This window comes from Liolophura sinensis, chromosome 4 (assembly GCF_032854445.1).
Source record: "Liolophura sinensis isolate JHLJ2023 chromosome 4, CUHK_Ljap_v2, whole genome shotgun sequence".
NCBI classification, from domain to species: domain Eukaryota; kingdom Metazoa; phylum Mollusca; class Polyplacophora; order Chitonida; family Chitonidae; genus Liolophura; species Liolophura sinensis.
Genome location: NC_088298.1, coordinates 21,870,210 through 22,014,388, shown reverse-complemented (window position 1 = coordinate 22,014,388; position 144,179 = coordinate 21,870,210). Strand labels below are relative to the sequence as shown.

At 40.6% G+C, this 144,179-nt stretch overlaps 2 protein-coding genes and 1 non-coding gene across 5 annotated transcripts; 1 reads left to right on the top strand and 2 right to left on the bottom strand.

The window, feature by feature from the left end:
• Positions 1-74,694: 74,694 nt before the first annotated feature.
• On the bottom strand, positions 74,695-85,325 carry LOC135464702 (lariat debranching enzyme-like). The gene is made up of 8 exons (XM_064742204.1): positions 85,026-85,325; positions 83,613-83,737; positions 82,760-82,840; positions 82,185-82,270; positions 79,554-79,778; positions 78,598-78,672; positions 77,292-77,434; positions 74,695-76,692 (listed from the first exon to the last, which is right to left on the bottom strand). The coding sequence occupies exons 1-8, from the start codon at positions 85,220-85,222 to the stop codon at positions 75,678-75,680; spliced, it is 1,947 nt and encodes a 648-aa protein (XP_064598274.1). The 5' UTR covers positions 85,223-85,325; the 3' UTR covers positions 74,695-75,677.
• Positions 85,326-92,351: 7,026 nt separating this feature from the next.
• On the top strand, positions 92,352-134,987 carry LOC135464743 (spermatogenesis-associated serine-rich protein 2-like). 3 transcript variants are annotated; one of them, XM_064742270.1, is made up of 16 exons: positions 92,352-92,402; positions 119,113-119,195; positions 119,682-119,790; positions 120,799-120,845; positions 121,519-121,666; positions 122,063-122,224; positions 123,221-123,331; positions 123,743-123,872; positions 124,667-124,725; positions 125,394-125,503; positions 126,080-126,160; positions 127,291-127,312; positions 128,382-128,567; positions 130,705-130,787; positions 131,639-131,867; positions 132,857-134,987. In XM_064742270.1, exons 2-16 carry the CDS (start codon positions 119,157-119,159, stop codon positions 133,345-133,347), a joined length of 2,007 nt encoding a protein of 668 aa, XP_064598340.1. In that variant the 5' UTR covers positions 92,352-92,402; positions 119,113-119,156; the 3' UTR covers positions 133,348-134,987. The 3 variants fall into 3 exon arrangements, with proteins under 3 accessions (XP_064598340.1, XP_064598339.1, XP_064598341.1); XM_064742269.1 differs by lacking the exon at positions 92,352-92,402 and adding an exon at positions 101,426-101,477; XM_064742271.1 differs by lacking the exon at positions 92,352-92,402 and adding an exon at positions 115,550-115,597.
• A 4,316-nt stretch (positions 134,988-139,303) lies between these two features.
• Trnar-acg (transfer RNA arginine (anticodon ACG)) lies at positions 139,304-139,376 on the bottom strand. Its single transcript has one exon. It is a non-coding gene; the product is annotated as a tRNA-Arg (tRNA).
• Between the last annotated feature and the right edge of the window lie 4,803 nt (positions 139,377-144,179).

Below are 144,179 nucleotides of genomic sequence, written 5' to 3'. Positions count from 1 at the left end.
GATTTGGACGTTGGAGTAATCCAGGTAGATTCTGTTCTTATTTGTTTCAAATACACGTTCAATTCGGTACATTTTAGGATCGGGGCTTTGTAAGCAGTCAAAAGTAAAGTCACCTACAACCACGCATTTTATTGACATATTCGAGCAAGATATTGCCAGAGTGTCATCAATTCTGGTACGTTGTAACTCACCTTATTTTACATAATATGCCATAAAACTAATGTATTTCTTTCAGGGCATTTTTAGAAAGGTAATTTTGAAATGCATGTGAGTAACTTCGTTTGAAAAAAAACAGGCGCTGAGGAAAACTCGATCCATTCATCGCCCGACGGCCCTTACATGACTTACTTTATATGGATCAGATATATGCTTTCAACGCTCTATAATCTATCATCTGTAAATAGAAAAAACCTCACTGCCACTTCAGGTGTTTGTTCAATATTTCCAAGAACAAAACACCAAGAAGCCTTATGTTAGTCTAGTAGCAGGGATCAGATCAAAACGTTCGCTAACGCAAATGTGCACGTTGATGGCACTGCACTTGGTTAATTTAATCTATATGAAACAATTTAACATTATTGGGTATATTTTAACGAGATAAAGTGTGCACATTTGATCACTTCTTTGTGGCCGTCTAGTGTTGGATACATGGCATCTGAGCTGATAACATGAAACCGATCGTTTATTATTCTGGCTTTAAAGACAAACAGAATTTAATAGGACTCAGTTCCCCTTTCTGCATGTGTTGTGTTTTTTATTGTTTGTTTTAAAAATACAATAAATTATACCAGTGTGTAATTCGACGAGTTCTAATGTTGTGTAGGCCTACCGTGCCATAACGCATTCTTGTCACACGATAAAAGTGAAAAGTTGTCCATCCTTATTGTATATTGTAAGAGTAATGTAGAACTTAACAATTGAAGTGGTTTTATTTATAAAATTTGAATAAAAAATAAGGACATGGGAGAATAAGGCGGTGCTTGTGTGTGGTAGAAATTGGGTAGAACTTGTTCATTTCACTTCTCAATGCACTGATTTTCCAGTTCGCCTTTTGAAATCACTATACCTATGTGTCTGGTGCGCTCCTACACTCTGGCGTTATTGTCGTCAATCGAAAATAAACGTATGTTAGTTACATCTTCAGACTACAAAAAGAGGTTATAAAATATGCGTCGTCTTTCTAAAGATGGAATTTTTCTAATATTCACACTTATTATATCCTATGTAGAGCAAATTTATTTAGCTGCAGCCAGTGGATTTGGCGCATAGCACAGGTCTTGAAATACAAGGCTCAAATCAACTGTCACATGAGCAAACTACATAGCCATCTACCGTCATGTGGCCGGCCTTATTTTAGTATATCACGTACCTTTTCTGTGCACTGACAGTAGCACACGAACAACAACCACACTGTTTTCCTGAGCAAAGGGGACCACGCGTTCTGTTCAAAATAAATATAATGTAATACTTGAAGTGTTACTTCAGTAATATGCTATTAATGACGCATTCACTAATAATGAACGTAAATGCACGTATCCTTAAGGGGAATGTAAAAATAATTCGATTGTGTGCTATTTTTTGTGTTGTATCAGGTAGTTCAACTGCGTTTAATTTGCAGTTGCAGGCTGAACACAGCCGAACTCTCCTACAGAGCGTGGTATAGCTCACATAACGTCACAGGTAGAGAGCTGATTAGACTGTTCATATCGCAAAGTTGAGCTTATGCTAATGACCCCTTTGAAGTCTGGCATGGCCTAACTCGCCTTATTGACATAAAAGGCCACAAAACCAATATATTCCCTTAAACTATACCGAGTAAAAGTATTCCTTAGTTTTTAAGTATTGCGGCCTCATATCTATACATCACCTATACCTGATTCTGTACATTAACATCAGCACCCTTTAACAGCACACGAACAACATCCACACTGTTTCAGGGCTCCATAGTACAAAGGTGTCGACCAGTCCTGTGCAAAGTAAAAATAACGTAATACTTGACATGCTACTTCAGTAAATATGCTGTTAAAGACAAATTTTCTAATACTAAACGTAATTACACCTATTGATATGGGAAATATAAAAATAATAGCTAAACTGACTGTAGGCCTATACATCTAGCCGGGTGCGAATTGCCCGGAATTCATACCACCTGGAGATTGCTAGGAAGACAACTGTGATCAAATTAAACAGTGTAACGAGATTAAACACTGAGACGAGATTACACACTGAGACGAGATTACACACTGAGACGAGATTAAACTCTGAGACTATTGTAAAGACAAAGAGGGAAATCACCTGGAAAATGCCGGATTGCGGAGAAACTTTGAAAAGTGTAGCACTTGTGGTCGTCGTCCTCTTAGTTAATGGTCAGTGCAAAGGTATAAGTTTAATAATATTTTTCCTTTTGATTTTAAATTCTAAAAGAATTTTTTGTTTCTTCTTCAGCATTCGTTCACCCACAGTCCAATAATAACACATAAGACCTTCCTAACTTATTGGTAATTTTTCTCGTGCATATACTTAAAATCACCTTACTGCATTTTCACTTAACATTATGTAAGAATACGTTCAGACGAAATGCATTTATATGGTTTTATAATAGCTGAAACTTTTTCTGTGAATATTTCCTCTCCACACACGCTTGGGTGGTTTCACTGCGCATCAAAACCGGTGCTCGTCTAATCGAGGCCTTTCAACGCATTTTTAAGACGGGAAGTCGATTGTTGTATACCTGCAAACGGACGAGGGCGAAGAGTTTCTGAACAGAGCGTTCCAGGCATTTTTAAAGGACAACGGGGTGTTTCTCTTTCACGCGTTTAACGAGACCAAAGCGTCCATGGTAGAACGGTTTAACCGTACTTTGAAATGATGCATGTGCAAATATTTCACTGCTCACAACACTCGGCGGTACCGGAACGCCTTGCCGGCGCTGGTCCGCGGCTACAATCGAGCGTATCACCGCAGTATATAAGGCGGGCTCCCATCGAAGTCACCACTCAGAACGAGAAAGAAGTGCGTCAAGCTTGGTACGGTCCATCCATGTCCAAACGATCAGTGTAATGCTATCACACCGGCGATCTCGTGCGTATAAGTAAAGTGAAAGGGAAATTCGAAAAATAGTACTCCAGAATTGGAGCACGAAAATGTTCCGCATCGTTCGCACCCACCCTCGTCAGCCTGTCGTGTACACACTCGAGGACTTGAACGGGGAACGGTTGCTCGGGACTTTTTACGAGATCGAACTGCAGCCGGTCACGCGCGCGGCAGATAAATTGTATCAAGTGGAGAAGATCTTAGAAAGGGAACGTCGTGGAGGAAAACTATACTGCTGTGTGAAGTGAAGATGGGTCGGCAATCCATCCAGTTTTAATTCTTGGGTGCCGACCACGGGCGTCCAACGTATTTAACCCCGAGGATGACAGGGGTGACTGCCACTCCATATTGACCTACCTAAAGGGATAAATCAGTGGGTACAAGGCTTGCGTGAGAATAAAGTCACCGTGGCAGCCGTGTTCGGAGTTCTCCTGTACATTGATCCTCCAAGACTAGTCGACCCTTCAATATCTGCATGGGCAATTGAACAAGACGTTCCTCCGTTGGACTGGAAAGCATTTGTCCCCGCCGCCGCCGCCGCCGCCGTCACAACCACCTTCACCACCGTTGTCGCCGAGTGACATCGCTCGTCGGCTTGACAGAATTGTCCCAGGCGAGGACGTGACCTCCACCCCGCTACCCACCACGGTGTTTACCGCCAAGCAGGACGCGTCCATGGGCCAAGCCATCACTCTCCGCTATTCGACACGCCGTGCTGCGCGGCTACGATCCAGGTTTACTTCGGTGTTTGTGTGAATGTGCCAAGAATGTGTTAATGGAAGTGGGCTCAGAAGAAGAAGTTACAGCGGCACAAGACGGGTCTTCGCACCTTGGTGAAGAACAGTGTTCCCCTGCATAAGAAAGGACGGATTGTTCAGCGCGGTGGTTTCGTTGGAGCGCCAAGAAAATGGCCTTGGTCGAGCCGCGGCTCTTAGACCCGTCTCTCCGTACCCCGTGCCCAATACTGTTAAAGCCCTCAACGCGCTCGACCAAGAGATGGCATCGATCCTCCACGACGTGACTCTCTCGGACGATGAGAAAATTCAACGGTACCGTGCGTTTCAAGATCGATACCAAGCCGCACAGCAGCCAAGTCCGACGACGAACCCGCCCACCGCCAAGCCTGTCGGTCGTTTGAGCGAGGGGGAGATTTTAGAGAGCGTCCCGGTTACGGAGAAACGCTGCTCTCCTCTGGGGCGACACCGAGCGACCACACCACTATCGCTGGCGCGATTGGGTGCGCGAAAAAATAGACACACCAACCGTGAGGAAAAAAACCCCTACCACATCACCGTCTCTGCCCTCCCGGTCTCGCCCCCCTTCTCCTCCTCCCACCAAAACCCCTACCACCAAAACCACTACCACCGCCACACCATGCCGACCCAAGGGATGACAACAGCATGGACCCGGACTGCGTCAGTCTCCAGCCATGACAACAGCATGGGCCCGGACTGCGTCTCCAGCCATCGTACCCCCGCTAAAGTGGAGTCCGTATACCGGCGTCAGATGGAAAGAGGGTCATTCAACCCGGAGGAGATCACCTCACCAACGTGTTTTACGTCACGCTGCCCAATAACAGCTCGTTCGACTACTTCCCCAGCAATACCTTGACGCATTTCACTACCCAACTGTCACAGCCCATGCATTTGCCTGGTGACTGGAAATGTGGGTTGGTAGAAATACAGCACCCTCGTACCTGATTCAACATGCTGCAAGACGAAGTGTGGTGTGTTTTAGACTCTAAAGAGAACACGCACCGCGCTAAGCATAAGTTAACATTGCCAGCCGGCTATTACCCTTCACCCACAGACCTCGCCAAGGTGCTGACTGACTGTGTTGACCCACACACACATCCCTTTACTCAAGGCTCACGCCGGTGATTTGACGTTTGGTTTCGATGACGTGCAGCGGAAATACAGCCTGCGGTTTCAGAAACAACTGGGGCTCGGTTTCAGCCCGTGTCTGAAGCAGCTCATGAATTTACCGCATGATTGGCTCATGGGGCCGGCATATCGGTGCCCAGGATTTACATGCCACCACACCCACGCTGTACGTGTACACGGACATTGTGGAAGGGCGAGTGGGGTGGGAGACACGTTGGTGCCGCTGTTGCGGCTGGTCGCCACGAAAGGGAAGTACAAGCAACTCATCTCCAAGACCTTCCAACACGTGGAATACATCCTCGTGCGGCGCAAGCATTTCTCCACGGTGGAAATTGATATTAGGGACGACTCGGGGCAACCTGTCTCATTTGAACGAGGTTAAGTGGTGCTGACACTTCACTTTTGACAGCGGCGCGCATTACCTTTGCAATGAACGTCGTAGACGAACCCGCCGTGTGTCGATCCTACATCGACTATTAAACCAAGCAAGCCAGAGGAGGTGGGTTACCTGTGTTTCCGGGTGACGTTGTACAGTCCGGTTACGGCTTGCTCGGCAGTTTCATAAAAATTGCACAGCCTTTGTTAAAGCCGGCTGTGAAAGCGTTGGGTAAAACTGCGTTACATGCCGGACTGAAAGTCATGGGCGACGAGTGGAACAAGGGAGTACCGGTAAGCCAGGCCTTGAAACGACAAGCTCTGGAGGGAAGAAAACAGCTGGTTGTCAAAGCCGGTCGCTATGACCAGCGCAGGATGCTGGACAAGCTGTACGAGGAGTGAGGGACGTCTATAAAACGGAAGATCCGACGCACCGCTCCCACTCGTCAGGACCAAGCAGGACCAAGAAGAAGAGTCCCTCCCACTCGTCCTCGCCTGCCCGTTTGGCCCAGATGACGACTTTGTGACCGAGAATTTCGTCAGAACGTACATGAACCTCTTTACCAACACGGGAAAAGTGTATGTCATGTGTAACATCATAGATGGCCCCTCTTGTAGCATGAGATCTTTACATATTAACGGGAAAGACGTAATCGTCCTTTAGGGGCCTCCGTGGCTGAGTCGGTTAGCGCGCTAGCGCAGCGTAATGACCCAGGAGCCTCTCACCAATGCGGTCGCTGTGAGTTCAAGTCCAGCTCATGCTGGCTTCCTCTCTGGCCGTAAGTGGGAAGGTCTGCCAGCAACCTGCGGATGGTCGTGGGTTTCCCCCGGGCTCTGCCGGGTTTCCACCCACCATAATGCTGGCCGCCGTCGTATAAGTGAAATATTCTTGAGTACGGCGTAAAACACCAATAAAAAAAAAAAAAAAAAAAAAAATAATCGTCCTTTACTTTTGAATCATAATCTGATCAGTTAGGGTCTGTAACGCTCGTCATTTTCAAACTGTATCTAATACCGCTTAACCTGGGGCTAGGGACCGTAAAGGCAGCCATGCTCATTACATCTGCATGATGCCTTTATGAACAGTTGCAGTCAAGGTGCGACTGAGACGCCTTGTTTAATTGTTATTTGACCTGCAAGTCATTAACGGACTACGAATTTGAACTTTGATATGGAATTCATGCCTGGAATATTCACTGTATGCCCGGCATCATTGAAAACTGATGTCTGCTTCTCTCTTGTGTGTTATCGTCTATTTCTTATTTGTATAATTTCTTACATACCTTAGTCTTTGGGAGCTAGTGTTAAACGTTGGTTTGGAAATGGATCTTGCGATTATCGACTTGGAACGCCCTTTGCAGACTACGAATGGTGTACGAATGTCAGACGCTTATATCAACACAGACACGTGTCTCCGCCACGGACAACATTGGGTAGCTGTCTTCACAGACGTGTGCCCAGACCCACCCCGTCTCCGGGGAGAATAGTCGTACGAACTCCCACACCACCACACCGATATCACCGCTTGGCTCAACCGGAGGACACACCACTGGACGTGAAATAATGGCGGCTGCAGAGTCTGGATACGGCCGTGTGTGGACAATATTGCGTGTATTACCTAACCAAGAGATCTCGAGGTTGTCCCATGGTCGCTATTGTGCATACGTTGGACACGTCGTGTACGACATACGATTACAACTTAATGGTGTACGATTGGGCGGACCCCCAGTTCGGGGTCCAGCCCCCGTTTTTTATCACTCCACCAGCCAGTGGGTTGTAATAACGTTCTTTCCATGTTTTTTTCCTGTTCGATATGTTATGAAATATAAATGAATAAAGAGAAAATGACACTCGCACACAGTGGTGTTTTGACCTATTTATTTTAGCCTTCAAGGGAACACATTATATGGGCATGGTATATAACCGTTGGGGCTAGTCCGGTCAAATATCCAGGCAGATGGTGCTCACACCGTCCGGCAGTCCTTTGCACTTCCCATAAAAATACGTAATTTGGTCTGGGTATAGGAATACAAGGTGTTTCCCCGCATACGCATACCTCGGTTCACACCACTCGCGCTTTGGTGGTTGCGCAACACGGAGAGGTAAACGTCCTGCTCCACTCTCCACTTTGCAGGAGAGCTTGTCTTTATTGTTCGACGCCCCGCCGTAGCAACAGTATGTCTTCGAACACAAACTGACGACAGCGTCACCAGTCCATTCGATTTGGAAGAGCCCCAGCGTACGTTTGTCAAAGTCGTAGTGGTCGATGCAACCATTTGTCCCGCTCTGCCTCGTATACCGCCCGCAGCTCAGGTTAAACCAAGGATTCCCAACCCGGTTCAGACCAAGTTCATGTACGCGGAGTCTGTCCATCTCGCAGTAATGCCAGTCCACCTTGTTAAAAAAAACGAGCCATGAAATCAGTGAAACACCAACATACGCAGTTTGGCATACTGGTACACCTTACATCCTATATGCAAGGGCAGGTTGTAACGAACGGCCCTCTTGCTTCTCGCCACTTCGAAGGTGTCGTTATTGATTTGGTCGACGGTACGGCACGGTACACTCTCCAGTAACTTGCGCGCCTTCGTCAGGTCACAGATTTTCACATCCATATGCCGGTCTTGGTTTTTCACGGTTTTGCCAGTGCCGCAATTTCCCAACAACTTCATCGTTTCCCTGATAAGAACCTTGGAAGGGTCGGCGTCCCCCTCTCGCTGGGCTTGGGTGACGGCGTCCGCAAATGTTTGGAAGGCTTCCTCGGGTGTGTACTCCATCACTTGGTACACGCGGGTCACTACCAACACGTGAGCGAGATACCATTGTAGTAACGGGGTGGCCAGCAGAATTTCCGTGCCGAACATACTCCATATCAGCATTCGCCTGGAACGGGGCATGATCTCATTTACCTGCACAAACTCCGCCATGGTGGAGCCTATGTCCTCCTGGCTCACATCAATGTTTTTAAATATGGGTGGACGTGCCGCAAAGTCCACTTTCAGATCGTCTGGCACGTGGATGTCGTATTCGATGAAGCCAAACAACCGGACTTGGACGACAGACTCGACTAGCTGACCCTGCGTCTTGGGTTGTCGCTGTGACGGGGGTAAGCCGTACTGCTGCAGGAAGGCACAGGAGGCCGCGTTCGTTTTCCGCAAGCGAAGAAACTCGCACTCGCATATGGATATCACATCGTTAACCGGGGACCGGACGTACGCTTCGTTCTCGCTCACTTCACGGCGCAAGTCTTGAGGTGTCAACCCCCGCCGGTCGTTATAGCGCAGCTCACCCTGGCGAGGGTGGTTCAGGTGACAGCCGTGTTAGTGGTAATAGCAACCGTGGCTCTACGGTGGGACGTCCGTCGATGTGGGCGAACCCGTCTACGGGGAGTTCCTGTCACCAACCCGGTTCTCGGTATGGTTCAGCCTGTGGTGGATGGGTATCCCCAGCTGGTGCGACTGCCAGTCCAGCCATTTTTCAGCTAGACGCGTCGCAGTGCTGGGGGGAACGTACTCCCCGTCACGTCGCCATCGGATGTAGTTACTGTCCGGCATGGGTGAGGCAAGGCAGGCCAAGTACAATGCGTTAGCATCGAACCCATCGATCCGCTGACAGAGCTTACCTCCCCGTATACGAGTCACGTCTCGTTGGTGGTACCGATGAAAGATGATGTTCGGCCTGCCCACGATGTTTTTCTTTAGGCAGTCGTGCATGTTTTGTCTTTCTCACCGATGACCGTGGACACGGAGCGCAAATCGTGAAACAGGTAGCGGAGGTTGAGCCCTAGTGTGCTAATACAGCCTTTGAAGACGTTGATCTTCTCCGCCGCCTCCAAGAAGAGGATCACGTCCTGGTTGTTATACCACTGCAGCAAGTCTTTTACGGTACGCATGCCGTGGCTCCTCCACGTCTCCTGCAGGGTCTTGTACTCTTCGTCCGTGCACGGCTGGTTGGTCAGATCGTTATCGAAAGCGTGGCGGGGTGGGAGCGGCGTTTTCACCAGCCGGGCGAGGGAGTCTATATACCTGTAACAAAATTTGCTCTTGGTGACGCGGCAGTCGTAAGCTTTCACCCATTTGTCGTAACTGTAATTAGGGGGCAGGTAATTTCGAATGCCCAGAAATTTCATCTTCGGCGTGCTTAGGGCCATGTGATTATTGTTACGCTTGATAATACACTCCAAATCACAGGCCTTGACCAGGTAGGGGTAAAGCTGTTGCTTGATCAAGTTCAGGTCCTAGTTGCCCGAGTTGAAGCTGAGGACGTGTGTTTGATATGGGCCACGAATTTGTCCCGCACCCGCCGAGTGTAAGACGTTTTGGTGCCGTTGGGATCAATGCGCTCGTCTAACTCATCCGTGAGATAGGTGCTACTGGTCTCGCTGATGGTATTGCGGTAAGCCATCATCCGCTTGACGAGCGCACGGAGATCACCGTACACAACACACTTGACAGGTGAAAGACTGGGCGTAACGCCCCATGTCCTTGGTGTAGCTGAAACGCAGGTTATGCAGGTTTAACCGCATGGTGGGAGAAGCATAGCGCTGTGCACTGCGATGGATGAGTTGAGCCGGGTAAAAGTTGTCCATAAGGAGGAGCTGGTACACTTGAATGTTAACGTCGAAAAGGCTCTCCACCGTGTCCAGCGCACTGAGAGGTATACCGCTCCCTAGGTGGGCTCCATCTCTACCGCCTCCAGATATATCCCATGGTGACGTCGAGCCTGGTTCTCGCAGTTTTGGGGTCGGCCTTGTCCAGATGGACGGCCAAACAACGGAACAAACACAAATGGTTCCTGTAAGGGCGATTATCTCCTGCCACTAGCGTGTGTAGCCCCATGTTCGCCGCCAAGTAAGGCAGCGACGTTTACCGCACCCTCATCGATCGGCTGAATGGGTAGTTTGTGCGCGAAAAACAACACGTTGGTTAATAGGTCTACGATCCATTTTGTGCTGGGACATTATTCTTGCGCCTAGGTGAGTGGATCTTGACTGGGGAGATGATCGGTGAGGTGGTCACGCAGGTCAGCCCGACTCGCCACGTGGTACGGAGAGTCGAGTACCCGCAAATTATTGGTGCTGGGGTAAAAGTAACGCACCTTCCCCGTCTCCTTGTGGCGAAGGATATACCCAAAGCTGTAGTTGATGTTGAATGCGGTGGGCTGGTCATCATAAATTGCGTTCAGATAGGAGGGGATGGCTGCGAGATGGCTGAGCCGGTAGTTGTAGAGGCCCTGCGCCGGTTTGCCGCGATGGAAATGCTGTAGTAAAATATAACTATAATATTGTATATTATAGAATATAACTATAATATTGTATAGCTATACTAAAGTAAAACTACAGTAGGGGAATAGTACGGTTGCATAGCACTGCGACTGGGTGTAAAAGGTCTGGGGCGTGTGATGCCGCGACACCCCCACGCACAGTGAGTCAGCCAGCGTCCGTGAGGCTTGCCGATGATGTTTTTTTTGTCTAACAGACCAGACGGCCGTTTTGCCGGATTCTCTATCGGGGTTAGACCCCGAGGAGGGTATCAACAGACGGATATCCAGAGCGTATATGACGGCTTATAATATATACTGTTGGACAATGCAGAAGGGACAGATAGCAATATAGCAATATAGCTATATAGCTATTCACCCCCATTATTAGGAGCATATATATATATATATATATATATAATATATATATATATATATATATATATAGATAGATAGATAGAGCTTTATTTCAGACTGAATTGTCCATATAAAAAAGATAAACACACACACACAAAGAAAAAGAAAAAAAAATTAATTATATACACATAACATTGGCGACATATACCGACTTCACATCAGTATAGTAAAACTGACCACCCCTCCTGAAGCCGAGATGTTATACTGGCGTCACTATTCAGGAGTTTTATTACGATGGAATTGTCAGTAAACATAAGTCTCCGTCTGAAACAATACACTGACCTGCGCAGTAATTCACCAAAGGACGGTACACCATTAATGCAGAACATAAAACTGGCACTACAATCGCGCCTGAAACACATTAACCATCTAAATGCATTATTGTAAGTGACCCGTAATGAGCTTATAACCTTTTTCAGAAAAGTACACCAAAGCTGACAACAGTATATATTGCAACAAAAACTACGAAAAAGTTGTACTTTAACAAGCTGAGTACAAGAACTAAACTTACGTATCAACATGTTGGCTCTAATACAGAGCTTTCTTTTCTGAGACAGAATGTCCGCATCATCAGACAAATTGTCAGTAATAATGTGCCCAAGGTAAGTATACGATTGGACATAAGATAACAATCTTTCATTAAGGTGCAAAGGTTTTAGGTTTAATAACCAAACACACAGTCTTACGGGTATTAAAAATTATGTCATGGGAAAGAACATACTCTTCACATACTTTAAAGAGAGCTTGCATTGCTTTTGCAGACGGGCAGATTATACACATATCATCGGCGTAGATGAGGTGATTGATAAATATACCTCCAACATTACATCCAACACAACTATCGGACAGAGCAACGTCCAGTTCATGGAGGTATAGGTTAAACAGAGTAGGTGATAAAATCCCCCTTGCCTAACTCCGTTTATGATACGGAAAGGGCTCGATATGGACGATCCCCATTTAATACTGAACTCTTGGGTATTAAACCATACTTCGAGAAACTTTATAATACATGGAGGTACATTACGATCAATCAGTTTTTGCAGTAAGCACCAGTGATTTACACGATCGAAAGCCTTACTGGCATCAAGGAAACAAACAAAAACAGGGCTGCCATTAGAGCAATAGTAGTTGATAGCTTCTTTTAACACAAAAATGCATTGATCGGTGGATCTATTAGCTTTAAAACCAAACTGAAAATCTGAGGTGTCGAAGAAGTTAAGACATTTTTCTAAAATAAGGCCTTCGATAAGTTTCGAGATAGTAGTAGCGACAGCAATAGGTCGATAATTGTCAGAGGAAGTTATATTTCCAGACTTACTCTTAATTACTGGCGAAATGTAAACATCAGTAAGTTCCTTGGGGAGACAAGAATGCGCCATAAGTGCATTAATACAGAGTGTGAGATGATGTGCAACCTCAGGACCACCATACTTTAGGTGCTCAGAGCTCAAACTGTCAGGCCCACTACATTTACCCAGTTTTAAAGTCTTAATTTTATCAGACACCTCTTCCACAGTAGTAAATCTATGGAATAGAGCATCATTACATTCAGTCAAATACTCAAGTACTTTATCCTTAGCTCTGGTATTTCTGACTGAATTAAGAATAGATTCATATTTATCTTTCCACAGAGATGCTATGTTGGCTTCACCATGAGTGTCATCAATACTGATAGGGAGAGACATATTCTTAGCATTGGTGTTATTCACCTCTTTCCAGAATTCCTCCGAGTTGCATTGGAAGAGAGTTTGGGCCATTTTGTCGGCTCGAATTGATGACTCATTTTTCCTACAGGGCCCTAACAGCATACTTAAATTTACGCCCAGTCATTTGCATGTAATTACAGATTTCACCACTTCGAGGGCTGCCATGCTCTTTCCAAAGAAGGAAAGCTACACGTGCATGAGCATGAAGGTCACTAACTAGATCATTCCAACCAGGATATTGTATCGAGTAGAAGACTTATTTTTTGCAACGGTTTCATAACCAGCTTGACGCAGAGCGGTGACAATACTGTGATAATACTGAGATAACTCTTTAGAATGTGTTTTTACATTTAGGTTGCATGCAATTCAGAGCCTCAGATGGAATTGTTATAGATCTCATTTTGAGTTTAGTCACAGAAGTATACCTAGCAATATCATTTCCATTAAGATTACTCCAATCAATGAACAGGCAAGTTGGATTGGAGCTGGAAGTAGAGAGGCGGGGTAAATTTTGCCAAGAAATGTTAATAGACAGTGGTTTATGGTCAGAAGTAACAAAATCATACAACACATTAATATTGTTTACAGAATCACTAACATGCTGGGAACAGAGGCAGTGATCTAACCACGAGGTGGTCAGGTGGGCATCACTGACATAAGTAAACGTAGAGTGCGGGAGAAGATTTAAGTCATAATTATATAGTCCTAAGTCAGTACAGAAATCTTTCAGCTCTTTTCCAAATGAAGCATTTGGGTCTGCATTCCAGTCTCCCATGACCACAACGTTGGGAATGTCAGATTCTTCAATAATAGACTTTATCTTAGCTAGATAATCATTAAATATGTCAATATTATCTGTACAATCCGTAGGCATGTATATATTAATTATCAATAGTTTACTTGAGTCAGACTCTAAACGAAGGCCAAGCAGCCTATTGTCATGGAAGTCAACAATACTAGCCAAGCTTCCCAGCGACTTTTTCCAGAGGACAGCAATACCACCAAAGGGACGCCCAGGAGTTAGAAGGGTTTCGTCAATGGACGAGACACCATAGCCACAAAAGTCATTGTGTATGGCATTCAGTAAATCATGTTCCGAGTTTCTGAGCCAAGTTTCTTGAAGAACACATACATCACTAAGGTCACATAGTTGTTTAACTTCCCGTATAGAGGTCTTAAGTGACCTACAGTTGAAAGAGGTTACAGTTAATGACATGTTGAAAGTTAAATTGAGATAAGGCACAAGCAGAAATAAATAAATACCATAACTGGGACGCAAAAAAGTACATTCACTAATAGTCATTCTGTAACATCACATGGTCACGTGCATATCGCTGTGTAGAACCGTTGGTGGTGTAATGGTCACCTTCCCTAAATCTTCGCTTGGACCATGTTGCATCCGAGTCGCGGCGGTTATAGAATTTTCGAACCAGTACTTCATCGGGCCAAAAGCTAGAACGTAATAACATATTCGAAACTTTACCCGTTACTCGTATCCAAAACGATGCATATGTGTCATATTTAGTATCCAGCCTCTTACATTCAACGTTAACACCTGAGTTATCCTTAACAAATTGGATTACGTCATTAGAAGTGGTTGTTGGCTCCAATCTGGTAATAAAGATTTCCACAGGGGGATAGGTTCGCAAACCTCGCAATTCATGTTTTTTGTTTGGTCGGGGTTTGTTTCTAATCACTGTTGTGAAATCGTTTCCAGCATACTCCAGAGTTGTACGGCTAGGATGTGATTCTTCAGTTGATAGCACAGCAGCGTAAGATTTATCCATTGATTGGTCTACACAGGAAGCCTCATTTGGAGCAGTGTTGTTAGTTATATCTGACAAAGGGACTGTTTTGCTTTTATTAGCAAACGGACTGTCACCAACAACATTGCACTCGTTGATGCGAGTAGACTGAGATAATTCAGTATCATCCTTAGAGGAGGCGCACTCACCGACACTGGTAATAGATTTCTCTAGGAATCGAGTTTTTCTATTTGTAGGCGGACTAGCACATTTGCTGTCCAAGCGGTCCAACTTTTTTTGAACATTGATCTGTGTTGAGTTTAGATCATCAATTTTGCTAACAATGTCATTCATCTGGAGCTTAACTCCTGCCAATTCACGTAAGAGAGAGGAAACATCAATATGATTTGTTGACACGGGAGGTAACTTGCTCAGTTGCCGAGCCACAAAGCATGGAATATCACTGGGTTCCAATTCGTGAAGCATTTTGCATATATCCTGAAGAGAGTTCACCTTTCTGTTCGGACCTGATCTCTTGCGAATTTTATTTGTCACAAGGTTTCCGCAGCACTTATACAAGATATCCTTTGCATTTTGAATTTCAGTATCACTATACACATCGTCACATAACTTCACCAGCGTGTCAATTGGTAAGACATCCAGCTTATCCGACAAGTAGCATAGTAGCTCGTTAATTATAGGCTGGGAACGATAATCGGCCTGAACATCCACAGAATTGGAGTCAGTATTGGAGTCATTGTCAATTTCAGCCGAACACGTAGCAGTATCAGCCACATGTAGTATATCCCGGTTATTGCAAGCTACGCGAGAAAGCCCGTAGAGAGCCTCACTGAAGATTGTATGCCATCTAAAGACTGTCACCAAGTATGGCGGCCACAAGTTTGTCCACTGAACTGAGATTGCTCGCCAAGATCCACAGAAATTGATCAAACTAGAGTCGTGTGATGGAATGGATGAGAGAGAGCTGATTTGCCATACCTTCATGTATGCCCACAACAAGTCTTGGCACAAAACACAACACTGATCCACAGAAAACCTTGGAATTTGTCGCCACGAAATGAAGGTAAAACCAAACAGCTGTGAGGCTCTCGAGGGATCATCAACATAGACATTGTATTTTCAATAATAAGAAGGATATATATATATATATATATATATATATATATATATATATATATATATATATATATATATATATATATATATATATATATATATATATATCCTTCTTATTATTGAAAATACAATGTCTATGGGACCGATATTACGGCATGTGAGCAGCTTAATATAATACTTACTATATATAAAATACGAGGTCTACAGGACAGATATTACCGCGTGTGAGCGGCCTGTGATAATACTTACTATTGGACATAAATATTACATTTATAAATACTACATAAATACGAGGTCCAAGGGACCAATTTTACTCGCTTTGCTTAGTATAGTATAGTATGGTGTAGTATATTATAACTATAATAGAATATAACTATAGTACAGTATAACTATAGTAGAGCAGAATATAACTATAGTAGAGTAGAATATAATTATAGTATAGTCACATTCCGTTTAAACATGTGGGCTTAGATTAACCATACAGCGCCAAAGGCTGTTCCCGTGTCTATAGCCGTGTCAACAAGCGGCCCAGACGAATGTCTTCACCCACCCTGTTTGCAACCAGGAAAATCACGTGCTCTCAAGCCTCTGGATTATCTGATAGAATAGCTTGTCATGCCACAATTATCTGTTAGTATTGGCAGTCATACCTTTTCATGTATGTACAAAGCAAATAGCGGCGGGGCAATGACCTAGCGTGCATTATGGCAAGTGGGCATAGATTAGACATACAGCGCCATCTGTGATGTCCCAATAGTTATTACTTTATTCAATTTTACATAAATCGTTTAAACAGGTGGCTTAGATTAGCCATACAGCGCCAAAGGCTGTTCCCCCATCTCTAGCCGTGTCAACAAGCAACCCGGAGTTATTCCCCCTGAAATTCTCTCCCTCACAAATGGTATTGTTCATTCTGATGTACGAAATACGACATCGGCCTTCAGGTCATGGGTCGTAGTGGCGTTATCGAAAGGTAGCGAAAACATTAACGTGAAGTATAAACCAGGTGTCTTGAGTGTACAATTCTTGTATGGTTACAGAACATAGATTTGGACGTAAAGCTGCGTGTTTTCTCAACACATAACATATTTGTATCAGGATGGGGAATTCTGTGAGGCCGACTATAAGTGGGATTATTTAGGTGAAAAATTATTTAGCACGAGGTTGGGCAATTAATAATTAAGTATTCAGTCAAGCAGAGCGATAAATTTTTCCCTGTGCCAATAGTCTTCCACAACACATTTCTTTGTCGGATAATAATGATTTTTGTTGTTGACTTTTTAGTTGATTTTAATCACTGATCGCTCTCGTTTTATTCACCTACCAATCCTTTCAAGTAACAAGTACTTAAGTACTGAAGCATGCTTGGGTGAGGACGTGTTTTCTGTGGCGCTCCGGCAGTGCCCAGCAGCGCCCAGCAGCGCCCAGCAATGTTCAGTGAACAGAAGTAATCCTAGCCATTCTTATTGGGACCGGCTTTATGCCATCAAAGCCTCAGAAATCGGACAACTTTGATAAAAGTCTTAGATCTTCCACAAAAAGCCAGTTTAAGGGTCTAAATTATAGTGATCTTGGCGACGAAGGAGAAGTGATAGTTGAGACTGAAGAGATCGTTGAACAACCCGATGAAGACAAAATATCCGTGATTTTGTGATGAATTTGGTGAGTGATATCCAACGAACTCTATACAAGGTACATGCAACTCAGCAAAGTTCACTCGAGCGCCTCTCTCAACTTGAAAGAACTCAACAGTCTCTCATTTCTAGCCTACAGCTTACTGACTCTATCGTTCAAATTATAGAAAAAAGTTCAGAAGAGTCAAGCCGAAGGAAAAAACTTAAATCCAATATGCAAGCACTTTGTGTGGTAAACCGTGACCTTCAGGAAAAAAAATCCTTGACCAGGAACGGTATGGTCGGGGATATAAATTTACGTTTCGGATGAATTGATGAAAAATCTGATGAAAATGCTTTCCAGACTGTAAAGTCTGTTATTGAAGATAGGATGGAACTGATGGACATCAATATTGAAAACGCACACCCTGTGGGAGAACAAAGAGAGGGTCAAAATCGCCATATTTTGGCTAAATTCTTTTACCGTCCCCAGCAAAGAGAAGTTTTATTTAAGGCCAAGGAAGTTCTGAAAGATTCATCTTCATTTGTAACTGAAGATCTGGCCCCCGAAGACAGGCCTCGAAAGAACAATGCTAGGGATCTGATGAACAGATACTACATAGAAGGGGAAAAGGTGCATTTTTTGCGCGAGGGAAACTGTTTGTTGACAATAAGGAAGTGTCTTTTTGCGAGAACTAGCGACTCGCTAGCTCACTATCCAAACATATGTCCCCTCTCTTCGTTTCCCAATTAGTAACTTCGGACAATGTGCAGATGCATGTTAATCAGCATATAGTGGATAATGCAAAGTTGCATCTTACATGTATATACCGTGTTCTCAGTGTAACACTTTTCTTGAACGCTATGGTTTCTCTGTATATTTTATCTTAACTGTATATGTATGTTCATGTAATAGAGGTATATATATGCAGAACTACTCTGATGTAAGCAAGTGTATGTGTACACATAAAGTCAGTTGGCATGACCTGGTGGTACAGGGTAGCTGTCGGTAGCTCCCTCAGGATAGAACACCACACTTTCCTAAAACTAGTTTGCATGGTCATGACATTGCTCATGACCCCAGTGTCGTAGCCACAGTGCGTGCACGCTTCTCAACTCACAACAGCTTATCATTATATCAACCCACACTGCATGACTATGTGCCTTCGAGTCTATGTCAACACCTCATGTTAACTACATGTAGATTCACTTACCTTGTCGTGTGACTTGTAGAAAATCCTACACAAGCGTATGGTTAACTTTAGTTTTGGGTGTCGATAGTGTTGCTCTTCTACAAATCGGCTTATCACTTCCTTTGTGTAAGTTATGTATTTTTTCAAATATATTGCTTCTCGATGTGTACCTTACACCTATAATTAACACTCATCCTGGCTTTTTATGTGCAATATTTGTACAGAATCATTCACATATTACTCAACTAAATATGGAAAATGACACAGACTCTTCTATGTCTGTTCCACCTCACAATTCATTCTCCCACCTGCCATTCCAGGTGATGTTCCCTACATAACACCTACTTCATCATCAATTGCCAGGTCCACCGTCCCAACATATAATCTTGATATTATTGACCAGCTGGGCTTCAGTCCAACTGAACTGAATGACTAGGATGCATCTAAACATATATGGATGACAACGAACATGAAATTGCTTTTTGGGGTAATTTAGACTCTCACTTGTCCAACTACTATAGCCCTAAAGGTTTCACTCAACACCTAAAAACATTCGATTATGACAATCAAAATCAATTTTCAACCTTTCATTTACATGCCTGTAGCTCGGCAAAAATATTAACGAAATTACATGCTTTATCCATACTGCCAATCTTAACTTTTTAATCCTTGGATTTTCGGAAAGTTGGCTTAGCTCATTAACCATATTCCGCGCCATGCTACACTTTATATTCTGCCTCCTGACATAAATGGAAGGGAGGAGGTGTTGCTCTCTATGTTAATAGCTCTTTTGAGTCTTGCAAGATACGCGAAGATTTTTTTTTTCTCGATAAAGATTGTGGATATGAGTCTTTATTTGTGGAGATCGCTGCTCCGTCAAATGTCTATGTTGTTGGAATTATTTATCACCCTCCAGGCAAAAACGTGTGTCTTTTTAATGAAAAACTAAGCATAGCCCTACATAATATACCTGCAAAAATGTATCATCTTAGGTGACTTCAATACAGGCTTATTCATGTGTGATATCCATTTACCAACAAACGATTTTTTTGAACTAATGAAGTCTCATTACCTTTTCCCTCCCATTACCCATTACAAAACCTACTCGAGTATGTTCTCGCTCTGCTACCTTTACAGATAACATCTTCACAAACTTGCATGCTCAACGCCATTTCTCCAGTATATTTTAACAGATATATCTGACCATTTTCCCTATATTCAATATATTCTCCACTAATGCTTTTTCGAAAGAAATATCACCTTACTCTCTTCGAAAAAAAGACTCCAGAAGAAGTCAATCTGTTTAAAGAAAATGTTCAAAATATAGACTGGCATGACGTTTTATCATCAGATAGTGTTAATGAGGCTTTATCCTATTTTGCTGGGAAATTATCCATAACATGCGACACTTGCTTTCCTGTTGTGACCATAGACAGTCCATCGAAATATACTCGCAAACCTTGGGTCACACGAGGTATATTACAGTCTGTAGTTGAGAAGAATAAACTTTATCGCAAGTATTTGAAATCTACTGATATACCGACTCGCGTCAAATATAGGATAAACTGAACAACTTGATGCCTTTATCGTGAAAGAATTACTTCGAAAGAAAAACCAAACGACCAAAATCACAATATACTTATTTATATATTTATTTATTTAATTGGCGTTTCACGCCGTACTTAAGAATATTTCACTTATACGACGGCGGCCAGCCTTATGATTGGAGAAAACAGGGCAGAGCCCGGGGGAAACCTGCGACCATCCGCAGGTTGTTGACAGACCTCCCCACGTACAACCAGAGAGGAAGCCAGCATGAGCTGGGCTTGAACTCGCAGCCACCGCATTGGTGAGAGGCTCCTTGGTCATTACGCTGCGCTAGCGCGCTAAGCAACTGAGCCACGGAGGCCCCCAAAATCGCAATATAAAAGGAACTTGGAAAGTATTGAATGATCTAATGGGACGTGGCAAATGCAAGAACATGCCTAAATGTTTGAACATTGATGGGTTATCTGTTTCAGGTAAAGGTGTCATTTCCAGTAGTTTTAATGACTTTTTTTCGACTACTGCTTCCAGTATTGATGCTAAGATACCCTACAAGCCCTAAACATTTTTCAGACTTTCCAGTTGTGCCTCTAGAGGAAAACTAAGTTTTCTCCTGTCTCTCCTGGTCTTGTTGAAACCAGTATACACAGTCATCAGCTCCTGGCTTAGATGGCATTTGCATGTCTGATCTCAAACTTGTTGCAAAAGATATTTCAACTCCACTTGCACATATAGCCAATTTGTCTCTTATGTCAGAATGTATGCCGTCTTCGTTGAAATCGGCAAAAATCATCCCCATCCTTAAATGTGGTGATGCCAATAACATCAAAAACTACCGTCCTATCTCCTATTTATTTTACCGTCCTAAAAAAAATTGTAAACATGATGAATGATTTTTTGACAGCCAATGACATTATTTTGGATTTTACATTATTTGCTGATGATATCAGTGTCTGCATATGCATAAAGTGCATGCATATAAATGTATCCAAAATAAGGCACTTCCGCCCCGTTGTATTTGCATGGCGTTGAAATAAGCAGCCTACAAGAACACAAGTTCTTGGGAGTTTATTTTAATTCGAGGCGGGGCCTCCGTGGCCCAGTTAGTTAGCGCGCTAGCGTAATAACCCAGGAGTCTCTCACCAATGCTGTGGCTGTGAGTTCAAGTCCAGCTCATGCTGGCTTCCTCACCAGCCGCATGTGGGAAGGTCTGCACCAACCTGCGGATGGCCGTGGGTTTCCCGCGGGCTCTGCCCGGTTTCCACCCACCATAATGCTGGCCACCGTTTTATAAGCGAAATATTCTTGGGCACGGTGTAAAACACTAATCAAGTAAATAAATAATTCGAGGCTGTCTAGGACATCTCACATTAACTTTATTAGTTTGATTGGTGTTTTTACGCCATACTCAAGAATATTTCACTTATACGACGGCGGCCAGCATTATGGTGGGTGGAAACCGGGCAGTGACACCCACGACCATCCGCAGGTTGCTGGAGACCTTCCCACTTACGGCCGGAGTGGAAGCCACCATGAGCTGGACTTTAATATTTTTTCTGGTCATACCGATACTTTGAATTAAAAACATAGTACCGCGTTTGAACTAAAAATTGGCGTTCTTGATCGAGAGTGCATTTTTGGTGGGTTGTTACTAAGCAACAGTCTCTTATATGCTAATATAAATTCCATGGGTACCTCTCTTGGGCCGATTCTTTGTCCTACCGTACCACCTCCTGCTTTTCATTCACCCCCTGCTTGGCACTACGGGCTATATTCAACACCCCATAAGTGTCAGTAAATAAGGTGACGGTCGAACTTTGTGAACTTGAGCCTTACTGCACCGTGAACCATGCCTATTTATGAAGAAAAGATGGCCTTTGAAGTGTAAATATGGAGCGGAGCGAGTAAATGAGTGAGTGAGTGCTTGGGGTTTAACGTCCTGCTTAACAATCTTTCACTCATACGGTGACGAAGCAATCCTTAGAGTGCATGTAATGCGCCTCCTTATTGAAGGGCACATTTCTTTTATCTAGTGCTGCTTCACTTACCGCATGAAAGTTAGCCGCCCCGCCCGAGCCAATATACTGATACAGGTCAACCAGTCGTTGCACTATCCCCTTCATGCTGAACGCCTAGCGACGAAATTACAAATTCCTCTTTTAAGGTCTTAGGTGTGACTAGATCCAGGATTGACCCTGGATCTACCGCTTCTGAAGCGGACGCTCTGCCAACTGTCAAATATGGAGCGGTAAATGAACTTGGATGCTGTTGAATCTTTGACTGGATTAAATGTAGATGGTTTTAATAGACGGACTGACGATGTGTGCGGATGAGAAGTCCAAAATTATCCAGTACCGGCATGGCATTGACCAAAATTAAACAAATAAAGCTCCAAAAATTAAATGGATGTAATTATGTTTCTATTTATGGCACATATTCATTAACGAATAGGCCCATTTATAGGCAGAAAATACTGCGTCCTTAAATTTTGAGAGTTTACTTTAACCATATTTTAAATTGACTGTTCAAACTAAAATTAGTGTAACAAAGCACTTTGTTGACCACATAAAACAAAGTAATTTGTTAAAAACTGTTAATCTTAAAGTAGAGTTTTCAGTGTACACGCTTAAAACTATGGAGGGGTAGGTTACTGCAGACATATCAGAATAAAATATTCGTGAATCAGTCGCATATTTCCGTATTTATGGATTTACTATTTCGTAATCCCAAACATTCCTTTTTTCAGGTACTCAAATCTGTAGAAACTTCGATCACCCAATCAGCAATCTGACTAACGGGGATTTTTGTCCTGTTATTTATTGTTGCCCTTATTGCTCACGGGAAATGCATTTTTGTTTTCAGTCCAGCAGAGCGGGATGGGCGATAATCGGTTACATTTGTGCAGGACTTGTAGCCGTTGTTGCATTTTTGTGGTTTGTGTGCCCTGAGTGTTACCATCGACTTGTACCAATATACTGAACAAACAATATGTAAAAAAAGTTAATATTTGGGGAAAAGATTTCCAAATATGTACAAAAGAAATGTGCATATACACAATGTTTATTTTACATATCTAGAAGACAGTTTGACATGTGAACGTATGTAGTATTAGAGAATACCAAAACGGCTTGCCGAAGTTCACAGCTGTAGTGAACAATTGTTGGATAACTTTATCGCAGAAAGATGTTCATCTATAACTGTATACCTAGTCTCTATTGTTTACATTAGTATTGTCATATTTATCATAGAACACAAAAACCCTTTAGGTTTTTACAGTACATATATACCTAATCAGTAATGCCAGTTCTGGCATCTTATGTAAAGTTATCTGAGAATGTCCCAAGGTGAAATCTATCCCAGGTGTCGTTGGTTCCCCTGCTGACGTGCATTTACACCAAATAGTATACATTCCAAGTTTGCTTTGTGAGAACCGGACTTTGTTGCGGTTAAGCTTAGATATTTAAGCTAAAATCTATGTTATTTACAATATTACAATGAAGAACTTCAATGTAGATTCTTCACTCCACACAAGCCAGTGAATTTATATACATTTGACGCCATTTATTCATTTGAACATGTGACTTTAACAAAATGTCCATGCCCTCAGTTGAACATTTCATTATCGTTACTTTACTATTTTCAATGTGCACATGACGTAAACAATAATTGGTTTCAAATGAAGTGCAATGGAGGACCTCTTGTGTCCCGAAATACTAAAAAAACATGCTTCTATCGTGTTCTAGCCATGATGAAACAGAAAATATTCAAAAACAATTCACAAAAATATATAAATATGTATGCTGGGAGTTTTACGTTATACTTAACACTTTCAGTCATGGCCATGACCACGCCTGTGGCGCCCGGCTGCCTTATTCGGCTGCCTGTGGCGCCCGGCTGCCTTATTCGGCTGCCTGTGGCGCCCGCCTGCCTTATTCGGCTGCCTGTGGCGCCCGCCTGCCTTATTCGGCTGCCTGTGGCGCCCGCCTGCCTTATTCGGCGAAAGCAGGCATCGCTCTCTGCGCAGCCTGAAAAATCGCATTTTCTTTTTTACATTCCAAGTGCTTCTCATAACACGTTTCACTATGGAAGCGCCTGTTACACACCGCAATCTACAGGTGTCGTGACGTAAAAGTTTCTACTGTAACACATACTACATATGATATTGCATCTATGCACAGACAGTGAATTGTATATTTTAAAACATGATTCACAGTAGTATGAGTGTGCAAAAAAAAAGTCTGCATTCTAGTGATGACATCAATATGGCCGTTGTGGTGTAGTAAGTAGATCTTATCAGGTCGTACAACTATTCCCCAGTACACAACAGCATTGGCCGCATTAGCGTCGACCACTACTGAGTATCGGTCGCATTTTCGAATAAATGCATCTTATCTAACCCATTCGGCACTGCCGGATCTACCCCAGCCTTTTGACAAAGCTCTAAGGCCAATTTCTTTTGGAGGGCTTTGTTCGAGAAAGCTATTCTTTTCTTATCTTGGTCATTCAACACAAAGCTTTGCTTTGGCGATCGCTCAGGCTGCACACATTGCCTTTATTACCTACCTGTATTATACTTTTCTTCACGCATTTTGCCTCCGTGATATTGGTAATTTTTTTCCCTTTGCCTCCTCTAATGAGTAATTACACCCACATGTATTTTGAAGCTTTCGTTAAAAACCAGTGCTTAATTAGACCAACATTTTCTCTGAGATCTAGCAAATCACCAGGTGGAATGTCTTTCACCGCTCTTAAGCTCAAGACCAAAGGGATGTCTATACCTGTTTGAAAAATGTAAATGCGGGCCAGATCGTCGTCGTGTACGCCGTCTAAAGATCTACTTACTACAGCCTCCAGAGCATTAACAGCTCCATATTAGATCTCCATGTACTATTATTTACATCAGACGATAGTTTTAAGGGGTATATAACTTCAGAGGTTCCAAGTTTCTTCCTAAAGATATTTTTTACGAATGCTAAAATCGTTCTGCTTAACACTATAGGCTACACCCCCCCAAATACACTGCTCCGTGTGACTATCACCACCGCCTGTTCGTATATGAGGTTCTGTCATCCTGTGCCTTCTGTTGCGCTATCTCCGATCATTTTCTCTTTCCTTTACCCTTGGTGCTTTTGAGAAGAGCGGCTCTGTTGTAAAAAGACAATAAGTTATTTTCAACAATCTTTATATTTGATTAACATATGTGTATTCTAATATATACATCTACCTTTGTAAATCTCATAGATACCTATAATGTCTATCTAAATAGTGTTTTTTATTTCATACACAATGTATATATGTACATATATATATATATACGCACGCACGCACGCACGAACGCACGCGCACACACACACGCGCGCGCACACACACACACACACATATATATATGGACCAAAACTACCACGCGTCGAATGTGCATTTAAACGTAAGTTGACACTTCAGCTTACCTTTTTAGCTTGCCTTTAGGCGTGTAATAACCCAGTTGTAGGTCGGCTGTGTGGGAAGCTCCTGACTGTAAACAAGGATGAAATAGACGGGAGGTTACAGGATGTAGCGGGGGTTACAGTGGTCATTTAATTTTATCTTCAGAATCACGTTGTCCACACACCCACCGTGTCCAACTGCGACACGGTCTATTACACGGCCCTATTGTCCGCCTGTACTAACGGTGGCACTCAGTCACGCCCCTGAACGGGTGTTTTAAAAACTATTCACCAAACACCGTACAATAGCCGACTGTTACGTACATGTCACTTGAGAAGGGGTTTCTCGTGAACGTAATTTTCAAACAATGCCTGTTAAAACGCATTATACTTCAACATGTCGAGTTGGCACGCTGAAGGCTGTATTTCCCTCGACGGACGGGTCTCTGTCCTTGGCCGAGTGGGAACTATGGAGCGCTCTCTTTTGTGGGGTATGACATCCTGTCTAGCTTCCCATTCGCTTAAAATGTCATTCCACTAACTCCAAATCACCTACAAATTCTTCCCCAAATCTGAAAGCAGACCATAGGTAAAACGTCTAAAATCAAATTAACGTGATAACTAGGCCATAAAAAAACACTGACTTCGTATTCTTCCGGAGAGTACGAAATTAACATTTGAATATAATTCAGAACCGGTTTCTATTCCGGCACCATAACACATCATTTCTCTGGTTTTACGTAAATGAAAAGCAGTGTAAACAAACTTTGACACGACTATCTGAGGGCTTACCACGGCTTATTTTCTGCAACGTGGCAGTTAGGCAGAGATAAAGGCAATAATATATCGTGAACTGATTACAGTAGGGGTACACATTGTTCTCATTTGACTTGTCACCAGAACTTAACGATGGTGATCATTTTGATCCCATAAAGTTAATATCTGATTATAAATGCGCTTCTCTGTACCAATGCCTAATACATTTAGCGTTATAGTGTACGCAGAATTCGATAACATAGTCCATACAGATAAAAGTCGAAATGTGCTTTTTGACTATTCATTGTCATGAACAACCTCCAGATAGAAGATACTAAGGCGTTATAATTACACTAAAGGCTACTTCCGAGGTGTATTCACGCAATACACTGCCCGAGAAACGGGAAAGAGGGCTTATGTATGTAACACAGACCCAGAAGACGCACCTGGTGAACACTGGGTGGCCATGGATTTTACTTCCACCCATATGGCATTTACCCCGATTCACTGAGTTTCACAAGTTTATGAATGACAACACCAGATTGTGGATATTTAACGATAAACATGTACAAGTCTCACTGCACAGTATGTTGTCAGTATTGCGTCTGCTTTATCTTACAGTCCCTTAGAGGAAAGCCTATGGAAACCATAGTAGCCGAATTCGATGGAGACTGACGATAATGACGTTCAGATATTTGATTACTTCGCCGATAAATATGACATTTACAACTTCCCCTATGCTATTTAGTTTTGTAAAGGATGAATTACCTAGGAAAAGCTTCACGTTTGAGTCCCACGACTCAAATCCGTTGAATACAACCCGAGACAGATTTCAGATCTGATGATCGGGTGGTAAATGGTCCTAACCGAATATGTCTTATGTATACATCAGTTAATAAATATCATATGTCAAATCCCACATCGGATTTTTAGTTCAGTTTATAGTCGTTCGTTAAACACTTAAATGCCTATTTATGATCATAGTTCCGTGTTTTAAAGAGTCGGCTGATCCTAAACAGTCAATGTGTTTTATTCGTTTCCATCACTGGATACATTTTTCTATGTACACATATGTACAGTATAACATCGTTTACATCGTATAACCCATAAACGATATATACACATATAGATATAACCTCCATATACATATATAACTATTCATATACATCTAAATACAAGGGTAGATCACTAAAACTTATTTAACCAAAGGACTAGTTCTGTTAAAATTGATCACATCAAGTTTCGAACCCGCGGCTGCGCATTAAGCATGTAATACCAGTCACACGAAATGTGTATGTCAGCCATGTCATACAAGATCGGGACGGTCTTGCATTTAATACCCATATTGGACTGTGATAAACGAGGGCTTTATCACCCGCTTAATTCAGCGGATTCTATAGTCCTTTTTCTCTGGCCTGTTAAGAATTCTGACACCTGCTTTGTCACGCCTGATTTTACACTCATTAAACACACTCTTCCTACATTATTCGCAATGTTCTAATCCACAGCTGTTTCAGCACAAAGACATCGCTTCAACACATTCTTTACCATGTCACATACAGTATCAAAATTGATCACTCTGGGTTTTTGGCATTGAGGGTAAAACCACGTACCTTAGTCACTGTCGAACCCAGCCTAGTTTTGCACGTGCAGTTTTTAGGCCCGCCGCTAGCAAAATTTTGATGGACTCTCCCGGGGCCAATTGCGATGTCAGTCGACCGCGCCATAAGTATCATCGTATATGCAACGAGAATCTAGCTTTTCCAGTACTTCATACAAATTCAAAGACATGTATACTAGCAATATATATATATATATATATATTGGAAGAAGACCCGGTAGGGGTGTATTTTTTGGCACTCTACGAGCAGGATTTCTTCTTCATTGACGTCGCGAAAATCACCCACGTCTTTCTCTGGATCATAGAGCAGTTGATAAAACTCTGCGTGCTAATGAAACTTTTGGTTCAGACCATTCCGCTGTCCGAATTTACCCCAAAGAGAATTCAAGGCTAGCTCCGCCAATGATCTCAGGCCTGCTCTTTTCTGAATTTTGTTTTTATCCAGCCTTATGCCTTCGTGGGCGTCATACTGGTCGGGATAGACGAAAAACAACAGGAACTCCAGGGACTTTCACTTACGCCGCTGTTAATTATTTCAGACTAAATATCGTGTTCTGAAAACAGAACATAAAAATACAAAATATATCACACAGTGGTCCTGTATCACAACAAGCCTTACTCATAGCCAAACAATGAGCTTTCCTCAAATATTACACTGTCCCTACACTCATTATAGTTAAAAGATAAACCACGCCTAAATATTTTTAATTTTTCTTCACCCAGCAAAACATCCATTTTAAGACAAAATTTTTCATCCTGATCATTTTTACGAACAAATTCCACTACAACTACAATGCTAAAAATAAATAGTTTTTTTGAAATTGTTTTTTTATTTATCTTGTGTCGTACCTTTCAGCAAGGCTGAAATTACCTTCCACATCGACAAACGGCAGCTGATGACTAAGAATGCACGTGTGTATTTAGCACTTGCAGCCAGTCTCAAAGTTGATAATCAACCTGAACTATAAAACCTGGGTGATAAAATAATTCACCAACGTCCTCAAACAATAAATTGCCTGATTACCTGAAGAGTGGGTCCCTGTAGCTCACTCTGCCAAGGGTAACGGCGCACCGCGTGGTCCAAACTGAGCTGGCACGAGCAAAAGCTGCAATTTTACACAAAGACCTGCCGCAGCGCCACGGGCAAAGGGAGGTAACTTTCTTAGGCATAAATTCCTACCACATACCGCTCTATATAAGCGTCCTTATCAGCCTCAGATTTAACCCATGTTGGCCACCCCGATGATTCCTGCTTAATTTTCAAAAAGGTATTAATATAACCGGTGAACAAATCTGTAGTGTCATCCTAGGAAAGTGATACACCTCATATACATTGGCTAACCTGTAACCCTTCTGCAAGGCCTTTTGTACTTCAAATGACACCCACGTACTACGTTGGCACGCTGATCATAGGTGTGCTTATAGGTCTGGATAAGATTGTCACAGGATGTCTTACTCAGGGGGAAGATTAGCCTGCTATGACTACAGTAGGGGAGAACGGGGTGGTACAGGTTTCTAGAGGGGATAACCTTACAATTAATGAAACCCACATACTTGTGTATATGACCAAAGTCACGGGTGATGATGGTACAATGGCAGACAGGATATTAAGGCGTATTTGTTAATATAGGGATAGAGTGACGTGAAATCCACGTAATTAATAGTCGTGTCGCCCTTTGCTTCATAAAATAATTTTGTACAGTTTGTCCGACCACCGACGAACGCATCTCTAATATCTCACCTACTCAACACATCCAGAGACGCTACAACTCCTTGAGCTCATCATTAGATGCAGTTTTCTCTCTTAACTCTTGTTCGCAAATGTAGATGCAGTTGAGACCGAGTTCCTCCCGCTTACGAATGCCAGACATTGTCTCATCATATACACTCTTCTTGTTTCTCTTGTTTAAAGGATTAACGCCGTCATCCGTACATGGAACAAAAGAATGCACTGTGCATCTAAAAAATTCATAGGCTGTATCAGTTTTAGAATCGTAGCCATCAAGTTTGATTTTCCCTATCCTATGTTCACCGTTATTGAATGGATGCTGGATATCCAACTGTCCCACATTCTGCCTATCCTTGTGCATTACCCATTCCAGCCATGGAATGGACTGGCGTGAGAAAAGGTCTCTAAATTTCAAACATCACCGCCTGAGAATGGTCACGTCAGATCGGCAATAGTCCAACATTTCTTTTTGGAAATAAAATACGTAATTATTTTACTTCAGTTCGTTGTACCAGCTCTCGAACTGGTCTAGGTAACTTTTTGTAATGCATGTCGGGCAATGGACGTACATAAGATTGATTTTTCTCGAGATTGAACAGGTGTGGGAAATCACCTTTTGTCCCTGGAATGTCTTAGGAAAGTTAGATAGACGTGTGTGGGGATCAAGTTCAGACTGTCAATGATTCTCATTTTAAGACGTTCTACATACATACACATGATTTCGCCACCGCTATATATGACATTAGGTTTTACAATCTGTTCGATTAGGTAACGTAACATGAAATATCCGTCAAATCCCTTCATGTTGTGGCCGATCACTGTAAAACCATAGTAACGTCGTCGTGTAAGCCGTCTAAAGATCTACTTAATACAGCCTCCAAAGCATTTCGTCAACAGCTCCATATTAGATCTCCATTTATTATTATTCAAATCAGACGTTAGTTTTAAGGAGTATATAACTTCAGAGGCTTCCCGCTATAAGTCTTAGTTTGGAAAGCCTCAACTCCAAATGTAGTAAAGCTTGCTCCGATTGCACGCTCCCAATCACGTGACCCAAACTTTTTGGCCCACTCTGCGACAGTAGTTATCTCCCCTTGCAGCATGCGATTGGTCTTGGCATCTACTACGTGACCATAACATCTATATATTCAAATATGGCGACATATATGATCTAATATGTTGCATCATGTCTTGCTTCATTTTCTCATGTAATAAATTATGTAATATATTGCGTAATACGTTACATATTCATAGAAATTCCAGACGTGTCTATATACTACCGGCACCTGTGTCTAAATGAACGATGTTTAGATGTGGTCAGCGCCATGGTTAACGGGGCTAAGTACATGCCACAGCGGTGGTACAACTCACAAGTAGCAATGCTAAGCCCATGCTCAACAAATTGGTCGGTGTCGAGCTCAGCTACCAGCTTGGGAAGATTCTCGAATGGAATAAGTAGATACAAGCTGGCCACCTCAGATAACCGCACTGCAATTGTAATCTTGGGTGAAATTTCTTGGAAGAACCCTCGTGGCCGACCTTGGCGTCTTCGGCAAGCATCGATGAAATCATCACAGTCGTCCATTGTTATCATCCTATATGCATAAGCGAAGAGAAGTCGATTCGTAGAATCTGCCTGAGTGTAAAAGGCTAATCAAAAAAGAGACTATGCCATCATAGCCAAAAGCTGGATCTCAGGTAAGGACGCAAAATGAAGCTGGCTGATCGGCCTTCAGCTTAGAATACTGTTTCTCTGCGAGCACCGGTCGAACCGGTGCCCTTTTTTCCTTGGTCGGATTGACATCTTTCTCGCTTAGACAGTCTTCAAATGAATCCCGATCTTTGCAGTGAAAGGGGACAATCCAACTCGTCTGCTCGAGGACGGAGTCATACTTCTGAGTGAGGACCCACACGCTTTGGTTCGCATGTCGGTCGGAGAAAGCCAGGGAACTGAGCATGTCTTTTTTCTTAGTACAGTGTGGGTTTCCTTTGGAAAAGCTTGTATAGCGCCCTCAGGTAGTCGTGATGCCGCTCACCCGGGTTGAAACAGCGGACCTCGTTGTCCGACCATATCCATCGTCGCCGCTGATAAGTCTTGTTACACTGACGCGTGGGGCAGAGGATCACAATGTGCTCGAATTGACCGCAGTAGGGGTCTTCCAAGAGATCGAAGATGAAGACAGTTTAACCGCATCCTGTCTGCCCACAGATGACTGTGCTGTGGGCGTCCTTGGGGAAATCAATGTAGCGCGCTGACGAACGAACCTGCCATCTTCGATGTTAAGTTTAGCTTCTATGATTACATACAGATACACATTCAATGCTTCCGGCGCCTCGGCCTCATTTGTAATTTGAATAGTGATTCCTTCGCTGGCCTTCTCCACGCGCCTGCCACTACCATGCAGCTGGTCGTCATCGATTGTTCTCAAGTCAAGCCAGAGAGCGTACTTTGACCTTAAGAACTCATTCAGAGACACATCTGCTAAGCCTAAGTCTTTTAAGACCACCTCTGGGTCCCGTTTCTTAATGGGTGAGCTGTCGAAAAACTTCGGAGTCTCTTCCCATTGCTGGTATTCCAGCATCCCCTGGCTATGCAGCTGATTGGGGACACCCTTTATCGTAACCTCCACTTTGGTGATCTTCGGGTTGCAGAAGTATTCAGACCTCCTGTCCCACAATGCTCCTGCTGTTTGATTCTGAGACAGCATCAACACACCCTTCAGCCATCTGGCTGACACATTCAAGTGTATGTTCCACAACCCGTCGGACTTGTTTTCACAAGGTTCCAGTGTTCATAGACGCGATCATATAGTATGGAGACGCAACTGGTTGCGGATCTTCTAGCCAGTTGCGGTTTGGTAACCGTATCGAACTTCAGACTGATATTGTCGACGGTGTAAGTGGCGGTTTCACCATTTGTCGTCTTCAGGACCCGGCCGTAATCGTTGAACACCACTTCGTACTCGAGTTGGTCGGCCGGGGCACTCTGATAGAAGGGCATATGGCTCTCGAGGAGCTCGAAATCCAGTGGGATGTAGGACCGATTGCCATATGCCCGAGCGATGGCTTTGTCTGAAACATTTTCCGCCGCGTCTGCCGCTTTGACGCGAGGCCTGAGCATGTTTTCTCTACCAATGCCTTGATAAGCCGCATTCTGCTGTTCGTTTCTGGTCAGCCAGAGATTGCCGTAGCAATGGAACACATCAGAGTCGTGAATGGACATGACCGCATTATGGAGAAGGCCAGACGCGCAGTGTCAACGACAATGGCGTCATGTTTGCCGAGGTAAGCGGACAGAGTGTCTGGTTCTCGTCGATCGTGCTCGCGTATTTTATGACTGACCACGGACGAGCTAAAGGCTCGCGGGGACTTCTGAAGGCTATGAGCCTGCGTCTGTATCCACCAGAAGCCATCGTGGCTATAATCATGATGATAACGCACCGCCTGAAACAGTATCTATCCTACCTGGTGTCCATACAGGAGCACGGCGAGACACAACGCGAAAAAGCTCTAGTATTCAACTTGGAATACATATGAACTTGGCTTTGTCGACTGGACGCACAGCCTTGTCAAAGGTACCCTGTACCCTTGAACTGCAGGATTTGAGACAAACTTCTGATGCTTCTGATGCTGTCCACAAAATGGAGACAAACCTCACGGATAGTGACATGGAGCAGCTTCTTGAAACAATGAACGACACACCGCTGAAACTCCGATAAATTCGGGGCTGGACAGGGCATTGCAGACTATCCATGGCAAACTCACGAATAACTTCGCCAAGCTGTCAGCCCTCGACGAAAACATCGCTAGGCAAAAACGGAAATTGGAGGTGGCTGAGGATGAATTCTCCCGGCGGCGTGTTGCACAATGGCTACGTAACCTCGAGGATGAGGGGGCAGCCAGCCTCGAGGCAGCCTCGTCAACACGTCAAGATCTGCGGTCTCAAATATCCCGCATCAGGGAGACCATAAATCGCATTCTTCACAACGACACCACCCTGGCGGAGCGCATCCAGACACTCTTCCGAAAGCAAGGGATCACTATCATGTCTGTCCTCACTGACGATCTCCACATTGGTGTTAGCACTCACCGGAGGCTCAGCGCCTTCTCCAACGCCACCCCCTGAGCCATCCGACAGGGGCGGTCTTAAAGAGTGTGTAAGAAAGTATCTCCAAGCCCTCGGGCGTGCCCTTGGCCAGCTGGCTGGGAAAGCGGCTGCAGCGCTGTCTGGTATTATGCTCACATATGGCTCCTTGAAGATTAGATGGCCAACAGAACACACTTATAACGCCGGATAATCGTGAAAATTCCGCTGCAGGGATAAAAAGTCGTTAAGAGCTCTCTGGAAAAAGTCAGAATCGTTGCAGCTGATAGCATGGATGTCGGAACGATCTATCTCAAAAATTCAAACTGCGGCGTTTGAGGGTAGGCCAGTATGACTGTAATTTAGACATAATCGCCGCCACTGTATAATATGCACTATGGGCCAGTACCCAACGATCGTGGATGAGGAATCCTCGACACCGACAGCTCCGACAGAGAGTGTGGTTGCATCTTCGGCGCATGGTGGCAACGCCCATCGCCTGCAGTATATTAGCGCTATATATAGAAGCAGTTAGAAACAGAGACAGACGCCAGACGGGCTTTATATAAGAAGTACAGCCGTGCTGTGACTGTCGCACATGCTTTTGATTCGGCTATGATGGTTGGATCTTTCGGTCTGGGAGTGGCGGGCGAGGGTCTACTCTCTACTGTTGTCGCGGGGCCTGCTGTCTTGGTCATGGAGGTGACCGCCCTCGGGTGCGGCTTGTGTAGCGCCGGTGTGAAACACGCTAGCCGTCGAGTCACAGTGAAGGCGAATCCGGATATTGGCAGATGCTAAGCTGAACAGCATCCACGCGCATGTGTCCGCAGCAATGGTTGAGGGCTCAGTTTCGGACACCGAGTGTAATCAGATCGTTTCGGAGATGACCACTACCGTATCCTTAAACAGGCGTTACGTACACGTAGTCAGAAATCGTTCAACTCCGTACAGATCGACCAAAACGTGAAAGAAGAACTTTTGGCGCGTGGTTGGGAGTTGGAACTCGCGGAGCTGAAAAAACACCTGTCTGCAAAGCCTGACTGCTTATCTCTACAGGGACCCTGTAAAGAAAGAATAAAAAGGTGCCCAATGTGGAGATCGAACCGCAAAAGCCTTGTCTCATTTTTCCACGGTAACCCTGTAAGTGAAGACAACACTCACACGGACAGGCGGTCCTGTAGGAACACCGTTGCTATGGGTGTTGTCTACCTTGGATACCGCGCTCCCGCATGAACTCCTGTCTGTGTATATACAGTGGGGTTGAGTCTATTACTACACGCTCAAACAGGATGTTTTGTGTACACATTTTCTGACCTGAATAACAGTATCTGATTTGTAGTCTCTCTCTAAACGGAGTTCGCCCTGCAAGGTTAGTGAAGCCAACACTCACATAAAGAGGTCGCCCTGTAGGAATACCGTTGTCTAACTTGGATACCGCGCTCCTGCATGAACGGGCTTTAATGTGTCAGACAGCAGTGATAAAACACTCAGGATGTTTTGTGTAGACATTGTCTGACCTGAATAACAGTCTCTCTACAAAGAGAATGCTAAATTAGTGGGTTTTGATGATACACTGAATGCATGTAGTGTATACCTAAGGTGTCTGCTATCTTTGTGTTGGTGTGTGGGGGAATGTTGTATGTGCTTGTTTGACGTCGGAGCACGTCTGTCTACATAAGTTTTTTGGAGCAATTCTGCATGTACGTGGTTGGAGCCTTGGTAGTCCGATTTATTTATTGATTTATTGATTGACTGATAGATTGATCGATTGATTGATTGATTGATCGATCTGTTTGATCGTTGTTTTACGCCGTACTCAAGAATATTTCACTTATATGACGGCGGCCCGCATTATGATGGGTGGAAACCGGGCAGAACCCGGGAAAACCCCAGCGACCGCATTGTTGAGAGGCTTCTGGGCCAATACGCTGCTGGGGCCTCCGTGGTGGCTCAGTTGGTTGGCGCGCTAGCGAAGAGTAATGACCCAAGTGCCTCTCACCAATGCAGTCGCTGTGAGTTCAAGTCCAGCTCATGCTGGCTTCCTCTCAGGCCTTAAGTGGGAAGGTCAACAACCTGCTGATGGTCGTGGGTTTCCCCCGGGCTCTGCCCGGTTTCCTCCCACCATAATGCTGTCTGCCGTTGTATGAGTAAAATACTCTTGAGTATGGCGTAATATAATAATTTTTCCGTGTTGTAGCGGAAACACCAATCAAATAAATGAAATAAACATTACGCTGCGCTAGCGCGATAATCAGCTGAGCCACGGAGGCTTCCCTCCCACCCCACCCCCCCCCCCCCCCCCCACCCCCATCCCCATTCAGCCCGATTTGACTGGTACGCTCACCCACTGCTGCTGAGAACGCTTTGGGAGCCTCGGCGGCCAGCCTCGGTGCTCCATCTAGCTAGTGCATTCGCCTTCCCTGCTACTACTTTCCCTAAAGCGTACCGCCGTGTTATAAGTGAAACATTCTAAAGTACCACATTAAACATAAACAACCAAATCCAAGTCTACACTAAAATGAAGTATATACCAGATGAAAGGACATTTAATCTATGCGTCGAAACAGAAATTCGAATTCCATCCGTCAACCAACTGACACAAACCACCAAAGAACTAATGAAAGTATATAATGTATGAAATAGGACGGAGGCATGCAAAGAGAAGCAGTCAACAGGTTTCAGCGATGTTAAAAAGACGCAAGGGATGTTCTAGGCGAGTGAGTGAGATCAGTATTCAAATCGTGCTAGAAATTCAAATTCAAGCATGCTATAATATGTCGATAACAAAATATGTATCAGTTGCGCTTTGATCGCAACTGTTCATATATTCGTCGTGGCGATCGAATTCAACACGATGAATATACAGTCCTAGCATCGGGTTAAGCGAAATGAAACACAATTATGAAGTAAAGCGCCAGAGATTCTGGAGGCTTTGTCCATATTTATTTACAAGAGAATTATACTCATTGTAAACGGTAGGAAAAAAACTGTCCAGGAAAATACTTTAATGATTCATATTTTAAAAATATTTGTAACAGAGTGTTACGACCCAAACTGTCTGTATTATTAAGAGATGGCTTGTTCGAAATACACGACAGTTTAGCCGCACAAAAAGTAACCAAAACCAGCAGATTTTATTTTACAATAATTTATTAGCTTTAACAAGAACAGATAATAAGACTTATACAAATACTAAAGTACTTAAGTTTAACAGGAAAGGATAGCAGTATGTGTACAAATACTAAAGTACTTATGGTGTCAAGTCCAAACGGACGCATATATTCCACAATATGTACCACACAGGCATAAATGCTCAGAGGCAAATTCACAGGAGGGAAAATCCACAGTATAACTGAGTGTATGGCGAAATATACACAAAATTCCACAGACAGGGTCCGTGTACTAATAGGCACTGTGTATACAAGAGCACAAATTAAACATACAAGTTCAGACTGAACAAGTGCTTGGTGGAGATAGGATATAAAAAAGCCAGGGGCTATAGAGACACCAAAATTCAGCACAAATGGCCTACTAAAGTAATACACAGCAAAAGCATTCAAGCTCTCAATAATTCTCCTTTTTCCGTTCTCTATTCTCTTAGGTCTTATATAGCCTGGTGGAATTGTCTAGAATAAGAAAATTCCTGAACACTTGATGTAAACAAACAGGCACCGGACTGAGCGCATTCTGGAATATTCTAAGGCAGAGGCAGACAGCAGGCGCTAAACTCAGCGTATGTAAACAGTGGCAAGCTAAATTTAGAAACTGACGGCAGTCGTGCACATAACAAGAGTAAAATGTGACGTCACTGGCCCAAATGTAGTTATAAAATGCCACCATAGAATAAAATGTACAACTGTATTTGACTAGCTTAAACAAATTTTAACCAAAAAGAATCCAACCATTTTCGTGGACAGTTTTAATTGTCTTCATTCCGATACATACTTCATTGTAGTGTTGTCTTTGCCTTTTACAAATAATAACTTAATAACTAAATAATAACTAGGATAAAAGAAGTGCGTAGGGTTTAACGTGGTACTTAACAATTTTTCTCTCATATAACGACGATAGATAGGGGGGAAAATTACCATTGGCGTTTATTGTCATATACGAGATACTGACAAGACCGTCTGCATGCATGAAAGCGCGAGAAGGCGTGTGCTGTGGTTTTACGGATATGGAAAAAAACCCGGACCTGCTAAACCGACTGTAGCCCTATATATATAGCAAATTGCCTAGAATTCATACCACCTGAAGATCGCTAGGAAGACAACTGTGATCAAATTAAACAGTGTAACGAGATTAAACACCGAGACGAGATTACACTCCAAGACTATTGTTCAAACGAAGTCGGAAACTGGTTGGGAAAATGCCGGTTTGCGGAGAAACTTTGCAAAGTGTAGCTCTTGTGGTCGTCGTTCTCTTAGTTAATGGTGAGTACAAAGATATAATTTTAACAATATTGTTTCTTTTGATCTTAAATTCTAAGAGAAATCTTTTGTTTCTTCTAGAACTTTTCGTCTTACAAGATACGCGATGATCTCTCTTTTTTCGATGAAGATTGTGGATATGAGTCTTTATTTGTGGAGATCGCTGCTCCGTCAAATGTCTATGTTGTTGGAATTATTTTCCGCCCTCCAGACAAAAACGTGTGTCTTTATAATGAAAAACTAAGCTCAGCATTTTGTAATATACCTGCAAACAAAAAATTTATCATCTTAGGTGACTTCAATATAGGCTTATTTATGTGTGATACCCATTTACCATCAAAAGATTTTTTTGAACTAATGAAGTGTCATTACCCTTTTCCTTCCATTACAAAACCTACTCGAGTATGTTCTCGCTCTGCTACCTTTACAGATAACATCTTCACAACCTTGCATGTTCAACGCCATTTCTCCGGTATATTTTAACAGATATATCTGACCATTTCCCTATATTCAATAACTTCACGACTAATGCTTTTTCGAAAGAAACATCAACTTACTCTTTTCGAAAAAAAGACTCCAGAACAAGTGAATCTGTTCCAAATATAGACTGGCATAGACTAGTGTTAATGAGGCTTTATCCTGTTTTACTGGGAAATTATTCATTGCGTACGATACATGCTTTCCTGTTGTGACCATAGACACCAGTGTTACACTGATGACACCAGTGTCTACACTTAGGCCTATGCGTCTACAAACGCCGAGGCTGTAAGCACTATGTCTGTAGAGTTGCATAAAATAGTCAATTGGCTGACAGCTAACCGCTTGTCCCTAAATATTAGCAAAGCAAAATGCGTGCACATAAATGTATCCAAAAATAAGGTCCTTCCGCCACCGTTATATTTGCATGACGTTGAAAATATTTGCATGGCGTTGAAATAGCCAGCCGATACATACTCACACATAAATTCATTCACCAATCACTCTCTCTTCCTCACAAATCTACACAGCCGTTCAAAAGACAATCTGGCGTTCACAATTGCCCAACCAGATCCTATTCTTTCAATCTTCATGTACCTTTTCTAAATTCAAATCAATCCACACATTTCATCAGATCATTAGCTCCAAGGGAGTCCTCCAAACCCAAAAGTAATCAATGTCACATCTTCATTCAAATCTAGGTTGAAAGATTTTTTAATTAACACATTTGATCCACAGATAGAAGGTGTCACACAAAATATTATTCACACTATTGTATCGTTAACTTAGGTGTTTGTAGTGTTACATTTCTATGTGATTTTTTTTCCAAGTTACTTAGTTTTTTGTTAATACAATTATTCAATAATTATCGCTCCTCACCAAGCATGTATTATTATTATTTGATAATAATGAGTCAGGAATAGAACAAGTCCCTCGGACTTTATTCCCGCCATTTACGAGATATGTCATTATACATATATTTACGTATTGTGAATAAACATTCAATTCAATTCAATTCTGCCAGCACAGTTTTGGGTGTGGACTGACCCCTTTCTACTGGCAGATATTTCGTTTCTATCTTTTGACTAGCTCATGAAGGTGGAAAAAAACACAGTACCGCATCCAGTACTGATTATAGAGCTGTACCTCACGTCATCAAAATAAGTTTCACAATATTATTATAGTTCGGGAAGTTAGACAAAAAGGGGAATTCTAAGTGTAGACACTGGTGTCATCAGTGTAACACTGGTTTCCAGTCGAGTGACGTTTCATACTCCTTACAGCGCATGCGCCGCTCTTTATTCTCGCTTTACGTCACTGCCACCACTGGAAAATTTCTTTGAGATATTTTGAACAACGCTGAGGTCACTGGGGTCACGGTTATGGGACAGGAACCGATGTCAGAAAATAAATAATAAACACCAGCCTTAGTATGTCTTTGTTGTCATTAATTTATTATATAAAGGTCTACATATGCGTTCTGTTTATCGAAAATATGGCCAGTGTAATCCCAACATACAACAAAAACATTTATTTTGGTGACTGTTCATTATCTCTCCGTCACTAACATTATAGTGGTGAGCTTAAACAAGCCTAAATGTGTCGCACAGGTGTCGACAAGACGGAAAATCAGTCCAAAGAGGTAAAATAAAAAAGTTCTGTAAATTTTCAGAAGAACAAAATTTGGTTATGTAAATCATAAACATGTGATCAGTTGTGTCATATTATGGAAAGTTTAAAATGCGGTCAGGCGTCCTTCAGAGTACAGAGAATTAAACAAGTCATGGTAAAGAATAGGTACCACTTTGAGAAGGAGTTCGAATCCTGATGGTTCATTTTTTTTCTTTGGAGACATACTTTTGTATGAATAATGATGTGTCACTATACCAAAGTCCTAGGTGAATCCAGGTTGAGAGCACATGTGGTGGTGTGTCATGCTTTGTGTAATTTGTAAATGAATTTTAAGTCTGAACGTTACATTTAGTAGTTTAGGCCTATTTATTTATTCGATTGCCGTGTAAGGCCTTGCATTAGTCATAGACCCTACAGTGATTACCTCAATCAAAAGTGTCTAATATATGCAAACGAAAATATTTCAATGTGCCTGACCTCCCTTTTTTGATTTTATGACCTATGCATCACTATTAAATCGGATATAGTCTGGCTTCTAAACCGGATATAGTCTCGCTTCAGTGCGCGTTTGGAATTTTTATTCACTCACTTGTCCTATAACAAGGGACGTACACAAGCATGCACCTGTATACCAAAAATGGCCGGCCGACGACAAGCTAACACTTTATGCCATGAAATACACAAAGTACATTCGTATGTGATAATAGGATCTTAGTTACAGCCCTTAGCTAGCCAGTAAGAGGAGAAAAAAGGTGCATGTTCAGCCTAGCATCTGCCAATATCCGTCCGTCAGAGTCTCTCTATGTCTTACATTGTATCTGGACATATCATTCAGCAGTTTGCTTATATCTTTAAAATAATTAAAAGGTGGGTTATGAAACTCAGATTTTACGTCTATCACGCGAGAGGCTTGTGATAGCTGCATTTCTTTTGATCTCTAAAACATTTAAACATTTCTGTATATTACCTTATGAATACACTAGAGTATAGATGTGTTTTATTGGGTGTGATTATCAAAAGCAGGGGTTGGGGGTATTGACTTGCACTCACAATGTTTTGATTGTAAATTCATCTTGATTCTTTACTGATTGTTTAAATTTTCTATTTGAAGTAAAATATCTGTTTGAATGCCAACACATGTCTGTCATTTACGGCTGAATGGAGGAGTGTGTACAAACACTTCAGCCCCCAAGTGTTGTACTAATATGTCAGCCTCCAAGCACTACCACAAAATGTCTGGACTGCACTAATATGTCAGCCTCCAAGTACTACCACAAAATGTCTGGACTGCACTAATATGTCAGCCTCCAAGTACTACCACAAAATGTCTGGACTGCACTAATATGTCAGCCTCCAAGTACTACCACAAAATGTCTGGACTGCACTAATATGTCAGCCTCCAAGTACTACCACAAAATGTCTGGACTGCACTAATATGTCAGCCTCCAAGTACTACCACAAAATGTCTGGACTGCACTAATATGTCAGCCTCCAAGTACTACCACAAAATGTCTGGACTGCACTAATATGTCAGCCTCCAAGCACTACCACAAAATGTCTGGACTGCACTAATATGTCAGCCTCCAAGCACTACCACAAAATGTCTGGACTGCACTAATATGTCAGCCTCCAAGCACTACCACAAAATGTCTGGACTGCACTAATATGTCAGCCTCCAAGCACTACCACAAAATGTCTGGACTGCACTAATATGTCAGCCTCCAAGCACTACCACAAAATGTCTGGACTGCACTAATATGTCAGCCTCCAAGCACTACCACAAAATGTCTGGACTGCACTAATATGTCAGCCTCCAAGCACTACCACAAAATGTCTGGACTGCACTAATATGTCAGCCTCCAAGCACTACCACAAAATGTCTGGACTGCACTAATATGTCAGCCTCCAAGCACTACCACAAAATGTCCGAAGAGCACTAATATGTCAGCCTTCAAGCACTACCACAAAATGTACAACAAAACGATACGCTTCAGCTTCCAAACATTACCCTACAATATTTCGTAAACATAAACACTTCAGCTTTCAACCACTTATACAAAATGTTTAGTAAACGCATACACATAAGCTTTCAACCACTTATACAATATGTTTAGTAAACACACACACATAGGCTGTCAACCACTTATACAATATGTTTAGTAAACACACACACATAGGCTTTCAACCACTTATACAAAATGTTAAGTAAACACACACACATAAGCTTTCAACCACTTATACAAAATGTTTAGTAAACATATACACATGAGCTTTCAGCCACTTATACAAAATACTTAGTAAACACATACACATGAGCTTTCAAACACAAAATGTTTGGTGACCACATATTATTTTTCAACACATACACATCAACGTTGAAAGTTATTCAACCAGCTTTCAACCAGTTATACAAAATATTTGGTAAACACACATATATCAGCATTCAACCAGTTATACAAACTGTTTGGTAAACGCATACACCTCAACCTTCAACCGGCTATGCAAACTGTTTGGTGAATACATACATCTCAGCTTCAACCGGCTATGCAAACTGTTTGGTGAATACATACATCTCAGCTTCAACCAGTTATACAAACTGTTTGGTAAACACACACATATCAGCATTCAACCAGTTATACAAACTGTTTGGTGAATACATACACCTCAGCCTTCAACTAGTTATACGAAATGTTTGGGGAATACATACACCTCAGCCTTCAACAAGTTATAGGAAATGTTTGGTAAATACATACACCTCAGCCTTCAACCAATTATAGGAAATGTTTGGTGAATACATACACCTCAGCCTTCAACCAGTTATAAGAAATGTTTGGTGAATACGTACACCTCAGCCTTCAACCATTTATACAAACTTTTTGATAAACACACAGTTCCACCACCCTTGTACAAGATGTTTGATAAACATATTCACCCCCACCTTCCCAGCACTGGCACTAAATGTTTGGTAAGGCCCCTCTTTATCAATGGTATAGTTTTACAGTAAAAGTGCATCTTTCTGCCTATTTATCGATATTAGGATACTGTTGTGTATTTTTATTGCTAGGTTATTAAAATTATAAAAAGTGTTTTCTAAAAAATTTTCAGTGTAATTAAAAAAAATATAAAAAATTACCAGCAGACTGGTATTTTGTGACCGTGTGCATTGTCTTCGTAAGCGGGAGACATGGGTTCAAATCCGAGACAGCCCATTCATGCATAAGGTCTTCAAAATTGGCAAGTCTTCCCAGCCGTAATAAGTAATCAACACCGTGTGTCGTACTGTGAACCTGTCTGTCATTGCACTGTGTGTCCATGTGTCAGTGTAGTATTTGACCGTCTGTCAATGTACTGTACGACCATGTGTCAGTGCACTGTGCGACCGTGTGTTCGTGTACTCTTTGACCGTGTGTCGGTGTACTGTGTGGCCATGTGTCAGTGTAATGTGTAACCGTGGGTCGTGTACTTTGTGACCGTATGTCAGTGTAGGGTGTGACCGTGTGTCGCTGTAATGTGTGGCAGTGTGTCAGTGTAGTGTGCGACCTTGAGTTCAAGTACTGTGTGACCGTGTGTCACTGCAATGTGTGGCTGCGTGTCAGTGTACTGTATGACAGTGTGTCCGTGTACTGTGTGACCGTGTGTCAGTGTGCTGTGTATCCGTGTGTCGGTGTACTGTGTGACCGTGTGTCGGTGTAATGTGTGGCAGCGTGTCTGGTGTACTGTGTAACGGTGTGTCAGTGTAGTGTGTAGCCTGTGTCGGTGTAAAGTGTGGCCGTGTGTCTGTGTACTGTGTACTGTGTACTGGGTGACCGTGTGTCAGTGTACTGTGCGACCGTGTGTCGCTGTAGTGTGTGGCAGTGTGTCTGTGTGACCGTGTGCCAGTGTAATATGTGACCGTGTGTCGGTACACTGTGTACTGTGTGATCGTGTGTCGGTGTATTGTGTGACCGTGTGTCGGTACACTGTGTACTGTGTGATCGTGTGTCGGTGTATTGTGTGACCGTGTGTCACTGTAATGTGTGGCAGTGTGGCAGTGTACTGTCTGATCGTGTGTCAGTGTAATGTGTGACCGTGTGTCGGTGCACTGTGTACTGTGTGATCGTGTGATCGTGTGTCGGTGTAGTGTGTGACCGTGTGTCGGTGAAATGTGTGGCAGTGTGTCAGTGTACTGTCTGCTCGTGTGTCAGTGTACTGTGTGACCGTGTGTCAGTGTACTGTGTGACCGTGTGTCGGTGCACTGTGTACTGTTTGATCGTGTGTCGGTGTAATGTGTGGCAGGGTGTCAGTGTACTGTCAGATCATGTGTGGGTATAATGTGTGGCAGTGTGTCAGTGAACTGTCTGACCGTGTGTCAATGTACTGTGCGACCGTGTGTTGGTGTACTGTATGATCGTGTGTCTCTCTTTTTGGCCGTATATCAGTATAATGTGTGGCTGTGTGAGGAATGGCAATACTGCGAGTGGAGAAGCCCTAAGAAGACATGTCACACGATACACGGATCACATGGGGACGTGCAGAAACCGTAGAAGTGAACTTAACATCTGTAACGGCTTTACTCTATATTTTAAGAGGACGTGAATATAGTACTGTTTGCAGAGCATGCATGCTATTAGTTGTATTAGACAATATAATGAAAGACGTACAGTACAGAGAGTAAGACCAGACCAGCGACGACTATGTGATAGCTGTTACCGGTAAAAAACAGTCTCTTGTCAATATAGATAATGAGATAAAAAAAAAACATACTGCTGTTAACTGCAGTGTATTAGACGTCACTAGTCCAGAATTACCCGTGGTAAATCTACCAATTAGCTGACATTTCTGTTAATGTGAATCGACAACTTGTTAAGTTTCCTCCTACCGCACTTTTTCTTTGGAAAATGGCTTGCAATGAAATCCTGAATCTACACCAGGCCCGAAGAATCGAATTCTCGGGTCTTGACACAAAGTGGCCTCGACCGCTTTGGTTGCCTAACGGTTAGAGAGCCCTCCTAGAAATCGAGAGACCCAGGAATCAAAATAGAGGTTGGGTCGTACAAAAGACTTTTTAAAACTTGCTGATGCCTCGCTTGACACTCAACACTAAGAGGTCAGAGCAAGGAAAAAGGAATGGTTGGTCTGGTATCAGTATAATGTGACTGTGTGGAGTGTCATGTCTGGTTTCTTCGGCATGATGCTTCAGTGGCGGCAGCACTTCGCCGGCATGAACTCCCCCTGTCACACGAAGACACACCTAATTACTCCTCATCGTCATATGACACAAAAATAGTTAAGTACGACGTTAAACTCCAAGTATACATGCATTTACATACAAAGTGGACTTCCGGAGTAACGTCCTCTCCAGTGGAACTATAAAGGCCCAGAACAGATGTCTGAAACACAAAGATAGTGAGCGACAATCACTCACTTGCGTTAATGAGATACCGCCGGAAGGCCGAAGTGGGACGTATTACGCCATTTCAAGGACGCTGGACATTCCATTGCAGTGTCAACGGCATGACGCCACAGTGGGCAGACCAGATATGTCAGAATTGAAACCGCAGCACGCAACATGTTTCGCATCGCTAATCAAAAGATTTGTGACTTAACAAATCCTATGTCACAACAGCCTCACCTTTTGTGAGAGAAAAATCTGCACGAAAAATTGACACGTAAGCCTATACAGCTCTCAATAACAAAATACTTTCTTTCAAAATGGACTTTACCCGACAGGCGAAACTGACGACGATCGACTGCCATGATGGATTATTTACTATAAAGAGAAAGCATATATACGTGTACATTGTGCATTGATCCGGTCGTAAGTGGGATGATCTTCGAGCAGTCTGCGGTTGGTCGGGGGATGAAGTTCGTAAATACATTATTACTGGCTTTAAGATCCCAGTCGTGTTAAATATAACCAGTATTTCTGCCCAGTTACGCGATATCCTAGCTAACAGAAAAAGTTTACCTGTTCGGCCTTTCTTTTCAATTCCATGTGTCGCAGATTTGGTGGGCAGATCAGATGCACGTGGCCTCAAGGTCGGGATCAACATCAACACTGCGGCGGCCACAGGTGAGTTTGTCTCAGTCACGTGTTCAGATAGCATATATCAGCAGCCCTACAGGACTACAGTTCAAACCCAGCACTCGCGAATCGCGAGCTTATCGCAAGGTTTGCCACATACAGGGTGAGGGAAAGACGTAGGCTATCACACGTGCTTTGTCACTGTATTCTTCGCGCTCTTGAATCTATCCGTGGGATCTATTAGGTCTATCCCCTGGGCTCTCTTAGGTATATCCCCTGGTCTTTGTCAGATATATCCCGAAATCTGTCAGTTATGTCTCCCAGGCTCTGTAAGGTATCCACCAGACTGTGACATATACCTCCAGACTTTGTCAGGTATCCTCGAGACTCTTCCATGTATTTCCAGGCTCTGTCGGGTGTTCTCGAGACTCTGTCACTTCCCCCCCCCCTCCCCCGTGCACTGTCAGATATCCTCGAGAATATGTCACGTATCCGCAGTGCTCCGTCAGGTATCCACAAGACTCTGTTACGTATCCTTCAGGCTTTGTCTGGTATCCTAGAGACTGTCACGTCTCCCTCAGGCGCTGTCTGGTATCCTTGAGACTGTCACGTCTCCCCCCAGGCTCTGTCAGGTATCCTCGAGACTATTTTTACGCATAGTTTTCAATTGTTGGTCTGACGAACCTAAAATCATAATTTAGCTTTAACATCCCTTGACATTTGTGCAACCTTCAATGAATGATGCCAGGTTTTTCCACATTCTGATGTCTGGAAATAAAAACAAAATCTCACGTTACATCATAGCTGATGTCGTCTGTGAAGGGAGGTAATTTAGAGAAGGCCTAGTACACTAATCTTTTCATCAAATGTCTGTGCGAGTATGACTTATAGGCCTGCGAGAACAAAATGGCGAATGCCCCGATGTCCGCGGTCTCCAGATGTTCAAATATACTGGCATGCTCCTTGCAGCTCATGCGCTCTCTACCTTTTGCTTTACGTCACTGCCACCACTAGACAAGCTTGACCATTGGAGCCTGTGACTTGTTCTTCCCGCAGAACTATTTAATCAGCATTTATGAATTAAATTGTTTTAGGGTTTAGTTAGAATCATGTTGTACATGCTCTAGATAAAGAGGAAGCATGTGTATAAAGTATTTTTAGAGACAAAGGTTGAGACAGAGTTATTGCGTTTCATAACATCACTTCCTGCCTTATCACCGTGATCCCCAGCGACCTGAGCATTGCTCAAGATTTCTGTACAAAATTTATTTGTTGTGGCAGTGATGTAAAGCGAAAGGTAGAGAGCCAAGCAGGCGCTGTAAGGAGTCTGATAAACTGGAGACAAAACGACGCACTCGCGATGACGGGCAACATTCATTCGCATGTATGCAGTCAGGGTTAAAACACACTTCACATAGAACAAAGTAATTTGTTAAAAACTGTGCTAATAGTAACAAAAAATAGTAGATTTTTGAGAGTACATCCTTTGACCTTTGGAAGGGAAGGTCATTACAGACATATCAGAATAAAATATCTACTTACTGACCCACTCTTTTATAATCCTAAACTTTGCGTGCTTCATTTTTTTTTTCAGGTACCGGTACTAAAATCTGCAGAAACTACGATCATCCAATCAGCAATCTGACTAACGGAGCTTTCTTTTGTCCTGATCGAGACGAGCCTGAGCACTATACCTACTGTTGTGGAGAATCCGGAATGCAGAGATGTTGTGGATTTTACGATGAGTAAGTCGATACTTATGGAAGCCGGATGAGGATGGTGGAAATTGTGCCGCGGGTCACCATCCGAGGTGTCCTCATCCATCACCCATAGATGCTGACAGGTTTCAACCGTCGACATTCGCTCTTGTGTTGTGTACTTTAAAGAAAGCGTTTGTAGACACAAGAATCGTTAACCCAACTCTGCGATCTATGCTTTGTCACCAGAAAATGCAAGTTTACTTTTTAAAGCTGAATCCCTGAAACACATCTTATTGCCTTGACGCAAATTATTCCATGGAATTGAGTCACCCTGTAAAGTAATTGTTGCATGTATATGTTGACGCTGGATGACTGATAGTGAATACAGGGTTTAATGGGTTAAAGCCTTCAGCTTTGGTTACGTTCGAGTAAATCTGCCATATCTAAAATTCCGCACAAGCTAGACATAGCCTGGACATAATTGTCCATCTCGCACACCAGCTAATCTGAAACGTTTCTGTATACCTTTCAAAAAAGCGTTGCAAACAGAAAATAATTAGGCAACGTTATTTATTGTTGCTCTTATTGCTCACGGAAAATACATTTCTGTTTTCAGTCCCAGCAGAGCGGGATGGGCGATATTCGGGTACATCTGTGCAGGAGTCCCAGTTCTTGTAGTCGCTGTTGTATTTTCGTGTGTTTTGTTCTCTAAGTGTTACCATCGACTTAAATCGAATTAAATCCCCTGTTGAACTCTTACAAGTAATATTGAAACAAGAGACTACAGTTAACCACAAGGGACCTCCGTGGTCGAGTATGGCTTAAAACACCAATGAAATAAAATATTAGTCAATATGTAAGATGAGATCACAGAGATCTTTGTACATTTTCTTTACTTATGAATTTGATTTGATTTCTCAAGTGTGATTTCCATATAGGTATTCTTCCGAGAACGGTTGGGCAGGTTCCCAATTGTAAGCAGTTTCGGTATTTTATTCTCTAATTAAACTGAAATGCGTAAAAGAGTTTTAAATCCGTTGAAAACATTTGTACACATGTACCAATATTTTGTCCATATGTAAAATAAGTTATTATTTGGGGGAAAATTTCCAAATATGTACAAAGGAAATGTACACATACATAATAAATGTTTATTTTACATATCTAGAAGATAGTTTGACATGTGCACGTATGTAGAATAAGAGAATAAATACCAAAACGGCTCGCTTGGGAGGTCAGCATAAAATCCAGTTCGGTAGGCCACATAAACGCCGGTTCGGTAGGTCAACATAAAAGCCGGTTTGTTGGGCTCGTATAAAACCCGGTTCGGTAGGTCAGCCTAAGTGTCGGTTAAGAGGGTTGGTATTAAAGCTGGTTCGGTGGATCGGTCTAAAAGCCAGTCCGCTGGGTCGGCCTTAAAACCGGCCTGAGCTTTCCAACAATACGGTAGAACGAGTATAACGTGGCAAAAGAGCTACCTGTCATCACTTAACCCATCACAATTAAAGTTGTTGGTCCAACTTATCAGAAGAGTTCTTGTACTATGTACACTGAACAAAAATATAAACGCCCCATGTCACTCTTTTGAGCTTTTATTATCATTATGGTTAATCAGCACATGAAATCAACCACAATTCATTTTGTTATTGAATAACCTTTAGATAACAGTCCATTACATATTGGTGGTGGCATCTGAAAATGAGTGGCATTCAGTCAAACATGGTGGGGGTCAGGGTAGAGAAATTCACTTTTCAGTATCTTGTGTGTAAACCATTTGCGTCCCTCAAAGCCACACATCGTCTTCGCATGGAGTTGATAAGGTTGTCTATGGTGGCCTGTGGGATGTTATTCCACTCTTCCTGGATGGCCACACGGAGCTGTCGCACATTCTCCGGAACTGGAACACGGTCACGGACACGTCGATCCAGAATATCCCAAAGATGCTCCATGGGTGACATGTCTGGTGAATATGCAGGCCATTCCAAGACAGAATGTGCTCAGCTTCAAGAAAGTGCATGCATATCCTAGCAACATGAGGTCGGGCGTTGTCATGCTGGAAGGTGACGTCATGCTGTCGGATGAACGGCACAACAATGGGGTTGAGAATCTCATCTCGATATCGTTGTCCGTTTAAGTTCCCCTCAATGAAGTGTAATCGTGTCCTATAATCGTGCACGATGCCTGCCCACACCATAATGCCACCACCTCCATGGGCAACTCTCCGAGCAACATTTGCGTCCGCAAACCGTTCCCCGACACGTCGCCAAACACGCTGTCTTCCATCGGCACGATACAGCTGGAACCGAGATTCATCTGAGAACAGCACCCTTCTCCAGCGCGCCAAGGGCCATCGAGCATGTGCGTTTGCCCACGCTAGTCGGTTGCGACGTCGGACAGCTGTAAGATCCAGGCCATGGTGAGGACGACGAGCGTGTAAATCGCTTTCTCGCAGGCGGTTACGCACTGTTTGTGGTGTGATGTGTCTGTTGTGCAGACCAACAGTTTCATCAGCTGTGCGTGTCGCTGGTCGGAAGCGATCCCGGAGGTGGACGAGCCGGATTTGACGATCTTGTGCTGGGGTTGTCACACGTTGCCGACGTGGATGAGGTTGATTTGCAGTACTGCCTGTCTCATGGAAACGAGCTCTTAAACGGCCTATCGTTCGCTGATGAACATTCAGCTGTGCAGCGACCGCTCGGGTGGACATCCCTGCATCCAGCATGCCAATGGCACGTTCTCGCATGACTTGGGACATCTGTGGCATGATTACGTCTGACAAAACTGGACAGCTTGAGGTGGCCTTTAATTGTCCCCACTGCAAGGATTGCCGGAGTACTACTCGTTCTTTGTTATGCTGATTTGTTTATCCCACACCCATGTGCTGAGTGGATTCACTGCATCACTGAGGCAATGCTCAGTGACAGAGATGGACTTGAATGTGGCACACAAATCATGAAAACTATTCTTTGTGTACAAGTACACGACAGTATATACTCACTCAGTGCTGCTCGACTCATGTGTTTTCAGTATTTAATATGGGGCGTTTATATTTTTGTTCAGTATACATTCACGTTGTTGTACTACTGTTTACTTGTCAAACACACGCCAAGATATATGGCACTGTGGTAGGCGTGTAATCTATCTAAAATATTGAACAACTGATGGATAGTTTTATTGCAATAAAATGTTCATCTATAATCCCTCACCTGTATTGTTCACATTAGTATTGTCTTATATTTATCATACAACAAAGAAACCCTTTAGGTTTTTACAGTACATATATACGTAATCCGTAATGCCAATTCTGGCATCTTATGCTAAGTTATCAGAGAATGTAATAAGTTGAAAATTATCCCTGGCGACGTGGATACTCTTGCTGACGGCATTTACACCAAATAGTATAACTTTGAAAGCTTCCTTTGTGAGAACCGGACTGTGGTGTGGTTTAGCTTAGATATTTAAGCTAAATCTATGCTATTTACAATTTTACAATGAAGAACTTCAATATAGATTCTTAACTCCACACAAACCAGTGAGTTTATATACCTTTGACGCCATTTATTCATGTGAACATAGTGAGTTTAACAAAACGTCCATGCTCTCAGCTTAACATTTTATTATGGTTATTTTACTATTTTAATGTGCACATGAAATAAAAAATAACGTGTGCCTCAAATGAAGTGCAATGGAGAACCTCACCTGTCCTGAAATACTAAAAAAATTGTTTCCATCGTGTTCTAGCCATGATAAAACAGAAAATATTCAAAAATAATAATTCACAAAAAAATATATAAATATGTAAGCTGGGAGTTTTACGAGGTACTTAACAATTTGTCAGTCATATAACGACGCTACCAAGAAAAAGTTCAAACGACTGCCACATTACGCAAAATATACATGTTTCGAGCTAAAATAATTTACTCTAGTAACAACGGAAAAGAATTGTATGAAAGTTGAGTCCTGTCTGAAACTGTTGATTCCCTGAATTACTTTATATACATGTAATCTCTTTAATCTCTCCTGCGCATGCGTACTGTATAATATGCTATATAGAAGACGTAAACCAGAGCAGCGATGACAGTTTGATAATTGACAAATGGTCACATGTAACCTGTGAAATACGTCCTCTTATTGGTTTATCTCACAAAAGGGTTTTATTCTAACTGTTAATGGGAATGGTTAAACTACATGCCCCTAGCCCTGAGCTTTTAAGAAGCAAAATTACGTTAAAAAAAACAGTGCATTGGTGTTAGCCACCATGCATATTAGTCACTGGTCCAGAATGAATTCAAATGCTGTGTTGTCAACACATTTAACATACAATAACATTAAAACAATGCGAAGGGACCAGCCCTCCGGATGCTTAGCCCACCAGCAGAATCCTGGTTTATGCAAGAATACGGCAAAAGAAGCCTTACATCATAGACAGGAAACGAGATCAGCAACGACAGCGTCATAGTTCACCAGTGGTTACACTGTAAACTCGTTATGAGTCGTTTTATTTTCGTGGATTTGTTGCTAGCGAGTCGCGGACTGTTCTACATATACCCAAGAGTGGGGAACGCGAAGACAACTCGTCCTGGAGAGTGAGTGAGTGCTTGGGGTTTAACGTCATACTCATCAATTTTTCAGTCATATGACGACGACGTCCTGGAGACGTGCGTGTAGATGTTATGGGGTAGTTTATTTAGAGGAACATATACACATGATATAAGCCTGTCCCGTAAATAAATTTGAGCTCATCATTTCGATACTTCAACCGCAAAATAATGCTTAAGCACATGAAGTATTCACAAGTTCTTGCCCTTTTAACCCGCATTTAGTCCCTCATCACAGATAAACCTAACACAATCATGAACGGTAATAGACAGGTCATACTAACATGACACGAGCAATGCTAATTAGGTAGTGAAATCATACAAAGGCTACTTTAGATGAAGACTTTAATAAAACAAAACACGTAACCAGTGAAATCCAGCCTCTTGTCTGTTTGCCTCAGTCAGGGCCTTATGCTAACTGTTCATGGACGGGAGGACATTTTGCAATCTGTCCTATATATATATATATATATATATATATATATATATATATATATATATATATATATATATATATATATATATATATATATATATATATATATATATATATATATAGATCGATTATTAGATCGCTTTATTAAAATCGGGAAATAAAAGGAAGGAACAGTGACGTGACTAAGAGTTACAAGCAAAAGCCATTTTAGTTCACGACAGAGGATGAGAAAGCACCTGTAGAAGATACCTGGGGAAGTGTTGGGTTACGGACAGGCTTTGAAACCTGTGGTCCTCATGGCCATTGGCCTGTTACTGGTAAGTTTAAAAGGAAGTAATTACCGTGTAATGTGGCTTTTTATTCTCCTCCAGTATTACAACTACAGTCTGCAGCGGTGTGCACGCCAGTCATGACAGAAATACTTTGTTAGTGCACACTGAAATATACAGTGCATGTCCAACTAGCATATAGTGGCATATATAAAGAGAATTTTTGCCACACGGCCAGCTCTGGAGATTTTCCGTTTCACGTACCACTTTTTGAAAATGGTTTTAAAAAGAGAAGAATGTCTGATATCCAGAAGAGTTTCCAAGGATTAGAAAAATTACTCAATGTACAGATTTCCTAAAAGAGAAATTATTTCTAGCCTTCACATGAACCGTGAACAAAACTCAGAAATACTCGTAGAATTAATTACAGATATTTCATCTTTTGCCGCTGGAAATTTCTTCATACGTAGATGGAAATGTCTTCATTCGTGCATGGAAATTTCCTCTTTCGCAACTGGAAATTGCAGTGCATTGCTGCATGATTACTGTTTTTGCTCCAATACCTAACTTGTGCTCATATATCCAAAGTGGCGATCTAATTCAATACGATGAATACATCGCCCGGAGTCTCGGGTTAAGCAGAATTTGAGATTTTCATGAAACAGAGCGCCAGGGGTTCTGAAAGCTCTGTCTATATTTACTTACAAGAGAATTGTTCTCATTATAAAACTTAAGAAACTTGGAGTGAAGGCGTTTGATGGAATAACCTTGACACATTCGCTTTTGCAGTAATAACTAGTGACGTTGATTGAAATCGTCAAATAACACACCGGATCTAACAAATGCTATCAGGCGAGATATGTACACGTCATATACAGAACCCTTCGGTTCATGGCTGTTCTGGTAAGGATAATTTACAATGTCAAAAATGAAATCTTCTTATCGTAAAGCTTTCGAGAGAGGAGACTACTTTGACCTTTGTGAAAAGCAGGTTCAGATCAACTGTACGATCTGGAGAGTCTGTGGTTTCCCTTAACTCCAACGAAGGGGGATATATCTTTCTTCAAAGTTAGCAGATTATCAATACACCGTTTAATGAATGAGAAAGACCGAGATAGGTGAGGATTGTTCCTGAATAGTTTTGTAGTCGTGTTCATACGACAACAAGTATAAGTCAGCCAATCCGATGAATGACTAAACATCCCCTGAATGGTAACCCTTGCAGTGGAACTGAAGTAGGCTTTGTTGCCTTTGGCGTTAATGAAGCTGTGACCAGTTTTATAAAACAACGATACAATTAGTCATGAAATTATATCAATTAAATTTGTGTGAGAAATTGTAGTATAGAGAGTGGAAAAATCCCAATGTCCTTATCCTGTACGTGTCTTTGAGCATCCAATTCTGCAGTCAGACATTTTGACGTTTTAAGGATCCACATACACTTATTTTTTTTTCAATTGCACAAGAGCACTTTTTCCCCAAAAAGCCACCGATGGCAAGAAGCAATGATCCTACGAAGAAATACTGCTTCGTGACATTATGCTTCGTGCCATCGCCGAGCGATAGGGCGATGGTTTCCTGCTTCCACACTCACGTAAACAGTTGTACCGGCCCTGATACCACAGTTGCTAGAGCGTCGTGGTAGGTCCACTGTAAATCCTGAATAGGGCCACACCTAAGACATTCCGCCGGAGAGGAAGCCAGAATGAGCTGGACTTGAACTCACAGCGACCACATTGGTGCGAGGCTCCTGGGCCAGATCGCTAATGCGCTAATCTACTGAGCCACGGTGGCCCCCTCGTGTTATTGAAGCAGTAATAGATACAAGAGCGGTGAAAATTCGTCCAGCAACAAGGAGGCACATTACATGCACTCTAAGGACTCCTTCGTCGTCATATGACTGAAAAATTGTTAAGTACGACATTAAACTTCAAGCTCCCACTCCCTCACTCACATAAACAGTTGGTATAGAGATTGGTGATGCAGATTGATAAGCACCAGAGTTTCATCGCTTTCGTGTGATCTTTAGCCAACTATCATTTCCCAACTCTGATTTAACTTTCGGTGCGGTAATCTTCTATATTACTATTTTGTGTCAGATGTTCATTTTCGGCGATTAATATTTGCTACATTTTGATGGAATAACCTTCACACACCAGTTTCTGCATTGATAATTGGTGACGTAGGTTGAAATCGTCCCATAACACATGGAATCTAACAAATGTAAATGCTGAAGTACTAGCAACTTATACGTACCCGAGTATATTTATTTAATTGATTGGTGTTTTGATTTGAATAGACACCTTGCTCAGAAAAATTAAATTATACGAAGGCGGCCAGCATTACGGTGGAAAGAGACCGGGTAGAACCCGGGCGGAAACTCACGACCATCCGCAAGTTGATGCAAGATTTTCCCACGTACGGTTGAGAGACGGCCAGTATGAGATGGATTTGAACTCAAAGCGATCGTACTGGAGAGAGGCTTCTGGGTCAATGCGCCGCGCTGGCAGGCTAACCACAGAGTGCCCCGCCCCAGAGTACGATATGCAATCACATTCATCAGACGTGCCTAAAGCGTGTCCAGGTAACTTCATTCAGATTGCTTTGAGTGTTGGCGTGCTATACAAATACTGATCACATGTCCAGCACAGTGTCACTCGGCATCCCACTGGCGATCGGCATTGTAAATGCTGAAGTAAAAGGAACTTGTACATCCGCAAGTAGTTATTTATTTATTTGACTGATGTTCTCATTTGATTTTACGCCGCACTCAGGAACATTCACTTATATGCCAGCATTATGGTGGGAAGAAACTATATATACTTACATGTACAAGAGAATTATACTCATTGTAAAACTTAAACGTAGACGTTTGATGGAATAACCTTGAGAAACCAGTTTTTGCATTCAAAACATGTTAAACTAGATTGAAATAGCCCCATATCACGTGGGATCAAGCAAATGTAGATGTTGAAGTACATGTAGTAGCGATTTACACGGTCGCACACGTACATACAAGTACATACCTATAGCGGCCTACCTGGGGAACTCTACTCACATACCGTGACATTGGCATTATATTTCACCTTGTAATGTATTATTATAAAAGTTCAGATGAGTCTATTCAGGTTGACGCGACCGTTGGAATGCTATACCGATCACCTCATGGCAACTGTATAACTCTCTTCTACCTTCACTTTAAGCTGGGATGTCTCAGTGCAGTACATGCCCAGTAGGAACACTGTTAGTCTTTCTGGATTGTTCTGCCTTTCGTATATTGACCCACCCATGTCTGGTGTCCGTGCTACTTCAGTTAAAGTGAAGTTATTTTATCCACGTGTTGTTGTTTTTTCGAAGAAATTAATGTACATACAGCTGTAGTTAGCAGTGAATAAAAGCTCAGACAGAATCACTGCAGGTAAAAATTCTCTGGTATGAATGTGGTCTAAAAGTAGTGTTATACGGTAGGCCTACATATTTATCAAGCAACTTAATACATAAATCGTACATAGGAAGATATGTCAACAACCTTGCGGATGGTCGTGGGTTTCCCCCGGGCCGTGCCAAGTTACCTCCCACCATAACGCTGGGCACCGTGGTATAAGTGAAATATTCTTGAGAACAACGTAAAACACCGATCAAATAAATAAAAAATAAATAAATAATACATAAGGTATGAGCTGCAAGTGCTTCAAAACCCCAAGTCTGAGCAGCAAAGAATTCAAATTGTGGTTGGCAGTAAAGGATCAGTGTACAAATTTTAAACTTCATAGAGCAAAACATTTTAATTGTACCTTAAGTGTTAGTATGCATCATAAATATAGCTCCTATATTACCCTGGTTCTGTGCATCTAAGCGTCGTACCAGACATTCGTATACCAGTCCTCAACCAAGACGTTTCAAGCTAATAATCGCAACAGCAATTCCCAAACGACGTTTAAAACAAACCACTAAAGAACTAAGACAGTATATAAAGCACGAAATTAGGACAGAATCATGCAAAGAAAAGCAGTCAAGAGTTCTCCTTGAGGTTAGAAAGAAGCAAGGTATGTTCTAGGCGAATGAGTGAAAAATCGGTATTGAAACCGTGTTCCGTACCATGATGGTATATGTGGGTAATAAAATATATATCTCAGTTGCGCTTTGATTCCAACTGTTCATATATGCAACGTGGCGATTTAATTCAGCACGATGAATACACCGCCCCTAGTCCCGGGGGTTAAGCGAAATTAGACAGGATCATGAAGGAGAGCGCCAGAGGTTCTGAAAGCTCTGTCTATATTTTCTTATGAGAGAATTATGCTCATTGTAAAACTTAACGAACTTAAGAGAAGGCGTTTGATGCAAAGACCGTGACACACTAGTTTTTGTAATAATAGCTCGTGGCGTTGACAGAAACCTTCACATAACACACAGGGTCTCACAAAATGCTACAAGGCGAGATAATGACACGCCATAGACAGGACTCTTCGGCGTATTGCTGCCCAAGTAAGGATCATTTACGATGTCAAAATTTAAACTATCTCTGCAAGAGTGGACCCTTCATGGCGGATTCTTCTGTTCACGAGGCCTGGTCCCTTTGTGTTCTTTCATCTGATTTATTCTTAAAATGACAACAAAGCAGTATTTTCAGTATTTCTAAGCCAGCCATGCCTAATGTATTGCAAGTAACTTCGATGGATATGAAGGCGGTTTGGCTTGCAAAACTCTTCTGTTTAAAATGCAGTTATCTGACAACAGGCTTATGCTCCTTTTCTAAGAGCGCTTCTGAAAGCATTAAGCATTTATTGGTAGACTTTCCTATTACACCTGGTTTAAGAGATTAAAAGTATTTACGGATGAAAGAAAAACCTGCAAAACTTGTGTAGTTTAGCATACCTGATGCCAGATTCATGCTTCTTGAACCTGTTACTTGTAGTTACACATTCTTGTGTTTATCGGTGAAGTTCCCCAAGTTAAATTGCCTGTTATAGATTGCATAAGAGCTGAGTGACTCTTATGATGCTGAACTGTACAAAACTATATGGTAGAATGCCACAGTTTCCACAACCGTGGATGAGATTTTTTTGTATCCATTTAGTGTCAATATAGCTGAGCAACCGGAAAATTGTTTCTGACTGACATACAGTGTACCTGTTTTGTTCTGTATTGTTTATGTCCAGCTAAAAGTAGTAAAGCGCCGATTGATGTGTAAAAGATCCTCAGCACTTTGAGGAAAGAAACCATCTGTATTGCTACATATTATGTCATATGTTTATTCTTTGTTTACTTTTTTCCTCTGCATGGGCAATTAAAAGAAAACTAAAATTGCTTCGTCTCATCGTGTCATTGTTTTGTGCCATCACTGGGCGATGGAACGATAGTACCATAATTTCCATGTCCGGCTCCCATACTCATCACTTTGTGTGACTTTTGGCGAGCTACCATTTCCCCGCTCTGGTTTAACTTCCCGTGTTGTCGTCTTTTATATGACTATTTTGTGTCAGATGTTCATTTTAGGCGATTAATATTTGCTACATTTTGATGGAATAAGCTTAGCACACCAGTTTCTGCATTGATAATTGGTGGCGTAGTTTGAAATCGTCCCATAACACATGGAATCTAGCAAATGTAAATTCTGAAGTACTAGCAACATACACTTTATCAAATATTTATTTATTTAAAGGGTGTTTAAAATTGATTTGACGGTGCACTCAGGAACATTCACTTATATGAAGCAGGCCATCATTATGCAAAGCCACGGCCGTTCGCATGCTGCTGCAAGACCATACAGTCGAGAGGAGATCAGTATGGCCTGGATTTGAACTCACAACACTCTGAGTGTCGATCCACGGCAGTGATGTAAAGCGAAAGGTAGAGAGCCGCGCAGGCGCTGAAAAGAATATGATAAACTGGACGCAAAACGACGCACTCGCGATAACGGGCAACATGCATTCGCATGTATGCAGTCAGGGTTAAAACACACTTCACTCGTGTTTCCAGTCTTGCAGTTTTGGAAGATAATTAGCCTTCGACGAACGTTGGATTGCGCAAACCGCCGCATGAGTGTCGTCGATTGATTACTGCCACCAAGTGAGGGGTGTCCTCCGTTGGCGGGTCGTTAGCGTGCTAGCGCAGCATAATGACACTGGAATCTCTCACAGATATCATTGTTGTGAGGTCAGTTCAATCCGGATTCATCTCCAGTCGTACGTGGTGAGGTCCGTCTGCAACATGCGGATGCTTGTTGGTTTCTCAGAGCTAGGCCCGTCTTCTTCACACCTGAGTGTTGCCCGCGTCGTATAAATGAAGTAATCTTAAAACGCCTTAAAACACCCGTGAAGTAAATAAGCGCACACTGTCTCCAAGGCCGCACAAAAAAGTGAGATCCTGGGAATGTCCGTACCGAAGGCAGGGATTGAATCCCTTCCTCGTGTGCCATTGCGTTTTTTTTTTGCGTTTTTTTTCTTTTTGTTTGTTTCTTTTTTTTTGTTTGTCTGTTTGCTTGTTTTTGTTTTCTAAAAAGAAAATAATTGCATGTATTATATATTGGTGCTCTTATTGCTCACGGAAAATACGTTTCCGTCAGAGCGGGATGGGCGATACTCGGGTACATATGGGCGATACTCGGGTACATATGGGCCGGAATCACCGTACTGGACGCCGTTGTTGTCTTTGTATGTAATTTCTGCAGTGATAAATGTTGCCATTGACTTGGATGGTATGGCGTCTGCTCAAAAATTATACCAGCAACATGACAACAAGAAACTACGATTAACCAATATTCATATGTAAGATAAAATTATAGAGAACACCAGGCTGTAACGTCTTATCAAAACCTTGTGGAAAACTAAGTATTAATTAAGGCTCTATACGCTCAAAAAATTAATGACACAATTAATAGTTAATTTTAATAAAAAGTCTATTGTGTGAGTGATGCTAGAATGCATTCTGTTATTTTAACATAATATTCTGTCATATTCAAGATCAACGTAATATCCTGTTGGTTTAATAAAATCTGCGTGTTAATTAAATTTTTGCGTGTAACTTTGTTGCAGCTATGTTGTCGTCGACGTTTAAAACCTGTATACACTGGAAAACATATAGTCCCAAAGTAATTCTGACTTATATGGTCGCTTTGACATGCGATGCAAAGCTGGACTCAGTTATTCTTTCCATAATCCAATTTTTCCGCCAATACTTGGTTTTAGTTGCTTCTCTTCATTGTCAAAGGAATTATTGAATTGTTGTAAGAATAACTCAAGCCAAGAGCTTTCAACGATTTGTTTTTCGCCCATTTAATTTTTTTATAATATCCCCTGGGTTTTATTCCCCACATTAGGCGAGATCCTCTGTGCCGGAAGTTGTCGAGTTCAGCAGGCTTACTTAAAAAATAGCCGTCGACTAAATTTGGCTCCTGTCATTTACACTCATTGTTATCTGTGACGTTATGGTCTGTGTTATTCACAAATATTTAGGTGATATTTATAAAGTCAAAAGTACTTCAGGATTAAATCAGATGCGTTTTAGTAACACACGACTTTGATATGCTAAGGATAACACACTCGAAAAGAGTTCGAAATAAACGAATGTAAGCCGGCTAAGAAAGTATTTATTTATTTAATTGGTGTTTTACCCCGTACTCAAGAATATTTCACCTATACCAGGGCGACCGGCATTGTGGTGTAAGGCAACTGGGCAAAAAGCCAGAGGAAACCCACGATCATCCCCAGGTTGCTGCCAAATATTTCCATGTACGGCTGGAGAGGAAACCACCATGATTTGGACTTATACTCTCAGCGACTGCATTGGTCGTTAAGAACGAAGCTAAGATGTATTACTCTTAGTGAAAGCCAAGTGATCTTCAACGAATGTAAACTGCTCATATGGAGGAGGCAGGGTGTCCATTGCTTACCGTCACAAAGACCCCACGAAGGACGGAAATCCAGATCTGTAGTATGTCAAATTTTACACATGTTTAAGTCCTGAAGTGTTGCATTTTAATTCTGGACCACGTCACCGATGTTATCTTTTGCGTGGTAACAGAAGACAGTCGACAAACTATGCATTCACCAAAATAGCTAAGAATAATTATTGAAATTATTGACAAAGGACAGTTTATAAATAATATAGATACATCATCCCGGATAAAGTCAATGCCAGTTAGTACATGGGTGCCTCATAAAGTATGTATGGTTGGGGTTTAGCTCTCGTACTTAGCGATGTTTCAGTCATATAACCACGACGAGTCATTAGGTGTGTGTTCATATACTAGGTCTTCTTGTAGCGAGTCCATGCCGCCAAAAGTGCTGCCGCCACTGAGGTCGAAGATAATCAGACACGACACCCCACCGAGTCACATTATACTGACACTCTCCTGTTTCCGTGCTCTAACATCTCAGCTCAGAGCGCCTAGCGAGGCAGCCACATGCATCATTTTTATAGCCTTTGGTATGACCCGACTCCAACGGGGACGCTCTAACCATTTAGCCACCGAAGTGGCACGTTAAGGGAATAGCCCATGTCAAAAACAGCTAAAATAAAGTCATCTTTCATTACTACATAAATCTAAATATGTCTGCATTATCTTGAGAGGTATCAGGGAAGTTATGTTATTATTATCATTATTATCATTATTATTACTATTATTATTATTATTATTATTATTATTATTATTATTATTATTATTATTATTATTATTATTATTATTATTATTATTATTATTATTATTATTCTGTTATTTGCCTCTTTGTCCGTATTCCTGTCCGTCTGTCTGTCTGCCTGTGTGTCTGTCTCTCTGCCTATCGGTGTGTCTGTCTGTCTGCCTATCTGCCTGTGTGTCTGTCTCTCTGCCTATCGGTGTGTCTGTCTCTCTGCCTGTCTGCCTGTCTGTCTGTAAGTCTGTCTGTCTGTCAGTTCTAGTTTGATCTGTACCGCCTCGTGTTTTTAAATTGTTCTCGCCACGATTTGTGCTCATCGTATATGTTTTAGTATATTAGTATAGTTTAACTTAGATACTTAAGCCCCGCTGACACTAATTTTTAAATGTTTGAAATTTGAATGTAGATTTTTGAATCTGGACAAACTTGAATTTACATAAACGTGTGAACAACTTAACACCTAATCCAGAATGTTTTAGTATCATATTTATAAAATAAACGCAATAGAAACGGCCGCTTTGTCTTGCATGTGTGCTTTAGTTTAGCTAAATACCTCTGTCAGCACAGTGGGCACCCCCTTCCGCTCTAAGAAAATTGCTCTACCAAAGTCATAAGATGAAATCGGCTCAAAATTAAGAATAAATCCGCCCATTACCATTTATTTATTTATTCATTTATTTGATTGGTGTCTACGGCGTTTTATGCCGTACTCAAGAATATTTCACTTATACGACGGCGGCCAGCATTATGGTGGGTGGAAACCGGCCAGAGCCCGGAGGAAACCCACGACTATCCGCAGGTTGCTACCAGACCTTCCCACCTAAGGCGGGAGAGGAAACCGGCCATTACCATGTAATATACACCCAGTCAGATGAAAACAACTCAGAGACCCAGCACCATGAATGCTTACTCCACCAGCGGAATCCTGGTTTATGCAGAAATACAATAAAAAAACAGCATAGAGCGTGACCGAGAACAGCGATGACACTATGATATCTGGCAAGTGGTCACGCGTAACCGGTAAAATATGGCCTCTTGCCAATTTACCTCAGTCAGGGTTTTATTCTAATTGCTAGTGTCTTTACTCTAAACTGCGATCTATCTTATTACAATGACATCCGATCTCTGTGTGAACGTGATACTTTTTCGGGTAGGGATTTCTCGGAATTCGATAACGATTAAAACGAAAACGAAAAAGGCGTGGCGAGAATTGAGACTTAAGAATAAACGCCATTTTAGTTCACGACAGAGAATGAGAAAACACCTGTAGAAGACATCTGGAGAAATGCTGGGTTCCGGACAGACTTTGAAACTTGTGGCTGTAGTCCTGTTAGCTACTAATACGTTAAAACACATATAATTAATACGCAGTACTTCTTTTTATTTCACTGCAGCATTCGCACAACCACTGGCACGAAAGGCTATACAGTTCTCAATAACAAAATCCTTCCTTTTAATATGGACTTTACCCGACAGGCGAAACTGATGACGATAGACTGCCATGTCCACCTTTTTACTATACAGGGAAACATTGCATTGATTCGGCCGAATGTGGGAAGGTCTGTCAGCAGACTGTGGATGGTCGTGGATTTTCCCCACGACGAAGTTCCAGTTTAAAGTACAAAGATGACTTATACATAGTGCATTACATACGAGGTCCTAACACTATAAATAAACTATTACTGGGTTTAAGATCCCAGTCGTCCTTTATATAACCGGTATTTCTGCCCAGTTACGCGATATCCTGCCTGATTTCTTCAACATTTAGTGTTTTTCATAAAGAGTTTCATTTTCGCTTTACCTCATGACGACAAAGCTCGAGTGCATGGAGTATTGATTTATTTAATTATTTATTTGATTGGTGTTTTAAGCCGTACTCAAGAAAATTTCACTTATACTAAGGCGGTCAGGGAGTATTGAAGCATGGGTTGGCTTCCGCTGTTTTCTTAAAACACAGTTTACAAGATTAGCTCTTGTTTACATGACCAATGGGGTCATAAAAACCACAATGGCGCACCAGATACTACGACATCTTGGAAGGGACTTGCAATAATATTGTTTGGCCATCAAAAATAAAAGTTTTGATATTTTTGTATTATATTCCAATTAAATTTTCTTCAATGAAAAAAAATTTAACTTGTAATTGTCACAGTTGTGGAAAAAGGTGTTTTCATTTTAAAGGCGAAAAAAGACAATTTTTTCGATTTTTTTTTCTGTACGGCCCCTCCTTGCTTTGGATAAACAACGTATGTGTGTTTTGAGCAAAAAGGATAGTGTGAGCGATCCACTGGAGGTTTTGTTTGTTTTGAAAAGTCCCGTAATAAACTTATATCACATGTATGTAAACAGGCCTACTAGAGATTCTATGAACCCACGCTGGCCACGCATGAATAATCCCAGTGACTGAACATTGTAAGTTCTACGCCCCTTTTGGAAAAGTTACAGGTAAAGATACCAGCCAAGTCTGTATTTCAGCGATTTTAGAGTGCAGTATAACACACCACTCAAGTAAATAAACAAACACATGAATATATTTCAAAACGTACTCTCATTGTTTACAGAGGCGAGTTCCTCAACGAAGTTCATGCAATGAGAGAGTAAATTCCATCTATATTCCAAGCCGCAAAACGCGAACTTTTCAAACCTACAGGCCTTGGTTTTCTGGTATACCTCGAAGAAACAGAAAAAGTTTGACTTTTTGCCCTTTCTTTCCAATTCCATGTGTCGCAGATTTGTTGGGCAGATCAGATGTACATGGCCTCAAGATCGATATCAATATCAACACAGCGGCGGCCACAGGTGAGTTTGCTCAGTCAGCAAACTGTCTACTCAGTTAGTCAAGTGCTCAGTTAGCGTATCTCAGCAGCCCTACAGCCCTACCGTTCAAACTCAGCACTCGCGAATCGCGCGAGCTTATCCCAAGGTTTGCCAGATACATGGTGAGGGAAAGAGGTAGGCTATCACCCGTGCTTTGTCATGTATCACCTGGATAAGTCCTTCGCGCTCTTGAATCTATCTCTATAAGGTCTATCAACTGGGCTCTCTTAGGTATATCCCCTGGGCTCTGTCAGATATGCCCCGTGCTCTGTCAGTTATCCTGGAGGCTGTCATGTGTCCCCCAGGCTCTGTCAGGTATCCACGAGACTGTCACACACTTTCCCAGGCTTCGCCAGGTATCCTCGAGACTCTTTTTGACGTATTTCCAGGCTTTGTCAGGTGTTCTCGAGATTCTGTCAGGTAACTCCCGTGCACTGTCAGTCATCTTCGAGAAACTGTTACGTATCCCCAAGGCTCTGCCAGGTATTCTCGAGACTGCAACGTATCCCCCGTGATCTGTCAGGTATCCTCCAAACTCTGTCACGTCCACTCCGTGCACTGTCAGAATCCTCGACAATATGACACCTATTCGCCGTGCTCTGTCAGGTATCCACAAGACTCTGTCGCGTATCCTCCAGGCTTTGTCTGGTATCCTCTAGACTGTCACGTCTCCCCCATGAGCTCTCTGGTATCCTCGAGACAGTCACGTCACCCCCAGGCCCTGCCATATATCCTCGAGACTGTCACGTCTCCCCCATGCGCTCTCTGGTATCCTCGGGACAGTCACGTCACCCCCAGGCCCTGCCATGTATCCTCGAGACTGTCACGTCACCCCCAGGCTCTGCCAGATATCCTCGAGACAGTCACGTCACCCCCAGGCTCTGCCATGTATCTTCGAGGCTGTCACGTCTCCCCAAGGCTCTGTCAGGTATCGTCGAAACTATTTTTATGCATAGTTTTCAATTGTCAATCTGATGAAACTAAAATCTTAATTTAGCTTTAACATTTCTTGACATTTCTGCAACTCACAATGAATGATGCCAGGTTTTTCTATATTCTGATGTATGGAAATAAAACTGCCCTGGCATAATCTACATACTGGATACTTTTCAATAGCCGAAACTTAGTCCCACAAGTTTTTCGTATTTTCACGCCTCAAAAGCTGTGCATAACAGACGTTCGCAGTACATCGACTGTATCTCTCTCTTCCTCAGAGAAACTAGATAATGCCCAAACAGCACTCGCGCACATCAACAACGCCTTTGCATTATGGCTTAAGACGCGCTTGACCCAAATTTCTAAACTTGTGTTCTTTCAGACGCCACGATCTGTAGAAACGACGATCATCCAATCAGCAATCTGACTAACGGGGCTTTCTTTTGTCCTGATCGAGACCAACCTGATGATTATATCTATTGTTGTGGAGAATCTGGCGGTCAAACATGCTGTGGATTTTGGGATGAGTACGTTGATATGCATAGATTTTCCTTTGTATAGCTCCCGTAGTATTGCTTGTTGTTTGTCATGACAAAACAGTGCGGCGCCCACCAATAAGGGGTCCAGCTCATGCTGGCTTCCTCTCAGGCCGTACGTCGGAAGGTCTGCATCAACTCGCAGATGGCTGTGTGTTTCACAGGGGCTCTGCCCTGTTTCCTCCCACCATAAAGCTGGCCGCCATTGTATAGCTGAAGTATTCTTCAGTAGAAACATTAATAAAATAAATAAATAAAACAAAACAGTGTGTTTTGTAAACCTAGGGCAGTGACGTCTGCATTTCTCCAGATACGTATGACCATTTGCCAACTTTAACACTATCGTCATTGCTCTATTATTATTCTTTATGTACCCAGATTGGTCGTTGTATTTCACACTCATTTAACGTGGAGTATTTTGAATAATAAAGTAATTAATACATACATACATAAATATTATTGCTTCTGTTTTTTTTTTACCTACAAATTGGTTCTAACTTCAGCCCATGGAGAAGTGCCGGAACAATAATCGGATGCATATGCGTGGGAGTCTTTATTCTGGTAGACATATCTATCGCCATTATAAAATGTTGTAAGTAACACTTCTACAGAAGTACCAATAGTGACACTGCGGCAGTAAACAAGCAACCAGCCAAGAGGAAGAACCTATCTACCAGCAGTAAGAACACTCCTACAGAACTATCAAAACTGGCACTGCTGCAGTACACAAGCAACCAGCCAAGAGGTAGAACCTACCTACCAGCAGTAAAAACACTCTTACAGAACTATCAACAGTGACACTGCAGCAGTAAACAAACTATGCATTCACCAAAATAGCTAACAATAATTATCGAAATTATTGAAAAGGGACAGTTTATAAATAATATAGATACGAGATCCCGGATAAAGTCAATGCCAGTTAGTACATGGGTGCCTCATAAAGTATGTATGGTTGGGGTTTAGCTTTCGTACTTAACGATGTTTCAGTCATATAACCACGACGAGTCATTAGGTGTGTGTTCATATACTAGGTCTTCTTGTAGCGAGTCCATGCCGCCAAAAGTGCTGCCGCCACTGAGGTCGAAGATAATCAGACACGACACCCCACCCAGTCACATTATACTGACACTCTCCTGTTTCCTTGCTCTAACATCTCAGCTCAGAGCGCCTAGCGAGGCAGCCACATGCATCATTTTTATAGCCTTTGGTATGACCCGACTCCAACGGGGACGCTCTAACCATTTAGCCACCGAAGTGGCACGTTAAGGGAATAGCCCATGTTCAAAAACAGCTAAAATGAAGTCATCTTTCATTACTACATAAATCTATATATGTCTGCATTATCTTGAGAGGTATCATGGAAGTTATGTTATTATTATCATTATTATCATTATCATTATTACTATTGTTATTATTATTATTATTATGCTATTTTCCTGTTTGTCCGTCTTCCTCTCCGTCTGTCTGTCTGCCTGTGTGTCTGTCTGTCTGCCTATCGGTGTGTCTGTCTGTCTGTCTGTCTGCCTGTCTGTCTGTCTGTCTGTCTGTCTGTCAGTTCTAGTTTGATCTGTACCGCCTCGTGTTTTTAAATTGTTCTCGCCACGATTTGTGCTCATTGTATATGTTTAAGTATAGTTTAACTTAGATACTTAAGCCCCGCTGACGCTAATTTTTAAATGTTTGAAACTTGAATGTAGATTTTTGAATCTGGAAAAACTTGAATTCACATAAACGTGTGAACAACTTAACACCTAATCCAGAATGTTTTAGTATCATATTTATAAAATAAACGCAATAGAAACGGCCGCTTTGTCTTGCATGTGTGCTTTAGTTTAGCTAAATACCTCTGTCAGCACAGTGGGCACCCCCTTCCGCTCTAAGAAAATTGCTCTACCAAGTCATAAGATGAAATCGGCTCAAAATTAAGAATAAATCCGGCCATTACCATTTATTTATTTATTCATTTATTTGATTGGTGTCTACGGCGTTTTATGCCGTACTCAAGAATATTTCACTTATACGACGGCAGCCAGCATTATGGTGGGTGGAAACCGGCCAGAGCCCGGAGGAAACCCACAACTATCCGCAGGTTGCTACCAGACCTTCCCACCTAAGGCGGGAGAGGAAACCGGCCATTACCATGTAATATACACCCAGTCAGATGCAAACAACTCAGAGACCCAGCACCATGAATGCTTACTCCACCAGCGGAATCCTGGTTTATGCAGGAATACAACAAAAAACAGCATTGAGCGTGACCGAGAACAGCGATGACACTATGATATCTGGCAAGTGGCCACGCGTAATATATATGGCCTCTTGCCAATTTACCTCAGTAAGGGTTTTATTCTAATTGCTAGTGTCTTTACTCTAAACTGCGATCTATCTTATTACAATGACATTCGATCTCTGTGTGAACGTGATACTTTTTCGGGTAGGGATTTCTCGGAATTCGATAACGATTAAAACGGAAACGAAAAAGGCGTGGCGAGAATTGAGACTTAAGAATAAACGCCATTTTAGTTCACGACAGAGAATGAGAAAACACCTGAAGAAGACATCTGGAGAAATGCTGGGTTCCGGACGGACTTTGAAACTTGTGGCTGTAGTCCTGTTAGCTACTGGTAAGTTAAAACACATATAATTAATACGCAGTACTTCTTTTTATTTCACTGCAGCATTCGCACAACCACTCGCACGAAAGGCTATACAGTTCTCAATAACAAAATCCTTCCTTTTAATATGGACTTTACCCGACAGGCGAAACTGATGACGATAGACTGCCATGTCCACCTTTTTACTATACAGGGAAACATTGCATTGATTCGGCCGAATGTGGGAAGGTCTGTCAGCAGCCTGTGGATGGTCGTGGATTTTCCCCACGACGAAGTTCCAGTTTAAAGTACAAAGATGACTTATACATAGTGCATTACATACGAGGTATTAACACTATAAATAAACTATTACTGGGTTTAAGATCCCACTCGTCCTCTATATAACCGGTATTTCTGCCCAGTTACGCGATATCCTGCCTGATTTCTTCAACATTTAGTGTTTTTCATAAAGAGTTTCATTTTCGCTTTACCTCATGACGACAAAGCTCGGGTGCACGGAGTATTGATTTATTTAATTATTTATTTGATTGGTGTTTTAAGCCGTACTCAAGAAAATTTCACTTATACGAAGGCGGTCAGGGAGTATTGAAGCATGGGATGGCTTCCGCTGTTTTCTTAAAACACAGTTTACAAGATTAGCTCTTGACTACATGACCAATGGGGTCATAAAAACCACAATGGCGCACCAGATACTACGACATCTTGGAAGAGACTTGCAATAATATTGTTTGGCCATCAAAAATAAAAGTTTTGATATTTTTGTATTATATTCCAATTAAATTTTCTTCAATGAAAAAAAAATTAACTTGTAATTGTCACAACTGTGGAAAAAGGTGTTTTCTTTTTAAAGGCGAAAAAAGACAATTTTTTCGAATTTTTTTCTGTACGGCCCCCCCTTGCTTGGGCTAAACAACGTTTGTGTGTTTTGAGCAAAAAGGATCGTGTTTGCGATCCACTGGATGTTTTGTTTGTTTTGAAAAGTCCCGTAATAAACCTATATCACATGTATGTAAACAGGCCTACTAGAGATTCTATGAACCCACGCTGGCCACGCATGAATAATCCCAGTGACTGAACATTGTAAGTTCTAGGTCTACGCCCCTTTTGGAAAAGTTACAGGTAAAGATACAAGTTTGTATTTCAGCGATTTTAGAGTGCAGTATAACACACCACTCAAGCAAATAAACAAACACATGAATATATTTCAAAACGTACTCTCATTGTTTACAGAGGCGAGTTCCTCAACGAAGTTCATGCAATGAGAGAGTATATTCCATCTATATTCCAAGCCGCAAAACGCGAACTTTTCAAACCTACAGGCCTTGGTTTTCTGGTATACCTCGAAGAAACAGAAAAAATTTGACTTTTTGCCCTTTCTTTCCAATTCCATGTGTCGCAGATTTGGTGGGCAGATCAGATGCACGTGGCCTCAAGGTCGGGATCGATATTAACACAGCGGCGGCCACAGGGGAGTTTGCCTCAGTCAAGTGCTCAGTTAGCGTATCTCAGCAGCCCTACAGCCCTACCGTTCAAACTCAGCACTCGCGAATTGCCAGCCTATCCCAAGGTTTGCCAGATACATGGTGAGGGAAAGAGGTAGGCTATCACCCGTGCTCTGTCATGTATCACCTGGATAAGTCCTTCGCGCTCTTGAATCTATCTGCGGGGTCTATTAGGTCTATCCCTTGGGCTCTCTTAGGTATATCCCCTGGGCTCTGTCAGATATGCCCCGTGCTCTGTCAGTTATCCTAGAGGCTGTCATGTGTCTCCCAGGCTCTGTCAGGTATCCACGAGACTGTCACATACTTTCCCAGGCTTCGCCAGGTATCCTCGAGACTCTTTTTGACGTATTTCCAGGCTTTGTCAGGTGTTCTCGAGATTCTGTCAGGTAACTCCAGTGCACTGCCAGTCATCTTCGAGAAACTGTTACGTATCCCCAAGGCTCTGCCAGGTATTTTCGAGACTGCCACGTATCCCCCGTGATCTGTCAGGTATCCTCCAAACTCTGTCACGTCCACCCCGTGCACTATCAGAATCCTCGACAATATGACACGTATTCGCCGTGCTCTGTCAGGTATTTACAAGACTCTGTCACGTATCCTCCAGGCGTTGTCTGGTATCCTCGAGACTGTCACGTCTTCCCCAGGCGTTCTCTTATATCCTCGAGACAGTCACGTCTCCCCCAGGCTCTCCCATGTATCCTCGAGACTGTCACGTCTCCCTCAGGCTCTGACAAGTATCCTTTGCATTATGGGTTAAGACGCGCTTGACCTATATTTCTAAACTTGTGTTCTTTTCAGACGCCACGATCTGTAGAAACGACGATCATCCAATCAGCAATCTGACTAACGGGGCTTTCTTTTGTCCTGATCGAGACCAGCCTGATGATTATACCTATTGTTGTGGAGAATCTGGCGGTCAAACATGCTGTGGATTTTGGGATGAGTACGTTGATATGCATAGATTTTCCTTTGTATAGCTCCCGTAGTATTGCTTGTTGTTTGTCATGACAAAACAGTGCGGCGCCCACCAATAAGGGGTCCAGCTCATGCTGGCTCCCTCTCAGACCGTACGTCGGAAGGTCTGCAACAACTCGCAGATGGCTGTGTGTTTCACAGGGGCTCTGCCCTGTTTCCTCCCACCACAATGCTGGCCGCCATTGTATAGCTGAAGTATTCTTGAGTAGAAACACTAATAAAATAAATAAATAAAACAAAACAGTGTGTTTCGTAAACCTAGGGCAGTGACGTCTGCATTTCTCCAGATACGTATGACCATTTGCCAATTTTAACACTATCGTCATTGCTCTGTTTTTATTCTCTATGTACCCAGATTGGTCGTTGTGTGTCACACTCATTTAACGTGGAGTATTTTGAAAAATAAATTAATTAATTAATTAGTATATACATAAATATTATTGCTTCTGTTTTTTTACCTACAAATTGAAACGTCAGCCCATGGAGAAGCGCCGGAACAATAATCGGATGTATATGCGTGGGAGTCTTTATTCTGGCAGACATATCTATCGCCATTATAAAATGTTGTAGGTAACACTTCTACAGAAGTACCAATAGTGACACTGCGGCAGTAAACAAGCAACCAGCCAAGAGGAAGAACCTATCTACCAGCAGTAGGAACACTCCTACAGAACTATCAACACTGACACTGCTGCAGTAAACAAGCAACCAGCCAACAGAAAGAACCTATCTACCAGCAGTAAAAATACTCCTACAAAACTATCAACACTGACACTGCAGGGATGAACAACCAGCCAGCCAAGAGGAAGAACCTTTCTGCCAGCAGTAAGAACATTCGTACAAACCTATCAACACTGACACTGCAGGGATGAACAACCAGCCAGCCAAGAGGAAAAACCTATCTGCTAGCACTAAAAACACTCCTACAGAACCATCAACACTGACACTGCAGCAGTAAACAAGCAGTCAGCCAACAGGAAGGATCTATCTACTAGCAGTAAAAACACTCCTACAAAAGTATCATCACTGACACTGCAAGGGTGAACAACCAGCCAGCCAACAGGACGAACCTATCTACCAGCAGTAAGAACACTCCTACAAAGCTATCCAGAGTGACACTAGAGCAGTAAACAAGCAACCAGCCACGAGGAAGAACCTATCTACCAGCAGTATGAACACTCCTACAGAACTATCAACACTGACACTGCAGGGGTGAAAAACCAGCCAGCCAAGAGGAAGAAACTATCTAATTGCAGTAAAAACACTCTTACAGAACTATCAACACTGACACTGCAGGGGTGAACAACCAGCCAGCCAAGAGGAAAAACCTACCTACCAGCAAAAAAGAACACTTCTACAGAACTATCAACACTGACACTGCAGCAGTAAACAAGCAAACAGCCAAGAGGAAGAACCTATCTACCAGCAGCAAAAACACTCCTGCAGAACTATCAACACTGACATTGCAGGGGTGAACAACCAGCCAGCCAAGAGGAAAAACCTACCTACCAGCAAAAAAGAACACTTCTACAGAACTATCAACACTGACACTGCAGCAGTAAACAAGCAAACAGCCAAGAGGAAGAACCTATCTACCAGCAGCAAAAACACTCCTACAGAACTATCAACACTGACACTGCAGCAGTAAACAAGCAACCAGCCAAGAGGAAGAACCTATCTACCAGCAGTAAGAACACTCCTACAGAACTATCAACACTGACACTGCAGCAGTTAACAAGCAACCAGCGAAGATGATGGACCTATCTGCCAGCAGTAAAAACACTCCTACAGAACTATCAACACTGACACTGCAGCAGTAAACAAGAAACCAGCCAAGAGAAAGAACCTATCTACCAGCGGTAAGAACACTCCTACAGAACTATCAACACTGACACTGCAGCAGTAAACAAGCAACTAGCCAAGATGAAGTACCTATCTGCCAGCGGTAAGAACACTCCTCCTGAACTATGAACAGTGACACTACAGCAGTAAATAAGCAACCAGCTGTGTGTCTTATTTTTATTAGCACTGAATGTAAGTGGTAGGAATGGTCAACAAAAGAAAGAAGTAAGTCAAATCAATAAATCAATAACAGATCCATATATATATAATTCAATAAAAAATCTATAAATAGGCGTGATGCCGTGGACTTGTCGATGAATAATAATTCATTTATTAAGGTTATATTATACTAAAACTTGTAAACAATATTAAATATGGCAGTGTTAGTAACAGAGTTTATAGTTAAATCGATAGCAGTTTAGGTAACTGGTGTCGCCCTTCGTTAAAACATGTTCAGATAGAGCTTATGGACCATAACATTATGAATTAGGAAAAGTGTTGTAACTTCATTTTCCTTGCAATAGTATAGACTTCCCACATATTCATGTGTAGAGCTTGTGTTGAGACATACCGCTGACTAAAGGCAATTTTGGTAGTGAGTTACATGAACAGTTAAAATAAAACCTTAACTAAAGTAAATTGGCAAAGACAACCAAAGGGCTCGCCTATAAGAGAAACATGAATGCAAATCTTCAGCTCAGTGTATATGTATAAAGTACTGCACTCGCGAATCTGATAATTTACTGCAATTAATATACACAGAGAGCATCAGCGATGAAACATCCCCCTTGTGTTAATGTGTTTTATGTGCATGTAAAACTTCGGGTCAAGCTGCACTTTTCGAGATACCACCGATACGTTTAACATGTTTAACATTGATTCTAACACACAATGCACAAAGTCGTCAATATATATTTGGTTATTTACTGCACCTGTGTTTAATATCCAAACAGTGAATCAACGATTAAACAGCGCCCTCATGTTATCGTGCTCTACACATGTACAAAACCTGAGCTCATTGTCTGCAGTACTTTTCAAGATACCACCCCTGAGATTTTGTTTGATAGTGTTTTCCCGTTTATTAGGTACTAACGCCGACGCGTTAGTGACTTACTGTGAACAGGCGAGCTAAAACGTGCCAAACTTGATCAACGAGCTGGACCAAACCACATAAGTGCATTAGTGACGGGCTTGGGAACATGCCAAAAGTCATAAGAATCCCAGATCTGTTTAGCCCAGGTTGACTACGTTCGCTTTTTTATATTTCGACTGGTGATTGTCGACATACAAAAAAAAACATCCAAGGTTAAGCTCTGCCAGGGCCTTTCACAGTTTGGTCGATTTATTCATTTGATTGGTGTATATTTCCCTTACACGAAGTGGTCTATCATTGTGGGAGGAGAACATTGCACGACAATCCGCAGGTTCCTGACAGACCTTCCCACACAGTTTGAATGAACGCATGAATGCTTGGGGTTATACGTCGTACTTAACTTTTCTGTCATACGATGACGAGGGATCATGGGGTGTGCATACATATACTGTCTCTTTGTCGTGGCAGAGCGAGTCCATGCCGCCAAAGTGCTGCCGCCACTGACCAGCCACAGGTTACTGACAGGCCTTTCCACGCACGGCACACCGTTTAAGTGTTTGAGAAAATAAACACATCTACAAATCTGATCTCTAATATCATCTGATTTTGTGCCATTTGCTTTTATTTCATAACATTTCATAACAAGCAGGTGTACTGTAAACAATGTTCAATCACTTACATATAACAGTATACTACACGTATAAAACCATTGCAAGTTTTAAATCGAGGGAAACAATTCTGTCGTCATCATCAAAGAGAATGCCAAGTGTGAATAACCTCCACCTGATATATCCTGTAAACTGTGAGCGTTTTCCGGAAACACTGGTCTCAGCAGTTTTGGCCGCAACCAATCATGGAAGGATTATGGATACAGGTCCCACGTGAATGGTCGAGGCAACTTGACGACACCTGTGTTTTCTTATAATCATAAATACAGGAAGATTCAGGTAGTTAATGTGTTATAAAGAACATTTTTTTTACTCCATCAGCGAATAAGATTTAAGAACAGACCCAAGTCAGAATTACTGTAACCTTATGCCTCACTGTGAGATATCAAGGGCCATAACTCTGATCAGCTGGGTAATTCAAGTTTTTAGACCCAACGCACAACAAACTAGGTGGCGACCTAGAAACGACATACATGTTCTAGCCGTGCTTTGGAAAAGTGCCCATTTATTTTGTAACCTTTTGGTATAGATCTTAGGACGAAATCGAACAACGCAATCATACACATGCCTGATACAGAATAATGACCGTAGAATGACGGCAATGAAGTCTAAATACATGCCACTCACCGGTAACCCAAAAAGGTTCTAAGCAAGGCTTACGCAGCCCTTCAGATACTTTTACAACGTAAATTAATCTGGAATAAGTTTCAAAACGATTTGAAATTTACACAATTAAAAGGCATACTGGAAACTTAAAAATAAAAAAGTCACCTAGCTGTGAACTCAAAAGTCGTAACTGGCCATATTGTACGTATTCAAACCATACCGAGTCATCCATTTGCAGGTCCCACAAAAATCCCCATCTGGCTATAATTAAAAGAAAGTCATGAGAATAAAATGAATTTAAAAAAAAGAACTGAAGAGAATGTTTAGACACAATCTTCTTCTTCACCAGCATACATGGAAATATTTCGGCGTCTGAACTTTTTCGACGTTGGTAGTTCTTCCCCTTCCCCCGCAGATGACATGTTATATTTTTGCTTTGATCCTGATGACCTTGAACTTTGCGACGACTCCACGGTGGAGACCGGTTCTTGACACCCAGACGAGCTATCACACTGCCCTGGAGAACCTTTCAATTTCGCCTGAGCCGCAAGAATTTCACCCAGTTCATTGTCGTCCTCGTCATTGTCTTCCTCTCTTTCGTCTTGCGAAGATTTGTCGCTTCTTTCAGGATCAGAAAATCCTGGGGCTGTGCGTACAGCGCCAATCTCTGACTGCGAATCCGACGCTGACGCATCAGAAACTTTCTTATCGGCGCTTGCACCCATAGATGCCTGAGCTGCCAATATTTCCTGAAGCTCGTCCTCTTCTTCCTTAAGGCCCGATATCTCAACAATCGGTGCGATTCCGGACAAAGTCCCAAGGCTTTCCTCCGCGTCATCCACCTCACCAGCGCCAGACGACGCCGTCGAGATATTAGCCTCACTCTCGCCTTCCATTTCGCCAATACCTTCATCTTCATCATTATCATTCTCAAGCGGTATTTCGTCCGGATTACAGGACAAGTCCAACGTCGCATCTATTGACGACTCAAACGTCAAGTTCGTATCGTCCGTCTCATCGCCGTCCGAGTTCACGTCTTCGTCGTCGGAAATGCGCGCGGCCGCGGACGAGTTAGCAGCGTCCTCGACGTCCAGACTGAAACTGGAATCTCGCCCTAAAAACATGGCATTTGGGTCGGACAGTTCTAGCATGGTACAGAGAAGGGTGGTCTGAGGATTAACGTGTATATCAGGGGGTGGGTACTCAGAGACACTGCGTCCCGATTCGGCCACCGTATACGCCGGTACCGTCGTAATGAAATTCTCAGGAATCGTCAGATCATTTCCAAAGTCCTCCTTAACCGATTCGATTTCTTGATTGGACACAGTGAAGTCCCACCTGTAACATGTTAAAAGAGAGTCTGGTGGAATGACAACTGATAATAAACAATACTAGTACAACACATGTCGTTTTCAATGAAAATTTACAGAACCGAATTCAGTGATGATTTCTTAAAAACTTGTAACCATGGTTACAAGATGGTTTCACAAAACTGATATGACAGACCATAACAATGGGAAAAAAACAACTAATATGATAGAAAATGTATAGTCTACTAATTCAGTGGTCAACTCCTGTAATGTTTTTAGGTGCTTTTTTTTCTTTTTCTACCGCAACAATGGAAAATCCCATAAAGGCGATCTGTGCTGCTTTCATCCTACTGGCATTAAAATAGCTTATGATACAGCTAAGGGACAAGCTAAAGAAAGCAGACATACATCAACAACCTAGTTCCTACAATGAATTGAAGAACAAAACCAATGTTCGTCAAAATCATGCATGAGAGGATGGATGAATGTGGCTTGACGTCACTAGCCTTCTTATAAAAGCCTTTAACTGCGGCTTGCTAGCAGAACGACGGCGCGGGGAAATGCGGACTAAATATTTCTCTGGTTTAAACATATTTAAATGCACGCCCATAAACCAACACCACCCACCTTTCTGAGCTCCCTGGTCCAGGCATAAAAGTCTTGTTACGACTTAAACTCAGCAAATGATTGGTCGATCTGAGAATACACAGCCATTCAGGATCCAGTTCTAGCTTAAGAGGGAACCCTTCATCGTGTGGAAAGTCTATCACCTGCAACAATAACGATCCCAAACTCTGACATCAAATAAACAGGAGTACAAAGGGTAAAACAACGACTTTCGCCTAGTACATACAAACTTCCTGACTGACTTCATGTATGTATGTACTTTAAAGTGGTACTATACAATTTTTCAGTCATATGACAACGAGGATCATTAGGTGTGTTTGCACATATTGTGTCGCCAGCAAGTCCGTGCCGCCAAAGTGCTCCCAACAATGAAGTATCATGTCCAAGACAGCAGATATGACACCCCACAAGAGACCGTATTTCCTCTTTGTTTTTTTTGTAAATTATCACACCGTCATCGTTTTTCTGGTTTTACTTTATATGCTATAAGGCTTTTATTTTTTTAACAATTTTTTCAGTCATATGATGACGAGCAGTCGTCAAAGTGGAGGCGCAACTGAAGTAACGGACATGACACCCCACCCAGCAACATTACACTGACAGCACGCACCTTTCCTAAGCCGTTTGTGGTTTGACCCGACCTGAATTGGATCTCAGATCGCCAAACTTGTGTGGTATACACAATTGATAATTCATGAAATTTGTAATGAACGGTAATTAATATGCAAACAGGGCATCAAAGATGAAACATCTCTCTATCATTATTATGATTCACATTTACGTGGGACACGAGTTCAATGTATGCAGTACAGTTTGACCTACCACCATTAACATTGACCTTAGCACTCCCTGAAGTCTCATTAGACGGTCAGTTGGTTAGCGCGCTAGCACAGCGTATTGACCCAGGAGTCTCTCACCAATGCAGTCGATGTGAGTTCAAGTCCAGCTCATGCTGGCTTCCTCTCCGGCCGTATGTGGGAAGGTCTTCCAGCAAGCTGCGGATGGTTGTGGGTTTCCGCCGGGCTCTGCCCGGTTTCCGCCCACCATAATGCTGGCCGCCGTCGTATAAGTGAAATATTCTTGAGTACGGCGTAAAACAGCAATCAAAAAATAAAAAAATAAAAAAAAATCTTATTAGACAAGGACGCTTGGCGAACAACAATAGCCCTCCCTGTAATATGCATAGGCAAGCTAAAAAATGGTAGAATATGGAATGGGCGACTTTTCCGGGCTATTAATTCCATAATCTACCTTGGACATCACAAAAGTCATTTAATACGGTAGAATGTTAGCAAATAAATCTTACCTGCAAAAAGTGTCTTTTGGGCAGGCATTTGTCCAGAGAGAGAAACTTTGTAGTTTTACACCTGTAATCTTCTGTCTGAAATTTAATAACAATAAATAAATATAATAAAACCATGTTAGCATCTACTGTAATCTTTTTCAATCTTTTCCCATGTTTGCAAGGTGTCTCTTTAAGCATACTCTGAACTGATAAAAAATATACTTTTTGTGACGTCCTGAAACTGCTCTTTCACATGCAAAAAGGTTGATGAATCAGGATATACAAAGAACCTGTGGAGACATGTAAACAAGTAATGGGGCCCCAGGTTCAATAATACCAAAGGCTTCAAGAGATGCAGTGTTTACAACATATGACTTGAGTGATCCCGATGGCCTTAAAAGAAATAGACTAGTTAAGAGCTGGCAGATTGACGGACGTCCTCAGGATAAGGGTGGACGAGCACTAGTCATTGGTTAAACCTGGGACTGACTCACCTGATGCTCAATATGAGCAGCAAACTTTGTGTGGGGGTGAGCAGAGAACCAGTACTGAGCCTGGAGCTTGTACAACAGCTCCTCTGCTGGCGAACTGATGGATGTCTTCAGGATAAGGGTGGACAAGCACTAGTCATTGGTTAAACCTGGGACTGACTCACCTGATGCTCAACATGAGCAGCAAACTTTGTGTGGGGGTGAGCAGAGAACCAGTACTGAGCCTGGAGCTTGTACAACAGCTCCTCTGCTGGTGGACTGATGGATGTCTTCAGGATAAGGGTGGACAAGCACTAGTCATTGGTTAAACCTGGGACTGACTCACCTGATGCTCAACATGAGCAGCAAACTTTGTGTGGAGGTGAGCAGAGAACCAGTACTGAGGCTCAAGCTTGTACAACAGCTCCCCTGTTGGTGGACTGACGGATGTCTTCACGATAAGGGTGGACAAGCACTAGTCATTGGTTAAACCTGGGACTGACTCACCTGATGCTCAACATGAGCAGCAAACTTTGTGTGGAGGTGAGCAGAGAACCAGTACTGAGGCTGAAGCTTGTACAATAATTCCTCCGCGGGGGGACTTCCCAGGCTGTCTTCCTCTACCTCCTGCTTCAGAAAGGGCTTGTGACGTAACAACGCATCTTTGTTCCCAAAGTTGTAAATGCCACGTGGCCAGTCATGGGACATGCATATGTCAAGGGGTCGTGAAATCTGTCAACCAAATGAAACAGAGAATCTTACTTTATTCCAAGGAGAGTGAGCTCTGGCTGATTGCAGTTTCGAACTTGGCCCAGTAGAACGGCCTGTGACCAATGCTTGAAACCGGCTCTCGGCTGCAGAATTGTCAAGACCTGTATCTCTTAAAGTCAGGAAAAAGGAAGATTGAAATAATCTGAATTTGTCATAAATTGCAAAAAACAAAAATGCATTGTATTAAAACTGCTGTTGTTAGTTTCGGAAGATAATACGGAAACACAGGTTTTCTGCTATTTCCAATTTTGTCTGGTGTGTCATGCAAGAACACTTGTCTTATCTGGCCTGATTCATCGTCATGTAAAGAATATTACCCCATCACATCAAGAAAATTTTACGGAAACTGCCAAAGATTTTGTTTTTGAGGACTCTTCACATATTGGGGTGAAATAGTGTTGATTCATCATAAATATTTTTTAACTGTGGAGTTAGATCCGTGCCCTAGGGTATCCTTCACCATTAGGGCTGGAGTAGCACTTTTAAATCAGCCTGTGAGATCCCTGACCAATGGTGGTGGTTTACAACACCCTCTGTGCACGCTTTTGCATACTCAAACATCATACAGAAATATTGTTGTCAACAGTGTTACAACCCAATCAAAAATAAATATATATATTGGTGGGTGTGGACAAATGTTTCAGATTACTGGTTTATAACAAAGCACAACATAAGGATAGGGTGGCAGGGAATGAGGACAGGATGGCAGGCCATGAGGAGACAGGGTGGCAGAACATGGGGACAAGAAGAAAGACCATGGGGACGATGGCACACCATGAAGACAGGATGGCAGAGCATGAGGACAGAATGGCAGACCATGAGGAGACAGGGTGGCAGAACATGGGGACAAGATGACAGACCATGGGGACGATGGCACACCATGAAGACAGGATGGCAGAGTATGAGAAGAGGAAGACAGAACACGAGGACAGCATGGCAGAACATGAGGACAGGATAGCAGAACATGAGGATAGCAGAACATGAGGATAAGAAGACATACCATTGGGACAGGATGGCAGTACATGAGGACAGGATGGTAGAACATGAGGACAGGATGGCAGTACATGAGGACAGGATGGCAGAACATGAGGACAGGATAGCAGAACACGAGGACTGGATGGCAGAACATGAGGACAAGATGGCAGAACATGAAGAGACAGGGTGGCAGAACATGAGGACAAAAAGACAGAACATGAGGACAGGATGGCAGAACATGAGGACAGGATGACAGAACATGAGGATAAGGAGAAAGGCAAGCTGAACATGAGGAAGGGTGGGCAGAACATGAAGAAAGAAAATCAGAACTTGTGGGAAGGTAGGAAGAATAAGAATGAGGGTAGGCAGGACAACAAGGAAGGTAGGCAGGGCACAAAGGAAGACAGGCAGAACAAGAAGGGAGGTAGGGTGAACAAAAATGAAGGTAGGAAGAATATGAAGGAATGTAGGCAGAACATGAAGGAATGTAGGCAGAACAGGGGTAAAGGTGAAACAGGAGGAAAAGTAGAACATGAGGTAAGGGAAGGAGAATATGAGGCCAGAACATGAGGAAAGGAGGCCAGCATTTGAGGAAAGGAAACCAGAACATGAAAGAGGGGCATATCATATGGGAAGAAAAGCAGAACATCAGGGAAGAGAGCCATAATATGAGGGGGAAAAGGCAGAACACAAAGGAAGGTCTACAAAACATGACAGAAAGAAAAAACAGCAGAGAAGGGTTGCAAAGCAAGTGGGAAAGTATTAAGGGGAGAGAGACAGAGCATGGGGAAATATTTATTTATTCATTTATTTGATTGGTGTTTTACGCCGTACTCAAGAATATTTCACTTATACGACGGCGGCCAGCATTATGGTGGGTGGAAACTGGGCACAGCCCGGGGGAAACCCGCGACAATCCGCAGGTTGCTGGAAGACCTTCCCACATACGGCCGGAGAGGAAGCCAGCATGAGCTGGACTTGATCTCACAGCGAATGCATTGGTGACAGACTCCTGGGTCATTACGCTATGCTAGCGCTTATCCAACATTACGAAATATGAACTGAATATGAGGGAAGGAAGCCAGGCCACAAGGAAAGGTAAACAAAACATGAAATTTGGATCTGAACATGAGGAAAGGTAAGCAGAACATGAAGGGAGGAAGGCAGAGCATTAGGGAGGCAAGGCAGAGCATTAGGGAGGGAGAGCAGAACATGAAGGAAGTCAGACAGAACATGGGAGAAAAAAAAAACAGAAAAAGAGTGGGGGGTCTGGACATAGGGGAGGAGGCCAGAAGAAGAAAGACAGAATATGAGAGACAGAAGGCAGAACATGAGAGATAGCAGGAAGAAAAATCTTTGCTACATGTGGCCATAGCTGATCTGTTTTAATACCTGCTTCAGTCTGAAGACATCCAAGTTTCTGATGTGATAGGCTGACCTCTTGGAATTATCAGAGTATGGTGGCCGCTCAAAATGACCTGCAAAGAAGTTTTGAAACACTTACACACATGTAAGCAGGAGCAATCTGAACAAAAAAACACAATATTCAAAGTTACCACCAACTAAATCCAGGACCTCTCTGTCTCCTGACAGTTTATGTACTGGCTGGATGCGACTAACACTCCGTTGTGTGAATCCAGTTCTTGCTCTATCATTGTATTACAACACTCATTCAGATGTTTGCCTGAGACAGGCCTATTATTACAATTGCCTAACATCATTTTACAAAGATGTATAGCAAATCTGTATTAATTACCTTAAATTTAAGTGTGTACGTCAGATCTTCAGTGGGAAATTCTTAATTTAGTCGGATTTCCCACATGTGATAAACAGGTATGGACAGCACATTCCTGGATGACAAGAAAAAGTGAGAGTGAGGGAATCTACAAATTCCCTCACCAAGGCTGGATTTGAATCCGCATCCCATATGTCCTGGGAACTTCTAGCCTAATATTTGAGTGACTTACCCAGTGAGTAGTGGTTGGCTTTGTATATACCAGACAAGCCTGCAATTCTAAGTCCACCAAACTGGATAACATTGGCATAACCTAAAAACAAGTAACAAGCTCAGTATTGTATTTAACCATTTGTGTTTAAGTTAATGTTATCAATTCTGTAAATCTTCAACCTTTTCGCATGTTTGCAAGGTTTTTATTCAAGCATATTTTAAAGGCATTAATCTGTTTTGACTGATAAAATTTTACTTTTTGTGAAACCCTGAAAGTGAAAACCATCAAACTTTTTCATGAACTGAATAAAAATGTGGACAAGTTTAAACCTGGAAACAGCCACTTTTCGCCCTTAAACATATCTTTGAAATACATGCTTGATAAATACAATTACTTGGACAAAACTGAGAACCATTTACAGTAAATGAGTGAATGATAATATTAATACATACAAAGTTCTTCTAATGGATAAACGACAAGATGTATAAATGTTGAATGGGGTATGACTTACACCTTTCACGTATGCAACTTTCAGCATGCAATATTCTATTCATTATTTATAGTTCGAGTATATCACAATTTTGTGTACTTAAACAAGTTTATAAGCAATGTTTTTAGCTGCAGACCTTCACAGATCTTTGCACACAGCGTGACTTCTTGTATGACGTCCTGTCGTAAGAGTGTTAAAGCTGACAACTTGTATTACGACCTCACTTCCCTGTGAAGTGAAGAAAATCCTGACAATTCACATTTACATAACTAATATGATATCCACTATGAAATCTTGTGACAACAAACCTAAGATGACATCTCTTCCTCACCTTTACATGTACATCCTCACTTAATAAATAAAGTCCCTTGCAAATCTTACCCATGTAATATATGTTAGGTGCAACCCAGCCACCGTACAATAACTCCTGCAGATAGTTAGAAGCCTCATGGTTTCCCCCAATGAAGACGGTCAACACAGGTGCCTTTTTCTCTCCTGAGTAATACCTGAGCAACAAAATCACTCCATAAGTTGTTTGCTATTTGTCTGATTCATGTTCAGTTTGTTCATTCAACTATTTGATTGTTTAACACTATTGTCAATGGATTTACCCCATACGCTCCCTTTTCCTCATTAATGTCGGATGCAGGAAAGTTTGTTGAGTCTTTGTTTTAAATTTTCAGAAAACTTTCCGCCCATCACAGTGAAGTAAAACAGACCAAAATAGCCAACACACCCATCACTCAACTGCATTATTTACCGGCCCGGATAGCACAGTTGGTAGAGCGTCCGCTTCGGGACCGGTAGATCCAGGATCAATCCTTGATCGAGTCACACCTAAGACTTTAAAAGAGGAAGTTGTAACTTCCTCGCTTGGCGTTCAGCATGAAGGGGATAGTGCAATGACTGGTTGACCCGTATCAGTATAATGGCTCGGGCGGGGCGGCTTACTTGCCTTCGGTAAGTCGTCTCAGTGAAGCAGCACTAGATAAAAGAGCGATGGAAATCCGTCCTGCTACAAGGAGGCACATTACACGTACATGCACCCTAAGGATTCCTTCGTCGTCATATGACTGAAAAATTGTTGAGCACGATGTTAAACCTCAAGCACTCACTCACTCACTCAACTGCATTAAAGTGAGCATTATTAATATCTCACAACAGAGTATAGCAGGCCTGCCTAACCCAGTGATAGGTCAAGCAATGGAACACCCACTGCTTAACCTGTCACCTTCTGTCGGGTGCAAGGCTAAGAAATATGAAAAATCTAATTCTAAAAATAATCTCTTGCTCATAAGCTGAACATTCAAAGTCGATGGATCCTAACATACAAAACCTGAAAGAAAAGAATTCTCCCATTTATGTGTGAGAATAATCCGATTTTACGACGAGATGGCACATAAAAAACATTAATTCATTGCAATTATGTGGGTGTGGGACATAGTGATTGTCTCATTAATGCATGAGCAAAGGTAGTAAATCGAACAGTATTGGTGAACATTTCAGTTCAGATATGGCCTTTCTGGAACAAAAGAGTTTAACTATACTTAACTTGAAATGAATTATATTTTCCCCTTCATCTTTCTGGCATATACTAAACTAAGAAAAGAGTTTTGAAAGGGTGGGGGTGGGGGTATCTACAGCAAACAGTGACGATAACTGCACATCAAATAAAGCATTCACTTTCCAACGAGCTACATGGCTACATGTGAATTGTAGTTTTGCTACATGTACATGTGTACATACGCGGACGACATGACCACATGGTTTAACAAAATGGTGTGCAGTATTTACTTGTAGAATGTGTTCATGTGTTGATATTTTGGTGGCACAGCCATACAATGGAGGTCAGCCTTGTTCCTGACTGCCTGGAAGTCCCCACATATTAGCAGCAAGTCCACTTTAATACTGTTCACGTCTTCCAGGTATGCCAGCGTCTCGTAGATCTTGTCCAGTTCTCCATGGCAACAGCCCTCAACGGCAATCTTCATCTTGTGTCACAAATTTCTACAACCAGATTTTATCCACAACACCTGTGAGAATTTGGCATGGCAACCTTTCAAAGGTTACATAATTATGTGTTTGTTGTTGATGATGATCTGAAACAAATAAGACATTCATAAACAGCTTTGATGGGACTACAGCACCTTGTACATATAGCTGGAAGAACTGTATAACAGGTTCAAAAATGGTAAATGTTTTGTGTGATCTAAATAACTTACTGACACATTTGTATATCGCAACAAAACGTCTCAAAATATTGTAAAGAATACAAATAATTCATAAGCAAATGAACATCACAGGAATGACCAGTTTTGGGACCGAATCTCTGAACTGCTGTGTTATTCCCGCAGTTTCTGGTGTGTAGAAAGAAAAATGAATGAAGAACCCACTTATCAGCAACACGTCCTAGTATCATATACCAATCAGCGTGTGCTAGTCAGTGTTAAATAAGAAAATGTACACTGAATAATTTTGTCAGAAATGATTGTTGGAGTCGGGGCGAGGTGATGGCTAGAACATGCCACACAACAACACGTCACACTACAATACAACAATAAACCTTCTCAATGTTAACGGTGCTCATATGAGTAGATTTCTGAGTGTTGTTGTTGTAAAGAAAAGATCATTCTGTTACTCTGTGACGATTCTCTTTATGTCAAGCGATGTACGAGCAAAACAACTGTGGGATATAAATCCAAATATACAGGCACTGTGGAACGTACCATGAACTCTAAACCGTTAAGAGAACCTTTTGCTACGAACGTGTCTTTCCACGAGAAAAAATAAAACATTAAACTGACCGGGAAAACATAGGCTGCATACAAAGTCTGAACTTAGAGCACGTCCACTACAATTTCTGGAAATGGACTTTCTGGATACCGGGGAAAAGTTGTCTCCCATGGCGATTTAAGCGCAACTTCATCATCAACGTTTAATTCACATACTTTTCAAAATACTTTATAAGAACTATCATTTTGACCTTAGTGAAGCTTGAAAGAGGTGTTGAAATCATATACATACGCGTAGGTCTATTAATATAATGTTCTGTTGATTGTGTCTTATCGGTATGCGGGTTCGAAGTTTCATGTCGTAGGCTGCCTAGAGGTACAGGCCTAGAGCCTATACGGTATACAATTTTTTTGTTTCATATTCAGCATAACAACGTTTTAAAATTTTGGGGTATAGGCCTACAAATACACAATGTTGAGGTGACGAAAGAAATAGATAACCATATACTCTCGCCTATATATTGATCAAACATAATATTTTTATTGGCTATATGTTGAAGACGAAAATGGCGACCATTTTTGTTTTAACGTGAGTACGAGCACAACGTGAGTACGAGAGTCTTATAGGGCTTAGGCCTATGACATGTGGATGATAATATCTCACTTGATATGCTTTCTGTGCGTCCAGTTGTATGCTGTGGGTTTAACGTCGCACTTAACAACCGGGATCAAACCCAGGTCAGCTCATACCAAAGACTTTAAAAATGGTAGGCCTACTTGTTGCTGCCTTGTTTGTCGCTCAGCACTGAGAGGTTAAAGCAAGGAAACGAGACTGGTTGGCCCAGTGTCAGTATAATGTGACTGCTGTCATGTCTAATGTGTCTTGATACCAGACATGACAGCAGTTATCGCCATGCCACAAGAAGACACAGTATATATGTACACACACTTAACGACACCGCGTCCGTTATACACGTATGACTGAAAAATTGTTATCTACGAGCCCAAGCCTTCATTCATTCATTCAGTCAGAGGACGACGATCCTTGTTTCTGTGTTTTTTGTTTGTTTCTTTGTTTTTTTTTTGTTTGTTTTTTTTTTGGGGGGGGGGGTTGTTTGTTATACATGCATGTATGAAGTCCTAGATATTTGTAACTTTCTGTACCTGTAGACATATGTGTCTTTTTCTTTAATTTATTTATTTATTTATTTGATTGGTGTTTTACGCCGTACTCGAGAATATTTCACTTATACGACGACAGCCAGCATTATGGGAGGAAACCAGACAGAGCCTGGGGGAAACCCACGACCATCCGCAGGTCTTTTTCTTTAAAAACAAATGAAGGCAAATAGGTCTTTATAATTTACCTCAGTTATTACCCTAGAAGGTGAGACGCGTATGCTCGTGTCAAAATAGGGCCTACTTCATAAGAAGTATTCTGGCTTTGCTGAAGCTCATTAAAGGTACAGACACATGTGGCATTGAAAGTTTATAGAATGGACCTATATATCCAATAAACTCGCCCGTATAGGAGACTATATATAGTTAGGGTGATTTTGTATAGGAGACTATATATAGTTAGGGTAACTTTCTTTTCCCAGTTTTCTGCCACCATAATGCCGCATGCATGGTCATTGTTGTTTAAGTGAAATATTCTGGAGTATGGCGTAAAACACCAACAAAATAAATAAATAAAGTATCCATTTCACTGTGAACCTGTCACTTGTAGACCTCTAATCACTCTTCCGTGGATCAGCGGGTAGAGTAGCACATCCTGGCTTCTTTTCCGACCGTACGTGAGAAGGTCTGACAGTAGGCTGTGGGTGGCCGTGGGTTTCCCTCGTGCTCTGCTGGCCGCCCACATGAGTGAAATATTCTTGATTTAGCGCAGCAGGTTGACTCAGGAGCCTCTCACCAATGCTGTAGCCATGAGTTCAAGTCCAGCTCATGCTAGCTTACTCTCCGTCGTACGTGGGAAGATATGCCAACAAGCTGAGGATGATCGTGGGTTTTCCCCGGTTTCCTGCCACCATAATGCTGACCGCTGACGTGATATAAATAATTTTATACATCACTGAATATGCAGAAAAGCATAATCTCCCTTGGCAGAGGTAAAAATGAGCATCAAAACCACGTGGAATAAGCCCTTAAACCATAAAGAAGGGTGCAATGCTTGTAAATGGATTCCTTCACAGCTGGAACATGGCCAGCAAGTTGAAATTCTTTCAATATAGGACTGTTTAAAAATCAATCCCAGGCAGGATATTTAACCGCATGTATAAACATGTGTCTACTAACCTTTTGTCATTAAGTGGTCAGTTTAAGTGCTTTACTGATTCCCTTTCAAGTAGCCGATAAAAGCCATTACCTAAGATTATATAGTATGTTTAACTAAACTGCGCGCATGTTCTATAGACCCAGGCACATGTACATACATACCTACATACACGTGTGAAGCACACTCAAAAAATTAATCTGTTCATTTTAGCAGAAAGTCTGATGTCTAGAATATATTGATGGTAGAGTGATGCTAGAATATATTGTTATTATAATCTGATTTTCTGTCGTATTCAACATAATATCCTGTTAGTCTAATCTTTGTTTATTTATTTATTTATTCATTTGATTTGTGTTTTACCCAGTACTCAAGAATTTTTCACTTATACGACGGTGGCCAGCATTATGGTAGGCGGAAACCGGGCACAGCCCGGGGGAAACCCACGACCCTCCACAGGTTTTTGCCAGACCTTTCCAAGTACGACCGGAGAGGAAGTCAGCACGAGCTGAATCTTTGCGTTGAATTAATGGCATACGTGTGTTATATTCAACAGAACAATCTGTTACAGCAGCAGAATACTTTCTAGCATCACTCAGACAACAGAATTTCTGTTAATATTATCACATTAATTTTTGGAGTGTATATGTGACCTTTATCCGTGAACCCTTTCCCTGTGTCAGCGAAACATATATTGACAAGCTATCAACCAAGTCCCCCAGATACGCTTGTTTTATCATGCTCACCTAAATGCAAAAATTGATAAACATTGATTTTGTACATACCTGGCTTGAAATCAATGCTTACCTACTTTTTGCTTACATCGTCACTTTATTTAGGCCAATCAGTGTGGCATCGACTTGCTGTTACACAGTCCTGTCAACTAAGCGCGTTTTTACAATCGATTTTTGTTGTGTAAGCGAAAATCTGATACAGGATAATCTATAGTGATAGACTGTATAGACCTTTATATATACTTATACATGTATACACTTGGATGGGCTGGGGGGCGGGGGGGGGGCTCGATCGTGAAGTCTGTCAGGTATATATACTGACTGCCATCGTGTAAGTCCAAAACTCCTGAGTATGACATTGAGCAAAATCAGATAAATAAATAAACTAATCTGTGGGCTACATCTGAAATAAGGTTTTGGATATCTGAAAGAAAACGGCCGACCTCCGTGAGCGAGGTGGTTACCATGCCATCGCGACTCAAGGACCCAGGAGCCTCTCACAAATGCGGTCTCTGTGAATGCTGACTTCCTCTCCGGTCGTATACGTGAGAACGTCTGTCAGCAACCTGCAAAGGGTTTAGGGTTTCCCCATGGCTCTGCCCGGTTTCTTCCCACCATAATGCTGGCTGCCGTCGTATAAGTGAAATATTATTAAGTACGACGCAAACAACCAATCAGATAAACAAACAAAACAGTTTTCTTCTCAATAAACATTATGTAAAAGGTGTTTTTTGTTCTTGTTGTTGTTGTGTTGAATATGGGGTTTTCGTGCGAAAAGTTAGGGATGTTGTCCTGTGTAATTGGCTTCCCTGCTGACAGGTTGGAGCAAGGAAACATAACTGGTTAGCCCAATGTCGCACACAAGCACGCACGCGCACACGTGCACACACACACACGCGCTCGCGCGCGCAGCGGTCTCATGGTGTACATGCTAGCGTGAACGGAAGAAGGCAGGTACTTGTTAACGAACTTCGTTTAAGGCCATCTAAAAGGCCATTCCAGCAGATTTATTGTCACAGGTCGACAAAGTGAAAGCTACGCAATCTGGTGGATTTCCTGCCTGTCTTTTACTGACCGAATCATTAAGGCACCTTTTCCCGCGTAGTGGCGATTCGGGTCCAATCTGGACTGATCGTTGTTCTCTTGTAATACACTGCATGATTATACTACGTTACTATTTTATGCATAAATCGTCACCGCAAAGACAGGAATGGACAACAGACTACACATCTTTGGTCCGAATTACTTTCTATATGCAAAAGAAAAACAACATTTGTGTTGAAATCTAATACAATAACTTGTATTGTTTTCATTCAACACAGGAAACTGTTATCCCAACACAAAGACGTGTTAAGTTAATGTGAAGTACAGGTTTGTGTTACAAAATAATAAAACACATAGCGGGTACTTGTGTTGAATGAAAGTGAAGTAATTTATGCAATACATCAAAAAAACTTGTGTACTTTGCAACATCTAACATATCTTGTGTGCATTTATTTCAACACAAGATATGGAGTTGTTCAAATATGACACAAGACTTTTGTTGGAAAGAACACAAGTTTGTCTTCATACAACACAAGTGTTTCTAGTATGTAGGTGGAACTGAAAGGTTCCTCACCAGTAACACCTCGAGTGCATGTTATCTGCTCAACCACGAGATATTTGTGGAAGCTACACAGATTCTGTCGATGGCTATTCTTAAAGGAGAAGAAAGAATAAAAATGATGCCAAAACAAGAAGAAAGAGCGTAAAAACTTATTTGCAAACATGATCTTTCAGGAGAAATGCGTATTTGAAAATCTGTTTTTATTTTATGGATATTGGGGATCGTTTCTTAGCACATATCGTCCTTTCATAATATTTTTCTAAATAAGGATGTGACGCATGTCTAATTAGCTTTATTTGAACGTAAACTTGTTGTTTACATCAAAACACATGCATTTAATCTGACTTATGATAATATTTATGAATACATTATATATATATATATAAACGTGTATCATTAAAATCCAGGTTGAACACATTTGTTAAAATTTGTTGGCTGAAAAGACCAAATTCTAGTGCAAACATATTTATTAAACATGTGTTAAATCCTCATTTATAACATTAATAGCACTTAAAGACAATATACCAAGAGATGGCCCCGAATACTTACCATACGGCTAACTTTTCTCATTCTTTCACATGAACGTTGTGTATTTTTAATGTTTTCTTCATCTTTAACTTTTCTTTTGGAGATTTGGGGCTGTATGGAAAGTACCTATAACCCATTCGACACTCTCTGTGCAAATTTATTTTTCTCAGGACTGATTAGCCTAAAGTGGCGAACAAATCGGCCAAGTATTGTCGTAGCGATTGCATGGCACCAGTCCACCCGTTCGTTTCTTTGAAAACACTTTATCTACTGGACGCTTATAGCCAGATTTACCAAACTTATCCCAAATGTACAGCTAAAGTCTAGCGCACACAGACAACATTTGTTGTCGAAAATTGGATTTTCGACGACAACGATCTCATAAGATCCAGATTGCCAGCACACGAGCGAAATCTTGTGCTCGATTCATTTGTTTCTGGATTTTTTGTTGACCAAAGTTAAACAAGCTGAATGTTTGGAACAAGTGTTCAAGACTTAGCAATTCTTTCGAGTACATTTCGAGGATTTGTTGTTGTCTGGGTCAAGAAATCTCGTTTTCGACAACCATTGTTGTCCGTGTGCGCTGGGCTTTGGGCTTTGAAAAGAACAATATTCATATTCTGTGACCTTGGTTCTGTTTTTCAAAGGTCATTGTATAGAATCATTTAAGTAATATTTCGTAACAGGCTTGTACATATGAAAACGATATCTTTTGAATCCTTTCATTAATTTTCTTCGAAATTCTACCATATGTGCATCTATTATGATGAAGACAAAACCTATTTCATTGACCTTGAAAATTGTTCAAGGTCGTTAGACCGGTGCCACCATGACGCTGAAAACACCTTATTTCTTCTAACTTTGGTTATGATCGTGCAGTATTAAATGCCCGCATTGCAGGGTATTTTCTTACGTACAATAAGTAAAGCGCTAAGCATCAGATACGTCTCAATCTTACCTGATGTACGCATGCGCATTGCGTTAGGTCATACCGCATATATTCGACATATAAAGGTGTGTGGCAATGGCCTCCATTTTAGACAGGTAACATATGTCGGTCTGGGACCAAAGGCCTGGCCGATAAGCTCTGTCCCAAATAAAAACAATCGATTTCATGCTGACCCAGGATGGGGGATCTTTGTGCTCACGTGATCGCAGTCTTTCCTAACGAAGGTTGCCCTCCCAGAGCTCCCCCACTCTCCTCTGGGATTGTAAGCTAAGACAGTTAGCTTCGGGTACTACCGCACTCAGTCCGTGTTATACACCCTGAAATAGCTGGTCTTTCTTGATTTCCAGGTAAGTTGATCAACTTAAAACAGGGTACAGGTACTGCATCGTAGGCATATGCTTTAACAGTTTCATCAAGGTGTTACAGATGTATTTAACAGAGTTATAAAGTTTATGGTACCACCTTAGTTTTTTCTTTGACGAGCTATAGTTTATCTCTTGATCGTCAAAAACTACTTTTTATTGAATTTGACGTCATATTCTCCTCCACATGACCAGAACAGCTCTGTAAAATTCACAACTCCGCTGCATTAATCTCTTCCTTCACGAAAAATGTAATCTGTTAATTAAACAGAAAGTTTGTTGTCTGAGTGACACTGGAATTTAGTCTATTATTATAATATATAATTGCACTGTTATTCTTGAAATATAATATCTAGTTAATCTAATACAATCTTTATGTTGGTAGTCAACATTTAACTTATGGTCATTTTACGGACGTACGGATTGTCGTGAGTTTCCCAAGGGCTCTAACCGGTTGCCTTCCAACATAATGCTGGCCGCCGTCGTATATGTGAAATATTCTTGAGTACGGCGTGAAACACTAATCAAATAAATAAGATAAATAAATATTGTCATTTTACGTAGTTCCAGGGTCTTAGATGAGTAGATTAAACCTTTAAGTCTGTGTCTATTTGCAGTAAAGGGGAAGTTTCTTCCACAGAACAAATTATTTTCTACAGCATTAGATTTACATAAGTATTACCTTATGCATCAATCATTTAAGTAAAATACATGTTTCCATGTATCTAGCATGTCTAATACATGTACACGTTAAAAACTTATCCGTTAAATTTGACATATAATATTATCTTCTGAGTTAATCATTAGGAAATTGTGTTATAAAACGTTATACTAATATTACGTTATGGGCACTGCAGAGCCCAATCGCACCTACAAAGGTATTTTGCGGTAATAACAGAGAATGCTATACATATATATAGGCTTCGTTTATATGTATATACGCTTGTGGATGGCTATTGGTGGATAAACAAATATAAAATGCGCTTTACTATGTTTACTTTCAAGGCAAAGAAAACACTAAAATGAAGTGTATATCGGAACAAAGGCTACTAAAAACTGTACTAGAAAATAATTCGATCAATTTTTACTATATGTTATCTCAGTGATGATAGAATGTATTGTATTTTTACAACATAATACTGCGTCATACTCGCATTTAACATAATAGCACCTTTAATTTGATGCAGTCTTTTTGTTGAGTTAATGGAATATGTGTGCTATATTTAACACAATAATCTACCGCAACGGTGGAATAAATAGCTGCAGTGTCAGAATACATTCTAGCATCACCAATGAAACAGATTTTCTGTTAAATTTAACACATTATTTTTTGAGAGTTGCAGGCAGGATAAATGTTCACTACTGGTGACACAAAAGTGTGCCACTAGCCCGCCCGAGGTTTGCCTATATATGTGTATTTGCTTGTGTTATTGTTCGACCCTGCTTTAATAGGGTTAAAGGCAGCTAAGTTATCACCACGGACCTTTTCAGTACGACTCGAAAACCATTCTAACCAACAGACGATGACTTGTGGAATATGGGACTGCAGTGGTGTAGAAATGTCGAAGTTATCGACTCCTACCTTGAAGAGCATATATAACGTACCATTATCACCACGGACTATTCCAGTACGACTCTAAACCCATGCTAACCAACTGACGATGGCTTGTGGAATATGGGACTGCTGTGCCAGAGGTGCTACGTACTGGTGTAGTTTATATAAATCCCAGTATGCCCTTTAAAGTAACCGTAAATGTTCCGACAGACAGACAAACAAACAGACAGACAGAGAAGCAGATGGACGTGCAGGCAGATAGGTAAACAGACACACAGACAGACAGAGAGGCAGACATACAGACAGGCGAACAGGTAAAGTGACAGGTAGACAGACAAATAAACGCCGTCAAAAACGTCTTGAGTGAAGAAACAAACGTAATCAGTATTTAATCGGTATGACTTTGACAATCCTGTACAGTTTAAACAGTTTCAAATTCCTCTCCTCAGCTGTTACCTGGACGTATATCGACAATCGACAGTGCAACCTTAATCTGTCAGTGTCACAGCTGGCACACAGATGCGTGCAATTCGTCATGTGAAGAAATGTCGGAGTTATCGACCCCTACCTCGAAGAGAGCGTAAGGGGGTGTGGGGGGGGGGGGGGGGGGGTTGTAGAGAGAGTGGTATGCACGCATTAGGGTCTGAATCAGTTAGGTGTGTGTCCTAATGCATGTACGGACCCACCTCTGTGTTATAGAAATTTATAATTTATTATAGTCTTACAGAAATTTAATTCGGGTTGTATGTCAAAGCTCAGTGTGGTATACATGTAATGTATAAAGGCTTAATTATGATATACAGAAAACGACGGGCATAAAGTTTATAATGTATAGTGCTGCCTCGCTGAAAATCAACGCTCAAAAAATTATCTGTTAGTTTTAACAGAAAGTATGCTGTCTGAGTGATGTTAGAATGTTTTCTGTTATTATGAGACAGCACTGTGTTCTATTCAACATAATATCTTGTTAGTTTAACAGAATCCTTATGTTGAATTACCAGAATACTTCTGCTGTATTTAACAGAATAATCTGCTACAATAACAGAATACATTCTAGCATCACTCAGACAAATTAACAGATTATTTCTTTGAGTGAACATAAAATGTCATATTACATTTATGTATTGTGAAGTATGTTGATGGACGCGAGTACAGATCAGACAATAGTGATTACACTCAAAAAAATAATCTGTTAATTTCAACAAAAAGTTTGTTGTTTCAGTGATGCTAGAATATATCACATTTTAAGTTTTTTCATTTTCTGTCTAGAGTTTAATGTTGAGTTCAACAGTATTTCGGACATTTCACTCCTGTTACGCCTTGTAACATGCAGGTCCGTTGAAATACCCAACACCGACACCGTATACTAAAAGTGCTGCCTCACTGGAACGCCAAGCCAAGAACGGCCGCTCTTTGTCTTACATGCATTCTCGGTGCTGGACGCTAAACCAGAGATGAGTTTTGCCAGTTTTAAGGGTTATTTTCCCCACTCAAGACTGATTCCCAGGCCAGGCCGATCTCTTCGGTTGACAGTTCCATAGGGTTTTGTACGTACCCGAAACTGATCCCCAGGCCAGGCCGCTGTCTCTTGCTTATACGGGGAGTGATAAATACCGGACAAATGTATGTGCTAAATACCCGGCATAAACAGATTATATACTGACGCATGCACACCAAATAATGACACATGCACTCCAAACACTGACACAGACCGACTAAATACTGACACATGTATACGAAATACTGACATATGCACACTAAATGTACAATAGATACACACTAGATGCACACTAAATACTGATATATGCACACTAAATACTGACACACGCACACTAAATACTAACACAAATTTCTGGAATATCCATCCATGGCCGATATCTTCTCTACGTCCGTCCATATCACGCAGATCTCTGGCTGAATTTGTCCATAACCAAATTCCTGGAATATCCACCCATGGCCGATATCGCCTGTTCATATCACGCAGATATCTGGTTGAATCAGCCCATAACCAATTTCCTGGAATATCCATCCATGACCGATATCTTCTCTACGTCCGTCCATATCACGCAGATCTCTGGCTGAATTTGTCCATAACCAAATTCCTGGAATATCCACCCATGGCCGATATCGCCTGTTCATATCACGCAGATATCTGGTTGAATCAGCCCATAACCAATTTCCTGGAATATCCATCCATGGCCGATATCTTCTCTGCGTCCGTCCATATCACGCAGATCTCTGGATTAATTTGTCCATAACCAAATTCCTGGAATATCCATCCATGGCCGATATCTCCTGTTCATATCACGCAGATATCTGGTTGAATCAGCCCATAACCAATTTCCTGGAATATCCATCCATGGCCGATATCTTCTCTACGTCCGTCCATATCACGCAGATCTCTGGCTGAATTTGGCCATAACCAAATTCCTGGAATATCCACCCATGGCCGATATCTCCTGTTCATATCACGCAGATATCTGGATGAATCAGCCCATAACCAATTTCCTGGAATATCCATCCATGGCCGATATCTTCTCTACGTCCGTCCATATCACGCAGATCTCTGGCTGAATTTGGCCATAACCAAATTCCTGGAATATCCACCCATGTCCCATATCTCTGTGCATCTTTTCGTATCCTGCAGATCTTTGGTTGAATTAGTATATAACCAAATTTCTGGACTTCCATCTATGTACAATATAAAATTTGTCTATAAGCAAATTATCTGGAATACCTTTGGTGTGCACCCGTTTAAGGCAGATCTTTAGGTGAATTTTCCCATAATTTCTGCATGAAAACACGTACAAATATACGCCTATATACTGATGCCAAGACACACATATACTTGTGTGCTTTGTCTTTTCAGGTTCATAATACTCAATTTAACGTTGGCAAGCTTCCTAGATTCTCGCCTGAGATTTCAACTATTTTTTTTTTAAAATTCAAAATAATACGCATTTAATATTGTGTAGGCCAATAGGCCTAGAAGGCTAAATTAATTAGCCCTTTACGTGACAGGTATTCTAACATGCAACTAACCGTTAAATGAAGCGCAATTTCACACATCATGCATGACGTGCATCCCATTAAGTAAATTAGTATATAATCATACCTATTATTTTCATCACCTCTGGAATTAAATAGTTAAATTATTGTCGAATCATTACTTTGACGGCCACAAGACAAAGGAATTAAAGGATGGTCTGAATCTATATAGCGTATTGCAAATTGGCGACATTTTGAGTGTATGGAAGTAGAATTACTATAGCTCGCTCGCTGACGATATTTCACTTTTGAAGACAGAGTGAATATTTTTCGTTCAGTTGAGAGATAACATAAAAAGAGTGATATTAGATATCGTTAATTTTAAATGTTCATGCAAACAATAACGTACATACGACAGCGTGCAAACAATTAATGAAACCATTGCGTAAGTGATTTAGTATAAACACATGCAAACGTGGGTCACCGTGAGCGAGTGGTTAGCACCCATGCTAGCAATAATGCTGATCGCGCCTGTAAAGTGAAATATTCTTGAGCGCGGCATAAAACACCAGCCAAATAAATAAATATACGTACGTCAATTCGTGACCTCTGTGACAAAAGACGGTATCGACAGGATGGTCATCAAGCTTAAATACATCAACCTCAGGCGCTAAAGGTCTGCGTCTTATATTCTATTCAAAACTGTAGGACGTGTTCCAGCTCGTGTCTGTATTTCTCGAAAACACGATACTGCATTGTATAAATTGCTCGATCCTGTCGCGATTTTGAAGAGCGAGACGTGCACGAAGGTGCTACCATTGGCAGTGGTGCTGGACCAGGTGTCCTCTTCCGGCTTCCATACGTCATGCACCATGGAATGAAATCAACATATCTAGTCATTCCAAGTGTTCACAGGACTTTTCATTTATGATTAACAAAACAAATAATTATCAACCAAGCGTTCAATGTAGGACTTCCTTATGTCTACACCGCAAATATATACATTTTCATAAACATTGTACATATATGGATATCGTCCGAGTGTATGTGTACTAAGGATGTACAAAGGACACTAAATTTATACCCCGCGCAGCTAAATTACTGCGCAGGCTAGTCTCAGGCTTTCTACTTTGATAAATATTGTAGGAACAAAAACGTTATCCTTGTGTGGAGAAGATTATATGGGGATTTAAATTCTGGGTGTGAGACTTTAAAATTTCACAGTAGAACGCATCGTTTTCGTCTACTTCATATATGTTTTATGAGCACACGTGCACCGATATTTGTGACGTAATAAAGGACAGAGTAAATGAGCTTTGGGCCGTCTTAATACAGGCGCGATGGAGTTGACGAGTTCTCCACTGGCCTCAGATTCCTATTAATTTTCCATAAACGATGTTAACGATGTTAACGTTTAGTGTCTCAGTCTCAAACATTCCGTACCAAATAAGCCTTTGTGCATACCTGACCCAGCCTATGAGAATGCAGCCATAAAAATCTTGACATATTGAATTTCAAACTTTCATCAGTAAAACACAGTGAAAGCTAAGCCCAAAAGCTTAGAGTAAGTGAGTGAGTGCTTGGAGTTTAACGTCAAAAGCTTAGACAAAGCTTACCCAATTCCCATCATTTTAATACCTGGCATGTAGGGGCCTACCTGTACACCAAAAATGGCATGTTGGCAGCTAAAAAGGATTTTGTACCCTAAAATATACAGAATAACATTAGGGTACTAATTCCTATCAAGCAGCGAGAGCTGGGAAATCAACTAATTCCCTGTCCAGTAGGAATCGCCCCTGCGCTGGTCTTACTCTCTGCGCTGTATGCCTACGTCTTTAATTATATCATATATGGTCTATACACTAGCTTCGCAATGAATTAAGGACTATTGCACCTGAATACCACGTATATATCGAACTATCGCTTACTGAATACCATGCCTATCGACCTGCATGCTGTCCCTGGACACCATGCGCCATGATATCGATCCTTTGCTCGCTAAATTAACGCCATATAGATCTATTGCCCCCAGTATAAATAGTTGAGTATCTCTATATATAAACTTATATCGATTTATTGCTATTCAATGCACATCAATCTATTGCTCATGGTATACCATACGTATCGATCTATATTGCTCACTGTATACGAAGTATGTCAGTTTAGTGCCTTATATATGCCATGCGTATCGATCTCCATTGCTCTTAGAATACGATACACATCGATATAGCTGTATACATACATATGAATCTATTTCTTGCTGAATACCTTGCTCGTCGAAGTACAGCTAGCGCGACGTACAACATATAGCTTATACATCGATCTACATTGCTCGCTGTAAAGCACACGTAACAATTTATTGTTCACTGTATACCATACATAGAGATCTATTGTTCACTGTATACCATACATAGAGATCTGTTGTTCACTGTATACAATATATAGAGATCTTTTGTTCGATGTATACAATACATAGAGATCTTTTGTTAAACTGTGTACCATAAACAGAAATCTTTTGGTCACTGTATACCATATATAGAGATCTTTTGTTCACCGTATACCATGCATAGAGATCTTTTGTTTACTGTATACCATACATAAAGATCTACTGTTCACCGTATACCATACATAGAGATATTTTGTTCACTATATACAATACATAGATATCTTTTGTACACTGTATACCATACGTAGAGATTTACTGTTCAGTGTGCACATACACAGAGATCTATTGTTCACTTGAGATCTGGATCAATACCACGAATACATAGATTTATTACTCGCTACATACAATACATATGGATTTATTCATTTATTTGTTTGTTTGTTGTTTTACGCCGCCTTGACCTATATGACCCTCGTCGTCATATCAGTGAAAAATTGTTAAGTGCGACGTCATACCCCAAGCATACATACATATACATTCTTATACATACCATATACTGGTATCCAAACTTATCTACGTAATAAATATTTGGGCCTCCGCGTGGCCGAGGGGTTTGCATGCCAGCGGGACGCAATGACGCAGGAGCCTCTCGCCAATATACTCGCTGTAAGTTCAAGTCCAGTTCATGCTGGCCTCCTCAACGGCCGAAGGTGGGAAGGTCTGCTAGCAAATTCGGGTGGTTGGGTGTTTCCCCCGGGCTCTGCCGGGTTTCCGCACACCATAATGCTGGTCGCCGTCGTATAATTGAAATATGCTTGAGTACGGCGTAAAACACCAATCATATAAATAAACAAATGATGAATAAATATCAATTTAAATTACCTAAATATACTTTACATGTAGTAATATAATGACGCCAGCGGTTATATATCTGACAAACATCTTAACTAAAGGCCACAAATGACAGCATTTATACGCAACAAGCCTCCGGTGTATGTGACCATTCATGTGATGAATTTACCTAGGCCCAGGCTGAAAAAGTATGTATAAGGCCTGCTGTGACCGAAGTCTGGTGAATTATGGATTCTCCAGATCACCTCGGTTGGTGGTCGTCCACGATGACGTCAGAGCTGAATTATGTACCGTCATATGACATCATATGTTAATGTAGTACTGCTATTAATAGTATAGACTACATACTCATTTAGGTCTACAGGTAGTTGTGATATTTCAAGTCGCTCTTAGAATTAGCTTCTGTTCTAATGTGACACATTATTGATGAATATAGACGTCAGAATTCATATTAGTCTGAACTATGTTTGACTGAAAAAAAAAACAGAAAAAAACAAACAATCTCATACAAGAAAGTTTTCGAACAGATAGTCGCGTACAGCATAACGGGAGATTAGTACGAGCTCCACACAAGGTCCAAATGACGTGAACGCATAGCTTTCTTCTGTGCGTTTGTTCTTCATAGCCTATGTGTTTTATGAACACACGTACACCGATAATTGTGACGTAATAACGGACAGAACAAATGCGTTCACAGCTTTAGGCCGTCTTGATTCAGGCGGAAAGGAGTTCTAGTAGACTCATTGGTCTACTCGATCTTACAGAGCGTTCTTACAAATTTTGAAGAATTGGCATTAAGACATATAATCATTCATTCACTCATTCGTATATATGTATATGTTCCCCTTATACTCACGTATGTTTAGGTACGGGGTAAAACACCAATAAAATAAATAAATAACTATTCACATGTAATTCATAACCCTGGTTTTAATGATAAACATAAAAAGGATTAGGACGTCAGATTTACTAAATAAGAAATTCATCTCAAAACAAAGATCATCAGAAGAAAATGATATCAAATGAGCTGATGTTTCTGTTTATTTGCTTCTTAACAAAACTTAATTTGGGTGCATGTAGATTAATTATATTTTAATGAAAGGAAATTGTTCAGCGACCACGGAGAATGAAAGTCGCTGTATGCGGGGACTCGGGTGTTTTCGGAAGCGCTCGGTAGCTTCCGACATAAACAGGCCTCCAGTATCATTTCCGGCCTGTGCCAGTGTGGAGAGTGTATCGAGTTGTGAAATGATGGCGAGGAAAAATGGTTCGAAAGCAGGTAATTACTGAATTATGTTCTCTGATTTCGTGGTGTGATTAAAATCCACCGTCGCTCGCGAGTTGGGCGACATATACGCCAGTTTGGTGGCGGTTTTCTCGAAGTTGCTGCTGTCATTTGAGCGAAGTTAAGGGAGGTTGAGTAAAACCGGGGCTGTCAGTGTCATCGGAGACGTCTCTTGAGCTGTGAAATGGGGCGTAACTTTTACTGTTGTAAAATCTTTTGTACGAAAGCAGCAGCCTTTGCTACTTTCACTGTCGAATCTTACTCAGTCATTCTCTTTCAATACTCAGTTAACTTTTGGCTCATATGACCTATTTAATTGCCGCTACCAGACGACATTGTCAGTGCACGTGTCATTTTTTCTTCTCAAGCATCCGCCCATCTTAAGTCGCAGACTTTCTTGGGGTCAACTCTACGTTATAACTTGTGATATAAATGTCAGATCATGCAGTGTCACCGCCACCCGTGTGAAACTTAAAGACACAGTGCTGGCTGTGGCAATCCCCCACCCCTCACCTTCTGCAAACTCAACAGGAGAGATGAAACATGAGAAGAACAGTAACACACGCAGTCCTGTGTCTGATACTAAATTATTTTTGTCTTCTTGGTTGACGCAGACAGCATGTAAAGAAGATTCTATTTTCAGAGTAAATAATTATATGTTTGCTGCATATGTTTTAACCATTATACTGTGAAACTAGGGTGGTATCTTGACAGCTTCTGTTTTAGACTTTTCCCTTGTTCTCTGCATGGCCCAGTGTGCATACATATATGTTTTTAATTAATTCTACTGCTAGTGAGTGGTAGGCCTACAAGGCGATATGTTTAAATGGGACAGCCAGTACTGCCTGATATACTGATATCACTTATCGAGGTCACCCAATGACCTCGCTCAGCTGATTGTGAAATAACTGGTTTAGGGATCTAAAGAAGTGATGAAAAAAGAAAAGAAAAAATTCAGTACAGTTATACTGATACATACTTGTATGTGGTTGATGATGACAATGCCTGTATTAATTTAAGGGTGTCAGCTATGTACAACTACTGTAAATGTGAACGTATGCCATAACTTTATGTGCAAAGACGCAATGTGTGAGATGTAAACTATACTAAAATCCTCCAGACTTCTGACTGTCTACTTACCCAAGCCCGTTGTCGGCCATTATAGCCAAATGATGATATGATACAGTGAATACATGAGTCTTTCACATGTCCTGAAGTTATAATAATATCATCTGTGTTAACAAAGAAGTGATTTTTTTTTTTTGATTTCCAGAGTACTGGAAGACCTTGTGTTAACTTTAACTTGTGCTGTGTGTCTTTTACCTGAGTAAAACATGTACTACTATAAAAGCTTGTACATCTTGCTGCCTGGAAAGTCTCCTAATGCAAAGTTGGCTCATTTTAATACATCTGTTAAAGTGGACATTGTATGTACAAACTCCACAATGCCTGTAGTTTACATGTAGATTTTGGCTTTTCAATTGACTGAAAACGCTACAAGAAACACTGTGACAGAAGTCTGACTCATGCTCCGTGAGAGACATGCTGCAGCGCTTTTATTCACAACAACTGGTACATTGTTCACATACATGTACATGTGTATTTGTTTATTCACCACAATTGGCACATTGTACACATACATGTACATGTGTATTTGTTTATTCACCATAATTGGCACATTGTACACATACATGTACATGTGTATTTGTTTATTCACCACAATTGGCACATTGTACACATACATGTACATGTGTATTTGTTTATTCACCACAATTGGCACATTGTACACATACATGTACATGTGTATTTGTTTATTCACCATAATTGGCACATTGTACACATACATGTATATGTGTATATGTTTATTCACCATAATTGGCACATTGTACACATACATGTACATGTGTATTTGTTTATTCACCATAATTGGCACATTGTACACATACATGTACATGTGTATATGTTTATTCACCACAACTGGAACATTGTACACATACATGTACATGTGTATATGTTTATTCACCACAACTGGAACATTGTACACATACATGTACATGTGTATATGTTTGTTCACCACAATTGGCATATTGCACACATACATGTATATGTGTATTTGCTTATTCACTGGATGCTAGCATTCTATGTATACACTTGTAAGTGAATGGGTCACATCCGTGGATATTTATCTCATAAGATAGTTTGCGTGTGCATGCATCTTAATACCTTTGGTGGGCGTAACCTGACCAACACTAAAACATTCTTATTGGATTTTGAAAGAAGTTTCTTCCTCTAAAATGAGTTCGAGTGACACAACATCATGTTTTGAACTGCATTAATATGATATATTGGGGTCTACGTGGCGTCCGTAGTTAGCGTGCCAGTGTGGTGCCTCTCTGGCCGTATGTGGGCAGGTCTGGCAGCTGTTTAGGTCAACTGTTGTCTACTGTAAAATCATCATTTGACCTATGTTTTAAATTCTGTTGGAAATTTTGTCATCTAATCACTTTTCTTGAGGTAAAGTAATATTGACGAAGCGAGACACAGTTGGAGGAGAACAATTAAAAGGTGTGCTTCTGCAAGTAAGAGAAAAATGTCGAGTCAAACATTACTGTACATGTGATTGACCTTAAGTTTTGCATACCGCTATAGATACTTATTTTTCCTGATTCTGAGAGCTTGGTTGATCTCAGAAGAATTTTTTGTGGTTTGTTTCAAAGTTAGAAGGTAGGCTTAGACAAGAAAATTCATTTACCTCAAAAAATGAACTTTAACGGGGAATTGTCAGGACATGTATAATATATCTAGACTTCATGTATTTCTTTGCCAACATAATTGTTGATATGCACATATATGTACATAATTGATAAGGTAACCTGAACTTAAGAATTGAGATACAGCGTGAGTATCCTTGAACTTCTTAACCCTGATAAATTCTCGTGGGATGTATTAAATTTTCATTTTCGTACTTCCTTGCTTTGGTCACATGTACACATGGATGCACACAAACATGTACAATGTAGGTCTAAAAGCTGAATGATTAAAAGACTTAAAATGTACTATTTCTGTACACTGTGTGCAGAATATATAAACATATATGTTGTACAGTGAGTTGTGGGATTGTCAGGTCATTCAATATTAAACCAAGACTTAACCCAGTTCACATGCAGACTTAAGTACCAGTGCTGGAAGAAGCTGACATACTTTATGAAGTATGGCTTTTTGACAGGGTATAGAATTACACCAAGTCATGAACTAATATGATACATGGTTTGCATGTATGTGGGTACAGCTATGATCACTGTGGAATGTGTCTGTAAAGAAAGTCTTGATTCCATTTCTGATTCCATTTCTTCTGGTACAGATTTTGCCTTGATGATAGTTTAATCGTGCTGAGTGAAAGTGTTTTCACTGTAGGTGTTTTGCAACATCATTAAATCCTCATTAAAATTTTAATCGAGAAATTTAGATTTTAATAGGGAGATTGGCATATTAAGGGACTGGACCTAAGTCTTCATCAGTAGGTTGCATGCACATTCAAGCATTGTTCTTGCTACTCCTCCCCCCCCCCCCCACTCCCCCATACACAGAGAATTTGTGACAAAAATTCACCCATGACTCGAATGACAGAGTGATTCATTGAGTAAAAGTAGGGTTAAGCACAGCTTTTTAATTTGGGCACCATTTTCGATTCCCATAATTATGTTTAACTTATTAATAACAAGGATATTATTGAATACAATATAAAATTAAATCACACATTTTCAACATCGATTTATTTGAAATAGACACATTCTTAAAACTTCTACATGTACATTGTACGTCTTCTTAATTAATGATTTCTTTGCATTTTTGAAGTCTAATTTAGGCACCCAGAATGGGTATGAAAAATAGCCTTCATGTGACCATGAAACTCTCACAGATCATGATAATACACAAACATGTGTGAGTTTAGCATAGTGTACAATATACATCAAAATGCTCTTGTATTCCTAATGTGATGTTATACACATGACATTCTAAGATTAATCAATACCTATTGTAGGTATGCATGCAGTTCATTAGAAGCTGTTGACTACATCTGTGTACACTGCATGTATGTACATGTATAATGCATGGAATGACTGCAACATATCTAGTGAGTACATCAAGGATATTGCACAGTGAAGGTCGAATAGCATAAATATTGTTTGAATAAGAGGTGGAAATGATATTTTTGATGCTACTTTCATTGGTTATTCTTTTTTTCTTGTCTTTTTTGTTAAAATATGACAATATCTGTCTATTTGACGGCACTCAGAGGTTAGGGCAAGAAAACCGGGCTGGTCGGCCTGGTGTCACTGTAAGGTGACTGAGTGGTGTGTCATGTCTGGTGTCTTCAGCATGATACTTCAGTGGTGGCAGCATTGACTCGCCCTGCTACAAGAATACACAGTATATGTACACACACCTAATGACACCATGTGACATGCACACGTATACATTATGTATCAATACAGGAATGGACACAGTTTGATGCTGGGTGATGGCAAGTCAAATGAGGACCTGTCAAACGCCCAACAGCAGGACCTTGATGTCATTTTGTGGACGTCAAATGTTCTTTTTCCCAGCTCATCATGATGACGTCAATGGGAAACTCGTAAAACTCCTTCCAGTCTGCATCAAAACGTCCAAACCTGTGAATGCATTTGTTCTTTCCTTTATTACGTCACAATTATTGGTGTATATGCTCATAAAACATTTATGAAGTACACACGCACTGCAACGTCACTGAGGAAAATGTTGCGTTCTACTGTCATTTGGATCGTCTTTGTAGCTCGTCCTTGAATCTCCCATTCAAAGACAGTATGACTTTACAAAAGAAACTGATACGTTGTAAGAGTGTAGACGTTATGCTAAAATCCATTTGGGACGTAACAATGGCTTGAAGTCCTGCTTCACACTAGTACCACCTGACGGGATTAAAAACTATACCTCTTCCCCGTTAGAGTACTGTGAATCATAGTTTTCATGATAATCTAACCTCAGAAAGCAAAGCATCTGAAAGTGTTTTTCTTTGAATATTTTGGAATTTAAATGTACATCTACAGATGAGCAGATTGCAACAACAAGAACTTCTTACAAAAATTTTGGGGACACATATTTGACCGTTTTGTTGAAATAAAGCGTATTACAGTGAGTTATAGATGTTTATGCACATGGTATATAGTACATGTCTTAGAGTGTGGTATAAGAGGGCGGGCCATGGCTGCACCATTAGTAAGATACTTGTCTTAAAATTGCTCTGACATGATGCATATGTGTTGGTTTTTACCATCCGCCGATAAAGAACTTTTGGAAATTTCCCTCTTCACTGTTAGACGGTAAGCTTTTTGTACGAGAGAAGTTGAAGTTGTGTTTGTATATACACATTTATGCATACAGGCTTGTACTCTACCGTGTGTTTGTATGCATACACACGGTAGAGTACAAGCCTGCATACATTTATGCATACGGGCTTGTACTCTACCGTGTGTTTGTATGTACACATTTATGGATATAGGCTTGTACTCTACCGTGTGTTTGTATGCATACATTTATGCATATAGGCTTGTACTCTACATGGGGCTTCCATGGCTCAGTTGGTTAGCGCGCCAGCACAGCGTAATGACACAGGAACCTCTCACCAATGCGGTCGCTATGAGTTCTTCCTCTCCGGCCGTATGTGGGAAGGTCTGCCAGCAACCTGCGGATGGTCGTGGGTTTCCATCGGGCTCTGCCCGGTTTCCTCCCACCATAATGCTGGCCGCTGTCATATAAGTGAAATATTCTTGAGTACGGCGTAAAACATCAATCAAATAAATAAATAAATAAATTGTACTCTACATTGTGTTTGTATGTATACATTTATGCATATAGGCTTGTACTCTACATTGTGTTTGCATGTATACATTTATGCATACAGGCTTGTATTCTACACTGTGTTTTGTATGCGTAAATAGGTATATACGCAATATTTTACAGAATGTGTCAGGTTTCATTTTCTCATGAGTACATTGATGAAAACCAGATTTTTTCATTTCCACTTACACTATACTTGAGGAAATAATAAGGGAAAAAAAACAGGACTTTTTCTAATACTGTAAACCTCAAACCTATCTGAATGCTCACACTGTTAATTATTACAGTGAAATATGGTTTTGTCACTGCTGTGATTTTCCTACTGTAACCCTGGGACCGTTCAGAAATTGAGCTCCTGGAGCTGGCTCTGCTGGCAATTAACACATTGCATGCATGTTTCTCACAGATTAAGTGTACTATGAACATTTGCATGGGCATCAGATAGTATTCATCAGAACAGTTTTTGCTCTCTATGTATGTAACTCTCAACCCTGAACACCACATGGTTTCTCAAAAACTTCGTGGAATTCGGAGCTACATATACATATATGTAACTTAGCAAATATTCCTCACATACTTGTATATGCTAAGGTAATTTTAAGAATTTTTCTGAGAAATCCAGGGGCCTTCATGGCTGAGTGGGTAATAGCGCACCAGCATGGCGCAATGACTGTGAGTTCCAGTCCACCTCATGCTGATTTCTTCTCCAGCCGTACATGGAAAGGTCTTCCAGCAACCTGCGGATGCTCGTGGGCTCTGCCCGGTTGACTCGCACCATAATACTGGCCACCCTCGTATAAGTGAAATGTTGTGGAATACAGCATGAAACCTCTATGTGTACATTATTGTGTATTTATGTACATTATTTGGTCTTTGTGTACATTATTGTGTATTTGTGTGGAAAATATAGGTCACTCCTTCGTGTGTAAAATATGACGAAGAAAAGCAAAATGTCTCTTTCTGTTCCCTGATAAACTTATACGTTCATGAATCTGCCATAGATCCTTAATAGACATGTTGACTTCCTCTCTGGCCGTGCATAGAAAGGTCTGCCAGCAACATACGGATGGTCTTGGGTTTCCCCTGAGGCTCTGCTCGATTTCCTCGCACCATAATGCAGGCCACTGTCATATACATGTAAGTGAAATATTCCTGAGTAGGGCGTAAAACACCAATGAAATAAAGTGAGAAATAAATAAATAGTTCCTTATACCTATCTGCATGTGGTGGGAAGGTCTGCCAGCAACCTGCAGATGGTCGTGGTTTTCCCCCAGCCCGCTTTCATCTCACCTTAATTTTGGCTGCCCTGATTTAAGAAATATTCTTCAGTATGGCATAAAACACTAAATAAGTAAATAAATAAATATATTATATATATATCCATTTTAAGTACATCGGATCATTTTTGAAATAGATGTACATCGCTTTTATTTTCAATGTTAAGCTAGGGATAGTCTAGTACTGTACATCTAAGTCTTCTACCGTTTCAACCTGTAAAGCATTTTTTTCAGTGGAATTTTTGCATAGAATTTTTATTGTGTCGCTAAAGATGCAAGTTTGATAAAACTGTGCAAATTGTTTCGCTACACCTCATAGTTCTCTCACAATGTTTAAAAATACTGATCACAGAGGCGGTTAAAAAGGTTGAAACATGATGCTATAGACAGTGTAAGTACATGTAAATGAATGCTTGGCTGTGGATACCAGTTTACATGTGTGATGTAAGACACATGATCATGAATTTTGTAAATGTTCTGTTTGTACAGATTTCATGGATCTGACTGACTGACTGACTGACTGACTGGAAGTGCTTTTGTTTCTGTTCAATTCAGAGATATTTGTACCTGTGGCAATTAGCTTTACTGTAATTCTTCAACACTTTTAACAATTTTCGAGGTGTTTATTTAACTATATTCTGATTGATGAAATTATAATTTTTGTGAAGCCCTGAAATTGGCCAACCCAACCCTTATAGTTTTGTCTCAAAACTCATATTTTAAATGTGTATAAATGGTGCTGAAAGTTGCTCTTTTACATGTAAAAATGTTGAGGAATTAGGCTATCATATATACTCCAGCTCACGTGTACCTGTACCACTACATATGGTTAGACACATACACATACAATTAGCCTTGATATACATGTGACATAAATGCGTAGACAAGTTACAGCTTACCTCTATTCTGTTTTTTTCTCATAACTAAGTTTTTAAACGTTTTTCTAAAGCCTGATGGTTAGGTTAAAGGTTTATTTTTAGACTCCAACAAAGAGTTTAATGACAGAGCCAGACGCTGAAATATTTATTTAAAGTTGTGGTCTGTTTTTGGCTTGATGTTTATACATGTAGTTTTTAATATTTGAAGCTGGAAAAAAGAGATTAATTTCATGTCTTGTCCCACTCCCACTTGATGGCCCAGAGGCATTTTTAGACTCATTGTTGAACCCTGATATCCTCTCTGTGATATTGTGGTATGTACTGATGAAGAAATCTGATATGGCCATTAAGTTAATTTACATCAAATGCACATAGGTGTACAAGTACATACATACATGGCACACGTGCAGTTTCTCCTAATTTCGTGAACTTTTACACGTAATTCTGGAAGCTTTGGAATAATGTATAAATGTAGCTACAGTTATGCTGTCACCTGCGTTCTACATGTGCCTTGACGTGTGTAGGAAATAACAGGAGTGAGCCTTACAAGTATATTTGGATGTGCACACAAGCTTCTGAAGACATTGTAAGTAATTTTCTACATTGAAAGGACATACATGTTTAGTTAGCTACTTATTTCATTAGTGCTTACCTTGCTGGCTTTCTATTCAGCCATACGGGGGAAGGTCTGACAGCAACCTGCGGATGGTTGTGGGTTTCGCCCAGGCTCTGCGTGGTTTTCCTCCCACCATAACGCTGACTACTGTGAAATATTCTTGAGTACGGTGTAAAACACCAATCAACTAAATAAATAAATAAACATTAGTGTTTACTTGCATACGGTACTCAAGAATTTTTTTCTTGAATGTACATGAAGGCAGTACGTTTTGGGGTTTAGGAAAACTGAAAATGTCTTGTGTTATGTATTTGTACATGTAATGACCACAGTTTGCCAGGTACATGTACCTGATAAGAAAAAAAACTAAAACCAGACTAGCATGAGCTGGGTTTGAACTCGCAACCTCATTGGTTAAGCCTGATCAATTGAGGCTAAACTGCACCTTAGCCTCTTGAGTCAGATTGCAATAACCAGGTGGTGATTGTTCCTACATGTATATGTGTCCAGAAGTAATATATGCATGTACTGAAAATCTCGCCTACATTTTTAGTAAAAGTCATACACAAAGACTTTAGGGTTAAGTAGGCTCTACCTGTACAGCTGATTCGTGATAAGATAAGTGGATTAGATTGTTTATGAGAAATGTATATCAGTAGGTAAATACTGATACAGGTACATGGGCTTGAATTTTCAACCTTTGTACATGTTTTTGTAATACCTCGACTGGTTCATGCTTGAAAGGGCAACTTATGCACACCTTAAGTTGATTTTGGTGACAGCCACTACATTGGTGAGATTGGTCAATGTCAGAGCTTCACAAAAAGTATAATTATATCAGTCAGCACAGAATAATGCCCTCAGAATAGGCTTGAATAAAGAGCTTGTAAACACACAAGAAGGTTGAAGAATTGCAGTATACATGTACATACTTGTATTCTGTATTCTGTATTTCCCCTAAAGTTTAGCAAGTTTTAAGTGATCGGTTTTGCTGCATTCTGATTGAAAGACTTGACATTGTTGACATTGAAAGATTCACTTTAAGGCTTTTTTTAAGGCTTCTGAAAGTGATTGTTTATATATCAAACTTTAGGTCAAATAAAATACTTTCAGCGTACAAAGTGTACATGTATGTGTATGTGCGCAAAATATACACCTTAAATCGCCTAAAATTTCACCCAGAAAAGGACATTTTTAGAGGTAAATAAATGTTAAAAATATTATTTTTGGTGCTGAAACTTACATGTACAATTATCCAGTAGAATTTCATCCCATGTTTTAAGCCTACATCAAAACACCTTTCTAAAATCAGTAGAACTCTCAGAATCAGAAAAAATGGGCAAGTTAATCATGGACAAAATTTGTGGTACATGCATATAAACATGAATGTATGAAAGGAGTATTTAGCTAAACTTAGTTAGCTACAGTTTAATCATTTCATTTTATTTTGTTTCTAAAACCAGTAGAATCGCACTTGTGAAGTTTGCCGTAATAGTGAATTCCACTTTTATAACTAATATGCGAAAGACAACTGGAGTACATTGAACATGTATGTGAATAAACTTGATCATTGCAGAGTGAAAGTGAAAGCAAGTGTACATCTACCCAGGCTGTTGTAGTTCAGACTTCTCAGAACTGAAAATCTTACTGTGCTGTACATACATGTGAACAGGCCTGTAATTCTTCAACCTTTTGGGCATGTTTGTGAGGTGTTTATTCAGACATGATGTCCTAAAGGCAGAATTCTGTGTTGACTGATTAAACACGATTCTTAATTGTTGTGAAGCCTTGAATCTGGCCAATCCAACTAATGTAGTGTTGTCTCCAAAATCAAGTTAAAAATATGCATAAATTGCACTGAAAGTTGCTCTTTTATATGGGAATTGGGGAATTAGGGTAGTTAGATCAGTAATTATAGCTCTGTGAAAATGATGATTCAGATAATCAGTAAACAGGAAGAGCTTTCGTTATTTCTAGCAGTAATGTTTAATATGTGCCTGAATCGAGTCAGAAATAAATACATCTGCAGTTTTTTGTCAGTCTGTACAGAACAATGCTCTATAAACAGAACAAATCTGAACTTTTGGTTGTTGCATGTGACGTTTATCAGGTGCATGTTTACTTTGTAAGAGTATCTATGTGTGTATAAGGTGTCTTAAGAGTGTAAGATTTGTGGCACATGCATGCATATACAGATGACCAGCTCATGTCTGTAATGTGCATGTTACAGTTGGTTTTGGGTTTTTTGGTGTGCTTAAGAATGATATAACAGAAACAAGGTCATACTGTGGTTGTAATGTGAATAACGTTCATGGTGTTCAGTCGAGCGACGAATCTGTATTGCAGATTGACACAGTATAGAAATGTTTGCAGGTCTTTATCCTCTGTAACAGGTGGAAAGTAAGAAAAGCACAGGAGTGTGTATAACTGAAAAGCTTGATTTTGTGGGATCGAATTCATGGGTTTTATGAAAAGATGACTTTTGCACCTCCAGTCTCCGAAAGAGAATTTTACTGAAATTATTGCAAAAAATGAACAGTTAATGGGAGGGAAAAAAACCCTGTTCATTTTGACCATTATATCTCACACAAAGTCTAGTCTTAAAAAAGAATCACTCTTTCAGGACTGCACCTAAGTGATAATGCCTACTCTTAAAGTTTTCTGCTAAGGAGTTTCATAATAAAAGTTTTTAGGGTCTCCCTTAAAGATGAATAAATCAGGAAAAATGTGTCCATTGAGAAAAGCTAAACTGTAGGTGTAATACAGGTACATCATTTACAGGTACATCATTTGACTGGTGTCTACTCCAGAGTTTTCCACTTACATGTACATGTGCATGTATGTATGCATGTATATATATATATATACATGTATGTATGAAGCTCAAACCAGAGGAATCAAAGAACAGTACTTCATTCATAAGTTTAAGTCAGAACTTAACAGAGAAAACATCGGGAGATAACCTCTCTGAATAGATAACCCCCTGGGCAAGTTCAAACTTTATTACATTACATATAATTTGTAACTAGGACTGATCACCATGGCTTAATCTACCTGCATGTATATGTATCTGTCGCAAGATATGTTGAAATAAAAAACGCTCTGAAGAACTGTCATGATACGGTACATGTATACGGTACATGTGTACGGTACATGTGTACGGTACCTATAGTACATTCTGAGAGTTCTGTTGATGTTAGAAAGGTGTTTTGAGGTTTGTTTGGAACATAGGATGATATTCTGTTGGAAAATTATAAGTTTCAGCACCAAGAAAGACATTTATTTGCCTCTAAAAATATCCTTTTCTGTTCAAAATTTTATGTTGTTTCACTGTAAAATTCACTGGCAGGTTGGCTGCACAGTGTAAAGGTGTTTTGTGTGCACATGACTTATTTCTCAGTCAAGGCTTAACTGTTCAATGACAACACCAGAAAATATTGATCAGTGAGAAATCAATGGTCACATGTAGGTGAGATATTGTTGTAATTAGTGATCAAAGCCATTGCCTCAAGGCTTTCTTCACCTTTTCAGGTGAATTATGTTCTCAGACACGCCTTAGTACATGGCTAACGAGTCGAAACACCTGTAAACTGTCAGATGACAAAACTCCATTTCTTCAGTTTGGGCAATTTTAGGACTTTACAAAAATTATAATTTTTTTTTTATATAATTTAGAATTGAAGAATTACAGCCCGTGTAGTTGTGTAGTCACCTTGTGTCGTGTTAAAATATGACATCAGGTGTTCCATGTACAATATGATACAGATGGTTACTAGATGTTACATGTACCTATGGTGTTACACAACAACTGAATAAATTGTGAAAAAAAAAATCTAGTACAGCCTGCATGGAGATCTGTAGTATTTCACATTCTGTAACGTAAGGGTCAGCATATAGATGCACAGTATGTGTACAAAGGAAAATCGGAAAATCTTCCCCTACATGTATGGAAAGGACCACGCCCTAATACTGTACATATACCGACTACCTGTACTTGACATTGTACAGACAACTTGGCACAGGGTCAAGATACTGGTAAACAAAAAAAAAATACCTGTGTTAACTTTGCCTTTGTATAACAAAGTGGGCGTCACTGTAGATGTATACATGTACTTCCGTGTAGTAAGCCTGAATTATATCTGTATAACTATTTACCTGTTAACAACTTGTGCGTATCTGAAGAAACTATGTACACAATTTATATAAGTACCAGTAGATATTTTATCAGCTGGCACTGCACTTTAGGACTCCTGTACTGTATATGGTATTATACCCTCTGGCTTCATTCTGCTTTTAATACATGTATACATGTACATGTACATAGTGTGCAGTCATGACAAAGTACATGTACTGTGCAGTCATGACAGTGTATATGTACTGTACAGTCATGACAGTGTATATGTACTGTGCAGTCATGACAGTGTATATGTACTGTGCAGTTATGACAAAGTACATATACTGTACAGTCATGACAGTGTATATGTACTGTACAGTCATGACAGTGTATTTGTACTGTACAGTCATAACAGTGTATATGTACTGTACAGTCATGACAAAGTACATACACTGTACAGGCATGACAGTGTATATGTACTGTACAGCCATGACAGTGTACATGTACTGTACAGTCATGACAATGTATATGTACTGTGCAGTCATGACAAATTACATGTACTGTGCAGTCATGACAGTGTATATGTACTGTACAGTCATGACAGTGTATATGTACTGTGCAATCATGACAAAGTACATATACTGCACAGTCATGACAGTGTATATGTACTGTACAGTCACGACAGTGTATATGTACTGTACAATCACGACAATGTATATGTACTGTGCAGTCATGATAAAGTACATGTACTGTGCAGTCATGCCAGTGTATATGTACTGTGCAGTGATGAAAAAGTATGTGCTGTGCAGTCATGACAAAGTATATGTACTGTGCAGTCATAACAGTGTAGACATGCTGTGCAGTCATGACAAAGTACATGTACTGTACAGTCACGACAAAGTACATGTACTGTGCAGTCACGACAGTGTATATGTACTGTGCAGTCATGACAATGTACATGTACTGTACAGTCATTCTGCTTTCTTTCTGTATTTATATTGTTCAAAAAAATATGCAGCGTGAATATTATCATATAATATACACGTAATTCACGATTTTTGTAATGTATTGCCTTTGTAAAGTATGCTTGTATAGTGTGGTTTATAGTGCACCAGCACTGGTGATTTATGCTTTCAGCTCACTGGAGATGGCACGGTGAAAACCTGTCAGTCAAAGCTGTGGCATGTTAATATGTGATGGATCAAAGTCCTCATAACCTCTCACACATGGATCTTCACTTGTGTAATAGTGGGTGAAATGTAAATGTGACAACATTACTGTGCTTTGACCCTTGGCATGCTGGAGTTCTGTAGATCGGTTGTTCAAAACTCTCATAAGACTTTAACATACAGGTATGATACAAGATTCAGTTTTATTTATTTATTTATTTATTTGATTGATGTTTTCGCCATACTCAAGAATATTTCATTTATACGACGGCGGCCAGCATTATGGTGGGTGGAAACCGGGCAAAGCCCGGGGGAAACCCACGACCATCCGCAGGCTGCTAGAAGACCTTCCCACTTACGGCCGGAGAGGAAGCCAGCATGAACTGGACTTGAACTCACAGCGACTGCATTGGTGAGAGACTCCTGGGTCATTGCGCTGCGCTAGCGCGCTAACCAGCTGAGCCACGGAGGCCCTGATTCAGTTTTAAGCCAGGTCTTCAGTGTTGTGCGATTCAAGTTTAACATTTTTCAAAGGGAACATCTGGCTTGATTCTGATTGATTCCTTCACTTTATTATAGTGCCATTTAAGCGATTTTTATGACCTTTGATTAATTTCTTGAAACGAGAGAACTTTAAGTGATGGCTTCAAAATGTCATTTTCAGGCCTCCTCTGACATTGTATTTGTATGTTATACTTAACTTTAGGTGAAATGCAGTAATAAACGTTTTGTTTTAAGCAGTAAGCAGAGTATACAGTTCATACTAAAAAGTATTAAACTCTCTAATGGAATTCAAGACTTACATCATATACATGCACATGTATATGTCAGTTTCCTCTATTAAAAGAGTAAAAAATGGGAAACTTTGAAAGTCATGTTTTCCCATAATTGATACGGTTACATGTAGGTCACTGCCAAGTTTCACGTCAAAAGAGGAAGGGCTCCAGGGTATCTAGTGAAGGGATTGAGTGGGCTGGGTGGGTGTTTTCGCGTTGGGGGTGGGCGATATGGATGACGTGAATGGTTATAGAACCAAACCCCAACTGCATATGTAAATGAGATATTAAAATGAGGCCTCTTGATCACAAAGCGTTCTTAGACTTAAGTCAAAATTTCAGTCTTTAAATTTGATATCTTTCTCTCCGTAAGTTTAGTTGAAATTGTTTATAACTTACCCATAATTTATGTTGTCAAGCAATATTTTGCCCTTGTTACATAAGACAAAAACAGTTTTAAAGTGATTTAAAAAACAAATTGTGATCTTGGGACCAGTTTACATTAATTGTACAAGTTGTTGAATCACTGTTTTAATGATGATGAGAATTAAACAGTGCATGCCCCATATGCCTATAGTTCCCACGTTATAAGTTGCCATTGCCTGAAATGATATGTGTACAAGTACATATGATGTCTCAGTGCAGCTAGTTTTCCAGGCTAATAAGTCAGTGGTTATAAGTGGTTATAAAAGACCTGTCCCCCTCATCTTGTCCCAGGGCTCCATCACTAGCCCACAGCTCTGTACAGACCCCACCCTGACCCCACACAACCAGAAATCCCTATCTGGGCCACATCTCATAGACAGGGTATCAGATGTCATACAGCTGGCCTAAGACATGTGGTTTGTGGCTGCTGAGACAAGCTTAATATAATGAGGGGGACATTAACCAAGTATACATGTGCAGCACTCCTACAGTCTGGAGACAAGGCCAGCTTCTTATGGCTGAGTACATATACATGTGTATCTGCAATCGTCATCCATGTAAAATGTTTGTTACATTGATACCAAGGCTATTTGTACTTACACAAACATTCATAGGCAGATAGAGAGGTCTCTGTGGAAGTTAAAGGACTTTAATAATAGGCAGATAATAAATGAAGATGGAAGATATTTACAGATCTACTGATCTTAAATCTCATGGACTTTCTTGGAAAGGATGTACATGTGTATACATGTAGCCTCTTATAGGAGTATTTGAGTTGATTATTAAGCTTTGATGGATACTGGACTACTGATTTACTTCTGTATATGGTAAATCCTACAGGCATGGAAGAAGTTTAAAACCAGCTGAGGCCTCCTTGGCCCAGTGGTTAGTGTGCTAGCAGAGCACCATGACCCAGAAGTCTCTAGGCGAGGCAGTGGTTTTGAGTTCAAGTCTTGTCTCTAGTCGTAGGTGGGAAGGTCTTTTCAGCAGTCTGCAGATGGTCATGGGTTTCCCTAGGACTCTGTATGGTTTCCTCCCACCACAATGCTGCCAACTATCATACAAATTGAAACATGTTGTTGAAATGGGTGGAGAACATGTGTAACTGAGATGCATGTGGTTGTCCGTGTATGGGTGCATCTGCACCCTTCCTTCATTATAACATGATTCAATACAACAGGTGTCATCAAGAATTTTCATAAGCTATTATTAGAAATTAGAGATATGCATGTAGATGCATTTGTTGTGAACTTCATATACATGTAATATGTCCGCACCACTTTTAACATAATAGGCAGACTGGCTGAGAACAACAACTTATTCTCAGCTGCAGTGGTGCACATGTGCATATACTGTGCACGGCAGAACAGCTACAAAACTTAACACCTCACGATGCAAGTTTCTTAATTTTAAAATACATGTACATATATATATATATGTAAATGTTAGTATCAAAGTTCTGTTCAGACCGATATTTACATGTACTACGTGATGTCAGTGTTGTACATAGGAAACCAATTTCTAATGTTTTATGATCATTAATTAGCCAAGTCGTTAATGGTTAAACTTTAGGGTGGCCTGGTTGTGGATTCTAGATTAATTTCAACTTCCTTTACTAATAAAATATGCATGTCACTTTGATATACACTGTGTAAGTATCAAGGCAGCCTCACTGCAGACTATGTATAGACCCCAAAGAAAGTGGTCATTTGTTATGTTGCTATGTTAAAGATGAGTACTCACTAAGGCCATTGTGATGTAGCCAGTTCGTTGCTGAATGGTTAATATGATGATCTTTCAATAGTCAAATCAATAAGGTGTTAATTACATGTAAGTCTTCTAGACATTGAACTGCCTCTTTAGTTACTGTGACTTTAGTTGAGAAAGTTCATCAGTTCTTTGCCGAAAAACATTGGTTTTCTCTTGGACAACCATTAAGCAAGTGAAAATTAATTGGATAGTAAGGTTATTTCTTAAGCAAATAAATTAATTATTACATGAACATTGCAAGAACATTTTGTTCTGTTTGACAAGCTTATTGGGATGTACATGTTATATGCATGTACATGTAGACTTCATCTGGTACATACAGGTACACGTACATTAACAGCTGTATTTGTCACATGTACATTAACAGCTGTATTTGTCACATGTACATTAACAGCTGTATTTGTCACATGTACATTAACAGTTGTATTTGTCACATGTACATTAACAGTTGTATTTGTCACATGAAACATTGAGTTGTATTTGTCACATGTACATTAACAGTTGTATTTTTCACATGTACATTATCAGTTGTATTTGCACATGAGACATTGAGTTGTATTTGTCATATGTACATTAACAGTTGTATTTGTTGCATGTACATTAAGAGTTGTATTTGTCACATGTACATTAACAGTTGTATTTGTTACATGTACATGTATTTCACCTTTTAGGTCACAAGAAGAAATTTATTAACAAATAGACATATCACTATTTTTTGTTTTGCAGAGTCGCGCAGCAGTATTGTGTTTGACACAAGAACTAAGGCAGTGATGGCTGCAGAGACTCAGCACGATGACGTCAAGAGCAAGGTCAGTGGTTTCCATTCATGCATTCAAACTGTTTCTTATGCACTCCCAGTGGAAAAGAATATCTTCGTTTTTTGGATATATTGAAACTTTTTTTTAGACATAGAGGTAAAAATAACACCTTCAAATAAAAAACAGTATTGTGTGTGCACTTTAATAGGCCACTCTTTGAGGTGAATGACCCGTGTTAAAGTATTATCACAGATCAAATCGGCAGTGACCGACATACATGTACACTCAACAAACTTTGATAGATCTACTATCTACTGTCACTGCTTGAAGTCCCCATTTTTCAGGGTACCTTTCAAATTTCCCACAAATACTATAAAGGTCTTTCTGACTTACTTCACCCATGACATTGTCCAGTTACTGCCGTCATATTCATGTAAGCAAAATTTTACCGAATATTGCTTAAAAAAAATTAGTCAGTTATTCAATCTGATGTACAAGTAACTGTTTTTTTTTTTGTTTTGTCTTTTTTTCCCACAGGTTCAGTCAGTGCGAGAGGTAGTACCAGGCAAGAGCAACAACGAGATTATCTTAGTATTACAGTATTACGACAACAATGTAGAGCGAACGATTCAGGCGTACGTAGAAGGTAGGTAATGTGGTGGTTAGATACCAGGTAAAAACAGCACCCAAGTTTTAACAGTACTGCAGCTAGCACTGTCTAACGAAATCAAAGAACAACTTCAGGCCCCACATAGGTTAAGCCAGACAGCACAAGCTTGGCATTTTCATTTCATATTCCTTGATTTTCAGCCTTCAGTGAGAAGAAAACAAAAATGACGCAAATATTGAAATTTCATAAAATATTGATTGGTCACTCTGCTTTGGATAAGCTACCGTATTGACCGACCAGCATTGGACAAGTCAAGGAGACAGATAGCAAGGTTGTTTGACAATGTACCGGTCAATAACTTTTCTTGCCTTCATTTTGAAAAGAGTTCTAATGAATCAGCAGCTAACAACAACAACGACATGTGGCAAAAACTTCTAACGTCTTTTTGAGACAATTAATTTGCACACCCTGGCAAATTGAATCAAAAATGACTAACTACCACTTCATGTAAGGCAAGTATATTTCTCTCGGATCAACCTAGGTCTGCAGCCGTGCCTTGTGCTCTCCTTCTCCTTGTGTACGTGTAGGCCGTGATGTCGGTCACACAGTGTCAAAGAATCTGCGAAAACACAGCAAGCGTTGGCTAAAGTGCGGCTATTAATTCAAGCAGGATTGTCTGTAATGCTCTTCATTGGGATAGATTCATTATACCAGTGTGTTGCATGTGTATGCAGCCTAATATTTCAATCTAAACGCTGGTATAATTTATAATATGTCGTCTTTGCATAATATTATTCTAAATAAGGTTGTAATACATGTCTAATGTTTATCTCAATATAAATTTGTTGTTTATATCTAAACATGTGCCTTTGAACTGAATAAGAGCGTTTGGGAGACCTCGGGATCAAATGTGACTGGGTGGGACGTCAAGTCTGGTGTCTTCGGCATGATTTTAAAACCCAAACACACACACAGAGATTTAATCATGACATAATTTTATATGAATTCAAAAAAACAATTTCTCTGCTTTGCTTGTTTTTTTAGATGGAGCCAAGGAGGCATTAACACAGTGGCATTTCTCTGGGAACAAGGTGAGAATAGAAGAGCGGAAATTTAGTTTCATTTTCATTTTGTTTGCCCCAATCCCCAAAAACATTTATCTTGACCCATATTGGGTTTATAATGTCTTAGTTCGTTACATATTAGATTGGCTCCTGGCCTGTGTGGTCACAAGGCTAAATGCAACCCCCGCTATTTTGCAGCTTTAAGTCAGGAGAGTTGTCAGGTACTGTGCAAAGTGCAGTGGTACGCACTTTGCCTTGAAATCGGTGTGTGCCATGGCGAAGTGATTAAAATGCTTAATGCCTTCATTCAGTGAATAGGACACATGAGGTGTGAGTTCTAATCTGGCCATGGGCACGGCAGTTCGGCAGTTCATGGGGCCTGTAAGACAGTAAGAGGTGCTTCTGTGTACCCCTAAGGTGCAGTATGAAAACTTGTCCTCCACCAATATAGCATACTGATCTATACTTTGCAAGAGGCAAAATTTGTCAGTAATTTGCCATAAGTCAATGGTTCACCCCTAGCATGGTTTCATCCACCCATTAAACTGACAGCCAGTGTATTGCATTGCCAAGCAAAAATAATTCTTGAATGTAGCATGAGGCATACTCTAGTAAATAAAGAAATAAATATACTGGGCAGTTGATCAACTTAATAAATTCATGCGCACTTAAGAATCTTTTCTGTTTTTTTCTTCTTCAGACAGCAAATAAAAAGAAGAAAAAGAACAAACCCAAACCGACCAATCAGCAGCAAACTCAGGGAAAATCTACCGACCAATCAGAAAAACCGAGTAATGATTCAAATCATATAGAAGAAAAGTCTATAACATCGCAACATTTAGTTAATGGTGAGTGTTGTTCATTGTACAGAATTGTTTCATGTTTCTGACTTCTGACACAGTACAAGAAATGTGTGGTTTCTCCTAACATGTAATAGTTCCTCAAAAATTTTCATCATAGTTTTTCTATGGAGGGTTTTTGAAGAGAGTCAAATGGGGGATGGTGGGGACAGGGTGCCCTAAGAATGTCTTGTGCTAAAGCAGTAAATTCACCACTGCCATCAATTCAAAAAATTTACTACTATTTACGTAAAATGTGCCTTAAATAGAGTGAGTTAAAAGTGGGGGTTTTTTGGCGTAATTTTCAGCCTAGCCCTAAATGGTAAGAGGACTTTACTTTTCATGATTTTTATTAAAACATCAATTATAGATACCTATTAATTGTACTGCATGTTTGTCTTACAGGTAGTCATGAAGTTCATAGCAATGGCGATGCAACAGAAATGGCAGCTTCTTCAGCATCCACAGCCTCCAGCCCTGTGTCGTCAAGCTCAACAGAGCCCCTCCCCCCTCGGCAACCGTTACCACAACGACAGCGCCACCAACACCACCAGTCAGCTCATGCAGGTAGGAAATTGTCTATTCCGTGGTGCAACTGATGACATGATTTGTTCACTAATTTGCAGAATTCTGATGTAGTCGTGGGTAATTATTAATTTCTTAGGTGTGCTTTATTTTTTATGGGCAATATTTGTAGTTGTGCTTGTTATTACATGTAACATCGCAAAGACTTCTCAACCTCTGTCATTTATTATTGACAAAGTTTGTATGAAGTGCACTTCTAGATCAGTTCTAACAACAGATATGATGTTTAGAAGGGAAAGAAAGGAAAAAGGAAGACTATGGATGTCTTCGGCAAAAAAATCTCATATTTATAATACATGCGTTTATGTCTGTCAAGAAAGTTTTACAAATTTAGCAAACAAAATATTTTTACATAGACTCCAATGTTTTTTTCCCATTTATCTTGATGGGAACCATTATTGTCATACGTGGAATAAGTGGAATGGGGATTTGGTCAATGTTTATTGAATGTAGCAGGACCTTTAAGTCATTTAATAGGGGAGTTTCAAGTTCGAATTCTTTTATCGTTGAAAGTAGAGGAAGTAGAGACAACTGTATCATGTGACTTGTCAAAAACTATTGTTTATCACCTCCACTCAAACACGGGTGTCTGAAAAAAAAAAGTATCAAGAGTACTAATAATGGAGAAAATTGGGAAGCCGAACGTTTAGAGGTTTCTAAAGGAAAGAAGTGTCATTTGTGACTATGGGAAAAGGTGAGAGAGGTGATCATTAAAATCAGTTTCAACAAAGGTTACCGAACATTTTTCACTAGTCACATGACACAGTAGGACTGTTTTCGCCTTTGACAACAAAAGATTTTCTACTTCAAACTCCCCTGTTGACATCAGATGTTCCTTTTTCTCATCATAACATTGTAGCATTGTAGTCGTTGCACTATAATCCATTTTTGACGCAACAATGGCTCAACGTCATGCTTTACATTAGTGCCACCTCTCAGGATTAAAAAATATACTGCCTCCCCGTCATGTTCATGTAGGTACTGGGCAACAAGCTCACATCACACATCACCCTCGAGAACGAACAGTCAGTGAGCAGAGTGCATCCAGTGTAAGCTCTACCTCCCTGAAAAGCAAGAAACCACATGCAGGTGAGTTAGCTCCCTGTGGTATACATAGTTACCTCCCCGTGTTTGTAGCCACATAAGAAAGTCCTGTCAGTGCGTTGATATTTAGACTTGTTTTAGTCTTATCAGTAAGTTGTGCAGTGCTCTTCAAAACCATGTACATTAAATACTGAAGTCCTACAGTAAAGAGTACTAAAGACATTCTGTTTAATAGATTCTTTAATATTTTGAGGGAGCCTTTGTGGCTGAGGTGTTAGCACGCCAGAGCAGCACGATGAACCCAGGAACCTGCCATCAGTGCGGTTGCTGTGAGTTCAAGTCCAGCTGTCTTCCCTTCTGGCAACTAGCCGATGGTCGTGAAATATTCGAGAAATGTATACGAGTACGGAGTAAAACACCAGTCAAATAATTAAATAAATATGATTTTGAATGCAGGTTTAGAAAAATCAGTCAAGGACTTACAGAGACAGACCATATCCATTGAACGATTCAAGCGAGTGCTGAATGAAGAAGTGGAAAGGGGGTGTAAACGAATAAAGACAGTATTCGAAGAAATGATCCAAGCGTAAGTCATTTGTTGTGATGTTTATGTGAACCTGTGGTGGTTCAGAAAATGAAAGTGGTACATGTGTTGTAATCCATTTATAACAGTTTTGTCTGGTAGACAGATGTTATCTGTGTCTTCACTATGAAAATATAAAGCGAAAATATAAGCCTTCTGCATTGCACAGTATATATATATATATATTTATTTTATATTCTGATGAATAATTATTTTCTTTTCGATGTTTTAAACTCTGTAGGTGATTTTGTACTCATATTTTGAAAGCGTACAATAGTATTTATCAAACCACATCTTTGTTTATGACAGAGACCTTTAGATAGAAGTTAAAAGTTCAGCATGTGATTTGTAACTTCAAGCTAGAATAAGTAAATTCATTCAGATTTGAAGTTAAAAGTTGCATCTTCTAATTAAAGGTATCTAATGACAGTTTTTTAAGCTTTTTTATATTTATTTTAGGAGTACTGTCAACTTCAAAAATTATTTGTTTTCACATTTTCTGATCTTCCAGTATTGTGCCACCCAGTCAATGTCATTTCATAGAGGGTTAGCTGTGAGTTCAAGTCCAGCTCATGGTGGCTTCCTCTCAGATCTTAAGTAGGAAGGTCTGCCAGAAACCTGCAGATGGTCGTGGGTTTCCCCAAGTTCTGCGCAGTTTCCTCTCACCATATTGCTGGCCACCGTCGTATAATTGAATTATTCTTGAGCACGGCATAAAACACCAATCAAATAAATAAATAAACAAATCATTGCTGTTGTTGAATATGAAAATCGTTGACTTATTTTTTTATTTACAGCTTAAAGGAACGAGAATCACTTCTCCAAGCAGAAATGGATTTGGTTAGAAAGCAAGCCTGTAAGTTTGTCCATGAGATTTTTCTGCCTTCTCTCATTTATCATTCGTTCATGGGAAGGTCTATCGAAAAGGTCTTGCCTCCCTCATATAAGTGAAATATTCTTGAGTATGGCGTAAAACACCAATCAAATATATAAATTTGTCATCGTGAATGTTTTTTCAATTTTAATAGATCCTGCTGTTACAATCTTGTAGCCACAGCCTTAGTCACATGTGATCCATCATAGTCATAGCTCATCATACAGTTGTCATAATTTATTTAACAGCAGCTGCTTTGGTCGCCTAACGGTGAGAGACCCGGGATCAAACCCAGGTTAGGTCATACCAAAGGCTTTAAAAGACTTTAAAAGACCTTGTCATGATATTTCAGTGGCGGCAGCAATTTATGTATGACGTTATCATTATGTTTGGTTCAGCCAACCACATAATTGTCATGTTTGGTTCAGCCAGTTACACAGTTGTCATGTGTGGTGCATGATTCACATAATATTGTCATGTTTGGTTAAATCAGTCACACATGTTTGGTTAAACCAGTCACACATGTTTGGTCAGGTAGTCATATATTTCCCACTTTTGGTTCAGTCTGTCAGTCACACAAATGTCCTGTTTGGTTCATCAAATTCTAATTAATTCAGCCACACAATTACCATGTGTTTTTAATTCTGCAGTGGAGACGTTCGCCGCACGCCAGACCCAGGGGGCAGATCTCAAAGTGCGAGTTGACCGGGCGCCCTCTCTGAATGATGCAGAACTGGCCGAACTCAGAGCTGAAATTAAGGTAAGGATGTGATGTAGATTTGGCAGAGTACACATTGTTTTCAACCCTGAAGATTCAAGAAGCCGAAAGCATGACTCTTAAGTCATCAAAACGCATTTGATTATCACAAATACAGCAAAATCAGATTGTACATTGTTACTACATTGTTGTTGGTAGGTCTGAGCTTCTGCTTCAGTCAAGTCATCAGGATTTATCTCCCTTACCCATGTTGATATCTGATCAATTTCTTCATGTCACTATTGAGCAGTCTCACAATCAGTTGTTCTGCAGTATTTGATGTACTGTATAGTACTAGTCCTTGATTTTTAATACTTGTAATCTAGGTCATTTGTGAAATCGTTAGCCTTTCCCCTTTACATTATGTGTTAATTAACTGATATATCATTTTACTTTTAATATTTTCAGTGAAAGCATGAAGAACCATAGCAACAAAGACCATTTAATGCTTGAAATTGTATTCAAATCTAGTCCAGAAATTTTCCAGTCATACAATTTTGTCTGTATGTTGGGTGGGCTCTATGCATGTACTTGGTTTCTTAAGTTGAATTTTTTTCTTTCTTGCTTTTATCTTGACAGCATTTTGTAGCTGACAGGAAGCTGGATGAAGATCTGGGTAAAACCACAAGGTTTTTGTACGACTCTGATCACTTACTAGGGGTGAGTGGATGACTGGCCAAAATAAGTCGTTAACATTTACAGACAAAACAAGTCAGGCTTAAGTTAAACTTCTTTAGAGGGCCTACGTGGCCGAGGGGGCTACTACGCCAGTGCGGTGCAATGACCCAAGAGCCTCTCACCAATGCGGCAGCTGTCAGTTCAAGTCTCCAACCATAATGCTGACCACCTTCTTATAAGTGAAATATTCTTGAGTTAGACCTAAAACACCTATCAAATAAATAAATAAATAAAGTTCTTTATATTAGCAGTGAATGTCAGGTGTAAATTTGTGTTGTGCACATGTAATACAGAACTAACATGGATATGTATCTGCTTTAGTCTTATACATGTAGCATCAGACCAATTGTTTGACAAATTCGGCTGCAGCTTCAATTTATTTTATTTATTTGTTTGATTGGTGTTTTACACCGTACTCAAGAATATTTCATTTATACGACAACGGCCAGCATTATGGTAGGGGAAACTGGGGGAAACCCACACCCATCCGCAGGTTGCTGCCAGACCTTCCCACATATGCCTGGAGAGGAAGCCAGCATGAACTGGACTCACAGTGACCGTGTTTGTGAGAGGCTCCTCAGTCATCATGCTGCACCAGCGCGCTAACCAACTGAGTCAGCTTTGAGTCTTGAGTTAGACTGTATGAGTCCCCCCTGCAGCTTCAAGTCAGGTGGTTTGTCAGCCACCTGTTGAAGGGCATTGGACAAGAGCCACCTGCTTAAGGGCATTGGACCAGGGCCTAGGTTTACAAAATTTCTTTTGGTTAAGCAACAATGTTTTGTTTAAGCAACACAGTTATGTACTTACCCTAATTCTTCAACATTTTCAACCACCTCTTCCACCGACATTTTGAAACATTCTGAGAGAACTATAGGGTGTTGAGAGCTAATTTGCATAGTGTTATGAAGGTTCCATCTTTAGTGACACAAATAAATCATTTTAGCATCATTTGGATAATAATTGTATGTTAAAATTCCACTGGAAAAAGGTGCTTCAGTTGTCAAAGATTTACAGTATGGCGTGTTAGATATTGAACCTGGGCTAAAAAAAAATGTTGTGTATGTTGGTCAAATAAGGAGTTTTCAAACTCATACATTGCTTTCTGATTTCAGGAAATAAAGAGTTTTGGAGAAGGTGAGTGAGATGAAACTTAAGGAAAATAAAAACTCTGAACTGACTTTCCGCAAAGATAAATTGCTTATTATCTTTTTGTTCGTTGTGAGGTAATTTTGGTCATTTCTCTGTACATAAACATAAGACCTTTAGGTGTCAATGCAGGATGTAGGAAGTGTAGTAAAATCTCTGATTTATCTCTGTTTGTACAGGAGGGAGTTCCAGGTTTAAACCTTGTTCCTAGTCTTCCATAAATTAGTTTTCCAGATGGTTTTGCAGATGTTGAATTGAAACTTGGTACATCCCATCATCATGGCGCTTTTGCCTATTTTTTGAAAATCAGTGGTCGTTTTTCTCCTGTATTGTCATTGAGACTGACAACAGGCAGTTGTTACCCTGATACTCGCACCTGTAAAGACAGATATGGCCGCGAAAGCAATACTAAGTTCCAGAATGCATTATAGTTGATGTAAATGACATTTCACTTGTGGCATTTTTGGATCTCCGAAAAAAATTCTTCTGTTAGAGAATCATGATGTCGAGTAAATGTCGTCCGTAAGGAGTGCATGTCATCTGTAGTGACTCAAACCTCTTGATGACGGGGTGAGCATGGGTGTCTTTTCAAATTCAAATCCTACCCCAGTTCAACTATAGCATTTAATGATCGTATGTACAACAGATCATACTCCAATATGATTAGTTGGTGAAAAAATTCCGTGAAAGTATTGCAAATTTGCTGCAGGTGAAACAAACTTGAATAGTCAGACAGGGATAGATGTCATTTTAGAAAATGGATTAAGTAACAGTTTTATCGTTAATGGGGATGACACTTCCTGAATGTTTGGACGGTTGACATATATTGCTGGGGATTTGGTCACTGATTTGAAACCCGCAGTGACCTGAGAATATGTGCTATATTCAGGAAGTGTAATCCCTGTTAATGATAATACTGTTATCCTTGAATAATGCACATGTATAGAGCGTCCATCAAATACTTGTACATGAAGAAATTTGAAGTGAAGAAATTTGAAGTGAAGAAATGGTTTGAATAAAGGAGTTGCGTTTATTGACAATCCTCTTTCTCATTCAGTCGTTCCTGTAAGATGTGCCTATACCAAACGCCGTCCGTCCGCAGCATCATTGGTTAGCCAGACTAGCGAACCAGCAGCCGACATGGATACTAACCCTGCCATAGCAACCGGAGGAGGAACCTCTTCTACCCTGACGACAACGACAACGACAACACCGTCTTTATCTACTAATCCTTCAAGCAGTGGTAAGATATATAGTGTAATTCTTCATTTGGTCTTTTCTCGACTTTTTAAAAGGTGATACCAAAATGTTGCTTTAAGGGAAAAAAACTGTAGAGTTGGAGTAAACTACATAAAAAAAACCATTCAAACTGAATGTCTAACAATTTTTTTGTTTTTCCATTGAATTAAGCTAAATGCAGTCAAAAGTTCGAAGTATTGTTCACTCTGTGAACCAAATAAGCCTGTCTGTTGTATTTAATGAAGGCTAGGATTTTAAAATTAGCCGTTTTCTGAGGTCCCTCCTAACCACAGCTTAGCCCAAAAGATGCGCCCTTTCCAAATGGAGAATGGACATCATTCAGTACAGCCCTGTTCGACAATAAATGAATTTGAAAAAAAAATGCAGTATTTTCAGAGAGATAGGTCTAATTAAGGACAGACCTCTTTCCATTCAAGCACATATCAGTAATACATGTACAGGTATTCAAATTATGGTAAATGACCTGAAGTTTTGTACGTGAGTTACTGTCCTTTACTTTCGCACGATCTGAGTTGGCAGCAAGATGACAGAAGAGAGTGATTAGCCCTCTGCCAGTTTCATTACCCTGCATGGCACTCAGCAGCTCTGGTTGTTAATCCTTGCTACATGGGGTCAAGTCACTGACAGTGAGGGGTGCAGGTCTTCCAACTAGTGGCCTGCATGTACATCTGTAAATATACCCATGAATGAAATCAAAGAAAGTATCGAGACAGGCGATGTGTATTACAAACCTTTATATTCCAATGTCCCAAAGCATGGGCCACACCTTACAAGGAACGTACATGCACAATGTACACTGCAGACAAACTGATCATTCTGGTTAGGCCTACCTGGAAGTCACCTCACACCGTTATCTGGTGAACGGTTGTCTGCTGAGAGCCCTCATCATGCAACGAATGTGTGTGCATATAAGTATGAGTATTTCAGTTAAAAATGAACTTCACTGAGAAATATCTGTCATCAGCTTCCAATGTCCATGTAATTCCAATTTATTGTGTCAGTCTACATGCACATTTGTTTCCTTACTGTCGAAACTGTCCACCTGTTGCAGAAAAGTTCCTTTTTCCCGCGTTCTTATATCGAGAACCTCCCACTAAACACAGAACTACATGCGAGGTTTTCGAAAACTACCACAATTTACCTTTACCCCCTTTACGGTAGCACTGTGTGCAAAGCCCGGCATAACGGGAGACAGGATTTGTTTGAGGTATCACATTAGAAGTTTGCAAATTTTTTATCATTTGCTGTATACATGCTGCATATGTACAATTTTGCCCAGACGTAATTGACCAGCAACGGATAAGGTCATTGTTTCGCCTTTCGCCAGTAAAAATCACGTGAGCGATGGGTAGACACTTAGAAATTTCAAGTCCTGTGATTGTAAGTGGCTTGTATCTAGATACAGATAAAACCAATTAATATGACTGAAATTTCATCTGAGGGGACTCGATTAAATATTAAGTAAATTAAGTATTCATGTTCAAGAAATAGGAGTAGAAGTTGACAGTCTTTCCAATTACGCCAAAATGAACAAAAAATGTTTAGCTGCAGCGGTGCAGACGCACCTGTATAGGTGTCACTTTTATCGCAATTTTGATTTCAAGTATGGATTCGCAATTCTGCTACAGCTTTATATACAGAGAGCCCTTTAGTTTGAAAACAGATACTTCTCTTGACCCTCCACATGTGTAAAGTAGTCACGCTGAACCTCCACGGAATTTTCTCCCAAATTCCCTTTCATCACGAAATAAGGATAATAAAACAATCAGCCTGTTTGTGCAGTGCATGTTCTAAAATTATTATGATTAAAACTGAGGAAAACATGAACTGTTGGTGGTAGAAGCAAAGACTAACTGCTCAGTGAAGTGTGAGCTTGTTTATCACATTCCTGAACTGTCAGTATAATCCCCTGACCACCCCTGATACTCTCCCCCAGAGCTCAGCCTGTAACAACCACAACCATTGCAATGAATCCTGGGATAGACTTTCCAAGTCCCAGGGTGAAACTTTAGGTCATTTACTGTATGCTGTAGTCGGCTTCTGTCATTGTCAAAGTAGTGTACTCCTGGCTCAAGAGTATAAAAGTGGCGTGCTTTCATTTATCTGTTACATTGTTTCAGGGGCATCAAATCACGACAAGGTGATGGATGTTCAGGAAGTTGCTGACATTCAGAGAAGGTTAAAAGATTCTCTTCGTTTACAGGTAAGAAAATTTAAGGATCTATTTATACAGTACTATTTGTCCAGTTTAATTTTCTAAAAAAAGTTAAAAAAAAGCATTAAGGCATGCAGTCATTTCCAGTTGGCTGGCGTAAGCAATAGACGAGTCCAGGGCATGCCCAGACTAAGACAAATTTAGTCTGTGTGGCAGATTTAATCAAGCCTGGCCAAAGCTGTAGGGTTTAACCCAGGATCTATGTGTCGATACAGACATTCATATAACAACCGTCGACCAATAAGGATGTTTCAGGTCAGTAATCGCTAGGCCAATTTTCAAAACGACTGTCAGTTATTGTAAAAACAAACCACCCAAGAAATAACAAAGTACACAAAGCAAAGGAGACCCTTTCTCTACTGTCATGTCATCAGCGTTGTTTCTGTATCCCTTAATTTCTGGTGATTATATTCCGGAATTTATTGTACTGACATTATGTATTAGTTTGTATGATTAACTATAGTGTACCTTAACTCTTAAGCTACTTAGAAATTTCACCGTTAAAGTTGTTCATCTGCCTTGATTCTGTTGATCTTGGAGGGCTGTTTGTTGGTCTTGTTTGTGGTGTTTTGAGTTTTGGGGGTGTGGGGGGGGGGGGTTACAGGAGGTGGAAAGGTGAGATTATGTGTTACTGGAAAAATGTAAGTTTCAGGTGCCAGTAGTAATATATAATGAAATTTTAGGTCAGAAATTTATTGTAGATAAACATACCTAGGTGAGCTTTTTATCACAGTAACCCGGTAATCTCGGGGATTGTTGAGGTTATTCACATTTACAAGCCTAAAAAGTTAAAATTAAAACAAAGGTGCTCATCCCGTTTATTCTTTCTTGTGCACCAGGGCGTCCCTGTGAAATCACCTCCACCCAGACAAGGGAGACAGCTTACACCCTCAGGTCAGCAAAGATCAGGGTCAGGAGATCATCCAAGGTTAAACTCAGGAGGTCATCCAAGGTCAGACTCGGGAAGTCAACCAAGGTCAGGTGACCATGACAGGTCAAAGCCGGGACAAAGGTCAGGAACTCCACAAAGGTCAGATGGTTCCAGGGCAGCCTCTGGGCCAGGAGGAGGTAAGCAACTTTTGTCATACATTCCCTGAAAGAAAAACAATCAACAAAAGGCATTTCAGACTGCCCTCAAGTGGTAGCGTCCTGTAAATCAAACCAATGCAAATCTTTACTGTTTCTTGCATTTTAATTGAGTAGGATCAAGTAACTAATAAATAAAGAAATAATGAATTGGGTTTTAGATATTAGTGAATTTGAGCGTATCTTAAAACTTATAAAGTGAATTTTTCAGTAAATGAATCTTCTCTGCTGTAGTGTTCAGAATTTGCATGCAATTTGCACTGTTCTGTTAGCACTAAGGAATAAATATATAAAACTTATATCCACAATATGGGGCCTCCGTGGCTCAGTCGGTTAGCCCGCTAGCGCATCGTAATGACCCAGAAGCCTCTCACCAATGCGGTCGCTGTGAGTTCAAGTCCAGCTCATGCTGTGTTCCTCTCCGGCTGTAAGTGGGAAGGTCTGTCAGCAACCTGCGGATGGTCGTGGGTTTCCCTCCGGGCACTGCCCGGTTTCCTCCCACCATAATGCGGGCCGCCGTCGTATAGGTGAAATATTCTTGAGTACGGCATAAAACACCAATCAAATAAATAAAATAAATAAATATATTCACAATACATGGATTAAAAAAAAAAGGGAAGTTAACTGAATAACATGTGAGTGTTAGTGTGTCATGTTAGAATGGGAAACATGAAAGAAAGGTTTAATTGGAAACATGAGAAAAAGGTGTAATGGGAAACATGGAAAAGGGTGTGATAGGAAATGTGAAGAACGATGTATGGGAAACATGAAAAAAATGTGTAATGGGAAACATGAAAAAAAATGTGTGAAGGGAAACTTGAAACAAGATGTAATGGGAAACATGTTAAAAGACAGGATGTTGAAAACTGACAGACACACTGACCGACCAACCAACAGACAGACATTACAGATGAGTGACTTATAGAGTGGATTAGTCACAGCTAAAAGTGCTGCCGTCGTTGTCCTTTCAGACGAGATGAAGAAGAGTCGAAATGCCAAGCGGCGGCAGCGACAGCGAGAACGCCAGAGAGAGGTGACCAGTCAGAAGAGCAGCAATTCTCCCACGCACAACTCCAACCCTAAACCAGCCGGAGCCAAACCAGCACCCTCTAGTGGACCAAATCAGAACAACGCTCAAAGTGTTAAACGCACCACAACGGGATCTAGCCCAGCCAACGTGAACGGGGAGCCAAATGCATCAGGGGATGCTTCTCAGGATTCGGCTGAGCGTGACCAGGTTAAAGGGGCACCATCGCACAGAAATAGGCAGCCTACACCCCATAGCCCGAAAGAAGGCAGTGATGTTCGTAAGAAATCCCCGGCAATTGTAGTGGCCCCAAGAGAGCCTCCTGTGAGTCGGAACAGCGCAACGGTCAGCATAAACGGAAGTGGCGGTGGAGGAGAGAAGGCTTCTGTGAAAAGGGTCGAGGTCATTGTCAATGGTGACGCCCATAAAAACTGACCCGTTAGTCAGTGCAACGCTGTGTGGAGTGTGTGAAGGAATTTCATAGCTCATGGCGTAACAGGCTGTTTTGAACAATAAACAAAAAAAAATGGAATGTTACAAGTGGTATTTCATTAATGGTATCTGTACTTTTCATCTTCATAAGTTGTAATACCACAATGCATCAGTGTCAAAAACAAACAAATCAGGCCTATCCCATGATGCATCAGTCTGAAAATTCTCCCACTATGCATCAACGTTAAGAGCTATCCCAGGATGCATCTGCATGAACAGCACATTTTGAGTCATCTGGGCAGAGGTCTAGTCTTGTGTATGAGAAATACTGTGATGTTTAGTAGAGCCAGAAAAGCAAACAGGAAGAGAGATCTACATGTATGTCAACATCAGCATGAAAATAACTTCTTGTGTGTTTTGGTTTTTTTTTTTTTTTGATATTAAAGCCAGTGATCACAGATGTAACGCTGGAAATGTCGAGGTAAAAGTTAATCGTGTGAACCACGTAACCATGTGAAGGAGATTCTGAGGTTGTCGTTTATCGAAGACTTTACCCATGATGCAACTTGCCAGGTCAGGTCATCATTATTTAGACATTTTGAGAACATGACATTAAACTTTTGCGAATGAGACAGTTGTTATCTGAAGATATGATCTGAGACCCCGCAGTGTATATTTTGAGTATATTATTTTGAGAGACTGTGTACATGTACTGTATATTTTATCACTTGATTGACAGTGTTTTTAATATGACGTCTTGGCTGTTCTATATAGTACTCAGTTGTGAGATATACACACCGCCATGTTGTTGAAGGGTGTGGTATAATTCAGTGGTCTGAATCACTGAGTTATCTTCCCTTGGACAACATGCAGATGGCGCGATGCCTGTCTTTGTCATGGGTCATAACTGTGCATAGTTTCTCATTTCATTAGATAGCAGGACACATTTATCGTTGAAACTCCAGGGTTAGGGATTGTTTTTAATTTTGAGTTTATATGTATAGAACAGAAGCCAGGATAGTTTACCAACCCTTGAATTATCTTGTAACAAGCACACTTTTTATGAGATGTTCTTGCAGTGTACTGAACCCCCTTTTCTGAAAATGGTATGTCCCCCTGCCGAATAAAACCATTGGTAAGGAGTAAAATGTACATACATGTACTTACTTTTGTACATGGTTATAAGAAGAACAATTGTCAGATTAGTGCTCTATTCTAGGCCATTGTTAAAAATATGTTTGTTGGGTGTAACCTTACCAAAAACCTTCCAAAAAGGGCCATACTCTTTGGGTAGCATTTTTTTTTTCTCATATTTTCTCTAAATGTCAGTTTCTTTGTAATTTGTATCACTTTTCCTAGCTAGCATAAAGTAAAACCTTTCCCTGCTCACATATATGTACACTGTACTCTGTTTTGCTGATAGGGTCAGGTTATGCCCATCAAAGATTTCTGTAAAAATGAATCCTAGTTTGTGCCAGGTCAGCTGTATATTGAAGCAAAAAGGTATATCTTGACTCCACATGTGGGCCTTATGAATATTCATGGTGATTATTTAAATACCAAATTTTCAGGATAACCTGTCGGTACAGGATTATTCCTGTTCATGAATATGCAAAGTTTTGTAAAAAAAAAAAAAAAAAAAAAAAGAAAAGGAAAGAAATTTTGGCATACCTTGTAATAATTAGGCATATTTAGTATTATGATCTCTTCTGTAAAGTGGTGCATGATGCTGTTGATGGCATTTTTCTTTCTCTTTTTTTTATTCTCAGTGCGCACAGGTAATTTTTTGAAACCATGACTAAGCATTGACATCATTCATAAAAAGCATTATAAAGCGGGCATTGTACAGGCAAATTATTATGTACTTAAGCTGATGGATTTAGTCCCATGTGAACGTATGAGCAATGTGAACAATGCTAACAATATGCACAATGCTGTGTTAATGGTGAAGATGAATTTGAAAACTAACATGACTTTAAGCCTTCTCAGCTATCTTTAATAGGTGTAGTAAAGACTTTCATGTACTCACAGTGACAGTAAGCAGTGATGGTGCGTAAAACTAAATGCTGATTTGCCTAAATTGATGTGTAATCTACATGAATATGTAAGCCTCACTCTGAAACTAAGCCACACCCTGAAACTATGCCACACCACTAAATTAAGCCACACACACCTGCCCATTTTTCTGTGACTGCCGCCATTCCTATGAATACCCACACCCACCCAAAAAATCTCCAACAATTTAGCTCCCGGAGCAAAATTGGACTCCACACTTGAAACGCCTGCTATGTAAATGTAGAATGTGCACGTCCTCAAAGAATGACGTGTAATTTTGGGAAAAATTGGGTTTTCTTTTTATAAGTAGTGGTAGTACATGTTTGGTGAACATTTTCTAGTCGGTTTTATTTCCAGGCTAAAATAAAAACAATGTTGCACTCAGTATTTACATAAAAAAAAGTGCGGGCATTTAGATTTCTAGTTCTATTCCTCAACCTTTTCACATGTGAAAGAGCAACTTTCAGCACAATTTATGCCAATTTTTAAGTTGATTTTGGAGATAAAAAGTACAATGGTGGGATTGGCAAGTGTTGGGACTACACAAAAAGTATAATTTTATCAGTCAACACAGAATAATGCCTTCAGAATATGATTGAACACCTTGAAAACTTGCGAAAAGGTTAATGAATTACAGTGTTTAGATATCCAATTAAAACTACAGTTAGATTCCAGACCACATAAGAACTGATTCCAATCACAGCATAAAACACCATTGAAATAAAGGGCTTTAATGTTCAAGGATTTATTTTCTTTGAATGCTTACAAAATTACCCAGTAAACCAAGATAATCATTGCACATGACATCATTTCATGCAAACTAGAAAGTGAATTTTTTTTTGTCAACAGTCCAGTTATTATTCTAACTTTCTACCACCTCCTCACCCCTGACATTGTAACCAGTGAGGGAATTGCTGAAATGTACAAAGTACATGTGAGTCTGTTCGGAAGAATATTGACTGCCCATTCATTACTCACGCTTAAAATGTGACATGTAGCAGTTCGCTTCCTGTTAAAAAAAATTGCATAAATTATGCAGATATAATCCAGTTCATAGGTTACTTAACACTGTCTTAGAGACTGATATTAAAAACTTTCCAGTGCCCTGGGTTTCTCCATACATTAACACCTTAGTAATCATTAAATATTTAATGTGACATATTGGGGGAATTGAACAAATTAAGAAACAAAATCTATTTCTAGATGCAAAGTTACAATTACTTTCACTTTTCAATGCTCAATCTTCTAGAGGTGCCATTTATTTATTACTTGTCGTTTTTTTTTTTTTCTTCTTTATTGAATTTGTCTGAAATTTAAACTTTTTGAATGTGTTCTGTTGAGTACTTGTACTTTTAGCATCCTATAGTCCTATATTCATCCTAATAAGTTGGTAAGTGTGTATTTTGTTGTATTGTACTTTGGTTTTGAGAAAGTATAAAATTGTGTATGTTACCCCCAGTGAACTAGTTAATTTTGAATTATCTATATATATATATTTTGTGAAAGAAATGAAATGAAATGTTATCTTTAGAAACTTTGTATTAAGAGGGCATTGTACTGGAATTAGTTCCTCTGGCATGAAGTAACTAACCCTTACATGGAGTAGTTTCCCCTTACATGGAGAAACTTCCCTTTACATTGAGTGAATGTATATGTACATAGCGCCTGTTTGAATGTACAACATTTTAGACATTGTGGCGAAAAAAAGGTCAAACAGAGAGACAGAGAAGCGGGTGTTCAAACAGACCTGCAAAAAACGGCCTTATGGTCAGTGTAGACCTGGGGTTAACTGAGAAAGACCAGAAAAAATAACATACACATATCTATGATTAAAAATAACAATATGCCCCACCCTCATCACCCACCACCACCCAAAAAAAGAGAAAAATAGAGGGGAAAAATATTATTAGTGAAAAAAGCCCATGTGATAGTTTACATATGCAGACAAATATGAAAGAAAAAGCAAAAAACATTGAATAAATAAATGAAGTTAACTGAACCAAAGCTGGTGTAGTCCACCGTGGTGTATGTGAGTGAATGTGTCATGGTAAAATTGTGCATATAATGATGGTGTCTAATGAGCACATATTTGTCATATTTCTTTGTTCTGATTAAAGCTGGCTAAGTAAAGAAAAATTGATGACTTAAAATAACTTTAATAAAAGTGACTTATTCACCAAATCGATTGTGCATTTATTGTTTGATGGATATGTGTAGGTTAGACTGATTGAAGCCAAGGTGTAAGGTGTCATCCAGGCTTCCTCTCCGGCTGTACGTGGAAAGTTCTGCCAGCAACCTGCGGATGGTCATGGGTTTCCTCCCACCATAATGCTGGCCGCCATCATATGAGTGAAATAACTTGTGTCATTCAAGGTATGTGTCTGTCAGCAACCTGCGGATGTTTATGGGTTTCAAGGGCTCTTCTCGATTTCCACCCACCATAATGCTGGCCGCCATTGTAGAAATGAAATATTTTGTCGTTGTACAAGTGAAATATTCTTGAACAGTTTAAAACACTAATCAAATAAAGAAATAAATCCAAGGTATGTGCAGTAATTAGCACATATGGTCGTTTATGAGCAACAAATTATCAAACTCAATCATCCGAATCGCAGAAAATAGAACTTTCATAAACCATGGGTACTACAGGGAAATCCTGCTCATTGATTGGTTGAGGACGATGAGAAAAACAGGCAGCACTTTTATAGTTGACATTCCTTCCACACTAATGCTTGCCACCGTTGTACGAGTGAAATATTCTTGAGTACACCGTGACACATGAATCAAATAAATAAAAAAAAATAAACGTAGTTGATATAAACTGTTGAACAGATTTCGCTGAAGTGTGATTGGGTTGATCCTGGTCTTAGGCTGTGTTCACATATTGCAAAAGGCTTAAAACTTCAACAATGATGTGGCTGCCGTCGTATAAGTAAAATATTCTTGAGTAAGACGTAAGACACCAATCAAAGCAAATCAAATCAACCATGATGAAGTTACTCATTTTGCCTAAATCAGAGATATATTTTGATCTTATGGAAAAGTGTTTTCAGTTTTGTTTTTCTATACCGGATTATATCCTACTCAGTAGTAAAACTTAATTTCAGGGCAAAAGAGTAATATTTTAATGACATTTAATTGCCTTTAAAAAAAGCACTTTGTAGTGTGAAATTTTAGGTCACTTACCGTAGATGCGGTATGGCTATGGAACAAGTTTACCCACAGGGAAACAAGATCAAGGGAGGTAACTGTAATATTCGGTGACCTAGACTAATCTGCTCATTTGTGTAGGCTACTTGTGGTTTAACAGGACTATTAAAACAGTCTGCTAGTGGCTTCATAGTGATGTATCCTTGCCTCTGGCTGATTTCAATGACAATCCTAAATAACCATAAATTTCGTCTATGATTAATTTGCTCATTTTTCCTGATTCTGAGAGTTCTACGGATTTTAGAAAGGTGTTTTGAGGTTCGCCAATTTTAGCATGAAGTGGTGTATAGAAAATAGAAATTTAATTACAAAGGATTAGGTTATTTCATTTAATTTTTCCCATGGGTGGGAGTGGTTTCCCAATATTGAAAAATACTGAATGATGCATGCAGTCAGATATTAGCCAGTTTATTATCTAAATATATTAATTATTCCACTCCCGTGAATTCATTTCTGTCAGTGATGAATGAAATTTATTTGGCTAAAAATATAGTGCAAAATAACATTCAAATGTGTGAAGGTACATGAATGTATGATGGAAAAGTACAACATAGAGATGAACGTATGTCAACAAGTGTGAGACAGTTAAATTAACTGCAGCATTTTTTTAGGATTCTAGTTTATTATGTTGATGTAATAAAGAGGTTTCTGAAAAGGAAAAGAAAAAAAACGAACACGGGGAAATCAAAACTTACGAGCTTGCCAGGATTCGAACCTGGAATCTTCTGATCCGTAGTCAGACGCGTTGTCCATTGCGCCACAAGCCCACATGGTACGGTTGGTGAACTTTTAATTATTTAAACTAAAGTGTTTTTTCTCTAACATAAATCTTGCTTAATAGTATTATTTTGGTAACCAATTTATAGTTCTATTGATTTATTAGTATCCTGCATATAAATTTTGCGCGGCCATTGTTGTTTCTGAGAACTAAACACTGTTACTAAGTGGTAGAGTTATCTCCCTTTGACCATAGGCGTAAGGATGGCCTCCCGGTCTTTCGAATGCTCCGCAACCTACGTTTTCTGTGTGCTTTGACAAAGAAATCTAAACACACATAAGAACATGTCCTTTCAAAAAATGATACAATATGCATTGAGAGATCATTGGTATTTGCCAATATTCCCATTTAGCCATTACTTTGTCAGCGTCCGATGTTTCTTGAGCCGCATAATGTAAATCCGACGTCGGAAAATGTTATCTGAAGTTATGCTTCGTTTTCGTCGAAAGTCATTTTCTCTCGAGACAAGGAAATTCAATAGCTGCGGTTGTCATGCAATTTTTATCCTATATCTACACCGCTCTTGGTTAAATAAGTTAGGATCAACTGGGTACTTTTAACGTTGACTTCTTCAGGAACTAACCCGGGCTTTTGAATTTATGCGCCAAAACGCCACCCAAGCTGCCTTTTGATTGGCGAACGGAACATTCGACTCACCCACGTGAGACTTTCGTAAACCACACATTGAGGGGACGTAGCTTTTGTCATACGAGTTTGGTATTTATTTTGTAATTATATAAATATGCAAAAGAAATTCCAAACAGTCCCATTCTTCTGTTCATATGCAAAACGTTTATTATATCGCAATGATTATAGACTTCTTTTCATAAATAGGGCTTACATTGGCCAGCCTACAAATAGACTGTATGGAAATAAATGTTTGTTGTAGCCTACAGTACAATATAATGATTTACTTTACATTTCAGTTTGTCAAAAAAGCCCTTTATAAAAAAAAAAAAAAAAAAAAAAAAAAAAAAAAAAAAAAAAAACACAACACATATATGCTTATATGTTTAATAAACCTCTATGTATTCTACATGTAGAAATCGATTTTTTTGGACATGTACCGAAAGCGCAGGCCTACATGTCGATCTCCCTGCAGTGAAAAGCACGGCAGGGTACGTACACAGGGCTATACCTCCATGCCATCATTCACGGACCTTGTTCTTCGGAGAAAAATCATTGTTCTTCAGTGAGACAGGAGCAATTTAGCCCATCCAGGATATATGCGGGAGGATGCAGTAAAACAGTTTTATTTTAACGTATGTGTATAAAAGAGTCGTAGACAATATGCTATATAGGCCTATGCCTATTAAAGAAATCTTTTGGTACGTGGGGAGATCTGCCAAGAACCTGCGGATGATCGTGGGTTTCCTCTGGGCTCTGCTCGGTTTCCTTCCACCTAAATGCTGGCCGCCATTGTATAAATGAATATTCTTGAGTGTGGCGTAAAGCACCCATCAAATAAATAAATAAATAAATAAATAAATAAATCTTTTGCAGGCCCGTAAAGTCCCTATAAGGTTCATGAAGCGGATCACATTATAACTTTTTCAAACTTCAACATTATAATCATCTTAACACTATAAATATTTGAGTAAAGGTACGAGTATGATATTTATAGAAGGCAGTGATTTGAGTTATTATTTCTAATAATTTTTAACTTGAAGGGCGAATATGATACAAAAATGATCGCTGTCACCAGATTTCCGAAAGTTCAGCAATACTCCGTATTATCGTAATACTTTTTTCCGAGTAGCCCTGGATATATACATTCAGAAAGTTAATGTGTTAATTTTAACAGAAAGTCTGTTGTATGAGTAATGTTAGAATAAGGGATGTTTTATAATAACAGAATAGTCTACATTCTAGCATCACCTAGACGACAGACTTTTTGTTAAAATTAACAGGTTATTTTTTGGAGTGTAGCAGCATTTGATAGTTGAACGGATAACTTCCGTTAAAGGGAATCCGTATTTTATGAGAACAGTGACGAGTAAGTGTCCTTGCACAGGCTCCATTTACAGGACGTCAAGAAAAGTATTTAAAGAAAAAGAAAATAATATAAAAAAACCCTAAAAATCGAAGAAGGCATCACTTAAAGCTTTGCATAAATATTCTTTCATTTATTTTTGTACATTTTTGTCAAGAGAGTTAAAGGCGTTCAAACATTTGAAATCTAAGGTGGGCTTTATGTGCCATACTATCAGAGGTTAGGAACTCTGCATGATGTCACACGAAGTTTTTTCAACTTTAATCACGACACTGAATGTTGAAATACATGTAACTCTTTTTACCCATATAAGTAAAAGAATACTGATAAAAGACTCATAAAATTGCTTCCTTCTGGTGAACATCAGGAAAAAAAAGTGACGAGAGGTCAGAGTTCCTAGATACCGTCAGTATGGCTCATAAAATCGACCTTACTATTCAGATATTTAAATGCCTATCAACACTCTTCAAAAAAGCTGAAAAAATAAATGAAGTGGTCTCACGCATAGTTTTCAGTTGTCTGTTTGATGAACCTTACTTCACATTTTAGCTTAATTTTACATTAATGTTCCTCGCAAGGCAGAAGGGAAGGCTAGTTTATGGGCTGAAGAAATCGGAGTACGTAGAGGAAAACGCCGACGTTTAGAAAGTTACTCATTGTAGCGAACTTCAGCACGTGGGTGTAAAACGTGGACGATAGATTTAGATGTTGTAAGAGCTGGGTTTCAATGCTAATCCAAAGATTCACCTTATGTGGTGCGCCTCTCAGGTTGCCTTGTACACTGAACACCACCACTGAAGATGAAGGTGAAGAACGGAAACAGTTTCACCATGGCTTAGAACTCTTCTAGAGAAGGCCGCCGCGGGGGTACAAAAGCTTAAAAACATCTCTGCTTTGCTGGAGTCGATGGCTCCTTCCTTGAGGAAGCAGTCTGCACTGAGCACATCCGGGCATTCCCATACACCCGTACACTCTCAAAAGAGTAAAAACAGCCTGTTACATTTAACAGGTTGCAACAATTGCAATTTTCAGTTAAACTACCATGTATCCTCTTTACAGCGCAGATTTCAACGGCTACAATTTTCGGACACATAGTTAGATATATTCCTCACAAAGTGGACGCCGTCAACTTTATTGACGAATGAAACTTATTTGCGCACTGCGTTCACAAGCTGCATGACTGTATAGGTAGCTGCAAACCTTGTCCAGCTGTTATAATGACAGGTAAATTTCCTGTACATGAAAGTTCTGCACTTGGAAATTGTAGTTATATAGTTGTTGACAAATCTGACCTGATAGTAGTAGAGAATGTTGCAAACGTGCCCGATTGGGTAGGGGAGATTGGGAAGGTGGAAGTGTTTCGTTGAGTTCGCGCTCCCCTAAGCGCATGCGAGTACGTCTGGCGATGGACCAATGAGCGCAGCTCCTTCAGCCGACGTGACGTCACGCGCGAGAGCAATTCCTTCAGCTCCATTTTGCGCCAAATCTGACCCATGTTTGAGCTCCATTTCGCGCAAAAAATCATGTCACGCGCAAGAGCATCTCCTTTAGCTCCATTTCGCGTCAAAACTGACTCATGGGTTATCTCCATTTCGTTCGCGCCAAAACTGACGAATGAGTGAGCTCTATTTCGCGCCAAAACGTCGGCATGTAAAGTTGGGTTGAACAGCTCCTTCAGCTCCATTTCGAACCAAAACTGACCAATGGGTGAGCTCCATTCGTGCCAAAACTGATCAATGGGTGACCTGGCGGTTTTGGCGCCTGAATTTCGTTGTCATCCGCGCGGACGGGATAAAAAGAAGGTGTGTGAAGACAGTGAAACTTCATTTCGCGACAATACAGACCCATGGGTGAGCTCCATTTCCCGCCAAAACTGACCAATAAACCAATTCACATTATAAACATATACTCTCCCGGAAGTATGAGGAAAATATCCAAAACAGAGCTCGACAATATTATTTCTATGTTCAGTCCTAGTGCTATTATTTGCGGCGATTTCAATGGCCATAACCCTTTATAGGTTACAAAGTGTAAACATAGTGACGATCGTGGTAACACAGTACAAGCATGGTTAGAGGAGCACAACTTAGTCTACTTAAACGACAGCGAAGGAACAAGAATAGACTTCGGCACAGATCTCATTATTACCACACCTGATCGCGCACCTAAGGCAGGCTGGAATGTTATACCAGATACACTCGGGAGTGACCATTTCACTATCATGACAGAACTTGGTATGTCACCTCAATCTGAAGTAAATCTCAACAACCCCAAATTTCTGTTCCTCAAAGCAAACAGGGAAAATTTTAAGAAAGATTGCCAAAATATATTCATTGATGATGACTGCCTCTTCGATATAGACCTATTCTACCAAAATCTAACCGATGATATACTCAAGATTGCAGAACAACACATCCCTATTTCCTCCCAGCATAAAAGACCTGCAAATCCTGTTCCTTGGTGGAACAGTGAATGTGCTGCAAATATAAGAAACAAAAAAGAGCACTGCGTAAATTCAAAAGAACCAGATTACATACAGACCACGAAAAATACAAACACTTAAAAACTGAAGCTGTAAAATCAGTCTCTCGTGCCAGACCCAAATACTGGGAGAACTACTGTGAAACACTTGATGCAAAAACAAATTCAAAGCAGGTATGGAACAAACTTAAACATATACAAGGCAAAACCATCAATCCAATCCCAACTTTGGATCACAAACACAAAATCAATGGGGGAAAAGCAGAATGGCTCGCAAAAACCTTTGCAGAAAATAGCAGCAATCGAAACCTTACTCCA

Coding starts and splice junctions, on each gene's coding strand:
- LOC135464702 (XM_064742204.1), bottom strand. CDS start 85,222: ATGAAGATTGCCGTTGAGGGCTGTTGCCATGGAGAACTGGACAAGATC. Junction 82,841..83,612: donor ACCTAACATATATTACATGG/GTAAGATTTGCA, acceptor ACTTGTTTTTAG/GTTATGCCAATGTTATCCAG. Junction 82,271..82,759: donor AGCCAACCACTACTCACTGG/GTAAGTCACTCA, acceptor ACTTCTTTGCAG/GTCATTTTGAGCGGCCACCA.
- LOC135464743 (XM_064742269.1), top strand. CDS start 101,447: ATGATGGCGAGGAAAAATGGTTCGAAAGCAG. Junction 120,846..121,518: donor GGCATTTCTCTGGGAACAAG/GTGAGAATAGAA, acceptor TTTCTTCTTCAG/ACAGCAAATAAAAAGAAGAA. Junction 123,332..123,742: donor AAGCAAGAAACCACATGCAG/GTGAGTTAGCTC, acceptor TTTTGAATGCAG/GTTTAGAAAAATCAGTCAAG.